At 50.6% G+C, this 135,985-nt stretch overlaps 3 protein-coding genes across 6 annotated transcripts; all 3 read left to right on the top strand.

Annotated features, from left to right (window-relative positions):
• The first annotated feature begins 18,377 nt into the window (after positions 1–18,377).
• On the top strand, positions 18,378–41,601 carry IFNLR1 (interferon lambda receptor 1). 2 transcript variants are annotated; one of them, XM_067724161.1, is made up of 7 exons: positions 18,378–18,486; positions 22,127–22,250; positions 30,242–30,426; positions 34,761–34,903; positions 36,632–36,791; positions 37,094–37,227; positions 38,226–41,601. In XM_067724161.1, exons 1-7 carry the CDS (start codon positions 18,378–18,380, stop codon positions 38,967–38,969), a joined length of 1,599 nt encoding a protein of 532 aa, XP_067580262.1. In that variant the 3' UTR covers positions 38,970–41,601. The 2 variants fall into 2 exon arrangements, with proteins under 2 accessions (XP_067580262.1, XP_067580271.1); XM_067724170.1 differs by lacking the exon at positions 37,094–37,227 and having other exon boundaries at positions 18,388–18,486; positions 38,226–38,496.
• A 6,859-nt stretch (positions 41,602–48,460) lies between these two features.
• On the top strand, positions 48,461–67,759 carry IL22RA1 (interleukin 22 receptor subunit alpha 1). Of its 2 annotated transcripts, XM_067724139.1 has the most exons (8): positions 48,461–48,568; positions 52,665–52,797; positions 53,688–53,866; positions 55,568–55,743; positions 60,703–60,841; positions 64,717–64,838; positions 64,932–65,051; positions 65,781–67,759. In XM_067724139.1, the coding sequence occupies exons 1-8, from the start codon at positions 48,526–48,528 to the stop codon at positions 66,732–66,734; spliced, it is 1,866 nt and encodes a 621-aa protein (XP_067580240.1). In that variant the 5' UTR covers positions 48,461–48,525; the 3' UTR covers positions 66,735–67,759. The 2 variants fall into 2 exon arrangements, with proteins under 2 accessions (XP_067580240.1, XP_067580250.1); XM_067724149.1 differs by lacking the exon at positions 64,932–65,051.
• Positions 67,760–73,897: 6,138 nt separating this feature from the next.
• MYOM3 (myomesin 3) lies at positions 73,898–121,311 on the top strand. Of its 2 annotated transcripts, XM_067724115.1 has the most exons (37): positions 73,898–74,035; positions 76,428–76,606; positions 76,890–76,970; positions 77,693–77,852; positions 78,562–78,719; positions 82,344–82,439; positions 84,065–84,153; positions 85,793–85,837; positions 86,319–86,459; positions 87,894–88,055; positions 88,681–88,822; positions 89,796–89,995; positions 90,671–90,724; positions 91,110–91,237; positions 93,995–94,178; positions 96,936–97,110; positions 99,285–99,406; positions 99,804–99,991; positions 100,226–100,352; positions 101,493–101,671; positions 104,742–104,856; positions 105,620–105,776; positions 106,480–106,589; positions 108,135–108,179; positions 108,879–109,015; positions 110,360–110,504; positions 110,644–110,703; positions 111,095–111,162; positions 112,237–112,347; positions 114,113–114,200; positions 114,727–114,765; positions 115,013–115,121; positions 116,266–116,429; positions 116,654–116,690; positions 116,868–116,890; positions 118,530–118,585; positions 119,827–121,311. In XM_067724115.1, exons 2-37 carry the CDS (start codon positions 76,446–76,448, stop codon positions 120,085–120,087), a joined length of 4,317 nt encoding a protein of 1,438 aa, XP_067580216.1. In that variant the 5' UTR covers positions 73,898–74,035; positions 76,428–76,445; the 3' UTR covers positions 120,088–121,311. The 2 variants fall into 2 exon arrangements, with proteins under 2 accessions (XP_067580216.1, XP_067580226.1); XM_067724125.1 differs by lacking the exons at positions 73,898–74,035; positions 76,428–76,606; positions 76,890–76,970; positions 77,693–77,852 and adding an exon at positions 78,323–78,360.
• The last annotated feature ends 14,674 nt before the right edge of the window (positions 121,312–135,985 follow it).

Genomic DNA, 135,985 nt, shown 5'->3' with positions numbered 1-135,985 from the left:
TATCTTACACCCAATAACATATACCTCCCCCTCCCCCATCCCTGTATTCCACCCTGCAACTCGTAACCACTAGTTTGTTCTCTATATCTGTGAGTCTGCTTCTTTTTTGTTCTGTTCACTAGTTTGTTGTATTTTTGAGATCTCACATATAAGTGATATCATACAGTATTTGTCTTTCTCTATCTGACTTATTTCCCTTAGCATAATGCCCTCCGAGTCCATCCATGCTGCTACAAATTCAAACCATCAATTTTTTAAGTTTATATCCTCCTCCTGTTTCTGTTTACAGAAAGGCTGGAAGATTGCACCCCACTAAACCACTGGCAATCTCTGAAGTAAAAGAATAGAGGGAGATTTTCACTCTATTGTTTGAATTATTTTTTACAATGGATATGTTTTTTTAAGAAAAACAGATGTTTCTTTTAAAATATTAGATGCTATAAATGAGATGGCTTCATCCATCACCACCCCACGATCACCTCCATCCCACTGTCCTTACCTCCTCCACCACCATCACCATCACCACAATCACCACCACCATCGCCACCATCGCCATCACCACCACTACATCACCATTACCACCATCACCACCATCACCATCACCATCACCACCATCACCACCACCATCACCGCCATCACCACCATCACCACTACTATCACCACCATCACCATTACCACCATCACCACCATCACCATCACCACCACCATCACCACCATCACCATCACCACCATCACCATTACCACCATCACCATCACCACCATCACCATCACCACCATCACCACCACCATCACCGCCATCACCACCATCACCACTACTATCACCACCATCACCATTACCACCATCACCACCATCACCATCACCACCACCATCACCACCATCACCATCACCACCATCACCATCACTACCATCACCATTACCACCATCACCATCACCACCATCACCATCACTACCATCACCATTACCATCATCACCACCATCACCACCATCACCATCACCACCATCACCACCGTCACCATCCCCGTCACCACCATCACCACCACCATCACCACCATCACCACCACCACCATCACCACCACCATCACCGCCATCACCACCATCACCACTACTATCACCACCATCACCATTACCACCATCACCACCATCACCATCACCACCACCATCACCACCATCACCATCACCACCATCACCATTACCACCATCACCATCACCACCATCACCATCACCACCACCACCACCACCATCACCACCACCATCAACATACCATCATCACCATCACCACCATCACCACTCTCCTCACCTGCCCCACCCGCTTCACCCAAGAAGTAGACAGTTCAACACAGTGCTTCTGAGCACGGAATTTAGAGCAGCACTGCCCAATAGAAATATATATGAGCCACATATATAATTTAAAATTTTTGAGTAGTCACATCAAGAAGTAACAAGAAAAGTGAAATTAATTTTAATGATCTATTTTATTTAATTCAGTATGTCTAAAATAACATTTCACCATGTAATCAATGCAAAAAATATTAACGTGATATCTTACATTCTCTGTGCCATACCATACCTTCAAAACCTGCTGTGCATTGAATGCCCACAGCACATCTCAGTCCAGGCTAAACTTACTTCCAGGGCTCAACAGCCACATGTGGTTGGAGCCTCCCCTATCGGACAGCACAGCCCTAGAGCCACACTGCCTGGGTTTGTATCCCAGCTTCAACACATCCTTGTTGTGTGTCTGTGGGCGGGTTACATAACCAATCTGGACTCACCTTCCTCATCTGTAAATTGGGAATAAGAGCAGAGTCGTCATGAAGATTAAATGAGTTAACATTCAAATGAGGTTTACTCCGGTGCCTGGCACGTAGGCAGTGATGCATAGTGTGAGCCGCTGTCAGTCTTCCAGAAAACTGGAAGAAGTTCAGAGGCTGTGGTTCCACATGTGGGAACCATTGGAGAGAATGAGACGCATAAGGGCTGGTGTAGCCGGAGGTACTTTAGACTTCATGGCGGAGAAGGGAGTTTAATCAGGCATTTGCCTGGGAGAAGGAAAGTGGAGAGGGCTTTGTGGAGAGGAGAGAGGAGAATGGTCAGGGTAGACACAGGCCAGGGTCTGGTTAGGCGAGAGGGTATTGGTTGAGGGGCAGAGGGAGGAATGGGGCAGTGCTCAACAATGGGGGAAGGGCCAAAAAGCAGGCTGAGGGACCCCAGCAATCATGTCTCCAGAACCTTCATCAGAGAGATGGGAACACTGAGGCCAGAGAGGAAAAGTGACTTATCCAGGGATCCTTGCAGGCCCAGCCGGGGCTCGGCCACACATGCTGCCCATCGTGCACTTCTCAGAGCACCCAGGCCATCCACGCCTCTGCCTCTGAAGCCAGGTCACACCTCAAGCCAACTGAGATGGGCAGGTGCAGCTTCTCTTCTCGGCCATGCAGAGAAAATTCCTGTGGCTCCCCAGGGCTCCCATCCCAAGGTCTCAACACCCAGAGAACTGAACCAACTCCCTCTTGCCAGAGTTAATGGTGAACGCACCTCTTCGCAGGGTGGGCAAAGAAACTGGCCTCCAGGCTGCAAAGACCCCCAGACTGTCGAAGCGCAGGAGTGTATGTCAAGGATTCAATCATCTCTGTTCTCTGGTCAGTAATTAACTAGGCCTCATCTGGGCAGTGATAAGCACGTTGGGTCCATTAGCTGGGAGCACGCTGTACGCACCACTCCTCTGGGGATCACACCCAACTGTTTGCTCCGGGAAGTGGGTGGCAAGCCTGGCCAGCCCCCGTCTCCAGGTGACTGGCCTTGAGGCGGTGCTGCTCTGGATAGGAGACCCAGGCCTCCCCTGGACTGACCGGTGGGCAGTGGGCAGGCAGCTCATTCACCAATGGCCTAGGCCATTCCCACCGAGAAGGTAATGGCCAAGGCCACCCAGGGGGCAGAGGCAGCTCCTGGTTGGTGCAGCCCTCTGCAAAAGTCATCCATGAGGAATGTTGCTTGCTTTTGTCATTTGAAATAAGATCTCCAATCAATTGGTCAGTGCCATGTAGGTTGGTAAATATTTTGAATATCACTCCAGATAATGCAGAATCATAGCTTGGGAGATTATCATGAATTAACCCATCAAATGACTTAGATAGCCCTCTTTGCTTCCAGAATAATATTCATCTCACCAGTTGTTTTGAGAATTTGCTGAGATTTATCACGTAAAGGCTTAGCACCTGACATAGAGTAAGCCCTCCATCCATGGAAGTATGCTGTATTGTTGATATAAGTTGTTGCTCAGCTGGGTCTGCCCTTTCTAGAATATTCTATACCCCAGCATTTCCCAAAGGGTGCCCAGTAGCACTCTAGGCCCATGAGAGGCTCCACTATAAAAAAAAAATTCTAAGGTCAAGTAAATTTGGGAAACTGCAGATACTTGGAGATTCACAATGTGCATTGACTAGTAAAAGATCGTTGAAAGCCTGCAGTACAGAAATAAGATTAGCATTGTTTAACCCCTAAATCTCAGGGTTCCAAATCTATCTGACCACGGGACTCTCTTGTTCTGGTAGGAGAGTCAGGCGGGTGGGTTAACATCGATGGGCATCGTCCAGAATTCACTTTGGAAACATCTACTCTTCCTGGCCAAAAACAAGATAGGATGGTCAAGTAATGATAGATGATAGATGTACTTGTGTGTCTCTGTGTGTGTGGGTGTGTGTGTATGTTTCATCTGCAAACTGGTCCTGAGGGTCATTTTCAAAGAGGGACCCATCATTTGTGCATGACATGGAAGGCGGACCAAGCCTTCTGAGATGTGTAAGCTCCCAGATGGACAGCGAGTTTACACCATGCTCGTCTTAGTCTCACCTCCTTCCCTTGTGGAAGATGCAAAGTGATGTCAGGCAGTGTGAGGTGGGGTCAACCCGGGAAGGCTTCCTGGAGGAAGGGAGTGTTGAGCCAGCTCTTTTTTAGGAGGGGTGAGGCCCAGATGGGCAGGGAGAAGGGTGGAGGTGAAAATGGCACTCCCCTTGAACACTTGGCACCTTCCACACCATGCAGAGCCATGTCAAAGCCCAGCTTTGGCGCTCTGTCCTGGCTTCCTCCCCTCCCAGGTCTAGAACCGCCTCCTGAGTCAGCTCTGGGCTTCCTGCTAGGGGGTGGGTCCCCTTCCTGCTCTGGGAAGGGAGACCCCCTTCCTGCTCTGGGAAGGGAGGCTTAGCTTTAGGACTCCAGGGTCCCCTCCTTCCCTCCTCTGGGGCAGGGACAATGCACAGCCCGAAAAGGACGGAGAGTGCAAGGTTCCGTGTCTGCTCTTCTCCACCAGGGAAGCATGACCTCAGCCCCGGGGATCAACCCCGGGCTCCACCCTCTCACCATAGTCTCTCCCCCAAGGGAAAGTGCAGGCCGAGGAGGGAGCCCTGGGAGTGGGACCCCGACCCAGGCTGGAGGCAGGACCAGAGAGGGCTTGGGCTTCACCAGAGGCCCCAGAGCTGGGCCTGGGAGTGAGAGGTGAGCAGGAAGCGGCTGGTGGGAGAGGCCCAGTGAGCACAGGTGCTGGCAGGGCTCCTCCACCCCAAGCCCAGGGGAGTGGTCTGAATCCCTCCCTCTCAGCTGACAGGGCAGGGCCAGGAGCGCGTGTAGGGACCTGGAACTGAAACTCAGCAGAGAGTACGCACCCCAGGGACCCTTGCCCAGGTGGAACCCCAGCAAGCCCCAAACTACCCTGGAACCAGCCCTGCCCAGGGCCGTGCTTCCCAGAAAGGGGGCCAAGGCAGAAATCACAGAGCCCTGGCAGAGGGAGAGGGCTCTGGGGCCAGCCAGAGGGACACGTTTTCTGAGTGTCTGTTAGGTTTCAGGCCCTGAGCTTGGTTCCGGGAACAAAGTAGGGACCCTAACCAGGCCTGGCTTCTAACGGGCTGTGTGGCCTTAGCCAAGTCACTCAACTTCGCTGAGCCTCAGTTGCCTCAACTGTAACAAGGTATTCCTAACCTCCCCCCACACCTGGCTTGCTGAGAAGTTTAACTGACCTAAACCTTGTGCTGTAAGGTATGTGACACCCTGCAAACAGCAGGTGCTCAATAAAGTTGCTGTGTCAGCTGGCCCAAATCTGCCTCGACCTGTCTCTAGATGGGAATCCCAGAGCTCTCTGGGTACCCCCGGCAGGAACTGCCCTACCCCTCTCTGGTGCTCAGTTCTGTCCTCTCTGAAATAGGGTCATAGTGCCTGTGCTGGCTACTTCCTAGGATCAAATGAGAAAGACCTTGAACCCATTAAAAAGGCCTTCCCTGGGGCAGAGAAGGGACAGCACAAGCAATGATTTTCAAACTACAGGTCACGACCCATTTTGAGCCCAATGTAGCTGCAGCAGCCAGGATTTTTTTTCTTTGTGGACTAGAAAAAACAATATTGAGGGCTTCCCCGGGGGCGCAGTGGTTGAAAGTCCGCCTGCCGATGCAGGGGACACGGGTTCGTGCCCCGGTCCAGGAGGATCCCACATGCCGCGGAGTGGCTGGGCCCCTGAGCCACGGCCGCTGATCCTGCGCGTCCGGAGCCTGTGCTCCGCAACGGGAGAGGCCACAATGGCTAGAGGCCCGCGTACCGCAAAAAAAAAAAAAAAAAAAAAAGAGTAAAACAATATTGAGAGCATCTCACGTGGTACAGATATGTTTTTAGCTCATGAAATCTGTACTCCAGTTAAATTTTGATATCACGTGTGTTTACTGAGTTAGAATGTGAAATGTCTGGTTTTCTGTGGGTGAGGAAACATTGGAAAGCCACTGGGAATCATTAAGAACACAGGTCTGGGACTGGATGGATCTGGGTTTGAATCTTGACACTGCCCCTTACTCATGGAATGACATTGGGCAAGGCAGTCTAGCTCTCCGTGCCTCAGCTTCCTCACCTGTAAAGCGGGGATAAAAATAACCCAGACCTTTTTTAAAAAGGACTGTTGGGAGAATTAAACAAAGTCCTTAGAATGGCCTGGCAGGTGGCTCAGTGAATATTAGTGATTGCCATCAGCCTCAGGCAGATGATAAAGTGAGGCCTCGGAGGAGGTGGCCTCTGAAAGTGGAGAAGGGGTCTTCAGCCCCCTCCACTGGAGAAGGTCATTCCAGCCCTGCACTCCCATTTCTCAGATGAGAAGACTGAGGCCCTGAACCAGGGAGATGAGCTGGAATCTCACCTCCCGCCTCCCAGGCTAGGCCTCTTAACTGTGAGGCTGGTCTTTTAACTGCCTCTTAGGGTCGAAAGAGCACTTAACTCTGGTTTTCTGATCTGTAACATAGGGCAGTAAATGACCAACCCCACAAGGTGGACTAAATGCAACTCCACATGCAAAGTGTTTCCACAGCGCCTGACACAGAGTCAGTCTCAGCAAGTGTTAGCTATTTTCACTCACAATATATTGCTCAATTTTTTTTAAAGGCAGGTTCTAAAACAATGTCTACAGTAAGAGTTCATTGTGTAAAAGAAAAAGAAAAAAAGAAACGTGTGTGATCTGTGTGTAATTCCCAGGAATTGATCATTTCTACATGGTGGGGTGACCCATACGTCTTTGCTTTTAGTTTGTTGTATCTAAAATGTCTAGTTCCTAATTTTTCTAACAGCTAATGTGTATCTTTTTGTGAAGAAATAAAGAGGGGCTTCCCTGGTGCCACAGTGGTAAAGAATCCGCCTGCCAGTGCAGGCGACACAGGTTTGATCCCTGGTCCGGGAAGATCCCACATGCCATGGAACAACTGAACCCATGTGCCACAACTACTGAGCCTGTGCTCTAGAGCCCACGAGCCACAACTACCGAAGCCCGCATGCCTAAAGCCTACGCTCCACAACAAGAGAAGCCACCGCAATGAGAAGCCTGCACACGGCAACGAAGAGTAGCCACTGCTCGCTGCAACTAGAGAAAACCCACGCACGGCAATGAAGACCCAACACAGCCAAAAATAAATAAATTAATTAATTAATTAAATTTAATTTTTAAAAAGAAGTAAAGAAATTATTTTTATTAACCTATAGAATAACTACTAGCCAACTCAGCTGACTCATGTGACATGCCGCCTTCCACCGAAAACCACCAGGTGTGTCATTGTGGTTTGGGGCACCAGAGCCCTGAGAAGCGGCCCGCTTCCCATTTTCTTTTTCTCATTTGTTCATTGTTTTCTTTTTCTCGTTTGTTTGTCATGACAGCTGATGACTTACTGGTGGCATTCTGTGTAACAAGCACATGGCCAAAGATTGCAACTTTCATACACGGAGGGAGGGAGGGCAGGTGGCAGAGGCATGCAGTAGTTCAGCAGGCCATAAGTCCTGGCATCTCCTGTGTACAAACTGGGGTTGCCAGTGGAGAGGGATAAAGGTTGGGGACAGATACTTTCCAGGACTTGGATGCGAAACCATGGAGGGGACCCGTGGATGGGGGTAGTGGGCAGTGAAGCAAGAGGGGTGGGAAAAAGCAGTGCGGGTTCAGAGGCTGCTTCCCAGCTGACTGGCCCTCTTCCAGGGCCTTCCCACGAGGTCATCTTACTCTAAGCGGCAGTGTGTATGTGTGTGTGTGTGTGTGTGTGTGTGTGTGTGTGTGTATGTGCCTGTGCATGTGTTGGGGGTGCTAAAGGCAGCAGGGAGGAGGTGATATTTGGCCAAGAAAGGGATATGGAGTTTGAGGAAGAGTCCATTTTGTCCATTGAGTGTGGAGAAAGCTGGACCCAAAATGGACCCTTTAAAACAGGCATGTGCTTTGGTGAGGCTCTAGTGTGGAGGGTTACCACAGGTATCCAGAAATTACCCCCTTCCCAGCACCCTGGTGGCCCGTCCTTCCGTTATAGCACATTTGCTCTGCACTGTCATGGCCCACTGCAGTACCGTCTCGCACCCCCCAGGGCCGTGCCCCTTGAGGCCTGGCACAGGGTCTGCTTCCATCTCAGGCTAGCCCAGCTCCGGGCACATGGCCTGGCAAGTCACAGGTGCTCATCACAGGCCAAATGAGAGCCTGAGTCTGAAGATGAATGAGGTCTGGGTGGCAAGTGACTCACTCAAGCCTGAGGCTGGGGAGACCCGGCTTCCGGTTTCTCCTTGAGCTCGCCCATGACCTGAGCCTGGGCGGTTCATGGAACATGTGTCTGGCTTCCGTCCCGTCCGCTCAGTGGGGTTAGTGGAACCCACCTCCATCTCTTTCCTGCTTGGAAGAGGAAGAATTGGGAAAAGGGTTTCTACAGAGCTGAGGGGAAGAGAGAGGACATGGGACACATTCCAAATGGACACAACATGCAAAAGGAAGGCCGCCAGCACATGCCTGGTCACTTTGGGGAAATCAGCAGCAGCTGGGAGGCCAGACAGTGAGGAGAGGCTGGCTGGGGCCTGGGATGCCAGGTTCAATGGTTTGGCTTGAATCCGTAAGCAGGAGGAGGCCAGGAACCATATCTGAGAAAATAGGACCAGACTCAGTGAAGAATGCTGAGACACTGAGCTCAGTTTATTGTACCAGGAAAAAGGGGTCTAAGTGGCTGCCAGGACAGTCCTTGGAGGACACTCTTCCAGAGGAAATTTCTCCCCACTTCCTGAATCTCTGCGGGCAATAGAGATGTAAATGTCAACAGTGCCTCCTGCTGGAAAGCCCCAGCATTACAACATCTCTGTCCTGGAGGTAAGAAATAGCAAGGAAGGGGGATATGTTCTAGAATGTTCGAGCTGGAATAACACAGGCCAGTAACTATTACTGCTGCTGCTGCTTTTCTGGATTGCTGATTGTGTCCCAGGTGCTGTGCTAAGTACACCTCTTATATTATCTCATTTAACCTTCACAACAAACCTATGAGATAGGAATTATAATTCACCCTATTTTTCGAATGAGGAAACTGAGGCAGAAAGGATAAATTACTCTTTCTGAGGTCTCAAGTTAGTTTGTAGCAAGATTAGCTTTCTAGCCCAGGTCTCTCTGACTCAAAAACCTATGGTTTTATTATCTACATTCTTGGCATGCCTGTCAAGTCCAAGGGTGATAGAGAGATTTTCCCTTTGTATCATCTCCACTTGGCTGGTAAAACCCTGGGTTGAGAAGGATTCTGAGTGTCATGATGAATCAATGATGTCCGCCAGGGATGCTGCAAGGGATGTGGCAGAGTGTATGTCAAGTATGTTTTCATCTCTGATATAGTCTAACCTACCATGTAGAGTGATTTTTTTCAGTGCTCCCAAGAAAGGGGTTAGGGCTCAATCTTATTTATTTATTTATTTATTTATTTAATTTTTGACTGCATTGGGTCTTAGCTGCAGTATGCGGGATCTTCGTTGTGATATGCAGATCCTCTGCTGTGGCACGTGGGCTCCTTGTTGTGGCGTGCAGGTTTCTTTCTAGTTGCAGTGCATGGGTTCTCTAGTTGTGGCACACGGGCTCCAGAGTGCATGGGCTCTGTAGCTGCAGCACTTGGGCTCTCTAATTGTGGCCTGCATGCTCAGTAATTGCGGCCCACGTGCTCAGTAGTTGCGGCACGCGGGCTTAGCTGCCCTGAGGCATGTGGGATCTTAGTTCCCCAGCCAGGGATCTAACCCGCATCCCCTCCATTGGAAAGCGGATTCTTAACCACTAGACCACCAGGGAAGTCCCAGGGCTCAATCTTCTGACCTCTATCTTCGCTCATTTACTCAGTGACCTAAAAGGCATCTCAAACTTATCATGTCCAAACATGAGAACTTGATGTACACCTCCGAGCCATCCTCCCACCACCTTCCCCATCTAAGCAGCAGGCATCACTGGTCTCTGTTTGCTCAAGCCAGAAGCTCTGGTATCACCCTTGACCCTCTCTCCTTTTCACACCCCATAACCAATCTTTCAACAAATCTCATTGGTTCTACCTTTGAAATATATCCAGAATCCAACTGCTGCTCATCACCTCCACAGCTCCCAGCACCATCATCTGCCCTGGACTGGCGTAGCAGCCACCTAACCAGTCTTGCTACACACACCCACCCTTACCCTCTACACTCTAGTCTACACTGCAGATGAAATCCATAGGCCTTCCTGGTTTTCAAACTACTTTTACATAAGTTACACACACACACAGTAAAAAAGGACAGGGAATTATCACCCCCACTCAACAGATGAGAAAAACTGAGAACAGTGATGTAATTGACCCAAAGACACACAATGGGGAAGCTGCAGACCAGGCTCCTACCACTATCCTGTACACTGCCTTGGCGCTCCCAGACGTGCTGCTCCAACTCCCAGAGCTTCCTATGGGCACATCTGAGGGTAACCCTCCCCAGAGGGTGCAGGAGGTCCAGTAAGGAGAATGTCAAGGAAGTTGGGAGAAATGGCCTTCTCTCTACCTTGGAGTGCTTCCAGAAAGCTCTCCGTCCAACACAACTTCTCACAGTCAGGGTCACTTTCTTTTGGTGTGTGGTTCCCCCTGGTGCTCACGCTTGTGAAATGCAGTTGATTTTCTAAGCTTTTGGGGGATCCAGTGCGCTTGAAGGGTGGAGGTCCTACCTGGGGCTCTTCTGACTGCCCTCTCAGAGGAGCTCCCTCCCAGATAGCCTTCTGTTCCTTAGAGACCAGAGTGTGTGTCCAAGTGGGTGAGGGCCATGCTGCTCCTTTCAAAGCTTACCCATCCACACCTTCTCATGGGAGTCCAATTTGGTACAACTTTTCTGAAAGCAGTCGTAAAAAAAAAAAAAAAATTAAGATTTAAAAACAGGTTTTAAATGACATGCTCATTATATAATGCTAAGTGAAAAACTAGTACCAAAATGTGTATAAAAATACCTATCTATGTACACATAAATCAAAGATAGACACACAAATGACAGCAGTGAGTCTCTTTAGGGAATGAGATTGTGTTTTTAAAATTTTCTTTATAATTTTCTACACCTAGCGCATTTTACTTTTCTACAGTAAAATTTTACAAAACAAAAAATAATAATAAAGCCCTTTCTACCTGGTGTCCTGCCCCTGTTGCCTGCTGCAAGCTGGTCGGAATTCAGTGAAGAATGGGCAAGTTGAAGATTTGTCCACTGGTGGGCACATATGTGCATTCTAATGGGAACTTCTGGACACCATGCCTTATCCATGCATTTCAGAGTCCTGGCAGCGAGCAGAGAGGGAGGAAGGGGTTCCTTGGGGACCCAGAAACCTTAGGTCCCAGAAACAAAGAAACAGGGAACCCAAAAGAAAGATTATAACCAAGATTCTCAGGCAGCAAGAGAAATACAGGTTGCAGAGAGATCGTGTATACGAACATGCCCTGGATCAGAGAGGTAACTTGTATGCTCAAGGTCACACAGCAGACGTTGACAGAGTGGGTTTAGTGTTCAGGCCACCTAATTCCAATTCCTGGGTTCTTTCCCCACACCAGCAACCCGGAACTTTCAGAAAACTCCCGTACAAATGCAAATTAGCACAACAGTAAGAAAACACTATTGGCAAAAAAAATTTAAGTTTGACGAGATCAAAGGTTGAGAAGGATGTTGGGGAGAGGAGAATCTCATGTATACTACAGATAGGAAATAGATTGGTTCAGTCCTGTGAAGAGCAATTTGCAATATCTGTTAAATTATGACATGTACACACCCCGTGACCCAGTAGATCTACATCTCTGTTATCTACCCCAGGGAACATCTGCCCAAGCATGCATGGTGTACAAAGGTGATCGTGGAGGCTGTTTGTCATCGTGAAAAAAGTAAAAACGTTCTAAATATCCATCAATTGGAGATCAGTTAAATAAAATATGGCATATCCAGACTGTGAAATACTTTGAGCAATGAAGAAAAAAAAAGGTTTCTATGTACCAATGTGGAAAGTTCTCTACGAAGTTTTGTTGAGTGAAAAATGCCAGAAGCAGGTTGCAAAATGATAGAGTAGGACAATTTATAGAAAACAATGTATAGAAAAACGACGCACAAAGACACACATATATTTTCTATGGGTTCAGGAAAAATCACCCCCAAACTGATCATAGCAGTTACCTTGGGTGTGTATGGCGGGTGAGGAGCGGAGGAGAAAGGACAGAGGGTTATGTGTTAGAAGGAAAACGTATTCATCTATTGCGTGTGTAATTAAAAATTCATTATTAAAAATAAACAGATACGAGAGAAAGAAAAAATAAAAGGGAGGAAGGAGACCCCAGGAGGATATAGCACACAGTAGGTCGGCAAGGGGGCGGATGGAAGAAGCGGGTGGGAGCCAAGGCTCCGGCGCGGAGATGTGCGGATCTGGGGCCTCAGGTGCCCGCCTGGCCGCCTCCACTTTCCCAGAAGGAGGGGCGGGCCGCCGGGTCTCTGCATGCGCAGCCTCGGTCCCTGCATGCCCGCCGGCCTGCACACCTGGGAACCGCTGTTGAGTGCCTGGGGGCTTTCCCAGGCCGGTAAGGAGCGATAAAGGCAGGTTTGGAATGAGCCTGGCTGTTCTTACAGGAAAGGGACAGGGTGTTCTCGGATGAAAGCGATCCTGCCCCTTCTCCCCCACTCCCTCTGCGCCCCGCCCGGGCCCATCGAATGGGGCAGCGCCAGACTTGGAGTCCTCTCACCTCAGGGCCAGAATGTTCCAGCGCCCCTCAGCCCGAAGCAGGAGAGGTTGAGGCCAGAAGGGAAGGAGGAGGGGCCTAGACAAAGATTAAGGGTTGAGCCAAGATGGGTAACCACGGCCTCTTTCCAGGCTGCCACGAGCTCCTGGGTTCAAATGCCAGCCCCACCTCCCTCTACCTGTGTACCCTTAGGAACGCTTACCCCCTCTTTATTTGAGATATAATCCACCTACTATAAAATTCACCCTTTTAAAGTGTACAATGTTTAATATATTCAGAAAGTCATTGCAACCATCACCACCAATTCCAGAACATTTTAATCACCTGAAGATAAAACACCCATAGCCACTAGCAGCCACTCCCCCATTCTCCTGCCTCCCCCCAGCCCCTGGCAACCACTAATATACTTAATGTCTCTATAGATTTGCCTATTCTGGACATTTCATATAAATGGGATACACAGGGACTTCCCTGGAGGTCCAGTGGTTAAAGACTTCGCCTTCCAATGCAGGGGGTGAGGGTTCAATCCTGCTCGGGGAGCTGAGATCCCACATGCCTTGGGGCCAAAAAAACAAAAAAAAACATAAAATGGAAGCAATATTGTAACAAATTCAATAAAGACTTTAAAAATGGTCCACATTTAAAAAAAACGGGATATACATGTGGAATACAACATGTGGCCTTTTGTGTCTGGCTTCTTTCACTTAGCATAATGTTTTCAAAGTTCACCCATGTTGTAGTATGTATCAATACATACTTCCTTTTATTACTGGGTAGCATTCCGTTGTATGAATATACCACATTTTGTTCATCCTTTCATCAGTTGATGGAAAGTTGGGCTGCTTCCAGTTTGGGGGCTACTATGAAGAATGCTGTTCTGAACATTCATGTACAGTTTTTGAGTGGACATGTTTTCAGTTCTCTTGGGTATGTACCTAAGAGTGGAATTGCTGAGTCATATCATAACTGTATATGTAACCTTTTCAGGAACCACCAGAATGTGTTCTACAGCAGCTGTACCTTATTATATTCCCATTAGCTCAGTCTCTTAACCTTTCTGACCCTCAGTTTCCCATTGGCAAAGCATCAGTATTGATACTTACCTTATAGACTGGCTGTAAGAGTTAGCTGAGATAAAGTAATGAAAGCAGTAGCACACAGCAGGTGCTCAATAAGTGGAATTATTATAATTAGAAAACCTATAGGATTCTGAGCCTGTTCCTTTTGATTCCCTTCAAATCTGACTGGCCATCTACTCCACATTATCCCCATTTATTTACCTACTTCTTGAATTTCCCTTCAATTAACTTTACTGTGGAGCAAAGTTCCTGCTGCCTACGCTCTCTGTTTCTCTCCCTCTCTCTCTCTCTCTCTCTCTCTCTCTCTCTCATACACACACACACACACACACACACACACACACACACCATTTAATAAAGGACTAAGCCAAGCTAAGTGGAAAAGTAAAAATTCTCCCACCCTGCAACTTGTATGTTAGACCTGGAATCAATTACTATGGTGGTTCTCAAAGTGTGGAACCCAGACTGGCAGCACCTGGGAACTTGTTAAAATGCAACTCCTCAGGCCCCACCTCAGAGATGCTGAATCAGGGACTCTAGGGATGAGCCCCAGCAAGCTGTGGTTTAACAAACCCTCCAGGTGATTCTAATGCACACTAAAGTTCCCAAATTACAGATGACAAAACTGAGACCCAGAGAAAGGATGTAACTTGCTTAAGGCCACAGGGTGATAAAGACTGGAAGCTTTGGAATCATGTGGTCCTGGCTGCAAATTCCAGCTTCTCCATTTCCAATTGTGTGACCTTGGGCATGTCCCTTAGCCTCCCTTTACTTCAGTATCTGTCTTAGTCACTTCAGGCTGCTATAACAAAATACCATAGATTGGATGGCTTAAACAACATTTATTTCTCACAGCTCTGGAGGCTGGGAAATCCAAGATCAAGTGTCAGCCAATTCTATTCCTGCTGAGAGTGCTTTTCGTGGTTTGCAGATGGCAGAAGTCTTCTCCTCATATCCCCATATGGCCAGAGAAAAATGATCTCTCCTGTATCTCTTCTTCTTAGGCTGCTAATCCCATTCATGAGGGCTCCACCTTCATGACCTTATTACCTCCCAAAGGCACCATCTCAAAATTCCACCACTTTGGGGGTTAGGATTTCAAATATGAATTTTGGGTATAATCATCTGTAAAATGGGAACAGCATACACCTGCTCCCAGGGTGGCCACTATTCTGCATGAAAGGTAGAATGAGGGCTGGAGCTCAGGCCTCCAGATTTCCAGGCTGCTGCTTTTACCCCAAGGAAACTGGCTGCCAGCCCTGCACCATCCAATAAGAATGTTCCAGAGACCTTAACATTTGAAATGTTGACGTGGAAAGGAAGGCTTTGTTTTATTCTGGGAGGCCTCAAAAGGAAGAGTCAGATGACTGGCAAAAATTACAAGGAGCTAGATGAACTTAAGGGAGAATTTCCCAACTGGAACTGTTCAGAAACAGAACTGACAGCCCCGAAAGGTAGTGAGGGTCCATCACTGGAGGATTCCAAGCAGCATCTGGATGCCTGTCTTTCCAGGGTAGGAAGTTGGTGTGGGTGATCTCTGAGGTCTCCTCATATGTAACCCTCTGTAGTGGCTATGGCCTGTTTGTCTCCTCTGCATCCATTCTTTGGGGAGTTGCCCATCTTCCACTCCACATGGTTGGAGGTGCTGTAAGTCAGGGTATTCCATTCATCCCTCGCACCCCAGGGCACAATACCTAGACTAGCCAGTTAGACTAGTCTATCCTCCCTGACCGCATTGATTGGTTCAGGGAATGGCATGTGACCCAAGCCAAGCCAATCAGAATCTTTTTCTGCGAGAGCCATCCCAAAGCCACATCCATTCTTGAATTTCCCAATCTGGTGAGCCTGCAGAATTCCTTTTTGGCTTAAGCCATTTTGGGGTTTTTGTCCCTACCACGGATAAAGGCTTCAGTAATACTACCATATAAAAATGGGCTTTCCTGTTCTCGTTTTGAGGCCTGCCTCCCCCCAACCCCCGACAGCATTGCATTAAAACAAGAGCAAGGAAAACAGCAGTCAAAACAACAGTAGTTTCAACCCATTTAAAATCTTTAGTCTCTTGAAAAAAAATGCCAAAACATATTCCAGTCCTAACACAGAACAAAAAGTTTTAAACTCCATTTTCTCCATCTCTCTCTTCATCTCATAGTCATGGTAGCTGTCTACTAAACTTGCTTCCTTCTTCTCCAAACACCTAAGCCCCAGTCGGCTCTTAGCTTTTTCCTCCTCACCTACCTTTTCCAATGTCCACTGATCCAACATTCCTGGACCCTTTGCTGGCCCAGGAAGGAAAGAGGGAAGCTGTAATTCATCATACAGTAATGTTTTACACATTTTTCTCGGGGTCAATGGAAGAGGTGTGATTGTAAAATCCTATCTATGGAGGGAGGTATGACTGTGAAGTCATACTTTCAGAAGAGATACTGATGTCTTTCAATTATCAGTCATATGCCAAGTTCAGCTTAGTAAATATTTACAGAGTGATTACCATGTGCCAGCTAAGAGCCAGGAGTGGGGCTGAGTTGTCTTGGGCATCTGGAAATGTGTTAACTAAGCCCCAGACATTAAAAGTCTATTACTCACTCGTCATTGAATACCTACTATGTGCCAGGCCTTGAGGATATATCCAGGAGGAGAGATATTAAAGGCAGAAAAATGATTTCTATGAAATGGTGATTAAGTACTGCCAAAGGAGACATATATAGGGATTGGGAACAAATCAGTGTCAGGGGTTAAGGAACGTTCCCTGAGAAAGTGACTCATGAGCTGAGACAGGAAGCAAGAATAGGAGTTGGCTAAAAGTCTAGAAGACTAGGGGAAAGATAAGCCTGGGAAGGGAATCCTGGAAACCGTGTTTGAAAGATGAGAGAGAGAGAGAGAGAGAACGAGAGTGAGACAGAGAGAGAGTGAGAGTGAGAGAGAGAGCGAGAGTGAGACAGAGAGAGACGCCAGGAGGACTCTCTGTGTGGGTGCAGCACAGAGAACTGGAGGGAGGTTCAAAAGGTAGGTGGAGGCCCCGTTGTAAAAACCTTTGACTGCCACGTAAGAGATTATGAGTCTCACGCTATGGACCAGAGACTTCAATACGAGCCCCATGTGCCACTCAGGGCTTGGGATGTGGTTTGTTCTAAACATGGAAGAGCTCAGGTCTGGTTCTTCCACTCCGTGCTGTGTTGAAGCAGGCTCCTGCAGACTCAGGAGAGCCCATTGTGTGCACTTCTTCCCAACTTTGTGTTTAGGGCCTCAAATTGAAATTGACCTTGGTGGAGATATCTATACCACAGAAACTGGCAAACGCTACCAAGCAGGGCCTCCCCCTGCCCCACAAGACCCAGGCATTAAACATTTACCAGCACCACTGCTTCCACCAAAGAGGAAGCTGGCACTGCAGCACTGGTGAGAGTTTAATGCTATGATCTTTGCAAATCAGGAAGGGATCAAGACTGGGACATTTTATTTTTGTCTGCCCTTAACCATCAGAAGGCTGAGTAGCAGAAGTTTTATACCCACAGGCTTTGAGGACAGCCAGACTGAGGACCAAATCCCAGCCCTGTCACTAACTAGCTGGGTGACCTTGGGCAAGCAATGTTACCTCTCAGAGTTTCACCTGTTAAAAAAGATATTAATAGCCGGGCTGGGTCACAACTGACCAACGGTCACCAGGCCCGTCACTGAGACCCAGAGAATGAACAGAGCATTTACCCAGAGGCAGTGTGGCCTTGGAGTCAGACGGGCCTGGGTCTGAATCCAGCATCCAGCACCTGCATGAGCTCTCTGGGGTCTCAGAATGGCAGTTTCCTCATCTGAAACGAGGAAGCAATACCTCCTTTGAGAGTTGTGGAAGAACAGAAAATAACATATTTAATAAAGAAGAGCTATGATGATTTATAGAATAAAGTGACTTTTCTTATTGGAAAAGCAAGACATATTAATTAGAAACTAACTTGACTAATTTAGTTTAGGATTACTTACTTAAATTTGAAATTAAACATGAACAAAAAGAAGAAACCCTTTTAAAAATACCCTCATCACCGAGAGATAACAACCACTGACATATTGATGTATATCCTTCCAAAACGATCCACACCTATAGGCACACATTTCTTTAATGGGCCCATATTTCGGTACTTGCTTTTCTGCTGCTGAGTGTATTATAAACATCCCTGAGTCACTACATATGCCTTGGCAACATCGTTTTTAATGGCTGTAGACTATCCTGTGGGGCGGCTGGTTCCACTATTTGAAAGCGATTACTGTTCAGGTGACTGGTAACAAACACACCACAGGCTTTGGCACCAGAGGGACCAGCTTTCCCGGGAGCAAGCCCGTGAAGCTCTGGAGGCTGTCACTCCCTGCGTGAAGGATGTAGAGAATAACACGACAGACCCACCAGATTCTCGCGGGGGTTAAAGTAGATAATACGGGAAAGTGCTTGGCCTAGAACCTGGAACTTAGAACGTTCTCGGATACAGCCAATGGTTGCCTGAGACTACGTTCTTAAACTGGCCCTGAACTCGACTGTCCTGTTAAAAGTCTCGTATTGGAATTCCTAACTGTGATTATTAATAATAAACAGTTTCCCTCTTCTCCCCTCCCTCCACACACGGATTTACTGATACCCCCTCACATCCCACCCCCGGGATCGGGCAGAACAAAATGAAGTAGACGCCCTGGGAGCTACCGGAGGGTTTGAGCCCGGCAGCCGCAAGGGAAGCCCCGGGAGCTTCCCAGTCCTGGCCCCGAAGGGGCGGGCCCGCGGCCCGGCCTCCCATTGGCTGCCAGTCGCGTCACCTGCTTTGGATGGGCCTGGAGGAGGGACCTGGTCCTACCCTGGGCCACAGGAAGACCGGCATGACCGGGGCCCCGCGGTGGGTCTCGTTGCTCCTGTGCCTGCTGCAGTCCACTTCAGGTAAGGGCACGGGGCCGCGGGGTGGGCGTGGGGCCGCGGGGTGCCCCATCCGGTCCGCACCCACCTTCCGACCCAGAGCTCCGGGGAGGGAGTGCCTTGGACATCAGTCTGTGCGCCGCAACCCGTGCGAATTAGCAGAGCCCACCCAGCACCAGTTTTCTTTTTCCGAGGACTAAACAGACCCGGGTCTTTGAAATTCCTTTCCGGGAAGGAACTGATCCAGCTTCCTAATGCCAGTTCAGCCTCAGACGAACAGAAAAAAAGACAGTGGCCGTTCAAAAGTCAGCTGCATTTGTTTATAAAGTGGTTTTTAAGGTTTCCTAAAAGCCCTATCCGCTGCATTAATATCACAGACCCTGACTAGTAGGGGAAATTAAGCAGAAGCGCCCTGCCGTCGCCAGGGGTCCCCTCCCCTTCCTCCCGACTCGGGGTGTCAGAAGTTCCACCCAGGCCTGAGGGGAAGAAGTGCCAGCTTAGCCCGTGCTGTGCTGTCATTCTAACAAGCCACCTTTTTTTCTGAGCTCTCACTGGTAAATAAGGTGACAGGATACAAAATACCTTGGGATAGGAACCAACCACCAAACCCCAACCAATCCAGGGAGAAGGACACCAAAATGCCCCCAGGATATGTCCCTAGTCTTAGACTAATAATTTAAGAGCTAGAAGTGCCCTTGGACATCATCTAATGCTAAGGTTAAACGCCAGCATTTGTTTGAGCAACTTCTTGGGCTTCTAGTTTAGCATCACAACCCAACTGTCCTAGAAGATAGGTATTATTTCCTCCCGTTTCAGAGGGGGAAACTGAGGCTCAGAGCAATTAAGGGGAATTACCCAAGAAGGAAGGCATTGGTGAGACACACAGAACAGAGAAGACAAGCTGAAGTGAGCATGGCCAACTTTGGCCGTGGGATGGGCAGCTGGCACAGGGCGGTCCACCCACCCAGGTCAGCTCAGGGATGCCCCAGCCCCTGGAGCCTCCGCAGCAGTGTTACTGCAGCTGATGAGGGACAGTGGACCTATGCAGGGAGGAGAGGAGGGGTTCCTCTGTACCCCTTTTTCACCATCAAACTCAATAGTTTTGCTGTCTAGAGCTAGCTATCCTTACACCCGAGGAATATTTAGTGTACACAACACAAACTATGGTGTGAAGGTTTAGGGTGAAGCGCAGCGGGATCCAGGTTCTCATCCTGGCTCGCACACACACTGGCTGTGTAGTCTCAGGCAAATTACTCACCATCTGTATCGGAGCCTAGTGCCTTCCGTGGAAGGGAAGGACACCTAACCCACAGGGTGGTTTGTCCTGAGGACTGAATGAGGTTTTGTGTATAAAGTTTCACACCGATGCCCGGCACCCTTCGAAGGCTCATCAGGAGGTAACTACTCTAGCTGCTATTTATCCACTGTGGCCAAGCTCAGAATTGAGGCCTGTCCTCAAATAAGACGATTGTAGACAGATTTTGGCCTCATGCCAGCCACCTGCTAGGAAGTCCAGAAGCTGGGGCAATGTCGGCATTGGCATCCTGGTGACGCAGTTCCAGCTAGAGGACACGGGGTAGGGTGGTCTGAAAGGCCAGGAGTGTGGAGCCGAGCTGAGCGCCACCAGCAGAAAGGGCCCTCCCTCCCTGAGGCCGTTCTATAACCTGTATGGATTTCCATCATGACCCATGTGACACTTCAAGGCACTGCCTTCTCCATGGGACCATGAGCTCCTAAAGGGGAGGAGTGGAGCTGTAGTCCTCTCTGAACCCTCTGGCACGCAGTGATCAATAGATGTCTTTGACCAATAATGATCCATAGATGTTGGAAGAATAAGGCTGAACAGGCCCCACGAGAACCCAGGGGAGGAAGTGTGATCAAGAACTCAGACTTTGCAGACGTAGAGAATGGACTTGAGGACACGGGGAGGGGGAAGGGTAAGCTGGGACAAAGTGAGAGAGTGGCATGGAATATATACACTACCAAATGTAAAATAGATAGCTAGTGGGAAGCAGCCGCATAGCACAGGGAGATGAGCTCGGTGCTTTGTGTCCGCCTAGGGGGTGGGAGGGAGACACAAGAGGGAGGAGATATGGGGATATAGGTATATGTATAGCTGATTCACTTTGTTATAAAGCAGAAACTAACACACCACTGTAAAGCAATTATACTCCAATAAAGATGTTTAAAAAAACCCAAAAAACTCAGACTTTGGGGGTGGCTAGGCCTGGATTTGAATTCTGTTTCTACAACTTATTAGCTGAGGGGGCCTCAGTTTCCTCATCTGTAATGTGATGATCCTAATTAGTACCTACCTCCTAGGGATGTGGGGCGGATTGAAGGAGGAAGTGCAGGTAACGTGCTTTGCATGGTGCCTGGCACGTAGTTAGGGCACATTAGCTGCTGTTATTATCATCTGCAGCATCACCACCACTTCTGAAAGATGTCAGGAAGTGACGTTTGAATCAAGTCGTTAAAAGATTCGATGGTGAATACCGCGCTGTCAAAGACACCTGGGTTCAAAGACACACAGAAGAATGAGGTGGTTTGAGAAGGGCGAGAAAGAAGACTGGCTGCAGCCTGGTGACGTATGTAGGTGAGCTGTCAGGAAGAGGTCAACGAGATGGCCCAGCCAGGCCAAGCTGGGCAGGGCTTCACGTATCCTGATAAGGAGCATAGACTTTATTCTGAGGACAAGGGAAGGGCAGAAACTGGGCAGCTGTGTAATCAGATGCATATTTCAGAAGATGAGGGTTAGCAGGGAGGAGGTGCCAAGGAGGGAAGTAGGGGCCAGTGAGAGGTGGTCAGGGAAAGAATCACTGAGACAATGACATCTGAGTAAAGATGGGAAGGAAGCAGAGGAGTGAGCCAGATGGACAGCCGTGGGGAGAACAGTCTAGGCGGAGGGAACAGCTCGTGAAAAGGCCTAGAGGTGGGAGTGTGCCGGCATGCTCTAGGAACAGGAAAGGGCCAGAATGGCGGGAGAGGAGCCAGCAAGGGGAGTCATGGGTTGGATAGGGTAGGGTCTTGAGGGTGATTGTAAAGACTTTGGATTTTACCTTGAATGAAACAGAAGCCACTGGAGGTTTAAAGCAAAAGAGTGACGTGATGTGACTTTCATTTTAACCCTTGCTGCTATATGGAGAATGGATTGTGGGCACAAGGTTGGAAGCAGGGAGACCAGTTAGGAGACGTTAGGAATAATCCAAGTCATCACAGTATTCATTCATTCACTCAACAGATTTTTATTGTGTACCTACTATGTGCCAGGGACCATTGCAGGCAGGCTCTGGGGACATGGCTGAGAACAAGACAGAGCCTCTGCTCCTTGAGACCCTCAGGGCCGTTCCCTCCTGGAGTCCAGGAATCTATTAGATGGTCCTGTGCTGCGCTGCTTTGCCGGAACCCTCAGGTGCCAGGGTGGGCTTCCCATCATGTCATAGATGGGCTGCTGAGGTCTAAGGAGGGGAAGGGGCTGCAGTACAGCCAGTCGGTGGCATGGATGTGACTGGAATCCCACACCCCAGGTTCCCAGCCTACATCACATCCCCTATACTTAAGCCACCCCAGATAACTCCTGGTTCTTAAACTCGGTGAGCACCCGACTGCCCGCCCGCACTGCTCGGAATGGCTCCAGACTTCATGGCCTCTTTCTCCACCACAGGGAGCCCCCTTCTGGCCCCTCCCCAGAACGTGACGCTGCTCTCCTGGGACTTCAGTGTGTACCTGACGTGGCTCCCAGGACCTGGCAACCCCCAGAACATGACCTATTTTGTGGCCTATCAAAGGTGGAGGGGCGCCTCTGGGCTGGTGGGATGATAGGGGGAGACCGAGGAGGTGGGCAGGGGCTGGACGGGCTTGGTTCTCTGTGTCCATGGGTGACGGCCTGCAGCAGGTATTGGGAGAGGGCGTTTGATAAAGCTCTGGAGGTGGGGATGATGCTTAATGGAGAACAGCGCCCAGGTGAAAGACCTGCCGGGGGTGGGGGCAGGTCTTTGAGAAAAGTCAGAGCAGAGCTTGGATGGAGCTGTGAGGACCCAGTGAGGGAATTCTTGAGGGCCTGGATGAGGTGCTTGGCATTCCAGCAGATAAGGGAGGCAGGTGTATCTCTTGCAGAGCCGTGTTAGGCATCGCTAGATGATTACCCTTTTCCCCACGGAGCCTGCACGGAGTCTTGGAGTCCTTCTCAACTTGGCAGCCCAGGCAGCCACTGCTGATGCAGAGGAGTTTGCAAATGAAAGCTGATTTGCCATCTTTGCACATAGACGGAAATCATCTGAAGTTCTTTAGTAAGAGAGTGAGCTAATGAAAGCAGATACTCAGGAGGATTAATCTAGAATTGGTGAGAAGGAGGAAGCAGAAAGGAGAAGAAACTGCCACGTACTCAGGACCCACTCTGTGCCAGGCTGAGTGCTAGGAGCCTTGCATGAGCATTTCCCTTCTTCCTCCCAGCATCACCAGGCAGACCCTGCATTTCCCCTGTTCTAGAGGCGAGGAAACAACTCAGGTGCTGTGACCTGCCCAAGGAAGCCAGTGATGGAACCAGAAGAAAAACCCAAGTCTGTCTGACCCCAAAGCTTGTGCTCTCCCTGTTCTATTACTGTCCCTCCATCTGTAGCATCCAGATGTGAGTGATGGGGGCCTGGCTTGGGAAAGGACAGACTGTGAGAGAGCTTTAAAAAGAAAGAATGGTATAGAACTGTATCAGGAGGCAGAAAATACCAATACCTAACATGGCCTGTGTGTTTGCTCTGTGTCTGCACTGTGTCCATACATGAAATGTATTTAATCTCACACCGCCCTACGAGGAAGGATTCAGTGACTCTGCTCTACAGTGGAGGTAACTGAAGCACTGAGAGTGTATTTTGCTCAAAGCCACAGAGCTGGGCATAGTGGAGGTGGGATAAATTGATGAAAGAATTGAAAGCCTAACCTCTGGACCTATATGATATTTTCCTTTCCTTTTACGCTTTTGAAACACCTGCGAGGATTCCAAAACCATGATATTCTAATGGTATTTTTTCATTTATTAGCTGGAATTAATTTTACAAAGAGATGCTTCCTCTCATGTAGTGTTTGATATTCAGTGGTACTATTCATGTAAGCAAGACAGAATAAATGCTTGAATTGTTTTCCTTTAATTTACCAGTTTTCAAGATAACAAACTGGTTCCCTATCATGTCCCAAAGGTGATTGACTTGTTTTTTTATTATCATTACGAACTCAAGTAGTTAAACATATGTGATGGTTTCAATTCATTGCAATTTATTCTACTCATTGAAGCTTGAATGGTCTCATCTTTAGTCCATGAATGTCTCTTCAGGTTGGCTCCTGAGTCCTTTGAATTTGACCCTAGTAATTCATGATATCTTTATTGCTATCTGTTGCGAAAAGATGTTCCAGACTCACTTGCACAATTCCTGACCTAAAACCTGAAATCAGCCACGTCTCCATTTGGTAAGAAATGGTTTTAAAGGACACAGTCTGTGTAGCTGTCTGATCACTACTGAACTATTGCTCTGAGATCTTTTCAGTGAACAGAATTAGGGTGATTCACGTAATAATCCCATCCCTATCCCTGGCTTCTACTGAGGTGGCTGATTAAATCCGTGAGTTGCACCCACGATCTCCTTATCAAATGATTTTCCAGCCATCACGTTGGTGTTCTCTCCAGAACACGCTTTCTCATTTTTTGCAATATGCATAGGCTGAGAATTTTCCAAATCTTCAATTTCTGGTTCCTTTTTGCTTAACAATTCCTTCTATCTCTCTCTCTCTCCTCTCTCATTTTACTATAAGCAGTAAGGAGAAACCAGGTCACATCTTCAACGCTTTGCTTAGAAATCTCCTCAGCTAAGTATCCAAGTTCATCACTTTCCACTTCTGATTTTCCATAAAACACTAGGACGTAATTCAGTCAAGTTCTTTGCCACTTTATAACAAGGATCAATTTTCTTCCAGTTTCCAGTAAGACATTCCTCCTTTCCAACTGGGATGACCCCAGAATCACCTTTAACATCTATATTCTGACGAACAGTCTTTTCAAGGCAATTTAGGCTTTTTCTCACATGAACCTCAAAACTCTTTCAGCCTCTCTTACCCAGCTGCAAAGCTACTAACACAATTTTAGATATTGGTTACATTGGCACCTCACTTATGGTACCAAAATCTGTGTTCATTTACCAGGGCTGCCATAACAAAATATCACAGACTGGGGACTTAAACAAGAGAAGTTTTTCTCTCACAGTTCTGAAGGCTGGAAGTCCAAGATCAAGGTGTCAGCAGGTTTGCTCTCTCCTGAGGCCTCTCTCAGGAGATGGTCACCTTCTGTGTCCTCACCTGGCCTTTTCTCTGTGGGAGAACAGCCCTGGTGTCCCTTCCTCTTCTCATAAAGGCACTAGTCCTATTGGATAAGGGCCTCACCCTTAGGACCACATTTAATCTTAATTACCTCTTTAAAGGGCCCATCTCCAAATACAGTCACATGGGTGTTAGGGCTTCAACATATGAATTGGGTGGGGGATGTGTGTGCACAATTTAGTCAATAATGCTGATAAGCTGGATTTCACCAAATTTAAAATTTTGTTCTTTAAAAGAAAAAAAAAAGCCCAAAGAAAATGAAAAAGCCAGCCACTGAGAAAAATATATTCATAGTATAAACACTGACAAAGAACTTATATCCAAAATAAAGAACTCCTACATCTCAAAAATAAGAAGACAAATCACCCCCCAAATATTTGAATAGTCACTTCACAAAAGAAGATATATAAATGGCCAATAAGCACATGAAAAGATGTTCAACATCATTAGTCATTAGAGAAGTACAAATTAAAGCTACAAGGAAATACTACTTCACACTCACTAGAATGGTTAAAGTTAAAAGGTCTGATGATACTAAGCATAGACAAACATGTGGAGTAACTCTCATGGAGATGGCCCTCCATATTCTGGGGTTTTGCAGCCACAGATTCAACCAACCATGGATCAAAAATATTTTTTAAAAAAATCCAGGGGCTTCCTTGGTGGTGCAGTGGTTGAGAGTCCACCTGCCGATGCAGGGGACACGGGTTCGTGCCCCGGTCCGGGAAGATCCCACGTGCCGCAGAGCGGCTGGGCCCGTGAGCCATGGCCACTGGGCCTGCGCGTCCGGAGCCTGTGCTCCGCAACAGGAGAGGCCACAACAGTGAGAGGCCCGCGTACGGCAAAAAAAAAAAAAAAAAAAAAAAAAAAAATCCAGAAAGAAAAATAAATCCGTAAAGTGCCAAAAGCTAAACTTGAATTTGCCATACACTAGCAGCTATTTACATAGCATTTGCATTGTATTTACAACTATTTACATATCATTTACATTGTATTAAGTATCATAAGTAATCTAGAGATGATTTAAAGTACATGGGAGGATGTGCATACATTATATGCACATACGAGACCATTTTATATAAGGGACCTTAACATCCACAGGTTTCTGTATCTCCCGGGGGGCCTAGAACCAATCCCCTGTGGACACTGACTGTATATTGTTGATGGGAAATACAGTGGTACAATCACTTTGGAAAACAGCTTGACAGTTTCTTGTAAAGTTACACATTCAGTAACCGAGTTTCCCAGATTCTACTCCTAGATCTTTATCCATGAGACATGAAAACATATGTCCAAACAAAGACTTGTATACAAACTTTCATAGCAGCTTAATTCATAATTCCCTGTTATGGACTGAATTGTGTTCCCCCCCTTAGTCACTCATATGTTAAAGCCCTAACACCCATGTGACTGTATTTGGAGATGGGGCCTTTCAAGAGGTAATTAAGATTAAATGTGGTCCTAAGGGTGAGGCCCTAATCCAATAGAACTAGTGCCTTTATGAGAAGAGGGACAGCAGGGCTGCTCACACACAGAGAAAAGGCCAGGTGAGGACACAGAGAGAAGGTAACCATCTCCTGAGAGAGGTCTCAGGAGAGAGCAAACCTGCAGACACCTTGATCTTGGACTTCCAGCCTCCAGAACTGTGAGAGAGACATTTCTGTGGTTTAAGCCCCCAAGCCTGGCATTTTGTCACCGCAGCCCTGGCAGACTAACACATCAGGTTTCTTTTCTCCCGGTGTCCTAAGAAATGCTTGCTTGACTCAAGGTCACGAAGATCCTCTTCTGTGCTTTCTTCTAGAAGTTTTCAAACTTTAGTATTTACATTTCAGTTCTCTTTTATTTTTATTTATTTATTTATTTGCGGTACGCGGGCCTCTCACTGTTGTGGCCTCTCCCGTTGCAGAGCACAGGCTCCGGACGCGCAGGCCCAGTGGCCATGGCTCACGGGCCCAGCCACTCCACGGCATGTGGGATCTTCCCGGACCGGGGCACAAACGCGTGTCCCCTACATCGGCAGGGGGACTCTCAACCACTGCGCCACCAGGGAAGCCCCCAGTTCTCTTTTATTTTTTGAAACTTTCTCTCTTTTCACTTTCTGTTTCTTTTAAGGCATTATCTGCTGTATTAATTTGCTCTTATTGTTCTTCTAATTTATTCTTCGTTTATGAAATGTGGTTGTTGTTGTTTCTTATCTGCCTCCTGTGTTCTGTTATCTCCTTTCTGAGTTTCTCTGATTCTGTTTTGTGTTGTTCTTCCATGTCTTATATCATTTTTAAAATGTCTTTTATAATCCATTTTGAAGGAGTAGTTTACAGTTTCAATCTGTTCATAGATATGTTTTTAGCATGTGTTTTCTGACTCGTTCAGTTGATCGCTTAGCTTATTAATTTCTATCCTTCCTTATTTTCTGTTATAAATATTTAAAGCTATATGCTTAACTACATCTCATAAATTTTTATTTGTGTTATATTTTTGATCATTCAGTTTTAGAGATTTACTAACTTCCATCATAATTCTTTCTTTGATCCATGAGTCATTTTATTTTATTTTCCAATATGTGATTTTTGAGTCTCCTGTCTTTTTGTTTGAAGTATAGTTGATTTACAATGATGTGTTAGTTTCAAGTGTACAGCACAGTGGTTCAGTTTTATATATATATATATATATTCCTTTTCAGATTCTTTTCCATTATAGGTTATTACAAGATATTGAATATAGTTCTCTATGCTATACAGTAGGACCTTACTGTTTATCTATTTTATATATGCTAGTGTGTATATATTAATCCCAGACTCCTAATATATCCCTCCCCAGTCCCCTTTCCCCTTTGGTAACCATAAATTTATTTTCTGTGCCTGTGAGTCTATTTCTGTTTTGTAAATAAGTTTGTATCATTTTTTTAAGATTCCACATATAAATGATGTCATATGATATTTGTCTTTGTCTGACTTAATTCACTTAGTATGATAATCTCTAGGTCCATCCATGTTGCTGCAGATGGCATTATTTCATTCTTTTTTATGGCTGAGTAGTATTCCCGTATATATGTATACACACACATACATACATACATACCATTCATCTGTTGATGGACATTACGTTGCTTCCATGTCTTGGCTATTGTCAGTAGTGCTGCTATGAACACTGGGGTGCATGTATCTTTTCAAATTAGAGTTTTGGTCTTTTTCAGATATATGCCCAGGAGTGAGATTACTGGATCATATGGAACTCTATTTTTAGTTTTTTAAGGAACCTCCATACTGTTCTCCATAGTGACTGCACCAATTTACATTCCTACCAACAGTATAGGAGGGTCCCCTTTTCTCCACACCCTCTCCAGCATTTATTATTTGTAGACTTTTTGATGATGGCCATTCTGACTGGTGTGAGATGATACCTTGTTGTAGTTTTGATTTGCATCTCTCGATAATTAGAGATGTTGAGCGTCTTTTCATGTGCCTGTTGACCATCTGTATGTCTTCTTTGGAGAAATGTCTATTTTGGTCTTCTGCCCATTTTTGATTGTGTCGTTTGTCTTTTTGATTGAGTTGTATAAGCTGTTTGTATATTTTGGAAATTAATCCCCTGTTGGTTGCATCATTTGCAAATATTTGATCCATGAGTCATTTTAAAACATTTTAAAATATTCAAACTTCCTTTAGTTCTCTTTTTGTTAATGATTTTTAACTGGATTATTTACAGTCAGAGGAAATAGTTTGAGAGATACCTATTCTTTGAAATTTGAGAGTTGCTTTATTTTTGTTAATATTTTTGATAATATTTTGTTTGGGGTTCGTATGTGGCTCAACCAGTTTCTTGTTTGTTCTGTGTATGTTCATTAGACGAACTTTGATAATTATGTTGTTCATTTTTTTAACATATGTACTAATAATTTTTCTTTATTCAACTGTTGATTACTGAGTGAGATATATTAAAAATTTCCCATCATAATTGTGGATTTTCTTTTTCTTCCTGTAGTTTTATCTATTTTTGCTGAATATAGTTTGAAGCTATTTAATAGGCACATATAAGTTAGAATTTGTATATCTTCCTGGTAAGTGGAATCATTCACTACTGTGTAGTGGTTCTTTTCACCTTTACTAACGCTTTGGACTTTGAAGTTTCTATTTTATCTCATATTAATATGCCTACACCAGTTCCTTTTTTCGTTGATGTTTACCTAGTATAACTTCACCAAAAAACAAAACAGGGGAATTCTTCCCCTAGATCTGTTCTCTTTGCCTACCTGTATCTCAGCCTTTTCTGGTCACCTGTTGCTCAGTCTCCAAACCCAGGAAGAGTCCTCAATTCTCCTTTCCCTCACATTCCACATCCAATCCATGAGCAAGTCTCATCAGCTTTACCTCCAAAAGGCATCCTACATCCAACCTTTTCTTGCCATCTCACCCATCATTCTCTCTTGGACCACTGCTGCAGCCTCCTAGCTAGTTTATCAGAGTGATATTTTAAAAACATAAATTAGATGACCTCAGTTCCTCTCTTCAGAACCTTCTGATAGCTTCCTCTGACACTTGGAATAAAATCCGAACCCCTTGCCAAGATGGCAAGACTGCCTGCTCTGCCCACCCACGTCCAGTCTGTCCACCCTCTCCCGGCCTTGTCCACTGGGCTTTGGCTGCCCTGGCCTTGTTTTTGTCTGGACAGATCAAGTCCCTTCCCGTTGCAAGGCTTTTGCTTTTGCGTTTCCTTCCCCCAGGCCTTCTCTTGGCTCCCTTCTCAGCATCCCGGCCTCAGCTTCAGCACTGTCTTCCTGGCCTTTCCTGAGCCGCCTTCAGAGAGCAGTCACCCCCGCACTACCCTATGACCACTGCATTTACCAGCTCCTGGATTTCTCTTGTTGATGTGATGGTCTCTCATCCCCTCCCTCCACAGTGTAAGTTCCTGAGGGCAGGACCTATCTGTCATGAATTGCCGATTGCCCAAGAATAATGTCCAGCACGCAGGTCCCTCCTTTGGACCTCAGTGTTCTCAGGAGGTCGTAGTCATGGACCTGTGTGTTCCCCTCTGACATCCGCATAGCGCCTGGCACCGGGCCTGGTACACGGCAGGGGGTCCATAAATGCCTGAATGAATAAACGCGGGGAAAATGGTTACTAGCACGACGACCCTGTGGGGGAGCCATGACAGATGGGGACACTGAGGCTTAGGGACAGTGACCTGCGTTAAGGTTCCAGAGCTAGTGAGGGGCAGAGCCAGGGTTCCCCCCCTTGTCTATCATTCCAGAGCCCAAGCTCTTGACTAGACTGTTCTCATTCTGTCTCAGCCGATGGCTGGCTGGCTGGACAGATGGATAGATGGATGATCAGGTGGGATGGAGGGACGAGTGATCGCATGTTCTATAAGTTTTCTCACCCCCAAGAGGCTGAATCCATGACCCTCCTGTCTCCTCCCTCAGCTCTGCAACCCCCAAACAGTGGCGGAGAGTAAAAATGTGTGCAGGAACCAAAGAGCTACAGTGTTCTCTGATGTGCCTGGAGAAACAAGACCTGTGCAATAAGTTCAAGGGGCGTGTGCGAGCGGTTTCTCCCAGAGCCAGGTCACCCTGGGTGGAGTCCAAGTCCATGGATTACTTTTTTGAAGGTAAGTGAAGGACCTGTGGGAGGCCGTCTGCTCAGGAGCCTGGCTCAGAGGCACTGCTATCCTGGCCATCTGTCTCCCACTTCCCCAAAGCAGTGGGCAGCTCTCTGGGGCCACCTGCCACGGGCCCTGGCCCATGTCCAAGTAGCCTGACTTCGTGGCAGGGAGTTAGGGGAGTTCACCAGCCCCAGCAGTTCAGTTTGTACCTCCTCCTAATGAGGTTCATGATCTTCTTTTGAGCACAACCTTGGTCATGAACTACACAAGGCACTTTATATATTTATTCTTACTTTTTTAAGGTTCAATCTCTCTCTTTAAGAAACAATTTTTAAAAATTCTGGTTGCAATAGTAATTTCTGTACACGGTAGAAATTTGGGGGGGAAAGGAGATGAAAATAGAGAGGAAAACATTCCCCATGCTTACAGCCTTCATAAATCACCAGTGTTAACATTGAGTGAGGAGAGTGCTTTTCTTCCCCCAATGTATTTTATTTCTAATCCTCATAACAGACCTGTGGGGTTCATTTTCATCACCCCATTTTTTAAAAATAAATAAAGCAAGACTCACAGAAGTTAAGGAACTTGCCAGCTAGTAAGTGGTGGACACGGGATGTGAAATGGCTCTTTCTGATCTGGGACAAGGTGCTCATCAGGTCAGGAGTAAGGAGGGGAGGATAAATACTCAGACAATAGCCTCATGGAGCTGAGATCTGTAACTTATCACCCAGGCTTCTCAAAATGTTTGAGGACAAAATAGGGCTTGAAGGGGGATGAGGAAGGGATTTAATGAAGGATGGCAGGAGAAAATGGCAGAGAAGGAAGAAGAGATGATTTGGATGGGAGGAAGCTGGCTGGTTGGATGGACGAAAGGAGGAAAAGGATGGGTGGGTAAGAAGAAAAGAAGTGTGGAGAGGATGGGGAAGAAGTGATGGATGAGTGGGAAGGAGGAGGCTAGATGGATGAGTAAATGCTTACCATGAAGGAGCCAGTATGGATGGAGAAGTGGAGGATAGGAACGAAAGGCAGACAGATGGATCAGTGGGTAGTGAGTACAGAAGGAAGGATGGCTGCCTGGGAAGGGAAGGAAGGGTAAAAGGGAAGGAGAGGCAAAGGAGAAAGGAAAAACAGGAAGGAAAGATGTATGGAAAGAAAAGAATGGATGGATAGGAAGGATGGAGGAGTAGAAAAGTAGGCTGATTGGCTAGATACAAGGAAGGAAGAAAGTATAAATGAACAGGAAGACAGGGTGGATAGGAAGGAAGAAATGTCAATTGGAAAGAAAGGAAGACAGGATGCTTAGGAAGAAGGAAGGATGGTTGAGAAGGACGCGTGGATGGGAAGGAAAAGAAGCATAGTTGGGAAGGATGGATGGATGGATAGAAAGGAAAAGAAAGATGGGAAGGCAGGCAGAAAGGCTGTCTGGCTAGAAGAATGATGGATGAACCACTGCAGAGACTGGATGAATAGGAATAAGAATTAGAACAACAGAGGGAAAGATGCAGAAAGGAGGCTACTTTTTTTTTTGCCTCCTCCTCCCTGAATAATATTCTGATTCTCCTGCAGCACACCTCAAGCTTGAGTGACCCTTCCTTCCTATTTCTGCCCTCAGCTGTGGTGACCCTGGTCACTCTCTCTCTTGAGTTTTGGTAGTTTATGTATTTCATTTCCCCCTAAATTCTTCCAACTCCTTGAGGTCAAGATTTATGGAGGCCTCATCTCCCCACTCCCCTCAGCTCCCTGCCCAGGGCTTAATACATATCAGTGTCCCGTGGATATTTCCTGAACACATAAGTAGTGGCACCTTGTGGAAGCCACACCTTTTCCCTGAGCACAAACACAGGACAGGGATGACCAGTGTGGCCAGAGCTCCTGCTGGCTGGTACTCAGGGAGGGCTGCATGGAAGAAGTGGCATTTCAGCTGGATCTTGAACAATGGTGTATTAATTTTCTCTTGCCACTTTATTTCAACTCACTGCCCCCACCATCTTCAAACCATCAGTCAAACCTAGATGACCTTGAACAGACTGTCATTAGAAATGGACATTAAAGACTCTGCCAGTGAGAGCTCAGAAGCAAGCGAGGAGCATCATAGAGAAAATCTAAATCTCCTTCAAGAGTTCTTAAATCATCACGAACAGACTGTTAGTAGAAGTATGGATGCTAAAAGCACTGCCTCACAGAAGGAAGTGAGGAATATGTTATTGAAAATTTCAGGAAGGGGGAATGCCTCTTATATACTGGCAAAAAGATTAGCAAAATTGTGTCCTGTCGGTATGTGGAAAGCAGAACTTGTAAATGATGAATCTGGACATTTATCAAGGAGATTTGATAAATATTGTGTTGAAGGTTTGCCTGGTTTATTCTTGGTAATCATAGCAAAATGCAAAGAGGAGAGAGAGAAATTGAGGAAAGAGCATAAACGAAAAGGAACCAGGACTTGAAGATTTGGGAAATTCTTAACCTATACAGATGGCAAAAGATACTAAAGAAATTGCTTCCAAGAGTGTGACGTAGAGAAATAGCCAAGTGTGCGGCTGTGCGATCATCTCCTAAAACCTCAGAAAGGTCAAAGTGTTCAGTCCAGAAAAAGGCTCTTTGAAGAGATTTAAGGGTATGACACACAGTTCAGTTCCCCTCAGTCAAATCAAAGGGCCTCTAGAAAGCTGAAGTGTTATCCCTCAGCCAGCTCCGTTAAAGCCAAAAATAGAGAAGGGCTTATCTCAAAAAGATTTGTGGAACTGACTTCTGTCTAATGGAGTGGGTCCCCATGACATCCACAGGAGACCCATAAAATTCTTGAGAATTTTATATCGGCAGAAACACTGCCAGCTTGAACGGAGAGGGACAGAGAGGACAAGAAAAGAAAGAAGGCTACTGGTCCCCCAATTTCTACTGGAAGGAAGCAGACTGGTAAAACTGCTTAGCTGCAAATACCTGCTACCTTTCATGAAAAGGAAGGATGATTCAGAGGGTGGAACCAAGAGCCCAGAGAGCAGTGCTGAAAGCCAAGGAGAAGTAGTTCCCAAGCCTTAAAACCTAGTACAGTTTGTGTAGCTGGATTTCAAAACTGCTTCAGCCCAGTGATTCCTTTTTACCTCCTATTTCTCCCTGTTTGAACCAAAATGTCTATAACTATTATCCAGCGCCTATCCCACCACCTTATATCGGGAGCAGATAACTTGTACTTTATTTTCACTGGTCCACAAATGGATAGGAATTGTGTCCCAGGAGTTGTACTGAATGGATTGTACCCAAAGTCTCACCTGAACCTGATTTAGATACGTTAGATGATGAGATTTTAGAACTTGAGTTGATGCTGTAATGGGATGAGACCCTGGGGTACCTTGGGATGGGGAGAATGTATGTTGCATTGGAGAGGGACATGATTTTCAAGGAGTCAGAGGGAGGACCATGATAGACAGAATGACTCCCCCAAAGATATTCATGCTCTAATCCCTGAACTTCTGAATATGTTAGATGTTACTATTAAATGGCAAAAGGGATTTTAATTAAGTTTATGGGTGTTAAAGTAGTGAGATTATCTTGGATTATCCAAATGGGCTCAATCTAATCCCATGAACCCTAAAAAGCAGAGAACTTTCTCCAGCTGCAGGCAGAAGAGGTGTAGAAGAAGGGAAAATCAGAGAGAGTTGAGGTGTGAGAAGGATTCAACATGGTGTTTCTGCTTTGAAGATGAAGGGGCAACGTGATTAGAAATGCAGGTGGCAGGACTTCCCTGGCAGTCCAATAAAGACTGTGCTCCAACTGCAGGGGGTTCGGGTTCAATCCCTGGTCAGGGAACTAAGATCCCACATGCTGTGCAGCGCGGCCAAAATTAAAAAAAAAAAAAAAAATGCAGGTGCCCTCAGGAGCTGAGAGAGGGTCCCAGCTAACAACAGCACAGAAATAAACCTCAGCCTCACAACCACAAGGAACTGACTTCTGCTGACAGCATGAATGAGCGTGGAAGTGAATTCTCCCCCAAAATTCCAGATAAGAGCCCAGGCCATCTGACATCTTGATTTCCACCCAGAGTTGAGGACCCCATCAAGCCCACCCAGACTCTGACCTACAGAACTGAGAGATAATAAATCTGTGTTGATTTAAGCCACTAAGTTCATGGTCATATGTTATGGCAGCAGCAAAAACTAATACAAATGAACAGGATGCTGACAGACCAGTGACATGTGAAGGGCACCCAAGTGGAAGGGATGACATGAGTAAAGGGAGGTTAACTGTTTCTGGGCTGGGTGAGGAACAGGCCTGCCTGGAGGCTGGGGGATGGATGCCCTGTGACCCCCAGAAGGTCCTGATGGGTCCTGTTCTGTTTCTGCCAGTGGAGCCAGCCCCACCTGTCCTGGTATTCACCCGGACAGACGAGATCCTGAGTGTCAATGCCACGTACCAGCTGCCCCACTGCATGCCCCAACCAGATCTGAGCTATGAGGTGTATTTCTGGAAAGAGGGGACCGGGAATGAGGTGAGAAACCCCTTTCATGCCCCCAGGCTGGGTCCCCTTCCTCATTCTCCCACCAAACCCCAGTGCCCTTCACCCTCCAAGCCCTGAAAGCCTCCTCCAGGAAGCCTTCCCTGCATACCCCTCACTCCTGGCAGTCACCCCTTGACTCTGCACAGTGTGAGTGGCCTGTGGCCCACCTCTGCCCCCCTCCCCCTAAGAGGCCAAGTTCGGGACATCCTTCCCCTGCACATTACAGGTAATAAACAGCAGTTTTCTACCTAATTTTTTTTAAAATTATGAAACCTTTTTTTTTTTTTTAATCTGACTGAAGTATGACAGGCTCCAAGAACCTACTTAGCCTACTTGTTAAGCCACCAGATTCATTAGAAAAAAAACCTAGAAAATACAGATAAATTCTAGGAAGAAAACCAAAAGTACACAGAGATGATCGCAAATAACTATGTGGTATATATCCAATTTCAGACTTGTTTCTGTGTATGCGTGTGCATATGTCTGTATATATTTATTTATGGCAGGGGTTGGCAAACTTTTTCTGTAATTGGCCAGATAGTAAATACTTTTGGCTTTGCAGGCCTTATCGTCTGTCACCTCTATTCAACTCCATCTGTAACACAAAAGGAGCCATAAGTAAATAGGTACATGAACAGGCATAGCTGTGTTCCAGGAAAACTCTATTTAAAACAAAAGATGGGGGCTTCCCTGGTGGCGCAATGGTTGGGAGTCCGCCTGCCAATGCAGGGGACACGGGTTCGTGCCCCGGTCCGGGAAGATCCCACATGCCGCGGAGCGGCTGAGCCCGTGAGCCGTGGCCGCTGAGCCTGCGCGTCCGGAGCCTGTGCTCCGCAATGGGAGAGGCCACAACAGTGAGAGGCCCGCGTACCACAAAAAAAAAAAAAAAAAAAAAAAGATGGGGCTGTAGTCTACGGACCCCCGTTCTTGTCCATTCTGTCTTTTACCGAACCAATGCTCCCACTCCTAACCTCCTGCACACTCTGGATCCCAGAGGCACGTTGATAGATCTTCATCCGATGTGGTCCTCACCTTCAAGAACCTCACAGATATTCTCAACCAGCACTGTCCAGTAGAAACATAATGCAAGCCACATCGTGTCATTTAAGCGCTCCACGTTAAATTAAGTAAAAAGAAACAAGTGAATTTACTTTCATAGTAGGTTTTATTTCATCCAACAGAATGTTATCTTCTCAACCTGTAGTTAATATAAAAATTACTGAGAAGTTTTATGTTCTTTTTTCGTGAAAGCCAGTGTGTATGTTACACTTAGAGCACATCTCGGTTGGTACCAGCCACACTTCAAGGGCTCAAGCGCATGTGGCCAGTGGCTACTGTGTTAGACAGGCAGCCCTAGAGTTTTCTGTGTCTGTAATGGCTGAGTGACCACCGCCCACCCCCCCAATTGATTGACACGCCCTGAGGGCAGGAAGCCTGAGGCATCTGTCCCTGAAAGTGAGGGCCTGTGGGCCCTGGTGGGGTGTGCTTGGGAGTGACCCTGAGTGGCAGGGCTGCTTTTGAACCCAGACCATCTCTACCTCGAAACTCCATGGAAGAGAAACCAGAGAGTGTGGGGACGTGCTCCCTGAATGCTTAAGCCTTAATGCAAGAAAAGGTGTAGGAGTCACCGCTGTGTCCTGCCAACCCCACCCTGTCCTGGCTGCATGGAGCCAGCGCCCCCCAGCAGGTCCACCCGCCTCTGCTTCTCTCTCCAAACAGGCCAGTTTTCCAGCCACTCCCCATGGCCAGCCAGTCCAGATTTCTCTCCAGCCAGACACCAGCGGACACCACTGCCTCAGCGCCAGAACTATATACACCTTTGGCTCCCCTAAATACAGCAAGTTCTCTGAGCCCACCTGCTTCTTCCTGGAGGCCCCAGGTGTGTGCAAAGTGGTACAGAAGTGGGAACTTTTCCGCTGGGCGTTAGGATCTTCATAATATGGTGGTTAAGAGCACAAGTCTAGAGACAGACTCACCTCGATTAAAATCCCAGCTCCACCCCACTCACTGTATCTTTGGGCAGCTTACATAACCTCTCTGAACACTGCTTTCCACACCCTGTAGGACGGGTTTACTCTGATGAGGATTAAATAGGATAATGTACGTGAAGCCCACGGCACAGATGCCGTTGATAGACAGGAGCCCCTGCTTCTCTAGTTGTTATTATGTTTTTCTTCCTAGGATCCAACTGGGCACTCCTGGTACTGCTACCCCTTCTGCTGCCACTGCTGTTGGTCGTTGCCACGGGGCCTGTGATCTGGAAGAGCTTCAGGGGGAACCCCTGGTTTCATCAGGCAAAGATGCCACAGGCCCTGGTATGGCAAATCTGGGGGTGTGCGACAGAGAGGGAGGGTTGTCGAAGAGCAAGGAAGTGGAGCTAGACTTAGAGATAGTTCAGCTAGAATATCAAGATGGCCCAGACTGCGAAACATCTATCTTCCTGTCTAAATTTTCACCATTAGTAATTCATTCCTTTGGCACCAAACTAAAATAGCAAATATGCTTCAGGAGAGATGCCCAGAGGGGAGGCGGGAGGGTGGCACCTAAAGGGGACATCTTAAAAGAGTCCCAGCACTTCATTCACAATCTAACCGAGGGTCAGTCTTGCCCAGGCAGACGCTGGAATTTCCCCACCGGACTGCCAGCTCGCTTGCTTAGAACCTGGGGCCAGCTGGGACAGGGGAAGCCTGGAGAGGTCAGACTTGTTCAGATGAAGGCCTGGAAAGTGAGGCTGTGGGAGATGAGGCTCAGTGGGCACTCGGGTCCGGTGGGGGCTTTGAGGAGGGATTCTGAGAGTCCCTGCCACACGGGACTGTTTCAACGTTCCTGGATATGGGACCTGCACAGAATTCTCACTAACTGAAGGACAACCTCTGTGTTAGATGGGTCTGCACCTTGCCCTATCCCTCTGCCTTCCCATTATGTGGTAAGTTACCAGCTCGACCCCCTGCAGCTGGCACCTGAAACCTGGAGGCTTTCTCTGGCCTCTGGTGTCCGCTCTGCCCGTGCACATCACCAGCTGCATGTGGCAGAGAATTCACACCGCCACCACCCCTCCATGCCTCACCCGATGGTGCTCTGAGGCCTGTGTCCCCGGCAGGGCTAAGTTCCAGCTGCCCTCGGGGTAACTTGCCTGATAACACCCCGCTATCGGTTGCTAGGCCTTGCTGACACTTCCTGGGATCACTTCCCAAAGAAACTACTTACATTTGAATCCTTGTCTCAGAGTCTATTTCCAGGGGAACCCAAATTAGAACGGTCACTCTTCCAGAAAGGCTGAATCTTCTGTTCTTCTCCCCCTTCCCCCGATCAGGACCTCTCTGGACACAGACACCCCGGGGCAACATTTCAACCCAGTGGCCCAGAGTGCCTGCATGTCTTGATCCTCTGTCCCCAAAAGGAACAGACCAGAAGGGTCAGGCTGACCCCTAGAGTCAGGGCCCCAGCCACCGTCCAGGCAGGATCAGAGGACAGTGCTGAGGAGGAGGAGGCCGACGAGGAGAGCTCGGACGATGGTGTCAGCTTCCAGCCCTACACTGAACCACCCCCCTTCCTGGGGCAGGAACACCAGAGCCCGGGGCAGGCGGAGGCAGGAGGGCCTTGGACTCCTCTGGTCCAGGTCGAAGGCTCCTCTGCTTGCGATTCTTCAGACAGAAGCTGGGCCAGCACTGTGGGCTCCTCCACCTGGGACGAGGCTGGATCATCTGGTTACTTGGCCAAGAAGAGGCCAGGCCGAGGACCGGGTGGGAAGGAGTTCCAGAAGCCTCTCCCACCACCCGAATTCTCCGAGGACTCGAGTTCCCTGGAAGAGCCCCCAGAAGACAACCCGTCCTCCTGGGTCAGCTGGGGCTTACCGTCCCCAGGGCTGATTCTGGTTCCCAGGGAGCCCCCAGTTTCTCTTCAGACACTGACCTGCTGGGACAGCAGCCCCGAGGAAGAAGAAGAGGGTGGGGGGGAATCAGAAAGTGAGGACAGCAGTGACGGCAGCTGCGGGGCTAAGAGCCTCCAGAGGATCGAGGTCAGAGGTAGGACACTGGGGCACTACTTGGCCAGGTGAGCCGTCCCTCCCAGTCTGGTGCTCCTGAGCTTTCTGGGGACCCAGCATGCCACCAAGACTTGAAGTCCTGAGAGCATCATCGCCGGGGCAGCAGCGGGTTCTTACGGCACCTCGGGGAACCCGGCTGGAGGTGTCCGCCAGGTTGAGCAGTCAGAAGCCACCCCGTCCTATGACCTGCGAGCTTTGGGCCGAGAGCCAAGAGGGGTGGAGACAGGGATGGGCGGAGGTCAGAGGTTGGTTGGGTGTCAGACCACACCACTGTCCCTGGGGTGACAGGCCAGTTGGAAAAGTCATCCCTGCACAACATGAAACAGGCGAGGTCAGGTCACAGGGGACATTGAAGGCTGACAGCACAAGGGCCCATCTGGATTTGGGGAGGGAAGAAATCCGGAGGCAGACCAAGTGTAGCAGGACTCAACGCCTCTCTCCAGCACCCGCTGGGCTCCCTCCTCCCCGAGGCTCGACATCCTGATTTATGAGTCCCCTAGGGTGGGCCCCAGTGAAGAAAAATCCAGTTGGCTGAGGGTGTTGGAGAGGAAGAGGAAAGGCATGTCCTTCAAATCGCAGTCTCTGGGTCAGGCATGGCACTGTTTCCATTATCAAAGAGGCCTGGGTCCAAATCCCAGCTCTGCCATTTCCCAGTTGTGTGGCCTTAGGGGAGATACCTTCCTTCTCTGTACCCGAGTCTCCTTTCTACAGCTACCACCTGGGGCACGGTGAGGGTTCCGACAGAGACGTGTGATGCCTGCCACACCATTGGCACTCACCACGTGGTGGCTGGTAGGATTCTCCATCCACCCAGGCTCTGAGGGGACCGCTGGGCATCTCCCACCTGTGACCCTAAACTCAGAGTGACTGGAGTTCCCACCTTTAGTCTTTCTCCTGCCTCCTGCCCTCACTGACCCCTGCCTCCTGGTCAGGAAACAGTTCTCAGAAGCTGGAGCCCAGCCAAGGGTCCCTCTCCCTTTTCCCAGCAAAGAAAATACCAAATGGCCCACCTTCTAGGGGGTCTGATTAATTGGTGGTGGGGTAGCAACCCAGCAGGGAGTTGGACCCCTGGGCCCGTGATCCCCAACTTAGCACTTCAGACCCTTTAGGTGACCATTGTGGTTGTAAAGACATCCCATTTCCTCTTCCAGTTTTGAGAAACCACTGTCTTCTGGAAACAGGTGACTGTCCTTACCTGAGGGTAGTGATGGATGTTCTCAAACGACCGCTTTATTAACCTACACCCACCAGTATATGGACGAGCAGAGCTGAGTCTTCACCCGTTAGACCAAGGTTTTGTCAGTTTTGTGGCCCTGCAGGGACCACAGGAATCCGAACATCTTTGGCTCTGCCATTTCACCTGCCAGGACTTAAGTTCCTCCATTTGTGTAAAAAGCATCTTCATAAGCATTTTATCCACGGGGCTGTGTTTTGAAGGCAACGCAAGGGTGGAACATTAATGGAAGATCTGGAAAAGCTTCTCGAAGGCATCTGGTCCAGGGGTTCTCAAACTGTGTTCCCAAAAGGCCTTGGGCTTCACAGGAGGCGTCTCAATCTCAGGGGGAGCCGTGGGCTGTAGGATCCCCGCAGCGCAACCAGAGCAGCCTCCCTGGGCCCTGATTTTCTCCGGTGGCCCTCTACGTAAGATTGTGCTTAGGAGTTTCAACTGCTAAAGAAAACGTTAGCAAACCCCTTTTTAAATTGAACACCTGTCTTTTGTTTCAAACGAGGAAGCTAAAATGTTGACTTACTGTGTACGTCTCTGAGGGTGAGACTGTCGATCTCTGGCCAGCTGGGCCAAGCCCCGTCCCCTTGGCCATGTAAACAGTACTGAGGTCTCGGCAAGGGTTTCCAAGGGGCACGAGGCTGGCAGGAGGCCTTCACCACTGCTGGGACTCACACACATACATGCATTTCTGCAGGGGTTTCCCTGCAATGAGGCTTGTCTACATCCATGATTGAGCACAGAAGAGGAAGAACAAACTGCAACCATGGAGCTGGGGAAGGCTGTGGCTCACGGCCAGTTCCTAGGAGAATACCCAGACCAAGCCCAGTGTCCTTTCTGGAACCAGCCGAGCTGCTTCGTGGAAGTAAATTCCAAATAACTAAAAGCTATCCTCACTATTGTCTTAGGCTTGTGTGAAGGAACCGCTTTCTCTCTGTTCTGAAACCTTGTGTGTTTTTTAAGCATTTTTTTAAAGTTTAATTTCTGACAGACGCTGAGCTTTCTATTAATTCTAAACTCCAGCTCCTTTATGGTCATTAAGTCATAAACAAAAAACTGGGCAGCTTTAGGAAAGAGCATGCTATTCAATATTATCATTTGTCAGGTGTGCTCAGCACTGAACTGTTTACAAAGCCCTTTCATGTCCCCAGCAGGCAGGAACTGCATAGTGGGAACTCCAGGGCCACGCGTGAAAGATGTCAGGGGCAGAGCGGGTGATGCCCGGGTGAAAGCAACATTCCCGTTCTTTAGGGTAGTGAGGAGATTATATATTGTTCTAAGATATTTGTAGTTATTTCTAATTTTATTTTATGTTTATGTCATATTTAGATAATTTCCTAATGTTTGTTGGGGCCTACCCTAAACTGTTTTAAATAAAGAGCTCTATTTTTAGAGAAAAGGGCAAAATTGAATGGAAAAGCGTGTGCTCTCATTTCTCAAAGTTTCCTCACCACTCTTCTCGCCGTTAAGACTACAGGGTCTTGGGTTGGGTGCCCAGCAGCAGACCCAGAGGCGAGGACTGGGGGGTATAAAGCAGTGCGGCGATTCCAGAAAGCATCAATAGGGGAGTGGGAAGAGAGGGAGGGGAGGCAGCCAGTCCAGATGCATAATCAAACAGGTCATGGCTCTGGGCAACTAGGGTTCAGTCCTCCTAGGGAGCTTTGGGAGTTCAGTGTTGGACCCTCCAGATTTGTTCCCCTGCCAGGGACAGGAGCTGGGAGGCTTATCCAACTCCCATCAGTCCTGTGTAGAGAGCCACTCCCTCCCAGGGAGCTACAGGTACTTGCAGTTGGAATCCATCAAGCTGAGTACATGAGAAGGGTGCTACAACGAAGCCAGAGGTGTACCTACCACCTGGCAGCTCACCCTATTGCAACAATGGTCCATGGAAGGATACAGAAAATCCTATGTGGCAGCCTTGCAACCCAAACTCATTCCAGTAGATCTCTACTGGGGAGGGTCTCCCAGGTCCCACCAATTCTCCCACAAGGTAACAGCTGAAGACCTAAAAATAATAAAACAGCCTGTTATTTTACCAGCAAAACGGGTTTATTCAGGAACAGCAAAGAATTGCAATTTGGGACACGCAATCTATGGTGAACCACAGGCAAGTCCAGAGAACACGGAGAGGAATGTTCCTTTATAGGGGAAAAGAGGTTAGTTGGGAGGGGCCGTTATAAACACAGAATCTATTGGAGCAAACTGAGAGTTTGAAGTGTACTGCTTTTCATTGGCTGAGTTACTACAGTCTCTTATTGGCTAGGCTGTCGCCAGGCAAAGAGAAATTCCTCCTCCTGCTGGGTAGTAAAATAGTAACCCTCCTCCTGTTGGAGATGCAAAGGTATGTCTCTTTCTGTTGAGTCTGCAATTGACAGCGAGAGCTTGAGAGTTCTCCCTTCAGTCCTCCCAACTCCATCTGAAATGAGGTTTCCGTTCATTTTCACACTGCCCAGAACTGTGCTTGCGGACTGTCATCATTTACTAATGCCAGGGCAGGCTCTAGACCCAAGATGAGCTAATCCAACAAGTCCCTTTCCCTGGCATTCAGATGTCTTCTTGGCTGGCTTGGCCTGGAACAATTAAGTTCCAACCGGCTCTGACACTATTTCCCACTCCAAAGAACAGGAAAGCTCAGGGTACAAAGACGACCATGGGACCTCCACATGAGCCTCCAGGATGAGAAATGGACTGGATCCAGTCCATTCCTGAGGCCCAGCTGCAGCCCTGTCCTCGGCTTCCCTGCATCCTAGTTTTTTGTATTTTGGTTTTTTTGTTTGTTTGTTTGTTTTGGCGGTACGCGGGCCTCTCACTGTTGTGGCCTCTCCCGTTGCGGACCACAGGCTCCGGACGCGCAGGCTCAGTGGCCATGGCTCACGGGCCCAGCCGCTCCGCGGCATGTGGGATCTTCCCAGACCGGGACACTAACCCCTGTCCCCTGCATCGGTAGGCAGACTCTCAACCACTGCGCCAGCAGGGAAGCCCCCTGCATCCTAGTTTTAAGCCAACTTTCAGAGCCTTCTATTACTCATAACCAAATATCCTTGCCAATTCACATTTCATGCATATTGCGGCTTGTAGTCAGGTTGGGGCATCTGCCCCCTTGAATGGGTGTGCAGTAGGTCCTTTCCAGAAACCAGGGCAGAACTTCCTCTCCAGGTGATCCCCAAGGGCCTCCACCCTGCTCGCCTCACCTTTTGAGCTCCTCTTTGCCTGTTTGCTGCCACCTTCTGGACAGTGGTGGGATGGCAGGGCTGCCAATTGCACAGGTTCTTACAAGCACGGTGCTCGGAGCCGCTGAGAATGGGCAGCGTTGGGGTAATGGATGCTACATCCTGAGAACTCCTTTAGGGAAGGGACTGTTTTCTTCCCGGTGCCAGCATCTGGCACAGGGTGGAAACTTGATATTAAATAAGTGAACGAAGGAATGAATGAGTGAACTGGTATATGAATTGGAGTCAGTAAGGGGCTGGCTGTGGCTGACTTACATATAAAGCAGCCAGAGACCTTGCATTAGATTCTATCCCAGATCCCAGATCCTGTCACATGTGGATGACTGTCCTCCCTCAACCCAGCGTCTGCTCCAAGGGGGTATCAGTGCTGTTCAGTGAGTGAAATGGTGAGGGAGGGGGCAGAAGTGGGAGACTCATTCCTGTGTGCACAAAATTAGGCTAAAGCGATGGGAGTTTGAGTGGGTTAAAAAAAACACTAGAAGTTATACTTTATCTAAATGAGTGAGTCAGTTCCATGAATCAATTACTCAAGAGATACTGGTTGGCGCCAGGACCCATTCCAGCCCAGGGTACCCCACCCCTTGGCTTATGATGATATAGGATGCAGGCGTGTGACTGCAATTTATAAATTATCAACAGTCTGTTTTTCCCCTTACTGCCTCTTTAAGTGGGTTAGGAGGAGAAGGTGGGGATCCCAAGGCAAGAATACCTCAGAGTACACTCTCCTGGTGGGAAAAACCATCAGCAAGGGGTGGGAGGCCCCTCTCCAGGAGCCGATCCCTCCAGGGTGAGTCCCATCCATTCTTGGGTGCTGCTAGACACATCCCACCCCACTCCAAGCCTTGGCTTCTCTGGACACTAAATGGATGTCGTGGAAGCCAGATTCCAACAGGGGCTCAGAATCCCCCACTCCAAATCCCATCTTTGAGTTCCAGGCCCTTTCATGGGACATGCCTCCTCTAAATAGCTCTAATCCAGCCTCAAAGCCTAAACTGCAGGATGCAATGCCCTTACTTCCCCCATCCTTGGAATTTGGCCTCAGAAACTACCACCAACTCAAACTTCTAAGGAGACATTTATGACCATAAATGAGGTTATCTAGGGAACATCTACCACTGGTCACAGTTTCTCACTGAATACCCCCCACAACCAAGAGCAGCCCATCCTAAAGGCAGCCACACCTTCGTAGGGAGAGCTATTTCCTTAAATCAAAAGAAATTTGTGGGACTTCCCTGGCGGTCAAGTGGTTAAGACTTCACCTTCCAATGCAGGGGGTGCGGGTTTGATCCTTGGTCAGGGAGTTAGGTTCCCACGTGCCTCGCAGCCAAAAAACCAAATCATAAAACAGAACCGGTATTGTAACAAATTCAATAAAGACTTTAAAAATGGTCCACATCAAAAAATCTTTGAAAAAAAGAAAAGAAATTTGCCTCCTTAATATGTCCTCTTACTACCCACCCTGGTTTTCCTGTTTAGGGGTAGCTACACAAAAATGGGCTCGACCCTTCTCCATGCGGCAGCCCCTCCGGTACTTGCAGATGGTGCTGGCGCCTCACATCGCCCCCACCCAAGTCTCTTCTTTCCAGTCATAAATGTGAGCATAACTGAAGAAAAATATTGGACGATGCCAAGTGCACAGCAGACCAGAGCTCTAGAAGGATTTTTTAAATATTTTTTATATTGGGATATAGTTAATTTACAATGCTGTGTTATTTTCAGGTGTACAGCAAAGTGATTTAGCTATACACATACATGTATCTATTCTTTTTCAGATTCCCCTCCCATACAGGTCACTACGGAGTATTGAATAGCATTCCCTGTGCTATACAGTAGGTCCCTGTTGATCATCTATTTTATATATAGTAGGGTGTATATGCCAGTCCCAACCTCCTAATCTATCCCTACCCCAACCTTTCCCCTTTTGTAACCATAAGTTTGTTTTCTAAGTCTGTGAGTCTGTTTTGTAAATAACATTATTTTTTTAGATTCCACATATAAGTGATATCATATATTTGTCTTTGTCTGTCTGACTTACTTCACTTAGTATGATGATGTCTAGATCCATCCGTGTTGCTGCAAATGGCATTATTTCATTCATTTTTATAGCTGAGTAATATTCCATTGTATATATATACCACATCTTCTAGAAGGATATTTTGAGTGAATCTGTGGTGGGCTGGAGTTGTCACGAGCATCTTGCAGGAGGAGAAATCATCCCAGCTGGCTTTGAAGAAGAGGGACTCTGGCTGAGGGAGAAGAAATGGCGTCCCCAGAGACGGGTCCAGCCCAGATAAAGGCACTCCTTCAGTCTACTTGTCTTGTGTAGTCACCTTACTATTCCTTAGTATAAAATAATACATTTCCTGTAAGAACTTTAGAAAATGCAGATGAGCAAAGGAAGGAAAATAAAAATACCTTTAATTCTACTACCACCCAGAGATAATTCCATGAATATTTTCACATATATCCTTCAGACTTTTTTCTCTACGTGTGTATGTGTTTTAACGAGCCTGTACTGTACATAGTTTGTTCCATGCTTCTTAGTTCCCCGACCAGTTCCCTTAGCGGTGAAAGCGCAGGGTCCTAACCACTGCTGGACCGCCAGGGAATTCCCCATGCTTCTTTTCATTTAACAAACTATGGTGACTCTTTACCAGGCCACGAAACAGTTTTCTCCAGGGTTATTTTGAAGGCTGCGTTCGCCTTGCATTGGATGGACTTACCATTATGCATTTAGCCAAACCCCTACTGTCAGACACAGATGCTGTTCTCTTCTACTTTTATTCTTTTTACTATTAGAAATGATGTCTGGATGTTCCCAAGTTCTTTAATAATCCAGGTGTCAGGGGCTTCCCTGGTGGCGCAGTGGTTAAGAATCCGTCTGCCGATGCAGGGGACACAGGTTCAAGCCCTGGTCCAGGAAGATCCCACATGCTGCAGAGCAACTAAGCCCGTGTGCCACAACTACCGAGCCTGCGTGCCACAACTACTGAAGCCCACGCGCCTAGAGCCCGTGCTCCAAAACAAGAGAAGCCACCGCAATGAGAAGCCCGCTCACTGCAACAAAGAGTAGCCCCCACTCGCCACAACTAGAGAAACCCTGCGCGCAGCTACAAAGACCCAATGCAGCCTAAATAAATAAATAAATAAAAATAATCCAGGTGTCTTCCTTGTCATTAATAGTCCCACAATCATAGTTCCTCATGACTATGGGGGGCCTAGTTCTTTCATAGGTTCCTTCCTCCAGGTGCTTCTGAGAATCCCCAAGGAAGACCTCATGTTCCACAGACCCAGACAAGCTGGCTTGCAGCTTGTCCTCTCGGCCAGCCAGCCCAGCTTGCTCCAGCGAGTGCACCTCTCCCAACGGGCCCTTCTTGGCATTTTGTAACCTCTTTCTCTGGCCATGATCTCCCCACACCCCTTTGTCCCAAAAGTCATCAAAGGCCCCCCATCCATCATAGTCCATTCAGGAACACAGAAACCCACTGAGTCTTTCAAACCAAGAGACTTTCACAAAGGGGAACTGGTTATCCAGGTGATGGAAGAGCTGAGAATCCAATCCTGGATGGGAAGCAGCCCAGAAAGTCACCACAGCAGGAAGCTGCTCTGTCCTTTGAGCTAAAGGGGAAAATAGGAAGAGATGTTGTTATCAGAGCCCAGGCCTGACGGAGAAGTGGTGGCAGCTGCAGCTCCCGAGGAGACACAGCCATTGTAGGGGATGCCACTCAGAGCTGAGGAAGAAGGGGAGAAATACCCTGACTTCCCTCCTCCAGCTCCCGGCCGTCCTCCAGTGCCTCCCATTGGCTGGACCTAACAGGAAACCATTGACAAAGGAGCCTGGGAAATGTAGTTTCCTGCAATTACTAGGAAAGGACTGGCACAATATCGTACCTTAATTCCCCCAAAGCACAGCTCAAATGTGGCCGTGCTGTCTAACTTTGCCAAAGACTCAGAGATGACGGAAAACAATTACGACACAGAAAAGAAAAACGTAAATACAGATCCCTGGATATCACGGCCTACTACACCCTAAAGCCAAGCCCTCTAGAGCCTCCCTTAGGGTCTGGCTGTCCTGCTATAGGACTCAGCCTGCTGTTGTGTGGCTGGGGCCGGCCAGACTCTCCCCAGAGGCAGAGATCTCTGATCATGTCGACCCTAACCAGAGTCCAGGCCCCTTCAGTCTTCTCTTGAGGCCCAGCAAAAAGAAGAAAATCATCTCCTAAACACCCATCCCAGTGGATTTCATGTTATCCCTGTAGATACACCTCCACATGGTGGAACAGCTTGGGCGAGCAGTTTGAGCCTTCATTGTCACAAACCGAAGGCCCTTTCCTGAATGTTGCCCCCATCTCTAGCACACTAGAAAGAGTCACTGAAATCTCTGTTCCATTTTTTCCTAACGTTTTGCAGTTCCCAGACCCCAAAGGTTCAGTGTAGGAGTGCCTGGACTTCTCACCCTCAGCAGCCTCTCTAGGAGGAGTGCCATCCCCCTTGACCCTCAAGCATCCAGCATGGCGGACCTGCTTTAATACGCGGCATAAGCAGGGGCAGCAGACACCCTATATCTCCTCCTGCCAGAACGAAGCCGAGGAGTCTAGCTTTTCCTCTGCCACCAGGAACATTCCGGAACATATTTTCTGCTCCTTCATCTGCTCCAGTTGTTTTCCTCGGGGTGAATTCCTGAGGATGGAGTCAGTGAGGCAAAAGGTATTTGTAAGTTGCAGGCTTCTGATACCCAGTGCCAAGCTGCTCTCTGATAAGGCTGTATGTCGTGGATTATTTTTACGTTTTCTGCCTCTCAGTTCTCTAATAAGGACTGAAGAATCTTGGGATGAATCAGCCACCAGACCAGATAAACAAGCCAGTCTGTCACTGTTGCTGTTTTCTGCAACTAAGAAGGCAACTCCCTTGGATCCCGCCCAGAACCTGGAATTCCGAAGCAATGGGCCAGGTACCTTTGTACCCAGCTCTGCGTGGCTCAGGTCCCACCTCCCCCTCCTTTCCCCGCCCTCATGCCTGGGTGGAGCCAGCTGCCAGGGCGCCAAAGCTTCCCAGCCCTCCCTCTGTGCTCAGTCCAGAGTGGAGACCAAAAGAGGGCTGTGTGCCGGGTCCGATGAGGATGCTGCTGGTCATCCTGGCGGCGGGATCCCTAGTCGGTGAGTGCCGGTCACCCTGTGGTCAGACCTGACCCCCATCCAGGAGCCAATGAACAGAGTCGTCTCCCCCAGGACTGCATCCAGCCCCAGCACGACCAGTTTCAATTTCTTCTCTGCTGGGCTGACCTGGGTGCCGAGTTTCCCTGGAGAAGTAGATGCCAGCTCAGGTTACTGGGAAGGGTGAGAGGGTCCCTCAGACCCTGGGTTCTTCAGAGACTCAGCTGACCCTCAAGACTCTGGGGATACAGCCACGTGTCTGAACTGGGGGTGTGGATCACCCCCCCCCCCACTCCAGTGGATGGAGAATTAGCTTAAGGGAGTTAGACATCCCTGGATCCCTCAGATCTTTCTGGTAGAAACTGTACCTCTGTTCCTCTGGCTGGCACTGGCCTCACATGGGGAGGTGAGGGGGCGTCAGGAAGGACAAAGCTTGAGTCCAGCCATTGCCTCCTTCCACGCCCCTGAGGGGGCCTCTTCCAGCCCCTCATGCCAGACCTGAAAGAGCATTTTCTCCCAGAGGGCCCAGGTCTGCTGCGTTAATAGGTCTTAAAAGACCAGAGCTCTTATGAAAACAGGACGAAAGGGCACAGTTTTCAAATCCAATAAAGTGGATTGTTTTGATGTATCATTATGGAGAACTTCCAGACCAATGCATGAGATCCTAGTTGTCTCTCTGCTCCCTGAGATGTTTAAAAAATTCAGGGAAATTTCTGAGGAAGTGAACGCATAGTCCTGACTGAAGAACGGAGAGGGCTGGCCTCTGCAAGGCCCCTTCTACCTTAAGTGCAGGATGGAGGCCATAAAGGGCCACAACTGTGCCCTGCAGGTGCTGACCAGGTCCACAGCGCTTCCAGCTGCCACCCAGGCTCTCCAGTCCGTCCTCCCCCTGGCATCAAACGGAACATTCACAGCACACTGGACTCATTGTGACCTAGGGAGACTTGATACATCTCCCAAGAGACCTCAGACATGTCCTTCCAGACACTCACCCATTCCGGTTGGAAGACTTAGAGGCTCTTGGCCCTTTACGATGGGGGACACAGGGGAAGCAGCCCTTAGGAGGTTGTTAGGAGTCAGTAAGGTCACTCTAGAGCCCCAGGTGCCTTCACCCCCGGCATTCTTAGGCTGATTCCAGAACATGTTTGAACTGATTTTGTTTGTTTGTTTGTCCTTAGCTTCCCACCTAGTTGACATAGACTTGTTTTTTTCAAGCAAATGAGAAAACTTCCTTTGATCACATCTCCCAGGCTGTCAGTTTCTAGACAATACATATCTCCCCACGATTTCACAATGTAGACTTTCACCCAGGAAGTGCAGAACCAACGTGGGCTGAGGAACCGGTGACGGATTTGAGGAGGAAAAGGAATGAGTGGGCGAGAGGAGACAGAAGATCTTGTTAGCCCTCAACGCCTCCTCAAAGAGAGGGGCCAGCCAAGGTCCACCCACACAACTTCAGGAAGCCAACTTGAGTTCCCTCCTGAAACGTGGCGCCCACTTCCACCCAACCTGGGCCCTTCACCACCCAAGCATGTCCCAACCTCAGCCACTCACGTCCTGCAAACCCACATGCGCCCCCAGGACACTGACCCTAACCAGCAACCCTCCCACTGCAGACCCTAGCCAAGCCCACCCCCAGACACACCCTGGCCTTCTCTCAAATCCCACCCTCTCTCTTGCCTGCCCTTGACCTCACCACCTCGCCCAAAGCCACCATTGAGCTCAGACTTCAAGTGCACTCCCTCCCTCAACTTAAGACCCAGCCCTGAAGCCACGCCCCTCCCTCCAGAACAGACCCCAATTCTGCCCGGACTCAGGTCCAAACAAGGTACCAGCCACAACTTGAGTCTCGGCAGCACATCCATCATGTTGGCTAGAGGCAGAAGGAACCCCCTGGTGCCCTAGGCCCCATTCTGGGGGCTCCAGGAAGCCTGGAACACAAAGAGTTCTGCAGCTGCTGGGCCTGGTCAACCCAGATTGAAAGAGGAATGTGGCCTTAGGTCTAACATGTGGATGCACAGCAGGGTTGGACTGTCCTAATATACTTCCCCTTCCCCACAAATGCCTCCCTTACAGAAATACTGTGTGTAGACTTGGGGTGGAGGGGTGAATAACCCTCCACTCCCTCACACTCTGGACCTGCTGGTGCACACGATCACGGGGGAGTGGGGGAAGGGAGGTACACACACATCATACCAAAGACACGTGTACCCTCAGACCTCAAGGCCTTGACTCAACCGGATCTGCACCTGTTCATTTCCCACCCCAGTCAACCTCTGAGCACGCGCAGAGCCAGCTGCCGACTCTGGCCGCCATTTTCGTGCGCTCTCTTCCTTTCCACAGACCGAGCTAGGAGGGCTGAGACAAGAGATTTGTAAATCGAGGGCTCTCATTTACAGTGAAGATTGCTTTGGGGGCAATGTCCCCTCCTGGCTCCTCTTCTTGGGGCTCTGGCCTTTGCTGCCCCTTCCTTGCCCCACTGTATCCACCCCACAGGCAGCCTAACACTGTGATGGGCATTGCAGGCCGCCTCTCTGAGCCTCAGTTTTTCTCATCCATTAAATGGGCATAATGATAGTACCTGCCTCATCAGGTTGTCAGGAGGATTTGATAAGGAGACTTAGCCCAGTGCCCGGCACTTTACGTGCATTTCAGCCATGTCAGCTGCTGCTGTGGTCATTATTGTTTATCTTTAGGTAAGTCCAATTATTCCCATTTTAGAGCTGAAGAAATTGAAGTTCTAGCTGCTTAAACAGCTTCCCCAAGGTCATGCTGCCCATATGTAGCCTCAGTCAGAATCCACCTCCTACGAAATCCGTGTGGCTGGGGAAGGTGCCTTTGCCCTCCTCAGAAGGAATGTGGAGGGTGGGCAGGGATTGGTTCAAGCAGCAGAGAGGCAGGAATTCACAGACATCTCCACCGTTGTCTGAAATTACTGACTCTGGGCAAGTTACTTCTTCGACAGTCAACATTTAGTTGAATACCTCTAAAATATTCCATTGGATGGGCTTCCCTGGTGGCGCAGTGGTTGAGAGTCCGCCTGCCGATGCAGGGGACACGGGTTCGTGCCCCGGTCCGGGAAGATCCCACATGCCGCGGAGCGGCTGGGCCTGTGAGCCATGGTTGCTGAGCCTGTGCGTACGGAGACTGTGCCCCGCAATGGGAGAGGCCACAGCAGCGAGAGGCCCGCGTATCGCAAAAAAAAAAAAAAAAAAAAAATTCCATTGGTGAGGACGCTAACTTCAGACGGTGTTGAGAAATGAATGAACACAACAGCACATGTTGGCAAGGCTATGGAATCATTGCACCACTTAAACTTTGCTGGTGGGAATAGGAGATGGTGCAGCTGCCGCTTTGGAAAACAGTTTGGCAGGTCTTCAAAAAGTTCAGCATATGATCACCGTACGACCCAGAAATCCCACTCCTAGCTGTATACCCAAGAGGACTGAAAACATGTGTCCACTTAAAAACTTGTGCACAAACGTTCACAGCAGCATTATTCAAAATAGCCAAAAAGTGGAAACAACCCAAATGTCCATCGACTGATGAGAAGATAAACAGAATGTGGTCTATCCACGCAGTGGAACATGATTCAGCCACAGAAGGAAATAAGTACCCAATTCATGCTGTAATGTGGATGAGCCTTGAAAACATGATGTTCAGTGAAAGAAGCCAGACACACAAGGCCGCATACTGGAGGCCTCTTTACAGGAAATGTCCACACAGGCAAATCCACCGAGGAAGCAGATTATTGGCTGCTGAGGCTGGGAGGAGGGGAGGGGTGGGAGTACTGCTCACGGATACAAGGTTTCTTTGTGGGCGATGAACACATCCTGGGACTAGATTAGCCGCAACAGTTGCACAATTTTGTGAATATATTAGGAAACCACAGAATTGTGTGCTCTAAAGTGGTGCATTTCATGGAATGAGAATCATAGCTCAGTACCAAGGAAAAAAGAAGTGAAGGGGAGCGGGGCTGGTCAGTTAGCACATTCTCCGCCGAGTGAGTGCTGGCTCGCCCCTCAGGGCAGGCAGCTTACTACAGGGCTGGGGCAGAGTCTTTGTGCCCTTCTGCTCACCCTTCTCTCACTTTCTGCAGCTCACTTCGCTGAGGACACCTCAGATCTTCTTCAGCACGTGAAATTCCAGTCCAGCAACTTCGAAAACATCCTGACGTGGGACAGCAGGCCGGAGAGTGCCCCAGACACCGTCTACAGTGTGCAGTATAAGACGTAGGCGTCCCTCCAACACAAGCCCTTTTGACTCTGCTCTGGAACCAACCCCTCCAAGAAAACCCTTCCTTCTTCCTATGTCCCCACACCCCCCGCCAGGACTGATGTCACACAGCGACCCTCCCCCAGACATAGCTTTGCTCCTTTATGTTTCTTCTGCAGGGGGAGGTTAGGCTAATGGTTACAAGTACGGGCTCTGAGGACAGACGCCAGCTCTCTCCCTATAACTCCGGGCGGTTGGGTAACCTCACCAAGCCTCCATTTCCTCATCCATGAAGTAAAGTTAGCAATAGTACCTTCCTCATAGGGTTGTTAGGTGGGTTCCATGAGACATTCATCAGCACGTGTGCCTGGCAAACAACAAGCTCCCAATCATTGCTTTATACTGGGTTAGACTGGGTCAACGAAAAGTCGTGCCCACCCCCTCCTGGGCCCCCACCCCGCCCCGTTCCCGCTCATCTCCTCTCCCAGGCAGGAGAGGAGGGTACATGGGCTCAGGAGTCTGCAAACCTGGGTTCCATTCCTGGTCCTGCCACTTCATCCTGTGGCATGGCACTTGCCCTCTCCGAGGCCCAGGTCCCTCATCTGTCGATGGGGCTAACAGTGCGCAGAAGGTGAACTCAGGCTGGCTGGGTTCACATCCTGGTTCCCTGCATGCATGTCTCAAACGCCTGGGCAAATTTTACTTCCTTAACCCCCAGCTCCCCTACTTGAAAAGGACGGAGAATAATGCATGAACCTCACAGCACCGTAGTGAGGATCACCCGCATAAAGGGCCTGGGTACACGTGCTAAGTAAATATTCAATATCGTTATCATTATTAATAAACGACAGGCTTGGTTCCAAGCCTGTTCACGAAAGGTGTGCTCTGGCCCTTCCCTTGCCCACAGTTATGGAGAGACAGAGTGGCAGGCAAAGGAGGGCTGCCAGCGGATCACCCGGAAATCCTGCAACCTTACCATGGAGACAGGCAACCTTACGGATTTCTACTACGCCCGGGTCACCGCCATCGACGCGGGAGGCCAGTCCGCCACTAAGATGACCGACCGGTTCAGCTCACTGCAGCACAGTGAGTGCCAGCCCCTCATTGCAACGGGTGCGGGACGGGAAAAGGATGGCCTCTTAGGGCCCAGAAGGGCTCTGCCTCCCAGGGCCAGTTAGGGATGTGGCTTTTTAGGGAAGGCGCCCTCAACTGGACAGCATCCCCAGTGTGGTCTTTCATCTTTCTCCATCTCCATCCCCACCTCCCTAGTTCAGACCACCTTAATCTTGCCACTTGAGTGCAACCAAGGCCCCCCTAACTCGGTCCTCCTACTCCTGCCTTGACTCTTTTCCGATCCTTGGTCTTGGTCTCAGCTTCAACATCACCTCCTACATGAGCATCCCCACCGCCAGCCTCAACAACCCCGTTTCGCTAGGTCATCGTCTGCTATTCTCCATCGCCATGAACTGTTTGCTGGCTCCAGAGCTCAGATCACAGTCTGCAGTTACTGGGTTTGCTGGCATTTACATCATCTGCCTGCCTTACTGAAAGGGAGCTCCATGAGGGCGTGTGTGGCAGCGGAACCCCCTGTGTTCCCAGCCCTTAGCATAGCACCTGGCACGTAGGAGATGCTCAATACGCAGTTGATGGAGGATTGAGTGGATGGATGGATGAGTTGCCAAACTCCTCACACATGTTAAGTAGGTGATGTTCACTAACTGATTTAAAAGCCGCAGGGTTTCTTAAGAAAATAAAAAATAAAGTTAAACAAGTTATTTTATATTGTTTCTTGGCTTGTTCAGTTAATGCATACTTATTGTAGAAAATTCGGAAAATATAGAAATACACAAAGAAAAATAAAAGTAGGCCCAACTAATCTGAACACTTAAACATAACCGCAGCTACTAGCAACTGTATCTACTCTTTTGTGATCTGGTTGGTTGGTTAGTTGTTTTTTATATGATGGTATCGTGAACATTTGCCCATGTCATTAAATATTTCTCCACAACACGATAGTTCACGGCTGCAAACATGATCCATTCTATGGAGGTACTCTAATTGACTTCCCTAATTCCTTTTTGGAGGACCCTTAACTCAGTTTGATAAACAACACTGAAACGAACATCCTTCTAGCTCAGATCTTTTTAATCCTGGAGGTCAATGGACTCTTGGGGACTTTCTATAAATTAGCTTCGGGGGAGTGAGGTTCATGAAACCCTGAAACTGAGTGCAAGATTTTTGTATATGTACACTTTGGGGGAGAAAAGAACCATAGCATTCAAACCATAGCATTCAAATTCCCAAAGGGGTCTATAAACCAGTCAAGGTCGTTTGGTTATTTGGAAATTCCATCTTGAGAGAGGTTGAAGTTTAGGCCCTTTGAGGCTGAATCAGTAATATTGGGCACTGCAAACATTGTTTGGATATGTAGTTGAACCATCAGTCCCCAAAGCTGTCATTGCCAGTAGACTAGGGGGCAGGTGCTCCTGGAAGACTCAGGTAGGGATGTGTGGAGGCTGGGACAAGGGTATGATCAGCCTAGGGGTCCAGGGCCCCTCTCCCTGGGCTCTTCCCACTCACCCTTGGTCACCCCTTTGCCAGCCTTACACCCAAACACCAGTTGCTTCTCTTCTCACCTGTTCATTTAGCTGATGCTTTCAGAAGCATGGCTGGGGTTGGGGTGGGAGGGGGTGGAAAGCAGTCATTTCCCAAGGTCCAAGGCAGCCTCTCAGACACTCCTGGCTGATTCTAACTTTTCATTTCTTTTTTCTCTCTCCCTTTTTCCAGCTATCATCAAACCACCTGATGTGACTTGTATCCCCAAGGTGAGATCCATCCAGTTGATTGTCCATCCCACCTACACGCCCATCCACACAGGGAATGGCCACCGGCTAACCCTGGAGGATATCTTCCAGGACCTGTTCTATCACTTAGATCTGCACATCAACCACACCTACCAAATGGTAAATGAAGGGTAAATATATGTGCCACCTTGGTCCTTCCCTGCCTCAGAAACCCATTTCACTCTCTGCATTGCTTCAAGTAGAAAGGAGATGTGTTCTATAAATCAGCGTTTCCCAAAACACGTCTACAGCCTACCTCTTGTAGATGCACACACACAATAGCATGCTAAAGCCTCTGACAAGTACTGCAAAGTCAAGACTCCAGTTTCAATTTGCTTAATGCAACTTCTCTCGCATGTATTTGATCAGAGAAACTCCTTTTATTTTGCATTACATGTATTTTTTTCTTGCCTAATGCCTTCTAACATCCAGGGGAACAACTTCTATTAACATCCTCAGGTGTCCACCTTGGAAAATGCTGGAATCAATTTCTACTGCTGCAGTTCTTTCTGCTGGTTCTCCACTTACCGTGGGAACCGGATACAGACAGTGTCTTAAGATCGGGAATACTGAAAGGTGGAAGGCAAAGGCATAAATTGTCAAATGTTATACATTTCTTTTTGTATTCAAAAGATAAAATATGTAGTGTTTCCCCCGGCAGTGTGTGCCACTAATTCATAATTACATTGAATGACTATTCCTGCACTCAAGGAGCTTATAATCTAATGGGTGGGGAGAGAGTTAAAACAAGAATTCAAATTCATACAGCTATAGGTAGAGGGAAATAAGAGAGTTGTGTGGGACAGAATGGAGGCTGGGAGGGGAGAGAGGAGATGTCAGCTCAGAGAGATCTGGAAAGACCTCTAGAACAGAAAACTTTCTGGTGCTGATATCAATTTCTGAGGCGTGCCAGGTAATATATGCTTATTGTGTCATTTAATCTTCGTCACAAAACCTATGAGGTAGTTGCTCTTATCTCCTTTTCTGAATGAGAAAACAGAGGTTCAGAGAGGCTAAGTCACTTCCTCAAGATTGTTCAGCAAATAATAGCATAGTCAAGATTCAAATCCAGCTTTGTTCCAAGCCCACATTCTTCCCCTCCCTGCTCCACTGGCCTACACTGTCCCACAGTGATCAGAGAGAGAAGCAGGAACGCTTAGGATATTGTTGGAAAGCACAAAACTGCCCATTTGGGCTGAAGCGTAGGGACATGTAGAATAGTTTCTCAAAACATGGTCCCAAACCAATGGCATCAGAATCTCCTGCAGCCTTTGTTTAAAATGCAGGTTCTTGGGGACTTCCCTGGCGGTCCAGTGGTTAAGACTTCGCCTTCCAATGCAGGGGGTGCGAGTTCGATTCCTGGTTGGGGAGCTAAGATCCCACATGCCTCATGGCCAAAAAACAAACAAAAAAAAACCCCATAAAATGCAGGTTCTTGGGCCCCCTTATAATACGCTTCATCAAATTCTAGCGTTGCACCCCTGGGATCTGAATTTTAGTGAGCAACCCAGTGCTTCTTACTCACTCTGAAGTTTGAGAAACACTGATGGAGAGGAACAATGCTAACCCTAAGAAGACAGGCTGGGACCATGCCATAGAGGTCGGGAGAGCGGATGGGGGAATCTGTATTTATTTCAGTAGTCGGGGAGCGATGAGAGATTACAGAGCAGGGAGAGTCTTTATCACAACTAATTTTTGGCAAATATTTGAATATTTGAATTATTTGAATATTTGAAATATTTGAATATTTTATTGTTATTGATTTATCACTTAATTCAGTTTGTGATCAGAGAACATATTCCGTATGATTTCAGTCCTTTATGGAGACTTGTTTTATGGCCCAGCATATGGGCTATCATGGTGAATGTTCCACGTGCACTTGAAAAGAATATGTATTTTGCGGGTGTTTGGTGGAGTGCTCTATAAATATCCATGAGATAAAGGTGGCTAATAGTAGTATTCATATCTTCTATGTCTTTCCTGATTTGGGGGAGGTCTATTATTCTCTTAATTGCCGAGAGTATTACAATCTCCAGCTCTGATTGTGGATTTGTCTGTTTTCCCTTTTAATTCTGTGCATATCTGAAGGTTTATTATCAGACACATACACCTTTATGATTGTTATTGCCTCCTGGTGAATTGACCCTTTTATCATTAGGAAATGTCCCTTTTTATCACTACTAATACTTTTTTCTATTGAACTCTACCTTATCTGCTGTTAATATAGTTACTCTAGCCTTCTTATATTTATCATTTTCATTGTATATCTTTTTACATCCATCTATTTTCAACCTACCTGTGCCTTTATATTTAAAGTGTATCTCTTGTAGACAGCATTCTGACAGTCTCTCCCTTTTTAAAATTTGAGATATAATTCACATACCACAAACTTCACCCCTGTAAAGTGTAGGATTCAGTGGTTTTTAGTATATTGAAGAAGTTGTCCAACCGTCACCACTATTTAATTCTCTCTATTCTATTTTCAGGTTCTCTGACTCTTCTGTCATCTTCAATCTGTTGTTAAAACCATTCCGTGGGAATTTTTACTTTAGATATTGTATTTTTCAGTTCTAAATTCTCTAATTTTTATAGTTTCTAGTTTTTATAGTCTCTAGTATTTATAGTTTACGCTACTGAAAATTCCTAGTCATTCTGTCATTATGAGCACGTTTTCCTTCACTTCCTGAGCATAGTTATACTAGCCACTTTAACACTGTCTGATAATTCAAACATTTTGGTCATCTTGGGATAGGTCACCATTAACTGTCTTTTCTCCTGAATATGGATTACATTTTCTCTTTCTCTACATGTCTAAAAATTTTGGAACGCATCCTGGACATTGTGAATGATACGTTGAAAGGACTCTGGATTCTGTCATATTCCTCCAAAGAGTATTGATTTTTGTTTGTTTCTTTGTCTTAGTAGGCAGTGAATTTGGCTGAACTTCAAACTCCAAAATCTCAGTTCAGTAAAGTTCAGTGGAAACTTTAGCTGGGCTGCTTGGAGTCTACCCTGCTCATGCATACTTCAGGCACCAGCCAGGGATTTGGGCAAAGTTTATACACAGAATTCAGGCTCTCTCTCTATGAACCTCTCCTATCTGTGATTTCTCCCTAACTTTCCAACTTTTGTGATTGCCCTGAACTCTGTCTTCTGGTTACTCAAACCAGTAAGATTACAGGGTTTTTAATCTAGGTGTCACCCACTCCACGTGGTATAAATGGGGGCCTGCCTCCTGGCTACAGGACATTAAAAAAGAGAGAGAAACTCATTCAGTGCCATTCCCTTCCTCCTTTCTCTGGTATCTGCCTGCTTTTACTTACTTTCCAATGCCTATAGGTAGTTTTTATTTTGGCCAGAGTTTATAGCTGTTATTTTATGGAAGGTTGGTCCAATAGAAGCTATAAATTACTGGGAGCAGGAAGAGGAGCGATCAAATGTAAAAATGAAAGAGTGATCAGGGTGGGAAGTCAGGGGGGCTATTGCAATGGTACTAGGCTGGAAACGAGGAGGGCCTGAACCAGGGGGGCGGCAGTGAACACCCGGGGAAGGAGGACTCTTGGGGCCTTGACAACTCTACTGGGGTTAATTTCAACCATATGAGTTCCACAAAACAATAAGCTGTTAAATCCATTCATGCACTTCTTCACCCACTTTCACCCCCTTCAAAAGAAAAAACAACAAATAACCCTAAACCTTGGCTGCCATGTGCCCAGAAAAGAGAAGGCATAGCTGAAACGCAAAGGACCAAAAAGAAAATTCTTAGCTTTTAAGCTCCCAAGAACATAGCTCCTGGCCCTTTAAAGAAAAGTTTATGGATTATTTCAGGGTAATCAGATACAATGGATTTGAGAGGGATTTGTCAAGAATGGTTTTAAGGTTTGAGCCTTGGACATTAGAACAAGAGAGACATTATGAACAGAATTAGGGAATCAAACACAGGTGCAGGTTTGGGGTTGGAGATGGGGCAGGACCCAGAGAGAGGAGATCAGGATGTATGGACATGTCAAGTTAGAGATGCCCACGGACTGCTGTCCAGCAGGACGCTGGCTGTGTGTGCCAGGAACTCCATAGCTCTTACTGAGGTCAGTTTGGGGGTTATCTGCACATTGGTGATCACCAGAGCCACGGGTCCAGAAAAGATCACTAAGTGAGAAAATATGTGGAAAGAGAAGAAAGAACGGGTGAAGAGTGAAACTTGCAGAACAACACCGAGGGGCTGAAACCAGTAAAAGAACAACCGGAGAGGTAGGAGGAGAACCAGAATGATGGAATGAGGCAGCCGAGGGAAGAGTTCAAGGTCAGAGAGGTTCGAGACATACAAGAGGGCAAGAACTGAGAAGAAGCTCTAGCGGAAGGATGGGCAGATGCAAAGGAGCAAGGGCTTACTTCAGAAGCAGAGTGTTTGCAGGAGCGATGGGCATTCAACATCACCAGAACCTAAAGGACCAAGCGGGCTCTAGGGAGGGAAGAGTGTACAAAGGGAGCAAGGACCTGTAATATGACCCGGGCCATCAAAGGATTTTCAACAGAGGAGCTTTGTAATTATGTTAATTGTTTAGAAAGATCACTGTGGCGCCAGGACAAATTTGGAAGTAGACAGGGACAAAACCAGAGACTGGTGACCAGTAAGGAGGCCACTGCAAGAGTCCAGGCCAAAGATATTGAGGCCCAGTTAAGGCAGAAGCAATGAGGAGACAAGAGAGGGATGGATATTCAAAGCGTTTTTGATATTTTATTTTGAAAAAGGGGGGGAAAGAGGAGAACTGGAAGAAGGAAGAATGGTGGGGTGTTGATGATGGTGGTGATAATAACAGCAGCTAGTATTTAGAGAGCGCATGCTGTGTGCCAGACACTGTCCAAGGGAAAGTGCGCGAAGCTTGCATCTGATTGGATTTAGGGAGAAAGCGAAGGTAGGGGAATGGAAATGGAGCACTGCAGACTGACCTACCGGTTTATGGTTTGGGCAGCTGGTGGTGCCATTTTATTAAGTGCAGTAACCCAGGCAGAGGTGTAGGCAGGCTCCACATAGAGGTTGGTGTGTAAGAGATGCTGTTCTGTGTTCTCTGTCAAATTCAGCACCTTGGAGGCAAGCAGAGAGAATTTGAGTTCTTTGGCCTGACCCCTGACACGGAGTTCCTTGGGACCATCGTGAGTTTAGTTCCAACCTGGTCCAAGAAGAGCATCCCCTACATGTACCGAGCGAAGACGCTGCCAGGTAAGTTCAGCTGAAGCCAGAGGGAACTGGGACTCCTGAATTCAGACCTTGACTCTGTGCTTTCCCCCCTGTAACCAAGGTGAGGCTTGACAGTGCTCTAGAAAACCACAGAAGGATTACTAGTGTATTATTAAAGTCAATCTTTGTTTATTCGTAAACGAGTTAGCTGTTGGGTTGTCGTAGCAAATATTTAATCTACACCCTCCAGCCTATGTCTGAATTTCCTCTCTCTGGCAAGCTGCGTGTGTATCCTGGCAAAGCAAATTCACCTTGATGTTAACTCAAGTGAGAGATCCCAGGAAATAATCTGCAGATGGGAGAGCAGAGAAGATAACAAAGATGCCTCAGTACCTTCTAAAGTCAAATAAAAATAACAGTGATTATAATAGCATTTCTGCAGTGCCAACCAGGGACCAGACACTACGAAACACAGTTCTCGTGCTTCTGTGAAGCATCTTTGTTCCATTGAGGAAACTGAGGTTCAGAGTGGTTAAGTAACTTGCCCAAGATTGCACAGCTGGTGAGGAATGGAACTAGGCCTAATTCCAGAGAACACGTTCTCACCACTGCACTGCCATAGAAAGAGTTTTGAGTCATCGGCTCAGCGGGATGGTGTCCCATCCCACTCGACTCCAGTACATTGAAACTCGACTCTCATCGTAAGCATCATGATGTTTTCATTACTGCTTATTTTCATAGAGATAGAAATGTAATGCTCCAAGTTTAGAGGATGAAAAAAGCGATCGCATTGGACTGGATGGATTTGGAAAACAGTCTCCACCTTAGTCATCTTGTTTAGATTAATGATGTCAGTAGGTGATTTCTGTTCTGATGAATAGGAGCGAGGCAGCTGCTAGAGGCTGGGCCCGAGGGTATAACTGCAGCTTGGTAGAAACATCACAGGGTAGGTTCTGGTTCTCAGCTTTGATCAGAAACTCAGCTCATCGGTTTCCCCAAAAGCCCACAAGAGACTGAGTTCTCCACCTGAGTCCCAGTGCATTTGTTTTCATGGGAAGATATGCCTGGCGGAAGAACAGCCAGCACTGACCTCTTGCACGGGGCATGCCCTTCCCAGGGAAAGGGCCACATGAAGACCAGAATAGAACTTGGCAATAAGAGAACTAGAAAAAGGAAACCAGCTTCACAGGCACTGAGTTGGGAGTGTGTATGTGATTTGTGACTCTCCCCTGGACCTTCTAGACAACTGTCATTCATTCCTGACCCGCCCCTGCCCTCCTGCTTATTGACAACATGTGGGCCACTCCACCCATATCCTTCTGTTGGTTTGTCCTTAAGTGATCTAGCTCATGATATATCATTTTTTTCTAAGACTGTAGCTGCTTTTAAATGAATCATACTTCATGGTGGCTATTTCTTGGTGACATATAGAAAGCACCTTATCCTTTATAATCAAGTATATTAATAACAATTCCTACCATTTATTAAGTACCTACTCTATTGCCAAACACTGTGTTAAATTCTTTCCATATATTATCCCATTGAACCCTTATAACAATCCCGCAAGTTGTATAGCATTATCCGCCTTTTACAGAGGAGGAGCTCTGGCTCAGACAGGTTAAGCAACTTGCCGGTGACCACACAGCTGGTCAGTGAACCTAGTTAAGTTCATCTGACCCTGAAGCCTGGGCTCTAATCACCACTTGGCCATTTTGTTTAGAGCCTATGCCCTCTACTGCACATTTATTCCCCTTACTTCCATATCATGATGAAACGTCCTGCCCTTGACCGTGTATCCAGGGGTCTGTCTTATCCCCAGAGCCCAGAAGCCCTCCTTTATCTACCTCTCAGAATGTGTTGGACCATCATCCCAGCATCTTTCTTTTTTTTCCTGCGGTACGCGGGCCTCTCACTGCTGCGGCCTCTCCCGTCGTGGAGCACAGGCTCCGGACGCGCAGGCTCAGCGGCCATGGCTCACGGACCCAGCCGCTCCGCGGCATGTGGGATCTTCCCAGACCGGGGCACGAACCCGTGTCCCCTGGATCGGCAGGCGGACTCCCAACCACTGCGCCACCAGGGAAGCCCCATCCCAGCATCTTGATGCTGGAAAGGGCTCTATGTGTTGGCCCACCCCATATCTTAATTTTACAGAGAGGAAACGGAGTCATCATTGTGTAGTGGCTGTGAGAATGAGCTTTGGAATTATACATGTCAATCCTGGCTTCTCCACTGAGTAGCTGTGTGACCTTGTTCAAGTCATTTAACCTCTCTGAGACTCAGCTTCATTATCTGTAAGGAGTGAGCATCCATGGCCATCTGTTTGGTGGGATAACATCAGTAGAGCGCCCCACACAGTGCATGGCATGTAGTAAGAGTTCAATCATCGCTGGTTACTGTTATTAATAGATGGAGGCCAGAGAGGGTCGTGCAGAAGATGAGGGTCTCATCAGTGGCTGAGCCAGACCTCTAACGCCCCACATTCCAGTGTTGCTTCCATTATTTCTTCCTACTTCCCTGTGAGTGAAATGGCAGAAATGTTCCAAGTCCCTGTCCTGTCCTGGTACAGGGAGCAACAGTTTTCCAGTTACATTAGGCATGTCATGTAGAGACATTTGGGTCCTGTCTTCTCCCTGGTGGAAGTACATGTGACAGGGGAAGAGGGAAGCTGAAGTGGGAAGCTGACGAGAGAGGCCCAAGCCACAGGGGCTGGGGGAGGAGCGAGGAGTGGGCTAGAAGTAAAGGCTCCAGCAATTCCCAGGGTTCACAGTCATTGCCAAGGTCACTGGCAACTGATGATCAACTCCCCATGCTGAAGCCACACAGGAGCCAGGAACAGAAGGAGGGTGACTTGGAGAGTCAAGACCCCCAGGTAATACAAACCTCCAGTTTTAACAAAAACTCCAGCTACCTCTTCCTTACCAAGCCACTCACCAGTCCCACTTGAATTGGTGACAGGAAGTGTGTCATGCCAAGACCTGGCTGCACACACCCATCCCAAAGATGCAGGGCCATAGGGAAGAGGCTCAGCATAGAGCCCTTAGCCATCCTCTCCTTCCGTTTTCAAAAAGGTGGTGCCTCCCCAGGCTCCCTCCTGAGTGAGGTCTTCCCAGCTCAGATCTTGGTAGACAGGTGGGGAGGACAGACCCCTCCCATTGTCACATCTCCCCTCCCTTTGCCTCTTTCCCCTGCCCCCACCAGGAAGGCAGCACTGTCCTTAGACCCAGGCAAGATGGACCCTTTTCTGAGCCCCGCACTTTACAGGGCCCCGCTCCAGCCCCGCTCTGGCCATGGCCCTCCCCGCAAGATGAAGGGTCCTTAGGTCCACATGGGCATATCCCCATGGAACCTGTGAGCTCCGAAATTCCCTATACAGATGGCCAGAGCCTGTGTCCAGTCTCGGCAGATCTCCTCCTTGGGTCTTTTTTCCAGAGGGCAGACACTCTGTTGATGTTTAGGCCCTCGGCCCAAAGGGTGGCCAGCGGGTGGGTATTTGTAGGCGGCGTGGATGAGCTTGGCCATGAGCCCATATCCTTGGGCGTGAGGCCCCTGGCGGTGTGGGCGGGAGCCAGGCTGGGCCTGCGGGAGCTTCCCCCTGCACCTCCACCTTTCCGCACAGCACCCCGAGGCGTCCAAGAATCAAAAGTCAAGCCTTCCGGGTTGTTATGAAAAGTATATCTGTCAAGGTGGGAGCACAGAACGTATTTTATTTAACAATGTAAAAACATGATGAAATTCCGAATATTTAGACATATGGTGTGTGGCCCTCCATTTGCGCCCTCGCCCCGGGCCCTGTAAGTACTGGGGATAGGAGAGGCCTTCCCAAGCCTGGCCCGAGAGGCAGGGGAGGAAAAGGCCCAAGTTGGCAGTACCCACAATGGCAGCCTCACCCTTCCTGTTCTGACCTCTTACTCACCTAGATCAGACGTGGACCTACTCCTTTTCCGGCGCCTTCCTGTTCTCCATGGGCTTCCTGGTCGCAGGGCTCTGCTACCTGAGCTACAGATACATCACCAAGCCACCTCCGCCTCCCAACTCCCTGGTGAGCAGGGGCCCCGGGGAGGATGGAGAGGCCGAGGGGAGGGCACGGGCCCCGGGACCCCGGCTCTCCCTCATTTCTCCCTCCAACCTAAAGATGTGGCTGGCAACTCCCCCGGTGTGCGGAAGAGATCTAGGGAGAAGGAAGACAAGGCATGGAATAGAAAACCCACGTGGCTTCAAGGGGGCGCACACCCTGTCTGAACCAGCAGCCCAGGTACTGCCACCTGGGATCGCAGGCCCACTGTTGCCACATCTTCACATTTTCTCCAGCGAAGTCAGAATTTCAGATTGTCATGTGAAATCTCCCATGTTTCAAATCTTGGCAACTAATTTTTTTAAACTAAACCCCTGCAAACCATACACGTCACATCGGCAGCCCAAGTCTGGCCACCAGAGCTGCATCTGCGTTAAAGCAGCCATGCCCGCTGCAGAGCCTGCACAGTCTGGGGCTCGCAGAGACGGCTCACGCGCATCCGCCCCTCCAAGTCAAAGACCAGATGAGCCATTTCCTGTAGAACTCTCCGGGCCTCCCCTGTCCCCCATTCATCCCCACCTTTCTCCCCGCGTGAGGCACTTAGGGACCAAGAGCTCAGGAGCAGTTGAGCCAGCACCTGGAGAGCATTCCCCAAGGGCACCCCAAACCCGAGCCAGCTGCTTCCAGAGTGCCCGCCTCCTAGAGAAACCACAGCCTACCCGCTCTCCCTAGACAACCAGACTCTGGAAGCAGCCCTCAGCTAACAGGCCGGGAGCCCTGTCCCTTCACAGAGGCTCCAGCACTTAGAGGAATCCCTGGGAAGGGATACAGGGCTCACACATCGTGGAAAAGCCCCCCGGTGGTCTACCCCTTCCCCTCCACTCCCAGCCCTGCGGAGGACCGCGGCACGCACGGCACCCTCGGGGAGCTTGAACACACCCTAATGGGCACACTGTTCTCCCTGCACAGGATGTCCAGCACGTACTGACCTTCCAGCCTCTGCAGTTCATCCAGGAGCACATCTTAAGCCCCGTCTTTGACCTCAGTGGCCCGAGCGGCCTGGCGCAGCCTGTCCAGTATTCCCAAGTCAAGGTCTCCGGGCCCATCGAGCCTCCAGGAGCCCCACCGCGACACAGCCTGTCTGAGGTCGCCTACCTTGGGCAGCCGGACCTCTCCATCCTCCGGCCCTCTGGCGGGCCACCTCTCCAGACACTCCCCCCACTGCCCTATGCCCCCCAGGCTGCCCCTGAGGGCGGGCCCCTGTCCTATGCACCTCAGGTAACCCCCCAAACTAAACCCCCCTCCTACACTCCCCAGGCCATCTCGGAGGCCCAGCCTCCTTCCTACACCCCTCAGGCCACTCCGGACAGCTGGCCTCCTTCCTATGGGATATGCGGGGAAGGCTCTGGTAGAGACCCCCCACCTATGACACTCTCTGGTCCCAAACACCTCGGAACCAAAGGTCAGCTCCAGAAAGAGGCACCAGCTGGAAGCTGCAGCCCAGGTGGCCTTTCTCTGCAGCAGGTGACCTCCTTAACTATGGAGGACCCCCAAGAAGTAAAATCCTTCCACCAGCATCTGGGGGTTCACACGGACAGAGAACCTGACTCTGATGTCGTACACAGAGGAGAGCCAAGGACACGAAGCTATGTAAAGGGCCAGCTGCCCCTCCTCTCCTCTGTCCAGATCGAGGGTCACCCCGTGTCCCTCCCTTTGCAGACTGCTTCCCGCCCATGTTCCCCCACAGACAAGGGTCCGAGTCCCTGGGGCTTGCTGGAGTCCCTCGTGTGTCCCAGTGATGAGGGTCCAACAACCGAGACTGAGGCCCAGAGCCCAGGCCCTCGGGCCCCAGACCTGGAGTCGCCCATGGAGCTGGACTCTCTGTTCAGAGGCCTGGCCCTGACGGTGCAGTGGGAGACCTGAGCGGGAACAGGGTGGGCCTGGGGCTTCTTCCTGTCCCCACCCTCACCTCGCATCCTTGGCCGTCACTCCCGCACCCAGCGGCGCTGCGCACTCTGCAGCCCAGCCCCGGGTGAATGCCCTTGAGGAACCAGCAGAAGGAGGATGCCGGACCCCTGCCGTGGCTGAGCTCCCTTTGGAGAAAAAGGCATGAGAAGGGCTCCAGCCAGAGAAGTTACAGAAGTGCCTCATATACAAACGAGCGAGTGCAAATGAGCATGTGCTCGCCAAGTTCTGCAGGACAGGACGGGCAGTCAGAGTGCAGGAGCTAACATGGGGAACCTCCCGGAGATCCAGGGCCCAGGATCCTAATACGCTGGACGCAAAGTTCTCCATGAGCCTACCTCTCTTCATTCCCGGCCACTTTAATAATCTAGTTCAGCAGCGTGAGGCCTCTGCCTCCTCTGTGGTTCCCCAAAGGTGAGAAAAGGAGCCTGAAAAAGGACACCTCATAGCAGACTGGGCAGAACCAGAACAACCTGCACTTCTGCCAAGTCCAGAGGCAGCCTGATGGCAAGATTCCAGGGAGGGGTGCGGCCTGCGGCTCATCCCCAACCGAGGCTGCTGCCTGGAATTGCACCATTTCAGTTTCATTCCTCTGCTAGAGGCTTTATCCCAAGTGAAATGCAGGTCCACCAGGGAGGGAGAACACAGAAGCCTCTTCTGTTGGCAGGAGTTTCAGACCCTATCCTGGCAGCGGGGTTTGAAAGGAACATGGGGCCATGGGGCAACTGAAGGAGACACAACTACAAACTGTACCTACTTCACAACTTTGGAAACTCAGCCTTGGATTCAGCCCACCTGGGTTCAAATTCCGGACTTTGTACTTAAAAGCCATGTGACTTCAAGCAAATGAATCACTCAAAATCTCAGTTTCCTCATCTGTGTCATGGGGATAATAACACTGACCTCACAGGGTTGTGGTGAGGATGAAATTAAATAATGCCGGCAAAGTGTTTCATAGCGCCTGGCTCATGGGCAGTGCCCAATACACCGTAGTATTTCTTGTTGTGATTTTTAAAAAATAGGACAGTACAGGAGTGACCCCCTCCCCCAATTCAGCTTGATTTTGAATCAGGCATTTTCTCATGGGCTTAAATTATCCTGATTTCCTCAGGATTGCTCCAGGCCAAGCTGAAGGAGCTGGACTGTCTAGGAGGGGGCGAGGGAAGGGATTGCAGGAAACAGGGTCCAGGGACACATGGAACCTTCTCCTTGAGTTCATAGGTGGAAGCCGTTTTGGGCGTGGCAGCAGCATTCTCAGAGGACCTTCTTCCCCGACACCCCACCAGAGGCAGCACAGGGCTACCCTGTCCTCCTGCCCTGGCACAGGGTCCTTGTCCGAGCTTTCAGCACGCCGTCACAGCCTTTGTATCATTGCATCTCACGTGACCCCTAGGACGAGGAAACTGAGGCCCAGAGAGGAGAAGGGGCTCCCCCCCACAGGCCCCCACTGAGGCCGTGACACAGCTGGAGCTCAAACCTAGCGATTTTTGTCTTCATCAAGAGAAGGAACTTTCCACACCAGTCTGGATTCTTGTAGGATGAGACTCCTGGGGCATCAGGAGGGGAGGCCCCCATGGGGTCCCCGAGGGGCAAGCGCCCCCAACCCCATCCTGTCCCAAAGCCCTGTCTGAACATTTCTGAGAAACAGCACTTAAGTCCAGTTGCCCCGGTGAGACCCTTTCCGGAGCCTGCAATGCCTCCCTCCTCTGTACCCAGTACGTGCCCCCTCCTCTTCACCCCTCCCCTCCCTGCGACACAGCACCCGGGAGCACTGTCCTTATCTGTTTGTAATTAATATTTAACATCTCTTCAGGGTCACTGGTTTAGACCCAATATCTCCATAGCAGAGGGAGGGACCGCCCTCTCCAACACCCCCTGCCCTTTCTCCTCCCGGCACGTTGGCCCTAACGACTGCTCCCTTCCCCCAAACTACAAACAAGCCTGCTTCCTGTCACTCAGGGTGAACTTGGCCAAAGGTTGACTGTCTCACCTTGTTTAGTCGTGGAAAACAGCTTAACAGTTGGACTGTTCTCACCAGGTGAGAGGGCCGGGGTGTCACAGGATATTTTACTAAAAGTCATAAACACCTCTTCCAACTCACAAGCCACAAAGCTCTCTAAGCTCCTTGGGGCGACAGTCGTTCCTACAGTCCATGACTCTCTGGGTCCTGTGACCCTCCTCAGGCTGGCCCTGTCCCCACCAGGCTGCACACCCCCTCAGATCTCTGGCCTCCCAGGCAGGCAGCTCAGGCTACCAGCTAGGGGACAGAGTGTCCAAGGCCCCGGAGCTGGGTGGGGATGCTGGCATTCCTGAGTGTCCTAGGCTTTGACTCCACCACCAGGACTCTCCACAGCCTTGCCCCACGCAGTCCAGAGAAAGGTGAGTCTGTGAGGTATCACCTGCCTCCACGGCAGGCAGAACCCAGCCCAGGAGCAAACGAATAGTAGTCCAGCAGTGGCTGCACGAGGAGAAGTCAGAGGAGGAGGAACTCGACCCCGCTGCTGGGAAGTTCCTGTCCTCGCTGGCTCGTTCTTCCATTCACCTGCCCTAATAGGCCGAATTACAGATACTTTACAAAGGAGGAAAATGTGGCTCAGAGGGGCTTCTTGCCCAAGATGGTTTCCTAAACTTGCCTCACCATGAGAATCCCCTGAGGAGCTTACTAAAAATTCAGCTTCTTCAGCCCTAACCCAGACCTGCTGAATCCATAGCGACTGGGGAATCCGGATTCTCAGTAAACTCCTTTGACGATTCCTCTTAGGCAAGTGGAGGGAACCATGCTCTTATACCATAGTTTTCCTATCTTGTGGCCTCAAATCATCCCCCTAGAGCCACCCCCCTCTCCTCCCCTGTATGGGAGCTGGGGAGCTGCAACGAGGGGTGGTATTTCAACCTGGGATGGCTACAGATCCCTGGCCTCCCAAACCCCCAGCCCCAAGAACACACAGGGGTTGCCTGAATTTCCACCCAGAGAATAGGGCTGTCGGGGACGAGGGCTCCTCCAGAGTCCTGGAGGGCAAGGCTGGATCCCTCTGTGCCCATCCGCAGTCTGAGTGTCAGCCTGGACAGAGGGACACAGCTCTGAGACCCCATCCCCACACCCTCAGGCCCTCAGCTGATCTTCCCTTCCCACTCTAAGGAGGAAGGGGCATAAGGAATATGCGTTTTGACCTGCTAGTATGAGAAGAACAGTAACTGGAATTAACTGAAGTGTGAGAACAGCAGAGGGAGGGAAGGGAGACTAAAGCAGGGAGAAAGGAGGTAGCGGGAGAACGCATTGGACCAGACAGTTCTCCACTTGACCACCAGGTGGGGCCATCAGCCAAAAACAGTTTGGTTGCTGTCAGACAATGGTGTGGAGGTTCAGGGTGGTTGGCAGGTGGAATAGGGTTCAAATGATTGTCCGTAATATTCACAAGTCCAGGGAGGGCAACGAAAGGGAAAAGGAGGGGAGAAAGAATGAAATATTTAAGAAGTACTAGCCATGAGTTAAATACTATACGAGGCATTTCACGCATTTTAACCTCATTTGAGTATCATAAACATTCTGCAAGATAGGTATTCATTCGTTCATTTTTGACAAGCATACACGGGGAATTCCCTGGCGGCCCAGTGGTTAGGACTCCGCACTTCCACTGCAGGGGGCACACACGGGTTCCATCCCTGGTCGGGGCACTAAGATCCCACATGGCGTGACCAAAAAGAAAGAAAGAAAGGAAAAAAGCATATATCAAGGACCCAGTTGTATGCCAGGCACTGTTCCTGGGGCTAGGGATACAGTGAACAAGACAGGCAGGCAAGTTCCCTGTTGTCTTAGAGCTTGCATACAATTTGCAGATAAAGAAACGGCCCAGAAAGGAGGCCAAGATCCCCCCATTAGTACAGGTGCCAGAGGTGGGGATTTTTTTTTTTTTAATATTTATTTATCTGGCTACGCTAGGTCTTAGTTGCAGCACGTGGGATCTTCGTTGCAGCATTCAGGCTCTTGGTTGTGACATGCGGGATCTAGTTCTCTGACCAGGGATCGAACCCAGGCCCCCTGCATTGGGTGCGCAGATTCTTAACCACTGGACCACCAGGGAAGTCCTGAGGTTGGGATTTAAACCAAGGTTCCTATACCTCCAAGTCTGACCTCTGCTCAGCCTCATGGCCTGAGGGCTAGCTGTGCTCACTTTAAGGCACATCAGGAGGAGGGAGGCCATCATTGGGTTAGGGTGCATGGAGTACATGGGAATCCCACACCCAGAAGGAGGGGCAGAGAAAGCTCTCAGCGCGCCTGGAGTCGTGCAGTTATTGGTGGAGCTCTCACTTAGCAAACGTTGCTGGGTGCCACACATTGCACCACAGGCTCCACATTCCCTATTTGAATCTTTGCAATCAGACTGCAAAGCAGGCATCATTGAGCCCACTGCACAGGTGATAAAACCAAAATGGCTAAGTGACTTGCCCAAGGTCATAGAGCCAGTAGGCGGGGGCACCTCCATCAGGCTGCTTTGGGGGGAAGGGGTTATAGAACCAGTTTAAATGTCTGTCTCGTGCTGGATTGGAAGCCCACACCTCTTGGCTGCAAAACAGATTCACACTCACTCCTCACAATGAATGTATAAATGTGGGTCTTGGAAATCCCTTCCTATGTTGGGTCAGTATAAAATGGGAGAGAGGGCTTCCCTGGTGGCGCAGTGGTTACGAATCCGCCTGCCAATGCAGGGGACACGGGTTCAAGCCCTGGTCCAGGAAGATCCCACATGCCACGGAACAACTAAGCCCGTGCGCCACAACTACTGAGCCTGCGCTCTAGAGTCCATGAGCCACAACTACTGAGCCCGTGTGCCACAACTACTGCAGCCCACGTGCCTGGAGCCCGTGCTCCGCAACAAGAGAAACCACTGCAATGAGAAGCCTGCGTACCACAATGAAGAGTAGCACCCTGCTCGCCGCAACTAGAGAAAAGCCCGCGTGCAACAAGGAAGACCCAATGCAGCCAAAAATAAATAAATTTATAAATTAAAAAAAAAAATGGGAGAGAGCCATCGAATGGTCTCCACCCAAAGATGCTCTTAATGCTGCATCCGGGAAGGAAGGGAGATGCGTGGGAAGGGGGTTTCAAATAGGGCAGGAGACTGAGAATTTTTTTTTTAATTATTATTATTATTATTATTTTTTTTTTTGCAGTACGCGGGCCTCTCACTGTTGTGGCCTCTCCCGTTGCGGAGCACAGGCTCCGGACGCGCAGGCTCAGCGGCCATGGCTCACGGGCCCAGCCGCTCCGCGGCATGTGGAATCTTCCCGGACCGGGGCACGAACCCGTGTCCCCGGCAACGGCAGGCGGACTCTCAACCACTGCGCCACCAGGGAGGCCCTATTTTAATATTTTTTATTGAAGTATATTTGATGTACAATATTACATAAGTTTCAGGTGTACAATATAGTGATTCACAACTTTAGAGGTTATAGTCCATTTATAGTTATTATAAAATATTGCATATTCCCTGTGTTATACAATATACCTTTGTAGCTTATTTATTTTATGCACAGTAGTTTTTACCTCTTATTCCCCTACCTTTATCTTCCCCCTCCCCCCTTCTCTCTCCCCACTGGTAACCACTAGTTTGTTCTCTATATGTGTGAGTCTGTTTCTTTTTTGTTATATTCACTAGTTCGTTTTATTTTTTAGATTCCACATATAAGTGATATCATTCAGCATTTTTCTTTCTCTGTCTGACTTATTTCACTGAGCATAATGCCCTCCAAGTCCATCCATGTTGCTGCAAATGGCAAAATTTCATTCTTTGTTATGGCTCAGTAGTATTCCATTGTATACATACACCACACCTTCTTTATCCTGTCATCTGTTGATGGACACTTAGGTTGCTCCCATATCTTGGCAATTGTAAATAATGCTGCCATGAACACTGAGGTGCATGTATCTTTTCGAATTAATGTTTTCATTTTTTAAATATATTCCCAGGAGTGGAATTGCTGGATCATATGGTAGTTCTATTGAATTTTTCAAGGAACCTCCATACAGTTTTCCATAGTGGCTGCACCAATTTGCATTCTTACCAGTAGTGCGTGAGGGTTCCGTTTTAGGAGACTGAGATTCTGTCTGAAGAGCTCACTTGTGTATTTTCTCCCCAACACCCTCTCCTGAGGGGTCCCCAAGGCACTAGGAAGAATGACAGGCACAGTGCTGCTGGGCCCCCCTGAGGTCCCAGGAGGAGGCCAGGAGGGAAGCTGTGTCTCTGCACTGGGGCACAGCCTCCCCCAAACCTGCTCATCCCCGGAGACCGGGCTCAGGTGTATCTTCCTCATCGCGTCCTGTTGTAACTGCCTGTGTCCCCGTCTAGATTAGGGCTTATTTCCTAACGTCAGGCATCTTATCTTTTCCCTTCTGCATCCCCAGTGCCCACCAGGCCTAGGTATGAATGAACATGAGGGGAAAAAATTGAGATGGGAGCAGGGCGAGCAAAGATGGGGAAGAAAGTTCCCACAGTGGCCACTCGGGAAGCCTGAGAACTTTGGACAGTGAAGGAGGAAAAGGCTTCCCCTCCTGTCCTGCCTGTGCCACACCCCTGCACACACCCTCGCACATACCCCACTGTGGCCGGGCGGGGCTGGTCAGTAGCTGCTGGAGGGGGCTGTGTAGAGACATGAGAAGAAACCCACTTCCATTTTTGCCAGTGATAACTTATGAGCACTGAAGACTCATTTTTAGGTCACATCCCCTCCATGTCTTCACAAAGTCTGGGGGCCCAGCCTCACTATCTCCATTTTCAGAAGGGGAATCAGATGAGAGAAGCTGAGGGTCTTCCCCAAAGCACCTGTCACGGTGGTGGGCAGGGCGGGGGGAGGTAGAATTCAGATCAGAGCTCCCAGCAGCTGAGAAAACCTCCCCTGATCTGTTTTCCATACAACCAGGCCTGAGCTATGAGCTCCTTTCCACTGCAGTGGGGATGGAGCCGAGGGGAGGAGCTGTCTTTGGGTGGGGGTGGGGGTGGGGACAGCTCCACCTGTTGCTGCCGTCTTGGCAATGCTGGACCCAGGGAACGGCCCCTCCCTCTGTCGGCACCCCCCCCCCCCCATAGTTCTCATCCATTATCATCACACTGCTTCAGCGCTGCTATATTTAAGGCCCGTGCAGGCTCCAAGATCACATTCTTCTCCCGGTCCCCGCTGAGTCCAGGGCAAGAAGAAATCAAGGACCCTCTCATCCTCTGGAATCTACTCCCCAGAGACACTAAGCGGGCACGGCTGCTTCTGTGAGTCACCTCCAGGGATCAGGGGTGGGGAGGGAGACCTCCAGATAATGAGACCCTCAGCTTTCCTTTGGCAAGTGGAGTGTGTGTGTGTGTGTGTGTGTGTGCGGGTGCGTGTGTGTGTGTGTGTGTGTGTATGTGTGTGTGTGTGTGTTGGGAAAGGATCCTGGGAGATTTGGAAAGCAAAAGTATACATGTGCTTGGGTATCATCCCAAGTGGAAATGAGAGGGGATTCTAGAAAAAATCTCTGCCCCATCACACTGTTCTGTGTGGCCCTGGGTCTTCTGAGCTGAGCCTTCTGTGATGTGAAAGCTACAAAACACACACACACGTGCACACACATCACTTGGGGATGCCCTGAGAAGTGGAGGCTTTCCTGTAGGAAGCAGGCATCAGCAGGGACCGGGGTGGACCGGCAGGTCCAGCAAACCTAGAGCAGTCCTGGCGGAGCCCTGCTTGGCCGGCCCGGCAGGCAGGGGATGAGCGCAAGCCCGGAGGGCCCGCACGGCAAGGCGGGGAGGGCGTTCATCCAGCCTGGGCTCGCTGGTACGAAACCGAGGCCAGCACTCCAGCCTCGGAAGCTGGTGGGAGCATTAAGAGCACATCCCAGGCTGGGCAGGCTGTGTCTCCGCTCCCGCCCACAGGACCCAGCTTTCTGCCATCAGGGCTCTGAGTCACTGTGGCTTGGTGCACGTCTCTTCCACTCCTGAGGAATAGGAGAGGCCTCCTTGCCCCTTCTCACTGAGGGATGCTGTCAGGGGACCGGGCGGGGCAGGGCTGGGGGTGGGCGGCAGACAGACTGAGGCTTGGGAGGAAAGTGGAGTGGGTGGGGAAAGTCACACAGCAGGACCCCTGGCCCGCGGCTTTGCACCTTCCGGGGCGGGCACGGGGGACGATTTCCCTTTCTGGCCGACCACACCCTGCTGACCCCTCCGCAGCAGGCACACGGCACTCTGGGGACAGGACTGGGAAGCTGCGATCTCCTCCTTGCTGCCTAATCCTTAGCCTCAGTCATCGCTTTAAAAAGAATCGATGGCTCATCCACTAAAGCCAGGGGTCTGGTTGCAGGCGGCCCTGGAGGTCAGGGATGAGCGCCAGGCCTGCCCTGCTGCGCCAATCAGGAGCAGAGCATCCGGGGAAGGGAGCCAGCAGCTGATGCCAGGGAACGTTAACCCTCAGCTGCTGGGGCCGGGGCCATGTGTCCCAGGGAAGCCAGGGGCCTCCCTCCGCAGGGTGGTACCCAGCGGCTCTCTCCTTGGCTGTGAGGAGGAAGGGACAGAAAGGGCAGGCCAGTCATTCTCTGGGTGCAGGCAGACCCTCCTTCTCAGGAGGAAGCGGATGGGAAGCCCAAGGGGTGCCCGTGCCGTTGTGTCAGCTGAGGTCGCTGGAGGAGGCCAGAAGCCTCACAGGCAGCCCTTGGCCTCGGCGAGCACTCTGCAGCAAACCAGTCTGCCCTGGGCGTCCTTTGTGGATGTCCAAAGTGAGCAAACTTTTAGGAGCCGGAAGGATCAAATCCCAATAAAATTGACCCTTGGCAGCCTGAGCCCCCTGACACCTCAGAACAGGCCCTTTTAGGCCAAGGATCTCTGGTGATGTCAGTGGGCCCACCTACCACATCATGGACTTAGAGGAATGGTCCCCCACGGGCAAGTTCACACCCAGGTCAGAACACAGTCCCGCACACACACTCCGCCATAGCCAGCAGGCCCCGAGGGAGAGGCAGGGACAGGGCAGAGCCGGACCTCATGGAAGCAGACAGGAGAGGGCTGAGGGGGTGGGCCCCCCTTCTTCCTCCGCCTTCACGGCCAGGGTCTACCTCAGGGCCTCCCAGGTCAGAGGCCTGGCCCCGAATTCCCACCTGGAGAAGGATTGGAAGCCATTCCAGGGCGTCCACCAGGCATCCTAGAGCTTCAGCGCCAGAGGGCCCTCAGAGGCCTGCTGGTGACACCGCACCCCAGATCTGGGAAGGAATTTAGTGCAAAGAACCCAGAGCTAGCTAGCTGGGGGTCCCCCACTCTCCTCGCCTGCCTCTCCACGTCCTGGACATCAGAGTGCTCAATCCCTCACCGTCTGGGAAGCTGAGACCTGGAGAAGGGAGGGCCTTGCCCAGGTCATGTGGCGGGGGGTGGGGGGGGTGGGGGTGGGGGATGGGGGCAGGTGCCGCTGGAAGCCGGGAGCCACTGGGGCAGCACGTGGAGTGGTGGACAAGCCAGGCTGAGAGCGCAAAGCCTGCCTCTGTCACCTGGGCGGGTCCCCCCGCATCGGGCCTGAGCTCCCCTGTCTAACCACGGGAGAGAGAACCCCTACCGGCAACCCTCCAGAGATGCTGGCGGACCCCACGGGGAAGGGGCGGGTGGACGCCTGGTGGAGTGACCGTGTACCTTGGCTCGGCAGGTCGTCGCTCTTGCAGCCATGACTCTGCCTCAGAGCCCGGGAGGGAAGGGGGAGCCCCGGGCACCCCAGGCCGTGGCGATGCACAGGCTGGAGCACCGCCACGAGGAAGAGCAGAAATCTGAACAGCAGCACAGCCTGCGGATGGGCTCCTCCGCGCGGAAACGGACCTTCCGCAGCAGGTGGGAGCCTCGGGGACCCAGCCCAGCCCCTGCGCTGCCCCCAGGGCCCTCGGCCCGCCGGGGAGGCGCAGCTCTGCTCTCTGGAGGCCCCGGTCTGCGGGGGGAGGCGTGGCCCTGACCTCTGTGTACTTGAGTTTGAGGAGACAGGCACAGCCCTGCTTTCTGAGAGCCCGGTGTGAGGAACGAGGGTGCCTGCTAGTACCCCGAGGTAGGAGGATGGATCCCCCAGCCAGACCCCCAGCCAAACCTGCAGGAGCCATGACCTCTCTTTTCCCGGGGGCAGCGAGGAAGAGTATCGGTTCAGCACGGCAGACTACGCCCTCGCAGCAGCCCTGGCTCTGACGGCCTCCTCAGAGACGTCGTGGTAAGTCAGGTGACCTTGCCAGAGAGCCCTGGGCTGGGAAGAGGTCGTCCTGTCCAGTCCTCTGCCTCCCCACTGGGCTCCCACACTCAGCTTAAAGAACCTGCCCGAAGTTACACATCTAGAGTAAGCGGCTAGTCAGAGGTTTAAGCCCGGGGCTGACTGACCACAAGGCCCGCCGCACCACCCTCTGGATGAGCCCTCAGGCAGTAGTGAGGGAGCGTCCCCGGGGGAGAGGCTGGTGGGGGTCTGTACTTCACCACCCGGCTTCCGTGGCGGGGAAGGAGGCGGGGATGGGGAGAGGAGGAACAAGGAAAGCAGCCCACGTTTTGGACACGAGGCCCGAGATGGGAAGGCCTCTGAGCCTGAGAGCATCAGGAGGCCTGGGTCCTGGTCCTGGCTGGCCTGGAGCAGGTTACCCAGCCTCAGGTCCCTACCCTGTAGAACGGGGAGACTAAGACCTGTCCACCTGCTTGCAGTGAAAACAAGAGGAACGATGGCTTGTGAAAGAGCCTCGTGAACTGGATCAATCATATTCATTACGCACCTTCTAAAAGCCGGACCCACGCAGGGCATTCTGGAGGCAAGAGAGGATTAAAAGTTGCCCTTGTCCTCAAGAAGCTTTAAGTGTGGCCGGCAGTGCTGGGCGTGGGGAAGGCAGGGCCAGGGCGTCCCCACATCACCACCCCCAGGGTCTCCACCCCTGATGGCCTCCGTCACCGCAGGGAGGCCCAGCTGAGGCGCCAGACCAGCACCGTGCAGCTGGAGGAGAGAGGGCAGAAGCGGGTGGGCTTCGGCAATGAGTGGGAGAGGATGGAGATCGCCTTCCTACGGACCCAGTGGCTGCTGCGCCAGAGGCGAGACCGGAAGGCGCTGAGACGGCGGGTGAGAGGGATGGGCTGGGGCCTCCAGGGCCCTGAAAACTGAGACCCATCACACGCCAGCCAACTCAACCTACCCCCTTCTCAAGAAGAGCTGGACATCCCAGTGCCCCTACCCTCTAGCTGCGTGACCTTGGTCAAGCAATAATTCTAACTGAGCCTCGTTTTTCTCATTTGTAAAATGGGTGTATGTGGTACCAATGCTTGGTGTCGAGGTGGGAAGTAAATGAGATCAAGCTGGTAAAGTCACTTTCCCAGTGCCTAGAACACAGAAGACCTTCAGGGAATGCTACTCCTAACAAATGTCAGGGATCTGAAGCCACTTCCATTCCCCCTCCCTGGGCAGGACAACAATAGCTGTAATACTTACATGGGTGTTATTAGTGCCTACGTTTTTCACATATTAACTCATTTAATCCTCACTGCAACCCCACAGGAGGGTGGGGGAATATTATTATCATCCCCATTTTACAGATAAGGAAATGGAGGACTGGCCTATGGTCTCACAGCTAGTAAGTAGCAGCATTTGGCCTTGACCCCACGCCCTGCCCTCTGTGGCACGCTGCCTCTCAGCCGCTGGTTGGGGGGGTGCGCGGCTCCAGCCCACGTGGGCCCGACTCCAGAGCCTTGGTGTCGGGGGAAAGGTAACAGCAAAGACTGGGGAGAGGTGGTGCCCCGGCTCATAGAAGTCACAGGCCCCCTCCCACCTCCAGACAGAGAAGAAGGTCCGGGAGGCCAAGGAGCTGAGGGATCTGTGTTCCGGACGCGGGCCCTGGTTCTGGATCCCGCTGCGCTCCCACGCCGTCTGGGAGCACACCACGGTCCTACTGACCTGCACCGTCCAGGCCTCGCCTCCACCCCAGGTCACCTGGTAAGCCCCCGGGGGGCAGGAGAGAAGGGGTCCTTGCCCTGCCCCCATGCTCTGGGCCTCTGGGGGTTCCCTGAGTGTGAGTTCCTTACACCCAACACCTCCCTTCCAGGGACCCGGCCCCTCCCCTAGAAGTTCCTGCCGCCTTAGAAAAGCTGCCGACCCACAGACCCTGAGCTCTGCCCTCCCCAAACAGAGCAGCAGCTGCTGGGGAGGCTCAAGAGGGGTTATTCTTAGCTGCCTCCCAGCCAGCCTGGGGCTAGAAGTCTGGGCTGCCTGGGGAGCCAGCGCTTGTAAAAATATGGTTCTGGTGGCATGTGAAGGCAGCTGCTCTGAGCTGGACATCCCTGGGGCTGCAGGAAGATGGGGGGAGGCAGGGAGGGCGGGGGCCCTGTAGTGAGAAGGAGCTCAGGCCTCGCTCTCTCTCTGCCAACTTGGTGTGTGGTCTCAACTATGGCTCTTAACCTCTCTGGTCCTGCCTCCATATCCTGTTCTGTAAAATGGGTTGAAGACCTCCTGTCCAGCTTGCACGTGGCGAGGATTTAATGCCACGACAACGTGGAAGCCCTCAGAACTTGAAAGGTGCTGGGAAAGCAGGAGGTGCCGTTCCTAGGAGTGAACCCGTGACAGAACCACAGAGTCGAAGCCTTGCTGGTGGAGGCGGGCAGAGGCAGGAGCCTCCTGAATGGGCCTGGTGGAGGTGGGGGTGGAGAGTAGGAAAGTGATCATTCCAGTTGGCTTTTCTTTTTTTTTTTTCCTTAAAGCATATATAATGCCTCAGAAGTCAGAGAAAGAAAAAGAGCTTAGGCCAAGAGCAATCAAGAAGAGTGTTCTGAGGGAGGTGGCCTTGGGGCTGGTCATTGCCAGGTGGCATTCATTCAAATTCCTTGGGAACCAAGGCAGTCCGGTAGGAGGACTGCTCCCAACAGCCAGCCTGGGCTAAGTGGGGGTCAGCTGCTCAGCTGGCCTGGCCTGGCAGCTAAGCCCTGCCCTGCCCTGGCACTGAGGCCCACATCTAAGCCATGCCATGGGAGCCTCTTGGGAGGGAGTCTTGTTTCCACCCTTGCCAGCAAGGTTGCCACAACAAGGAGCTGAGCATTCTTTGTAAGTGGCAGAGGCCAAGGCCAGGCCCACCTCCAGCCAGAGGGACTCAGGTGGCCCCCGGGGCTCCTGGCTTTGGGATCTGGTTTCCCTTCATCAATCACCTCCGGCAGGGCCACACATCATCCCGGGATTGGCCTCCAGAGCTCTGCCCGGGCCCTGGTAGAGACCCAGCCCCCCGGTCAGCAGGAAGATACTGGCTGCCCAGGCTTGTCAGGCGAGTCCATTCATTCACCAGTTATTGAGCACTTCCTGAATGCAGGGGCAACTTCAGGCGAGTTAGGCAAGGCCCAGGCTGGCTATGTTTATACTGCAGAAGTGGGCCCTGGCCACAATTCATTAATGTCAGAATCACTCTCCCAGGCCAAGTAGCCTTCAAAAGTAAAATCTCACACCAAAATATGGGGAATTCCTGGCTGGCCAGTGGTTAGGACTCGGCGCTTTCACTGCCAGGGGCATAGGTTCGATCCCTGGTGGGGGAACTAAGATCCCACAAGCCGCATGGCCAAAAACTTAAAAATTAAAAAAATAAGGGGGGGAGGGAAACACACCAGAATACGTAGGGGGAAAATAAACCTAGAAAAATAATAAAAATCTCACTCTTTTATGTGGGCCTCTCTGAGCCAGGCTCTGGGCTGGGTGCCTCGCCTTAGCTGTCTCACTTAATGCTGTTTTATGATTGGCTGCCATTCAGCCTCATCCTTCAAGGGCCTGCCGTACAGGCAGGAGACTGAAGCCCAGAGGGGGGCAAAATGAGACCTCAGGTCTCTGGCTGCCCAGGTTGTGCCCAGAGCTGCAGCTGCTGCTTTTTCTGGGAAAGGCAGAAAGCTGGCCAGGCTGAGTTGTCTGGAATGTTCCTGACAGCTGGCGGGTGAGGGGGGCTGACCTTGGTCCCCAGGCCTGGGAGATGTGGAAAGATTGGGCATGCAGATTAGGCACCATCCTCCCCACAGGAGACTTAGTTGGGTTCCTTTCAGAAGAGGTCACAGCCTGGGGGCTGTGTAGTGGGGCGTGGGCACAGCACTGTTTGGTTGCCATGGAGACAAACGGGGGCGGGGGGGGGGGTGCTGTCCAAGGAAGGTGATGTACTGAGGTTGAGGTGCCCTCTCTTGGCCAAGGCCTCCTCTTTGAACTCAACCACCACTGGGGCTGATTTTTCATGCAAAGTTCTCATGGACACAGAGGCCCAGAGAGGGGGACTGATTTGCCCAAGGTCACACAGCAAGCTAATTTTCACAGACATTCACTCGCCAACCCCGACTCCTCAGGCCTCCAGAACATACCCCAGTGGGCTGTGGACAGACACAAGGCCACCTCATTGTTCAGTGCCTGTGGCAGATAAAACCAGACCCCAGAGTTCACAGAAAACAAAAGGAAGTATCCAGGGTAGAGCGGGGCAGGGCGATCTGCAGGGCCATGCTCGGGAATCACCTGAGAAATTTTAAAAATTACTGATACCTAGTTCCCATGCCCAGAAGCTCTGATTTCATTGATCTGGGCTTGAGACTGGGCATGGAGATTTTTTTAAGGCTTAAATAAGATAGATCTTTTTTTTCTTTCATGTAAATGTCTGATGTAGACAGGGCAGGGCTGCTGTGGCAACTCCACCACAGATTCCTCCGGGCCGCAGGCCTGTTCCCTCACACTGCTTCAGGGCACAGGCCTTCCTGGTTTGAGATGCAGCCCTCATGGCCATATTCTTGCCGCAGAATGGAGGGAAAGATGATGGGAAAAGGGGCAAAGGATGTCATCAGAAGCTTGTACTTACTTTCTGCTGACAAGACTTAGTTTAGTCACATGGCCACACCTAGCAGAAAGAGAGGCTAAGAAACATGTCATATTTACTTTAGAATAAGAGGGAGAATGGCTACTGGAGACCAATGAGCAGTTTCTGGTGCAAATTCTCAAAGGCTTATGTTCAGACTCTGAGCATGGAGATTGTTAAAGCTTCCTCTAGTGATTTTAACAAGAACTGAGATCAAGAACTGCTGTCCTTGGGGTTGACAAGAAGGTAGGGATGGGGAACTTTCCTTGGTACCCCCTTCAGAGAGGAAGGAAAAGCTGGGGCCTGGTCTTTGGGGGATACCACTGGTAAGGGGAGGGGTAGATACCCCTAATGACAGCTCCCTCTTCTCGCCCTCCAGAAGAGAATGAACCCTTGAGCATCTACAGCAGGGATTCCCAACCCCTGAACCATCCCCCTCCCCACCCCTCCCGGTCTGTGGAAAAATTGTCTTCCACGAAACCGGTCCCTGGTGCCAAAAAGGTTGGGGACCAGTGATATGTACAGTCTTCAAGCTTTACATATCTTATCCCATTTAATCATCACAACAACCCTACAAAGTCAGTGCAATTATTATTCCCATTTCACAGATGAGGAAAACTGAGGTTCAGAGCAGTGAAAGTGCTGCCCTGGGTCACACAGGTAAGCAGCACAAAGCCGAGGTTGGAATCCAGGTCTGAGAGGCTCGGGATCCTTCCCACACAGAATCACACTGCCTTCCACACACCACTGTGTCTCTACAGGTACAAAAATGACATGCGAATTGATCTCCGCCTCTTCCCTGCCGGAAAGTACCGAATCACCAATAACTATGGACTGCTGACACTGGAGATTAGGAGGTAGGACCATGAGCCCTAGAGATGCACGGCCCCCAGTCCTAGCACTACCACAGCCAGAGCAATGAATCCAAACCCTTCCTCGGAGCTATGAACCAAGTCAGCCTCATCTTCAGAAGTACCTGGGGTGCTTGTTAAAATACTGATTTCTGGGATGTACCCTCCTTTTGCCCTCAGAGAGTCAGATTAAATAGTTCTGAAGTGCGGCCCAGGCATTTGTATTAAAAAAACACCCCCATGTGATTCTAAAGCCTTGGGATACACGGTGAAAAATTTGGACTCAGAGGCTAGCAGCAAGGACTGAATGAATGCTGAGCTAGGCATGCAGGGAGAGCTCCTTGCTGGAGGAGAGAAAACACACGTATACACACACACACACACACACACACACGTGCAAGGGGGAGCAGCTGGAAGGAGAGAGTTAGGCAGGCCTTTTAGGAGGTGGTGAGTCTTAAGCATGGTTTTAAAAGAAGAGGCAGGATGTATGGAGGGAGCATTTGAGCGCAGTCTGCCCCGAAGTCTGCGTTATGCGTACGAGCTGCCAGGGGTTGAATTCCTCCGGGTGCTCAGCCCTGCGCTCGCTGCTTTACACATAATGCCCACCACCATTCTGCACAATGCAGGGAAGCATTGTTCTGTCCGTGTTACAGGTGAGAAAACGGAGGCTCTGAAAGATTAAGTGTCTTGCGCAGCCTGTACAGGGCAGGGCCTGGGTTTGAGTCAGTTCTCTCCATCTGGGTTCTTTCCAATACACCAAACCCTCCACCTCAAGCAACTCGGGCTTCAGAGACACAAATATGAACAGGACCCTCGAAAAGCAAAGTGAGGCTACATGGACATAAATACCTGACCATCCAAGGCTACAAAGGGAGGCGCCCCGTGGGCTGCACAGTCGGGGAGAGCATGCAGGGCTGGGCAGCCTGGAGGGACACATGGAACCGGCCCTTGAAACGAGAGGGATTCCTGCCCCGAGCAGCCAGGGGAGGGGAGGGGGCACCGAGGGGCCTCTCTGCTTGCTGATGGGGTTGGATGTGTGACTTGTGTCCTACCATCTACCCTCTTTGCCACCGTGGTGCCCTGGGGTGGAGCTGGCCCAAGCCTCCACTGGGAACAAGACAAGGCTGGCCTGGCTGGTGGTGAAAACCAGGCCTGCGGTTGAGAACCCCTGGGCATCCGGCCCGGTTCTGGCACAGACTGGCAGTGTACCTGGGGCAGCTCCAGCTCCAGGGTTCTGCTCTGGAGGTGTTGATAGGGCCAGAGGCCGTGCCTGGGGGAGGGCTCGTCCCCTCGAAGCTCGGTTGAATTCCAGTTGCTCTGGGACTCTGGACAAGTCACTTAGCTTAAGTGTTCTGATAACAATCATATTTTCAAAGTATTTTCACCTGAGGTGGTTTAGGCTGCTGTTACATCCCGAGATTTTCAAAGGAGGACCTGGAGGCCTGGAGAGGGACAGTGGCAGCCCAAAGGCCCCCAGCTTCTCAGAGGCAGGCCCTGACCTAGAGCCTGAAGTCCTCCCCCAGGCCTTCCTGTTAACCCCCCCCTTCCCCCCACACCCCACCTGCACGGGACTTGAGTTTCCCGTGGAGCCCAGCCGTCTCAGGGGGAACATCTCCCTCCCTGCTTTTCAGATGCACCATTGAGGACGCAGGCACCTACACAGTGATGGTCAAGAACGCCTACGGCCAGGCCTCCTCCTTCGCCAAAGTCCTTGTCCGCAGTGAGTCCTGCCATCACCAACAGGCCAGAAAGCCCACAGCAAACCCCAGATGAGCAGATGAGGACATGAGTCTGCGCCAGACTCGGGGAGGGACCCTCAGCCCAGGGGTATTTGGTCTGGGATCAGGTGACCAGGGCAGCCACCGGGATTCCCGCTCCCCAGGGCCTTCAGAGCAAGTGAGATCCTCCGCCCTCAGACTGTACAACCTATATCCCTGTTCAAGGGGACCCCACCTGCCTGTCCCCAAAGAGCATGCTCATCCCATCGAGCTGGGCTTGGGTCCAGATCCAGCTCAGGGCCTCTGGGAGGGCGGCCTGGCTACCAGCGGTCCTCAGGGGCAAAGGTCGATGCCTACCAAGTCCCCTCCTGACCCCCACTGCCCCTTTTGGCTTCTGGTGCATATTCCCCAGTGGGCTCAGGTCCCTCCTGGAGGTTAATCACAGCAGGAGGCAGAGGAGACAACTCAGGACTCCTTCAGGCCCCCGTCCACCTGCTGCCTCTGGCGCTGACCGGCCGTGTGAGCCTGGGTGCTGTCTCACTTACCTGACCTCCCCACCTGCAAAGGGGGCATCCTACCGCCTCCCTCAGATACTCCTGTGGATTAAATGAGATGGTTTAGGTAAAACTTGGCTGGATCAGGGCCGAGCCCAGCCCAGAAGGCCACACCTTTGAGCCCAAGGCTTTGCCCTCAGGGCCCTGAGAGAAGCTGCACACACACACACACACACACACACACACACACACACACACACACTGAGCAGCAGACAGTCCCCAGCCTCTCATCGGACCTTCTTAAACTGTCCTTCACAGCCTCTCCACCCCTCTGCCTTGTTCCCCAAATCGCTCTTGGTAGGCAGCTGTCCCCGCTGCCAGGCCAGGCTCTCTGGGTGGAATCTGAGCCGTCCCTATAGGCAGTGCCCAGAGTCGATTGCAAGGTCAGGCATCGGGCCCTTGGGCCCTGCCTTCCTCTGTCCACCCGTCCTTCCCATCATTTCATCCACATATCCCCATCCCTCCTCCATCAAGGCCATCCCAGGGACCAGTGTCATGTCCTGGCTTCAGGCTGCTGGGGTGCTCGCTAGGTGATTATGCCTCAGTTTCCTCATTTGTATGAGAGGATAATAATGACAACAACAGACAAGGCTGCTGTGGATTAAACGAGTTAATAAGCGGCACGTGGTACCCGCTATGTGAATAAAAATGTTCTCACTATCCCCTGGTGGTCCGTGTCCACACCACCTTGGACTTCACCCTGAAGCCTCCAGGAGGCTCTCTTAGCGCTGCCCTGGACCCACCAGAAATCCCAGTCTGACCAGGCTCCACCTGTAGGACTGTGATTCTGGCGGTGGATTTGGGTAAAGGAAGGAAACCACCATTTATTGAGCACTGACTGTATGCCAGGTTCCTGCTGAGGGCTTTGTTCATGTGAACTCATGTATTCAGAACCCCCCCGCCACCACCATCAGGGAGGAGTCAATAAGGAACTGAGGCACAGAAAGGCTAGGGAACTTTCCCCAAGCTGAAGGGGGAGCCACTGCCAGATCAGGATTCAAACCCATGACCAAAGGCCATGCCTCCAAAATCCAGTAGGAACGTGGGCTCTGAGCCTTCTCCAACTCCATTTGCTCTGGGTTTTCAGCTTACCTGGGGAAGGATGCTGGCTTCGATTCGGAGATCTTTAAAAGTAAGGAGGCTTGGGGAGGGATGGGCCCTCAGGGAGGAGGGTGTCTGGGGCTCCTCGTCAGGGCCCCCAACAGTCCCCTTTAGAATATCGCCATCCACTGCCCACAAAGGGATGTCCACGTGTGGTTTGCCTATAAACTGTTCATACCTGTAGACTGGTTTCTGGGGTCCCTAGGCACCCCAGAGCTGCCTCCAGCTGCTGCACTCTCAGTGGCCAAAACTGAATGAGAAAAAGGCAAATCCAAAAAGACAAACCAGTATTTGCCGTTTCAGCTCATCTGGTCCCACCCAGAGAAATCTCTCCCCCACCCCCGGCCCCCAGGATCAGGCCCCCTCTTCTCTTTGTTAACACCACCTGCAAAACTGTGAATCCTGACCCAGAGGAGCGGGGACACCCCAGAAGGGTCCTCACTCGCATCTAAGCCCCAGGCTGAGCTGGCAGCCTTAGAAGACTTCTGCCCTAAATTTCTGTTCCCACCCAGGACTGATGTTTGGCTCCAACGTGGAATTCACATCGGTGCTGAAACCAGTCTTCGCCCGTGAGAAGGAACCCTTCTCCCTGTCCTGCCTATTTTCTGAAGATGTATTAGACGCCGAGCAGAACATCAAGTGGTTCCGGGATGGTGAGGACCCCTAGTCCTGGCCCCTTACCTGCAGAGGCAGAGGTGGAAGCCAGAGAGGGACTAGAGCCCTGGCTCCATTCCCACCCCTGGGACCCCCGGTGGAGAGAGGAACTCAGCTATACCCGCCCCCTAACTGGTACAAGCTGGGCGATGGGTGCTGATGAGGTAGAGGGAAGCAGAGCACAGCCAGGTGGGTTCAGATCAAGTCACCCTGCAAAGTGTCACCGAGCACCTGTGGTGCCAGGCCCTGTGCTGGGTGCCGGGGCAGGGTTAGGAACAGACATGCGTAAGCTCAAGGGGCTGTCCATCCGGGAGGAAGCAGGAAGCCAGAACACAATTGCACACTGCCCATTGAGAGCCTGTGGTTGGCCAGGCACCAGCCCAGCCCTTTACATCTATGGACTCGACATCAGCACCCTAGGGGTAGGTGATGACATTTGAAGCAACAAGAACAGAGGCTAAGGCCAGGAGCAGGTCAGCCTGAGGAGGGTCAGGGCAGGTTGTGACAATTGCCTCGGGCTTTTCAGAGTCAGGGTTGTAGGTGCAGGTACATAACTGCTACTCGTGAGCTGGAAGGTTCACGGGGGGTCATGGGCCAGGGCTGGGGAAGGCCGGTCAGCCAGGGAGGAGAGGAACCGCTGGGCTTCCTGCCCCATTCGTGACCAGACCTGCAGCCAAAGGGCCAGGAGCACAGCCCCCTGACACCCCAGAGCTTGAGCCTGGGGAAGCTGCCCCTGCTGGGGGCTGGAGTGGAGGAGTGGAGGGAAAGCCGCGAGCCCTGAGAAACAGCTGCGACAACAGGCAAAGAGCTTTCCCAAACCTGCAGGTCTTCCGGAACAGAGGCGCTGGCAGGAGGGAGGGGCCTTCGCGTGGCACAAAGAGCAGGGTGGTGCAACAGCAGGACCGCAGGGCGAGGCCTAGAGCCCCAGAGCCCCTTCCCCCTCCCCTCACTAAGGTCCCGCCTGCCCAGTCCCCACCCGCCTCACTGGCACCCCTCCCTCCATTAAGCTCACACCCCCTGCCCACCGAGCCCCGCCTCCTTTCTCCAGCCCCCAGCGTCCCAATGAGCCCCTGACCCTCACACAGGCCCCATCTCTCTTGGTCCCACTTCTTCACAGGACCTCCGACTCCTTACCGAGCCGCTCACCCAGCCGCTGACCACTTCCCTGAACCCTCATTACCTCACTGAAGCCCCAGCCCCTTCCCTGGGCCCGGCCCTGCCACCCCCTGCCCGCCTCAAGCCTTCTGCAGAGGAGAGTTCAGAGACCACGTTGGCAGAGTCCTGGAGGTCACCACCCCCTCCCCAACTGCCCAGCAGAGCCTCAGGCTCTAGCCAGGCCAAACTCCCCTCTGCCTAGACCCCCAGAGCATCTGTGGGTTCCCAGGTGAGGCCCAGATCCCCCACGGGCTCACCCTGGACCCCTCCCTCTGCAGGGAGGCTGCTGAAGTCCTCCAGCCGCCGGCAGATCCTCTACATAGACCGCCAGGCGTCCCTGAAGGTGTCCTGCGCCTACAAGGAGGACGAGGGTCTCTACACGGTCCAGGTGCCCTCGCCCTTTGGGCTCCGGGAGCAGAGCGCCTATGTGTTTGTGAGAGGTGAGGGGGCGGTGGGGGACCGCGGCTCTGCCTTGACTGATTTGCTGTGGGACATTTGGGCGAATTCCTGCTCCTTGAGGCCTCGGTTTCCATGCTATATATTGGGGGTGCTGGGGTAGAGTCTCTCTAAGAATCCCTGTGCATCCCATGACCCTCCAAAGGGACACAGCCTGAGAGTCTGAGACGCGGAGCCAGCTGGAGAGGGAGGGCTGATCGTGGGCTGGGACCATTCTAGTCCAGGTTGATTTCTGTCTCCTGGCTTTGCCACTTCACTAGCTGGGTGATTTGGGGAAATTCACTTCTCCTCTATGACACTCAGTTTTCCCACCTGCAAGATGGGGGGTTGCGCCGGGACTCAGAGATTAATTATGCCAATTGTGCAGGTGTGTGGCGTAGAATGGGCCCCTAATAAACGGTACTCCTACCCCTACCCCCAGATGCTGTTGTTTGAAAGGAAGAGGCTGTTATTCAGGTCGTTCTCCTCGAGATCCAACTGAGCCCCTGGGGGGTGGTGAATGAGAAGAGGATGAGGGGTGAGAATGGGAGGGGGTCTGTCGCCAAGTGGACATTGATGGGAAGAGCCTCCCCCCACTCTCTTCCCACCCCCGCCCACCCCGGGCTTCAGATGCTGCAGCCGAGAAGCCCGGGGCTCCAGGATCCCCCCTGAATGTTCGATGCCTGAACGTGAACAGGGACTGCCTCATTCTGACGTGGACCCCGCCCAGCGACACACGTGGCAACCCCATCACCAGCTACTCCATTGAGCTGTGAGTCGGTCTCTTCAGTGGCAGAGCCCATGGGGGTAGATGGCTCTGTGAGGATAAACGTGGGGGCCACGGGAAAGAGGGACCCCCATGCCTGTCCTTGGAATAGGGCAGGAGGTAAATGTGTTATTTAGGGGCAATAGAAGGGTGTCCGCCCCTGGAGTCAGCCGCTGCCCTCTAGACCCTTTACAGCAGGAGCTGCCACTGGGAGGGGCAAACATCAGTGCTTGAAACCTGAGCAAGTGTGGATGCTGTCCTCCCTGAGTGCCGGAGACAGAGTAGCACTGACGCGGGAGGGAGGGGGCACACCAGGAAAGGGGAGGCCTAGAACACCCCCCCTCCCTCACCTGCCGCCGGCTCCGGGGCCCTAGCTGGAGGTAAGCTAAACCAGCCACTCGAATCCTTCCAACAATCCCTATCTAAGGGGGCAGGGGGACTCTCTAGTGCCCCATTCTACAGATGAGGAAACTGAGGTACATGGCCCCATCCAGCCAGTACTGAGGACAGTGGCACCCAGGGGGGCACAGAGAGCCCAGACTCCGAGGGTCACTCTGGAAGGCACTCCGACAGGGAGTGGACAGCCCTCTGGGGAAAGGCTAACTCGCCCACTCACAAGCCATGTGACCTTGGGCAAGTCGTCTCACTCTCTAAACGCGGATCCCGTTGGTAGAGTGAAGGTAATCACACCTAACCGTGAGGACCGTCAGGATTAAACGCGATAGCAGGTGCGGAGGGACACAGATGGCTCCAGACACGCAGGAAAGCTCATGGGAGGCACTAGCTATTTTGATTAGCATCGCGCTTGGTGGAGGATGGTGAGAAGGCCTCCTGGGGCCCGAGATTGGAGCCGGGCTTCTAAATGGAGAGAGATGAGCTGGGCCGGCAGCCCAGGGCGGGGGAAGGGCCCTGGAAGAGGCTCACCCTGGGAAGATGTGAGTCACGGGCAGGGGCTGCAGTCGAGGCCTCTCTCCCACAGGTGCCAGGGCGAGTCCGAACAATGGGTGCCCTGCCACCAGGCCCCCGGCGGGACCTGTCGGTGCCCAATCCAAGGCCTCGTCGAAGGCCAGAGCTATCGGTTCCGGGTGAGAGCCATCAGCAGAGCGGGCAGCAGCATCCCCTCCAAGGCTTCAGAACCGGTTGCCATGGGCGACCCTGAGGAAGCCCGGAAGAAGACAGGTGGGCACAGAGGCCCTGCAGGGACATTCCAGAGCATCAGTCAGGGCATGCTCAGGACTGCCTCACGCAGGAGACAGGTGCACAGCCCCCATGCCAAGCCCTGATCCAGGAGGGGAGACACAGCCCAGCCCTCAGGAACCCCTAATCTGATGGAGGAGACAGTGCTGTCCTTAGCAACCCCTAGCTGGAGGGGGAAGGTACAGCGCGTCTGATGGAAGAAACACAAACCTGTCCACACAAGATGCTAATCTGGGGTAAAACCACAGCACCCTCCTCGGATGCCCTTAATCTGAAGGAGGAAAACCGTCCCGCCTCAGAAGCCCCCAGCCTGCACGGTGGGGGGAACACAGCCCTCTCAGCTCTGAGGAGTCAGCCTGATTTGGGTTTGCCGTGCCCTAGGGATCTGAGCCCATCACTTCTCTCTGTCCCGAGAGGACAGAGCATCTTTGGGGTCCAAGAGCAGCAGTGCTGCACTTTGGACCCCTGAGATCGCTGGGGCCCAGATGGCCCTGCTTGAGGACACACAGTGAGGGGCCGGAAGGCCAGGACCAGAAGTGGGGGAGGAATCAGCACCCAGAGTGGGGCAGGCCCTTCCCTGTGGCCTGCTGAGCCCGCCCACCACACACACCCTGCACCCCTTAGCTCTCCCCTAACATGTTCCCTTCTCCCCACTAGAGATCCCCTTTGATACAGGAAAAACGATCACGGTCAGCACAGATGATTCTGAAGGTACGTGTGAACCTCCTGACACTTTGTCTCAAGACTCCAGCCCCCTTTGCAGTTCTGGAAACTCTGGGCCACAAACTGAACCCAGAGGCAGAAGCTGTCGTGTGCAGGGTGCGGGGAGGCGAGCACGGGCAGGATCCAGGCTGAGGGGCCAGGCTCTCTGGTGGGCGACTGCGCCCCTCGCGGAGGAAGTAGACGTCGGGGAAAGTCTCGGCAGGACGTGGGGAGACCTGGGTTCTGGCCCTGGCTCTGCCCGGCCTTGCTGGGTGACTGGAGCAAGTTCCTGCCCCTCTCTGGGCCCCAGTTCCCTCCTCAATGAAGTGAGGGGCTGAGATCTGGGGTCTCCGACAGCCCACACATCCCCCCCCCCCGATGGCTCTGATTCCAGACTTCGTGACCATCCCCTCGCCCCCGACCAATGTCCACGCCAGCGAGATCCACGAGGCCTATGTGGTTCTGGGCTGGGAGAAGCCAAGACCCCGGGGCAAAGCCCCACTGACGTACTTCCTGGAGAAGGTACGGAGACCCCAAGGGCCCCAGCCCCAGGCCGGCCTGAGAAACAGACACGCTGTGTTACCAGGACGTGGCGGGGGGGTGTTCAGGGAGGCGCTGGGAGACCCCGACAGTGTCCCCTGGGAGGCCTGAAGAGAAGAGAATTTCCTGCCTGGAAGGCTTGAGCAGAGCCCTTCACAGAGGCAGGCGGGTGGATTAAATGACCTTTCGAGGTTACCTCCAGCCCTGAGAGGTCAGTTACTGATGGCAGTTCCGGAAGCTGTTCACGGAAATACACAAAATCAAGAGACACAGACAATGGCAACAGTAGATCCGCCATGTCCTGCGTACACCCGCACCCCAAGTCTGTCTGGCACCTGGTCACACATCGGGTCGAACACCCAACCTCGGCCAGGGCCAGGGTGGGAGGGAAGCCAGGATGGTGCCCACCTGCCAGGGTCACTGGCAGACAGCACATACAGGGCATGGGGGGTGGAGGTGGGTAGCACCAGGAGGCGGTTCTCCCTGGGGGCAGAGTAGGGGCAGGAGACTGGGGAGGGGGGCAGCTCATGTGAAATGGATTTCACAGTGGAGGGGAGGCATTGTGGCAGAGTAAAAGACAGCATGGTGTGAAGATCCATTTCATTCCTGACCTGCTGTGTGAGCTCCTCTGCTAAGTTCTCTGAGCCTCAGTTCCCTCCAGCATAGAATGGACACCCTACCCTGTGAGGGTGAAGTCAAAGCAGCACATAGCCAGGGCCCGCAGCCCTGGGACTGTAAACCCTTCCCAAGGAGATGCTCTTGCCTCTGATCCCCCTAAAGGAAGACACCAGGTTTACCTTCTCATTACTCGCCGGGTCCAGCACGGTGCCTGGCACATGGCAGGTGGACGGTACAGGTTTAGTGAATCAAGGAATAAAAAGGTTCCAGGGAAGAGTCTGTGGCTCTCGTCGTCCAGATGGGCCTCTCTGCACATTCACAGGTGATCCTATTTCTCTGACATGGGAAAGCTATGGATAATGGAGGATTTGTTTTGTGAGGCTATAGCGTATAATGGTTAAGACCTTGGAGTCAGACTGCCTGGGCTCTAATCTTGTCTCTGCTACTTACTAGCTGTGTGACCTTGGGCAAGAAATTTAACCTCTCTGTGCCTCCGTTTCTTCTTCCATGAAATAGACATAATAATTGTACATCTTATAGGGTTGATGTGAGAATCAAATTAACTAAAGCACGTCAAGACTTAGAACAGAACTTGGCACGCAGTGGGTGCTCAGCCGTGTTCCTTGGTTTTTGTAGCGATTTCTTAGCCTACCTGGGTTCTAGGCTACTGACAGCCAGGTGGGCCTTGGGAGGGAAAAGCACAGAGAGGGCAGGGCCAGTGGGTCCCCCCAGGGCTTCTAGGTTTTAACTCTCACACCCAGACTCGGCCGAAGTGGCCTCTGGGTGCCTTTTAACCTGCATCACCCTCGGCTCTTCACCCTCTATCTACCCAGAGACACAGGATTTATGGCTGCCTTTGGGGCCCTTGCTGCTGTGTAGAATGAGCAGGTTTGGGGGTACCCACACCTGAGCTTAAATACCAAATGTGCCAGCTATTAGATGCGTGACTTTTGGCCAAGTTACCAAAACTTCCTGAACCTGAATTTCCTCATTGGTGGGGAAATTAACCCTTACTTTGCAGAGTTATTGTGAGAATTCATCCATTTACTCATGTATTCATCCCACAAACATAGACTGAGCACCTCTCATGCGTCAGTACTGTTCTCAGTGGTGGATAAACAGACAAACTCCTGCCTCCAGAGCTGAGACTGGAGTAGGGGTGGGGGATGGATGACAAAGAAGATGAATCCGAAAAGTATTTGACACGTTTGCTAATGGTAGGAGCTTAGGAGAAAGACAGACAGCATGGAGGGGATTTGAAGTGTTGAGGGAGGGGCTGCTGACCTTTCATATGGGGGGCGGTGCTGGGGAGGCCACCCTGAGAAGGTGAGTTTTGAGTAAAGACCCAAAGGAAGTGAGGGGCAAACCAGAGATTTCTGGGGGAAGAACATTCCAAGAAAAGGGACCAGCAAGTGCAAAGGCCCAGAGGCAGGGATTGGGCCTGGCACCATCAAGGAACAGCAGGGGGACACAGAGCCTGGTGAGTGGGCAAAGGGGGGCATGGAATGTGGCCAGACAGGTGGCAGGAGTCAAGCCATGTAGAATTTCACTCTGAGGGAGATGCGGGGCTTGGGAGGGTTCTGGGCAGACACGGATGTGATCTGACTTGTGTTGTAAAAGGATGCCTCTGCCTGTCATTTGGAGAAAAGACTGAAGGGAGTTAAAGGTAGAAACAGGCAGACCAGTTAGGAGGCTATTGAGGTAACTCAGGTGAGAGACGATGGTGGCTTGGATCAAGGTTGTGGAGGGGAGCATGAGGGTGAAAAGCCATGGTTGGACTCTGGATAAATTTCGAGCCAACTGGGTTTGTTGACAGAGCATCTTCGGGGGATGAGAAATGAGAGAAAGAGTCCAGGATGGCTCCCAGGGTTCTGGCCTGAGCAGCTGAAAGGACGGGTGCCACTAACTCGATGTGGACTGCATTGGCAGGGGGACAAGTTCCAGGGTCAGTTCTGTTGAATGTGAGATGCTCGATGGGCATCCAGGTAGAGACGTCACGGAGGCAGGTGGATCCAGAGTTCAGGTGTTGAGGGGCAGCCTGGGCCAAGGATAGAAGTTAGTGAGAGCACATGTGGGAAGGCAACCACTTAACCAAAGGCTAGTTTCTCTCCCTTGTCACAGTCGGTCATAGGTAGCGGCACCTGGGAGGCCATCAACTCAGAAACGCCTGTGAAATCCCCGAGATTCGCCCTTTTGGATCTGGAGAAAGGGAAGTCGTACGTCTTCAGAGTGCGAGCGATAAACCAGTACGGCATGAGCGATCCCTCGGAGCCCAGCGAGCCCATCGCCTTGAGGGGGAAGCCAGGTACCTGTGTGATGCAGGAGGTGGGGCCAGGCCAGGCCAGACCAGGCTGTCAGCATCCGGGGCTCGGGACCCCATGGCTGCAGGGACACAGCCGTGCCCGTTTCTCTGTCCTTGACCACTTCTACCTATCTCGAAGCTGAAAAGCAACATGATCACAGGCCTGTAAAACTTTATACCATCAAGAATTATTGATACATTTCTCTGGGCAAGAGGCTCTTGAAAGTATAGACATTTTTTTCTAGATCAACAATTCACAGGTTGCAGAATCCAGCCAGGTCCAGCACAGGATCTGAGTGTGACCAAGTGGTCCCTCAGTTCTAAACGTCTCCAACCAGGGCCTGACCCCACCTTGTGCAGCCAGGAGTGAGCCCCTGGGCAGGCCTCCGGCCCTCTCCCTGGTCCCACCCCAATCCGCCTCACCAGGTGGGACCCCTCTCATCTGCAGCACAGCGTGGGCCTGGGCAGGTCATTTCTGAGCTGCGAACCTTGGCGTCCTCACCAGCCAAACACGTTGTTCTGAAGGCCTGGTTATCGCCCCCACCTGTGGCTCCTTCCCGAGTCTCCCAGCGGCAGCTCCATCCTGGTCCTGACTTCCCGGGGTTCCCTCTCTCCTCTCAGGCCTCTGGATTCTGATAAGATCAGAAGGTTCCCTGCCATCACCAGCTAGTCCTTTAAGGAACCAGCTGTAGCGCTGCCCATCTGAGAAGAGCCTGATACGCTGCAAGGCCTGTTTGGGGAAGATTTCAAAGTCCTAGATTTGTACTGTTTCAATAATGTAGAAAAAAGATATATATATATATATATATGGATATATATATTCATAGTAAGTATAAATAGGTTGGTGGGCAAATGGAGTTTTTCTTTAATTCTGGTCTGGTTAACATTTAGTCTTGACTCAGGGGCCTGGCCAGTGACTGGTTTGTGATTGGATGTGGGCAGTCTCTGGACCACAAGGCAGCCTTAGGGCAAGGTTCTGGTACAGTTCGGAGAAGGAAAGGAGAGGAAAAGAAGAGAGAGGAGGGGAGGAGAGGAAAAAAGAAAAGACATTTACTTGTATTATGAAAGTGAAGTTATTGTACAAAAATGGGAAAACACAAAAGAAGCGAGAGAGAGAGAGAGAGAGAGGAAGGGAGGGAGGGAGGGAGGGAGGGAGGGAGGGAAGAGAATTCCCTCCACCCCAGGATCCCGCTGACCAAGGGTAACCACTGTGAACATCTAGGCGCTTGGGCCTCTGGTCTCTGACGCATGCACGCCAATGCATCTTTCTGAAAGTCCAATCAAACCACGTGTAGAGCTTTGCATTCTACCTTTTACAATTAACATTATGCCACAAACATATCCTCAGGTCTTGAAATCATGATGTTAGTGCGTGAGTACTACTCCATACATGGATGTCCTCAGCTCAAGTTCTTGCCTATGGGTAGAATCAGGTCTCTTGGACACATGGGGCCCCTGAGTGCCCTCCTTCTACCCTCTCCCACCACCCAGCCTTCATCCACTGTCACACTGTCTTCAGCCTGAGAGGCTGAAGTTGCTGACAGGACCTTCCTGAGCCCAGGACCCCAAGTCTGTTTCTCAGTACTTCCCCTGGGCCAAGTGCAGAGCCTGGCTCAGAGCAGGCACTCAGTAGTTACTGGATTTATGTTGGATTGATGCTGAGTTCAGCCTCTGCCTGTTGACTTTGAGGCACCACCAGAACACAAGGAGAGGCGTCCAGGGAAAAATGGAAGATGAGGCTCTAGAATTCAGGAGAGAGAGCAGGCCTGGAGGTAAAGCCTGGGGAGTCGCCTGCAGAGAGGTGAGGGCTGAAGACATGGGAATAGGTGGACACTTGAGATGAGAAAAGAGGAGAAAAATGGAGCAAGTCAAGGGACAGACGCTTGGAGGAGTCCCACATTTGGGGACAAAAGAAAGAGGGGGAGGGCTTCCCTGGTGGTGCAGTGGTTGAGAGTCCGCCTGCCGATGCAGGGGACACGGGTTCGTGCCCCGGTCCGGGAAGATCCCACATGCCGCGGAGCGGCTGGGCCCGTGAGCCATGGCCGCTGAGCCTGCGCGTCCGGAGCCTGTGCTCTGCAATGGGAGAGGCCACAACAGTGAGAGGCCTGCGTACCACAAAAAAAAAAAAAAAAAAACAAGAAAGAGGGCAAGTCACAAAAGGATGTGTAAGGAGTTTGAGAAGGAAAAAGAGAACTAGGAAGGTCCTGTATCTGACATATATCCATCCATCCTTTCATCCATCTATCCATCTATTCAGCCACCTGTCCATCCATTAGTCTATTGATCCATTCATCCATCCATCTGTCCATCCATCCATTCTTCCATCCATCCATCCAGATCTGTCCATTTAACACAACATGGCAAACTCTACCTCAAGGAGCATAGTCTCAGGGAGCCATGAAAGTTAAAGTTTCAAGGGAAATAAAATGAAGTTTCCTAGAGATCAAAGATAAGGCTGAGGAAAATTGTCAGATCTGGTGACTTCTAAGAGAGAGAGAGCGATAGTAGGGTTAATGAATGGGGATTTTAGTGAGGAAGCGGAGATGTTTGGAGGTAAGATGAGAGAAGACTTTCAGAACACAAGAGTCTGGAGGACACCTCTGGGACTAGGGAAGAGCTGCCCAAAGCCCCAGGGCATGTCTGCAACACACGTGCCCCCCTTGATTGCCACGTGCGCACCTCCCCGCCTCTCCCACACGCCTCCCCCTCCCCAGCCGTGTAACTCAGCATCTTCACTCAGTCCACACTTCTGATTTTTAGCCACTCTCCCTCCTCCAACTCAAGTTCAAGCTTTCCGAGACACGCAGACCTCTGTCTCCCTGACCTGGGATCCTGTGAAAGACAGCCCAGAGCTCCTGGGTTATTACATCTACTCCCGGGAGGCAGGATCGTCTGAGTGGAAAACAGTTAACAACAAACCCATCCAGGGCAGCAGGTGAGTTTGCCCCCACCCCTTCCTGCCCTAGGGCAGGGCCGTAGTAATAATGAAGCCTCTGCCGTTCTCGGTGCCTTGGGCATTGGGCACTGTTCTAAGTTCTTTTCATATATGAGGTCGTTTAGTTCTGGCTGCAATCCTCTGAACTGAGGACTATTACTTCTATTATCATTGTACAGATGAAGAAACCGAGGCACAGAGCAGTTACGGAGTTTGCCAAAGCTCACCTAGCTAGTAAGTGCACTTGGCCCAGACGGCCTCTTTTGCGGCAACACTCACTAGGAGCGTGCTGTTTGCAGGTAGTGGTGACTGCCTAGGCCTTGTCTTTCCAGGAGCTTAGAGACAGAGAGGCAGAGAGTGCATCCAGGGCGGCTGGGGCTCAGGCTGCACACCCGCCCCTCACTCTCCGGGCACCTTTGCACAGAGACTCGCCCTCTCTGACCCTCCGCCCAGACTCCTGTGCTCTTGCCTATGCCACTCCCACTCCCCTCTGAGTCTCCCTCCTCACCGAGGGGCCTCCCTCGGTGGCCCCGGTCCTTGCAGGCAGAACCCTCGAGGCTTCTGGACTCATGACTTCTCTCCGTTTTGAGGCTCTGTGGGGGCAGGGGCTCAGGTGGTGACACCCACCCCCCCTTCCCTTTCCATCAGACGACCGGCTGGGCCCTGAGCACACCTGTGGGCTCCCCTCACCCTGGGCTGCGAGCCCCAAGATTATCTCACCCAGAAAAGGGAACAGGACCTGGTGCCCCTCTGGCACACGGTGCCTCACGGTCACTCATGCTTTGTCACTGCTAAAGTTCTCCAGTTGGAGAATAATTAATTGGGTTTTGGACAAATGAGCTCAGAGTCCAGGTTATCCCTAGGATGACATCTCTCCCCTGACTTGCATTCAGATGTCCGTCCCTGAAGGGGAGGACAGGGGCTGAGGGAGAGTCATGTGATGAAAGTGGCATGTCGGAAGAACGTGCCACACGTGGGGCGTGGCGTGATCCTCTGGTACGTCCAGAGACCTCGTCACATGTGCGCATGTCATCGGTTACATGTGTCAGGGCTGGAAAGAGGCTAAACAGCCCAGCAGTGCTGCCTGGGGTGATGGTGTGAAGGGAGCTCAGCTGGGAGGTAGGGTCTGGTCCACCACCGTTCCATGAGCTCCTCAGAACCTGGCTCACAGGAGATGCTCAAAAAAGACCTGAATGAATGAATACTGAACGGGCAGGCGCTGCGCTGGGATTCGGGAGACCCGGGCTCGGTCCAGGTTGTTCCTAACTGGCTGTGTGCTCTTGGCTCACCCCATTCCTTCTGGGGAAGCCCTTCCCTACCTGTAAAATGAAGAAACTGAATGGTTTGATCCATAAAGGCCCCTCTGACATTCCAACATTCAACTCCTCGGGGTCAACTGGCCGAGGGAAGCTCCCTGTAGAACAAGATTTGCTACAGGAAAATGTTGATAAGTGAAAAGGGAAAAAAGAGGTTCACAGTTTGGATCTTATCAAGAAGAGACAGGGGCTTCCCTGGTGGCACAGTGGTTGAGAGTCCGCCTGCCGATGCAGGGGACACGGGTTCGTGCCCCGGTCCGGGAAGATCGCACATGCCGTGGAGCGGCTGGGCCCGTGAGCCATGGCCGCTGAGCCTGCGCGTCTGGAGCCTGTGCTCTGCAGCGGGAGAGGCCACAGCAGTGAGAGGCCCGCCTATCACAAAAAAAAAAAAAGAAGAGACAGGATGGGAGGACATTTTTCTGTAAGCAGAGTGTCCTTGTACGTCTCTGGCTGGTAATTCAGGGGTCTTTAAAAGGACTCTGTGCTTCAGTCACAGCAACCGTACAGATCAGAAGAGCCATTTGTTGTGTTTCCAGGACGAGGCCCAAAGTCCTAGAGATGTACCAGTTGCTCAGTTTAGGGGTTGGCTACCTGGGCCTTCAACTGGTAACTTTCCCAGCGTATTCGCACCTTAATGATGGGCTCTGGAAGCTACATCCTTTAAAACCTTAAGGACCTCATCCTCCATGGGGCAGGCATCACTCTGGGGGCAGGGACAAGGTCTTTAGGCAAGAACTGAGGCCTCAACTCCTACCACGCTGGTGGCCACTTATCCCCACAAGGTTGTTCTAGAAAGTTCAGGAATGTCTCCCTGCTGCTGGTTTGGCCCTTCCTGAAGGCTGTACATTTCTCTCGCAGGTTTACAGTTCCCGGGCTGAGGACAGGGAAGGAGTATGAGTTTTGTATCAGGTCAGTCAGCGAGGCTGGAGTTGGGGAGAGCTCAGCCGCCACAGAACCCGTCAAGGTCAAGCAGGCTCTGGGTAAGTCCACGGGGCAGGTGCAGCCTGCACACCTCTGGGGACAGACCTGGGCTGAGCAGAGAGCAGGGGGCTTATCCACCACCTCTTGGAGGGTCCAACTCCAGAGGCCATGGGGCAGAAGCCTTCTCAGGGGATCTGGTGCTGACCCCCACCACCCCTTCCTTTGGGGAGGAAGTAGCAACGGCCTGAGGCCATGGGGTGAAGTCTGACCAGCTCGGAGGCCCAGGTGCCCTGCACGCAGCTGAGTCAGCATTACCAGTGGACGCTACTGGCTAAGTCCGTGCCCCAGGGCAGGGTGGGCACCCACTGGGGGAGGCTCACTGCTTCCCTCGGGCCCCACCGCCCAGTCCGGCCGCCCCTCGGGAGCAGTGGCCCTCACCCCCTTGCCTCCCCGTAGCTGCACCATCTGCTCCATATGACTTCGCCCTCCTGAACTGTGGGGAAAATTATATGGTCATTGGGTGGAAACCTCCTAAGCGGCGTGGAGGGGGCAAGATCCTGGGCTACTTCCTGGACCAACACGACTCAGAGCAACTGGACTGGCACTCGGTCAACCAGCAGCCCATCCCCACCCAGATGTGCAAGGTGAGGCTGGAATGCGGCCACTGGCCTGGTGTCCTGATTTGTGTGGGTGGAGAGTGGGGGTCAGGGTTGGAGGTCCTGAGGCTGAGAGAGGCCTCAGGTTTGGTGCCTCGACAATCCAGCTGATTGTCAAGTGCAGACCAGTCTTACGTGAAGCTCCTATAGACCTCCTGCTGTGAACCTCGTCCCCTGCCTCCCCAGCCCCAGCCTTCACGGTCTGTGCTTTTGCTCTTCAAGGTCAGTGACCTTCATGAAGGCCACTTCTATGAGTTCCGTGCCCGGGCAGTAAACTGGGCTGGTGTTGGAGAGCTGTCGGCACCCAGCAGCCTGTTTGAGTGCAAAAAGTGGATGATGCCTCAGCCAGGTGAGCGGCTGGGAGGCGCCAAAGCCCAGCCCCTGCCCTCCCCTCCCCTCCCCCAAACAAGATGACCGCTACCGCCGGGCTCGCTGTGCATTCCAGCTTGCTCTGTTGGTCCCAAACACCAGACCCCTGCCCCCTGTAACCTCTGACACAGTCTTAACTCTGCCAAGTCAAGAGCCCTGACCTTGGCCATTGACTGGCCCTGTACCCCCATCCAAACTATCCTCTAGCTCAACACCCCATCTGAGCTCCGATTCTCAACACAGACCAATCTCAAACCCCAAAGGCACACTGCTAGGTGACCAACTCGTCCCAGTTTGCCCAGGGCTTTCCCAGTGTTACCACCGCAGTATTACCATCCCAGTATTACCAGCTGTGTCCCAATCCTGGACAAACAGGGCAGGTTGGTCCCCCTCTGCACCACTCCCGCAGCGCCATCAGCCTTCTCACACACTAGCCCTTCATCTCCCCCTTAGGAAGGAAGGATGACAACCTTCCATCATTCTGTTCAGCTCAGTTCTGTTTTCTGTACAAAACCTTTACCTGAATGGCAGATAATCACTACGTGTGATGCTTTAGACAACGACAGTTATAGACAACTGCTATTTGTTGGGGACTTCCTATGTACTGACACTTTGCATAAGTTATGTCATTAATGCTCACAACAGCACTATTTTATAAGAACTAGTATTAGCCCCATTTTACCGATGAGGAGACAGGAACATAGAGGCTAAGTAACTTGCCCAGAGTCCCCATAGCCTGAAAAAGGGTGTTCGCTGGGACATGAACCCCAGTGATCTGACTCTGGAGTCCACACCCTGAGCTTCTACATTAAACACTGAAATGGCAAAGAGATTAGAAAGATTAATGCTGTCTGGGACAGGGATGGGGAGGGTCAAGGATGTTTCCCAGAGGAAGGGATACTGAGCACAGTTTGAAGAGTTAACTCTAGTTCAGACACAGACCAAGCTTTGCCATGAAGCCAAGGCCGGCCAGGTCCCCACCATGTCCAGAGCAGGCACTTCCAGGCCTGGCTGGGACTGAAAGATTGACAAGCTTGCTGACTCGCCACCCGCCCACTGCCCGACTGGCTGGCTGGCCATTTGGATATCCATCTCCTTCTCTTACCCTGTCTTCCCACAGGACCCCCGTATGGCGTGCGGGCGTTTGAAGTGCGGGCCACATCCCTGATGCTGACGTGGGAGCCCCCACTGTACCAAGGGGCCGGACCGGTCACAGGCTACTGCTTGAGTGTCCAGGAGGAAGGCTCTGAGCAATGGAAGCCGGTCACTCCAGACCCCATCTCTGGCACCCACCTGAGGGTGAGTCCCTGCCCCTTCATCCTCTGATGAAGGATGGGCCCGCCCTAAGCCTTCCCTGCCACAGGATATGGCAGGACTACAGAACACCAAAGCTGGAACGACCCTCAGAGATCACTGCCCTCACTTAATGGCAGCAGAGGACCAGAGAGGGGGAGTGGCTTAGCCAGGGTCACGCAGCGAGTTGGTAGTAGGTCTGGCCGGTGGTTGGTCTTAACCTGCTCCATGCTGTGCAGACTCCTCCCTAAAACCTCACTTATAATCAGCAAGGTATATTAGCATTTGGACATGCACATCCCTTGAGCTAGGAATTCTGCTTCTAGGATTGAACTGTAGAGAAATAATTAGTCAAGTGTGCAAAGACCTAAGGACAGTGATGCTTGTTGTAGCGTTGTTTATAAAGGCAAAATTTGGAAACAACTTAAATGTCCAGCAGTAGGGGGTTTGCTTAAATAAATCACAGTGTATCCTTAATGTGGACTCAGTGTCAGCGAGTGTAACGGCTACAGTAGCTGAAGGAGTGGCAATAATATAAAGAATGAGGTAGAGCTAAAAAAATTATAAATTTAAAAATTAAAAAAAAAGAATGAGGTAGAGCTACGTGTATGTTGTGACATAAAAACATATCCACCATATGTGGCTAAGAAAAAAAAAGCACAATACAGAGCAGGATATTTATATGTTAGATAACATTTAGAACATGTATATCATGCTGTATATTAATGAACATAGAGGCATATATGCGTTTCTTCATTTAAATGAGAAGCAAACTCTAAACTCTTTGGATAAATAAGAAATCTAGCAGAATCATCGGTTTTCTTCACCTGTGGTGGTTGTTTTCACTTGCACTAGTGTAGAAGGGAAAGCGCAAACAGTGCTCTCCTGGCATAACAAAGACAACTCACACGTATTTGTCATGTCAGAAAACAAAGGTGTCCACTGAAGCATTCTTAGCAGACGCAAATTACTAACAGACAATCCATCAGGACCACAGACTTCACAGCATCCATCTCTGAAGCCAGCATGTCTCACAGGCCTTCTTTGTTTAAGGAAAGTTTGTAAGGAAAGTTTTGTGATGTGTATTAGGTTTTCTCTTCTGCAGCTCTAGGGAGAGAGGGAGTATTTTCTCCACCTCATTTTCCTGAGGCATCTTTCACCAGCAGGCAGGAGGGTGTGTGGGTTTCAAGACCACACGTTAGCACTCTGTTAGCACCAAGAGGAAAGAAAGCAGGCTTGAGAGGCCCAAAACAACATGGAAAGAAGATACTAACAAGCAGAATACGGCACATGTCACGTTTCTGCATGGTTTACGTGCATTTGCAAGTCTAAATGGATTTTTACAAAATTGTCAATTCTGGTCATCTCTGGGAATGGGGCTGCCAGGAGAGCCTTACCCCTTCATTTTATATTCTTTTCTGTTGCTTTAATATTTCCTCCAACAAACATGAATTTCTTTCATAATCAGAAAAAAATAAAAGTATTTCCTTTTGAAACAATAACATTAAGGCTATCTAAGACCAAATGAAGAAGGGCTTTCCTGGTGGCGCAGTGGTTGAGAGTCCGCCTGGCAATGCAGGGGACACGGGCTCGAGCCCTGGTCCGGGAAGATCCCACATGTCGCGGAGCAACTAGGCCCGTGAGCCACAACTACTGAGCCTGCGCGTCTGGAGCCTGTGCTCCGCAACAAGAGAGGCCGCGACAGTGAGAGGCCCGCGCACTGCGATGAAGAGTGGCCCCTGCTCGCTGCAACTAGAGAAAGCCCTTGCACAGAAACGAAGACCCAACACAGCAAAAATAAATAAATAAATAAATTTATTTTTAAAAAGACCAAATGAAGAAGGGCAAGCTTCAGCCCATGGAATGCTCTGAGACGTGCAGTTTCCACCACCACGGGGCTCGGCTCCCTACAGTAGAGTCGGCCAGTGCTGGACAGCTGGCCTGAGAGAGCCACGCAAGATGGATGGTCCCTCTGCTCCCCAGGCAGGCTGGCCCAGGGCTGGGGAGCCTCGGTGACTTGGCACCGTTTCTGCATGTGGGTGGTTGGCCGGCATTCACTCACTCAGTCATTCACTCAACACTTCTGGACACCTACTTAGTGCCAGATCTGGAACCAGATTGTAGATGTAAAAAGCTACAGTCACAGTCCTTAGGGGACAGGCAATTACAGTACTGTGTGCCGTACAATCAAGGAGGGTCCGAGGGATTCTGGGAGCTCCCAGGAGGAAGGTAAGAGGCCTCTCCTGGCCTCGTCCCATCTGGCCAAGCTGAGTGGCCAAGGGTGAGCTGTTGTTGCTAGACCAAGAGAAGGGGAGGACGTTCCAGGCAGAGGGCTCAGCAAGGGCAAAGGCAGGGAGGCGTGAAGCGACGTGATGCGTGGGGGACCCTGAGGAGTCAGGGAGTGAAGGGGGCGCGGAGAAGAGGACAGAAGGCTGAGGATGGACGGATGAGGAAGGCTTTAGGTACCAAGCCTCGAAATCTGAACTTTACCCTGAAGGCCACTGAAAGAGTTACGTGTACTCAGACTGCCATCTTGGAAACACTGGCAGAGGGAAAGATAAACCGGGAAGAAGGGTCTAGAGGCAGAGGCGCCATTTAGGAAACTGTTGGACTAATCCAGGAGAGAAGAAATAAAGCTGCAGTCAAAGGCGTGGCTGGGACACAGACAGGCCACGTTCAAGAAACGTTAGGGAAATAAAATGGGAACTTCGGTGATTAGATGTGTAGGGCTCAAGAAAAAGATGTCAAAGACGATGATTACCAAGCTCCTTTCTAGGGAGACAGATGGAGGAGAGGCAGGGGCCGCAGGAAGAGAAAGGGTTTTCTTGTTGAGAGGCTGATGATGCATTAAGTTCTGAGCAGGTGGAATTCCAGGCATCACAAGCGTAGGAGGTAATCTCAGGGGAGAGGCTCACCTGAAGCTGGAACTCAGGAGAGCAATGTGCCCCTAGCCTGCCCCCCACCCCCAGGGCAGCCTGGCCCTCCTGGGGGTCCCCTGCAGCCCGTGGCCAGGGCTGCAGGAAGGGTGGGTCTTTGCCATCCTCGGTGCTCACTCTTGCCCCCTCCCTTCCCCCAGGTTTCTGACTTACAGCCAGGGAAGACCTACGTGTTCCATGTACAGGCTGTGAATTCAGCGGGCCCAGGGCAGCCGTCCATGCCCACCGACCCCATACTCCTGGAGGACAAGCCAGGTAGGGGCAGGGGGAGGACGCTTGTCTGCAGCAGGAGGACAGAACCTGCTGGGCCCTCACCCCGCCACACCTTCCTGCCCCTCATTCCTTCCTGCCTGTTTCTCTCCCGTCCACACTCTCGTTTATTTCTGTGGGATCCCAAGATTTGAACATATGGTTTCCTTCCATGTGATGGGTCTTCCATCCTTCACGTGCCACATTCTTAAACTCATACAACTCTTCGTGGATATCTAAAAGAACAGGCAACTTTATTTCAGATATGCCGTGTGGCTTTGCCTGCCTTGCAGTCACGGCTCCCGAGGTCCGCTCCTACCACATACGCCAGATGCTGCGCTGGGTCCTTACACTGTCTGGCTCTCCCAATAAGCCCCTGAGGGAGCCGTCACTGTCCCCACTTTAGAACTGCCGGGGACATGGCAGTGATGAGAAAGCAAGGTCCGTGCGCTGGCGGGGGGAGGGGCAGGACGAATGGACAGTAAACAAGTAAATGATGAAAAAGTCAGTGATAAGTGCTATAAAGGAAGTGCAACAGGGTGATAGGGCGGGGTGGGCTTTACGCTAGCCTCAGTAGTCTGAGGAGGTGACGTTTGAGCTGAGAAGGAGCCTGATCATACGAGGCCTTGGAGGCCACAGCAAGGAGTCTGGGGTTTCTTACTTTATTCAAGAGCAATGGGCAGCCGCTGGAGGGGTTAAGCAGGGGAGGGCGCTGACCCGGTTTATTGTGTCTAAATGTCTCTTGCCCCCCACTGGATCCCGCCCTCAGGCGCTCGGGAGATCGAGGTTGGTGTGGATGATGAGGGCTTTATCTACATGGCTTTCGAGGCCCCCGAGGCCCCCGACTCCTCGGAGTTTCAGTGGTCCAAGGACTACAAGGGCCCGCCGGACCCACGGAGGGTCAAGGTCGAGGAGGAAGTTAACAAGTAAGTGAAGGGAGGGGCAGCACGACTCGTCCGCAGGTCCCGGACGTTGTCGGATGAGTCAGGCAGAAGCTCGTGGGTGAGACCATCCGGCAGGACCCCCAGATAACGAGCTTGAGAGGACTGCTTGGTCTCTCCTGAGGGGTGCTGACTGCCACCCGGGGAGAAGCGAGGGAGAGTGCCTGGAGAGGCTGAAACGGTGCCGTTCATCTGCAGACCCTTTTCTGGAAGGAATGTGTGTGCCTCCGAGGAGACGCTCGCTGGAGAGTGAGCTGGAGTCGCTGGAGAGTGCCAGCGACTCGCTCTTGCAAGTTCTCTGGGTTCAGCTTCCTCATCAGTAAAAGAGGGGTTAGGATGTCAAGGGCCCCCAGGTCTCCCTCCTCCACCCCCAGCAGCTCTGGCCTTGGCCCTGTCCAGCAGGAGACAAAGCTGATGGCTTGAGACCCGTGGAGAGAGGCAGGCGTGGGGGATGTGGCCAGTACGAAGACTGTTCCAGAGAGCCTGGCTAGTGAGGACCACTGAAGGTGGCAGGCCAGACGTGCCCTGGGCGGGGGACCCCAAAGAGGTGGAAGGAGGCTGCCACCCCTGCTTACTGGCTTGGCCGGGGTCTGGGCTGGGGTGCAGGGCTTGCAGAGCCGACCGAGACTCCCCAGCTCCCAGGCCTCCAGGGCACACGGCCCCTCTCAGAGCCCTCCTGTCTCTGCAGGTCCAAGATCATCCTGAAAGAACCTGGCCTCGAGGATTTGGGCACCTACTCGGTGGTGGTCACCGATGCTGACGAAGATATCTCAGCAAGCCACACGCTGACGGAGGAAGGTGATGCCCCTGTTCCACGGCCACCTCCCCAGAGAGACGACCCAGACACGGAGTCCCAAGCACAAATACCCCAGAGGCCAGCAAGAAGCAATAAAAATGAGTAAAGCAGAGATTTCCAGGGAAGTAGGCCCTCACCCACCCATTCAGTCAGTCAGCCAGTGAATAAGTGTCTGCTGAGCACCGACCATATGCCAGAGACTGTCCTAGGCACTGAATTACATCAGTGAACTCAACAGGCAGAAATCCCTGCCTGATGGAGTTCACGCTCTTCTTGTCTCTCTCTTTACTTTATCTACTTTTGATAAAAACCAAAGGTACCAGTGAATTATTTCACTTCCTTCCGTAGCCTAAGAAAAACGACAGCATAAGTAGAATGATAAACTGCAAATGGCAGTCAGTCTGAGGAATGAGGATGGCAAAAGGGAGCAGTGGGGACTGTGGTAAACCAGAGAGGGGATGCCGGGCCTCAGCCGTCATCTATGAGACTCACCCTCTGCTGTCTCCATAGCAACTGGGACAGCCCATTGTCCTCCCTGATGATTGCACTGGAGGCCATTTGATTTTCTTAAGAGGCAGAAGCCAGACAGGTCCAGAGTGCAATTCCAGTTCCACAATTTCCTAGCTGCTTGACCTTGGATAAGTCATGACACCTCTCTGGGCCTCAGTTTCCTCATCTGTAAAGGGGGATTATAATCCCTGCTGTCCTAAGTGAAACAATGCAGTTATGCAGATATACTTAGATGATTCCATGCAAACTAAAGCCATCCACAAAAGTAATGGGGTTTGCTTTTTTTTTGGACTGGATGCTTGCCATGTGTCCAGACTCACCATGCTAAGGACTCTAGAGCTTATAAGAGGAAATGAGATATGAGCCCTGCCCCTGCCAATTCATTCATGCAACACGTATTTATTGAGCACATACTGTGTGCTAGATACCATGCAGGTCCAGAGCTCAGCTTAGCAGAAGAGACAAACCTAACACAAAGAAGCAGTTAGCAGTGAGACAGCACTCTGCTGACCTGCCCTAGACACATGCAGACTGAAATGCTCAGTGGGGAGAGCAGACCCTCAGATACTAGGACAGTATGGCTCAGTGGGGGAGAACAGACCCTCAGATACTACAACAGTATGGCTCAGTGGGGAGAACAGACCCTCAGATGCTGGGACAGTATGGCTCAGTGGGTTAACAAGGGGCCACAGGAGACAGACAGTAATGCTCACCCCACAGCATGTTGTGAGGACGGCTGAGATCACGCAGAGCCTGGCACACAGTAGGTGCTTCTCTGGGGAGGTGGCACTTGATCAGGTCTTGAAGGACAGGAGAATAAGCAACCTCAGGGTGGCCTGCGGCAGCCCCCGCAGCCCCCTCAGTGCCCCAGAGCCAAGGCCCACAGTGGTCATCATCAACCCCTCAGTAGCCAAGTTACCCCAAGCCGAGTGTCTCGGGACTTTCGCCCAGTGTGGACGCTAGGACAGCTTCCACGGGCCCCACTGGCCCGGGTATGTCATTCTCTTTGGTTTCTTCCTTGCTCCTCCCTGTCCCAGAGCTGAACAGGCTGAAGAAGCTGAGCTATGAGATTAGAAACCCAGGTAAGTGGTCCAAGCCAGCAGCCTTGGGCAGTCCCGCCAGGCCCACCGGGGTGTTCTGAGCAGGGCTGAGTCAGCCAAGAGCCAGAAACTAGCCGGGGGGGGGGGGGCGGGGGCAAAGGATGGGGACGTCTTGGGGCTGGAAGGTCAGAGACCCAGGGAGTCCTCAGTCCATGAAGGGAACAGAGCAGCCAGCAGAGAGCACATGGGATGCAAGGGAGGGCAGAGTGGCTGGTTTTTTCTTCTTGGATTGTGGGTCATCTAAACCCCTGCTTCCCTCCATTGGCCAGGAGTAGCTTTTGCAGGCCCTGGCGCAGGGGTCGCAAATTTGGGTGCATATTGGAATCGCCCCCGGAGCTTTTCAAAATCCCAATGCCCAGGCCACACCCCAAACGAATCAGAACCTCTGGGTCTGGAGCCAGACACTGGTGTTTTTGAAAGCCCTTGGGGATCCAGTGTCCAGCCAGGGTGAGAAGCATGACCTCAAAGCTGTGGGAAGAGGATGAATTCCCTGAGATGAATTCAATCTAGGGGGACTGAATGTGGGAAACCCTCCCCAGCCCCTCATCCCCAGTCGTGTCTGCGTCAGACTCTGAAACATTTTGCACATTAAATGCCCACAGTGTGCTCAAGGTGGGGCTGTCGGGAGGGGGGAGGGGAGAAGGGGTCCCTGCCCACCCTTTCCTGTCCTCTGCCTCCCAGTGATCAAGCTGATCTCCGGCTGGAACGTTGACATCCTCGAGCAAGGAGAGGTGCGGCTTTGGCTGGAAGTAGAAAAGTTGTCTCCAGCCGCTGAGCTGCATCTAATCTTCAACGAGCAGGAAATCTTCAGCTCACCGGTAATTGGGGGCTCAGAATCCCTAAGTGAGGTTCCTGGCCCAGGAGGTGGTCTCACAGGCAGTGATCTCCACTGGCTGCACCTCCCCCGAGCAGACTTTTCAGAAACGGCCACCAGCTTTGGCTGTCACAGTGATAGGGTGGGGGGTGAGGACACCTGGATTTTAGTACCTGGGGGGTGGGTGGTAGGGATGCTAGACACTTGCCAACACAAGGAACACTCCCACAAAGAACTTCCCACGCCTCCCACAATTGTTCACTGTCCTGTCAAACATTTGTAAGGTGAAAAACCTACATTCATGCTTATAATTATCCAAGCCTAGACCCTAACTCTGAGATATAAACACAAAGAATTTTTTTTGCAGTGTTAACATACACTGAATAGAGAGTTTTTATTCTATTAGCCATATTACCTATGCTCTTTCATTCGTTTTCCTGTTCTTCTTGTACTCATGAAGATGTACATGAGTAAAATCTCTCATGAGAGATTCAATCATGAGAAGATCTTATTTGTGAATTTCATCTCCAGATGACCATCAAAAAATATGTGTTATAAAGAGAGGAGCTGGTTCTGACAGAGGAGGAAGAGCTCAGGGCTAGATGTCAGAAGACTCATATTCATCTCCTGTGGGTAGTGTGCCCTTGGGCAGGTCTCTTCACCTCTCTGTGCCTCAGTTTCTGCATCGGTACAATGGGGTTGGTTGCCCCAGAATCAGGAGGAGCAATTGGAAAAAAAATAGATTTGAAAGTTCTGCACAGAGATTAAGCATGACCTTGGCTCATGGTAGAGGCAGGGTAACAAAGTCTGGACTCTTGGTACACAGCGCTGATACTAGCAGGTGCCGCTATAGAGAAATCAAATTAGACGTTTCTCTCAAATCACACATACACCCTAAATGTGGAAAATAAAACGTTTGAAAGCTGTTAGAATGTGACAAAATGTAAATAAGTGCTAATTCTGGGTAGCAGGTTCCCAGGCTTTTTTATATTATCCTTTACAGTTTTATGGGGGATTTTTTTTATATTAAATTGTAAAAGAAGTAGAAAATAACCAAAACACATGGCACAGTAGGAGGTTGGGGATTATTATTAATTGCAACTGATACAAGCACACAAGACTCTTTCCAGTGTCTGCCGGGCCCAGGGTGTTCTCAGGGGCCGGGTGTGAGAAAAGCCCAGTCTATACACAGGAGAGGGGTACCTTGGGCCCCCTCCCCAGTCTCTGAAGACTTCTAACTCTGCATTTATTACCCCCAAGTCCAACCACACCCCGATTTGCACCCCACAGCACAAATTCCCTGGGATTGGAAAAGGGCAGAAAGACTTTCGGGTTTTGTTCTCCCCAGAACCGCAAAATCAATTTTGTCCGAGAGAAGGGCCTGGTGGAAGTTATCATCCAAAACTTGACTGAGGACGACAAAGGGTCGTATACTGCTCAGCTCCAAGACGGAAAAGCCAAGAACCAGATCACCCTGGCTCTGGTGGATGACGGTCAGCTGTGCCCTGACCCCCGCCCTGCCCCATGCACCCGGCCTCAGCTCTCAGCCTGGGTGTCTCTATCCATCCTGACGCCCTCCTCTGGACCTGCGCTACTTCTGGTTCACACGCGTTCCCCCCTCTGTGTTCTCAGAGTTCGACAAACTTCTAAGGGAGGCAGATGCTAAGAGAAGAGACTGGAAGAGAAAGCAGGGTAAGAACTGCTGGGGCGAAGTTCAAACACTTCGGCCAGCAGGCCAGCAGACAGCGCCGGGGAACCGCTGGGCAAGTGGATTAATAGATCCCTCCGCCCTGCTGGACCCCCCTGAGGGAGGGCCACTGCCATTTGATCTAGTGCTGTCCCTGTGCCAGAACGAAACAGCACTTGCCCAGCCCGGAGACTGCGCGCCCTAAACTTTGCACCCTAGATGCCTCCCAGATACCTCACCCCAGTCCCCTCCCTCGTGGGGGCGGAATCCCAGAATCCGAGGGGCCAGTAGTCATTAGGTGCCTCTCCCCAGCTGCCTTCCCCTATCTCGCCACCAGGTGGCGCCCGGGCCGAGCCCGGCGCTCTGACCGCTGGGCGTGCTGTTTTGCCCTCATAGGTCCGTATTTCGAGGAGCCTTTGCAGTGGAAGGTCACCGAGGACTGCCAAGTGCTGCTGATGTGCAAGGCAAAGCCCCGCCCCCGCCTCCAGCCCTGCCCCCAGGCCCCGTGGGGCAAGACCTGTGGTTGTCCCCAAGCCCCGTGGCTGTCTTTTGCCCCACTCCCTGCAACTCCACACCCTGTGTTGGTGTGATCCCAAGCAGAGGAAGTAGCCCCAGGGATTTTGCATTTAACTAGAAAACAAAAACCCAGGGAGCAGAGTTAGTGTGAATTAGTGCGCTGAGTCAGCCTTGAGTTAGATCTCCCAGCTGCTCTGGGAGGGGTTCTGGGGGTCAGGGGTCTGGGAGCAAGCGACGGCTCTATACGTTGAGTGGTAGTCCCTGTGTCTGTTAGTAGCCCTGCCAGACACTGTTCTCAGCACTTCAGAGCATTATTTTATTTCATCGGCCTCACAATCATCTGTGAGAGAGGTGTTACAATCCCCACTGCAGGATGAAAAACCAAGTGGGGAACTAGCTGAAGACTACATGGTAACAGGCCGAGTCTAGAGCCCAGGTTTTAACCGGATGTGCCTGACTCCAAAGCGGGTGTTGTTTCTCAGCACCCTGCAGCCTTTTAGATACCTGGGGAGGGCAGGGGAGGGGAGGGCGCACTCCCAGAAGCCTATCCATTCAGCAAACCTAAGTACCTACTCTGTGTAACACACTCTGCAAGCACTGGGCATACAAGGGTGAAGAAGTGGTCTCCTTAGGCCTGTAAGATCCCACAGTCCAAAGCAAGATCTTGGCGAAAACAGCATAGCTCCTGCTGTGATGGAGACATGCAGGAAATTGATTACTCACGATGGGGCACACTCCAGGGTGCATTAAAGGAAGGCTTCCTGGAGGAGGTGACACAGGCATTTACAAGAAAAAGTAGGGTAGGAAAGGGATCAAGAAGCAGAGGGAATAGCATTAGCACAAGTCCTGAGTCCAGAAACCATCAGAGGAGACATATGGTGTGAGGAAGGGGTTGGCTGAGATTTAGCCTGGGCGGGGGGGGGAGTCATGTTTGTAAAAAAAAAAAAAAAGGTTCTGATGATCTGAGTCTTCACTTAAAAGAGAAAGCCTGAAGGAGTCTCCTCACTCCCCACCTTCCTCAGGTGACCAACACCAAGAAAGAAACCCGCTTCCAGTGGTTCTTCCAGAAGAAAGAGTTCCCAGATGGTCAGTACGACCCGCAGACTGGAGCAGGGCTTCTCTGCATGGAAGAGGTAAGTGCAGCTCTGACTTCAGGGCTCACAGCCTCCAGGCAGTGCCAGGAGCACTGGGCAGGGAGTCAGGACCAGGGTGAGGCAAGTGAGGCACTGACCTCACGCACAAACTCTCAGGAAGCGCTGAAAGGCTCAGTACTCAAGATAAATCATATTTCACGCAGTATTTTTAAGGATCAAAATTCATGCCCCCAAAAAAAGACCATGAGGGAAAACAATACCAAAACTTTAAATAAAAACAGGCTCAGTAATACTGACTTTTCCTTTTAGTTGGATTCCAGTCCTGGCCCTGCCGGGCCAGCATGAGGGCCATGACTGCATGGCCCTGGGCTAGTCACTGTCCCTCTCTGACCTCAGTTTTCATCTGTTACACAAGCGGGTCAGAGGGATGCTCTCTCAGAGATTCCTTCCTGCCCCCGCAGCCTGAGATTCAGGACAGGAAGACGGTCTCCGTGTGAGGCAGGTCTGGGCAGAGCAAAACAGGGCCTGGAGCTCACTTCTCCCACCCATGACCTCCCCATGGCCCTTGGAGGAGTGTGACCTGGTTAAGGTAGAAATGCAAGACGTATTCTTAAATATTCAATGTCTTTCTGCCTTGTCCCTGATTTCTGTGGCCCCACCGTGTGCCAAGGAGGACGGCGGCAGATGCAGGTTTGCAGACTAGGAAGGAAATAATGATTTCAGGGTCCTCTCGCAAATCCCGGCCAAGACGATGGCAAGTTGGCCTTTGTCATCACAGTGCAAACTCTTCACACAGGGCTTGGCATCGAGTAGGTGCTTTATAGCTGCTGAGTCTTGTCATAATCATCCAGCCTATTGGTGCAGAACTTTCTGGCTTCCGAAGTTATCTCCCTTGATCTTCACAGCAACTATAGTACGTAGCTAGGGCAAGGATTATGCCACCATTTTACAGATGAGTAAACTGAGGCTCAGAGGGTTTAAATACCAAGATACAAAGCTTGAGAGTGGGGCCGGAAGTTTCTCCAATCACTGTCACCGGAATTTGGCTGGGACTTCGGAGCCTTCACTGAGGGAGGGGGCAGGAGACATGGGAGAAGACTGTTGGGCTTTTCAGCCCTTTGATACCCCAGTTAAGAGATGCTTCTGCCTTGAATCCTGCCTCAAAGCACACTATGTAGAGATGGTTGGGGTGAGAGGGGCCCTTTGAGGGGACAGGGAGGCAGATATCACGCTCCCACCCCCGCAGCCCCTGGAGGAGACGCTGTGTAATGAGAGGGCACAGCGGACTTCTGACCTTGCTTTCAAAGCATGACCCAAGTTCTTGCTTTGCTGAGTGTTGACCCGGGCTTCACTTGGGGTTGACAAGCATGTGCCAGTAAGGACCCCCTTGTCCTGAGCAAAAGAAAGCACACTTCCTTCTGAGAGATGCAGAGAGGTCCCTCTATCCAGGGCCCCTGGGAAGCAGGGCAGCGCTGGTGGAGGGTGCGCCCTGCTCGGCCCAGCTCTGCTAGGAGGGCTCGCTTTGCTCTGCTCAGAGCAGCTACCTGAGAATCACATGCGGGGCATCTGTTTCTGCCCTCAGTTCCCCCTCTCGCCCCACCTCCAGGCCCAGACAAGCCCTGGGCTTGGGATCAAAGGGCTCTGGAGCTGGAAGGAGCCTCAGAGATCACCCATTGCAGGGGGGTAAACTGAGGCCCAGGGAGGAGAGTTAGGGGCAGGCCTAGAGCCCAGGCCTCCTGACTTGCTGTCCATCGCTCCTTCTGGAACTCATGCTGACACCACCTTCTCACATCCTTCTTTCCAGCTTTCCAAAGAGGACAAGGGCATTTACAGAGCAGAGGTTTCCGATGAGCGAGGGGAGGACGACACCATCCTGGACCTCACAGGTGAAGGTAGGAGCCGGCGACATCAGAGACGGGCCAGGAGGGCCTCACACTGAACCAAGAGATGCAGTGTGACCTGTGGGGAAACTGTCTGGGATCCTCACTTGGGGCAACTGAGGCCCGGGGGAGTTAAGTGACCTGCCCATGGCTGCACAGCTGGTCAGTGGCAGGGCCTGGTCTGTGTGACGCTGGTGCCCATGTTCACTGCACTATCCCACAGCGAGCCCAGGCTTCCAGACCTGGAGCCTGAGTTCTCTGCTCTGCCCCCCGCCCCCACCCCCAGCGGGCCCCAGGCTCCTCACCAGGCTGGTCGTCTCAGCCTGCAGGAAGACTGTCGTGTCGGCCCATTCGTCCTCCATCTGTGTTGCCCCCCTGCCCCATCAGTCACGCAGTGCCCCAGATCCCCTCCCCACCCCTAAACCTGTGTTCTGAGAGCTGCTCATAAGGTCCACCAGCCTTTTCCAAGGACGGCCCCACCTGGTGCCTCCCTAGGAGAGCCCTACATCAGCTGACCATTCCCTCTGTCTCCCTCCAGCCCTGGATGCCATCTTCACTGAGCTGGGCAGGATTGGTGGTAAGCAAGCCCCCTCCTTGCTCAGCGCTGCCGTGATGCCACAGAGCCTCCGGGGGACCTCTAGCCATCCTTGGCTGCTGGGGGTGGGGTTAGTTTCCAGCCTCAAAGACTGGGGGGAGATGCTCCTGCCTCTTCACCACACTGTGTTCCCCCACCACGCCCCAAAGCAGGGGCGAGCTGGCTGCCCCCCAGATGTGCTGCCCAAAGGGCCCTGGGGAAGACTCACCCTGCTCCCATGCCTCCCCAGCCCTCTCTGCGACCCCACTGAAAATCCAGGGGACCGAGGAGGGGATCCGGCTCTTCAGCAGAGTCAAGTACTACAACGCGAGCTACATGAAAACCACCTGGTTCCACAAGTAGGTTGGCCTTGCCCTGGAGCCCTAGCGAGGCTGGAGGGGGCCCAGCACCCGCCTCAGAGCCCAGTCCCAAGGGCTTAGCAGAGACAGGGTCTCTCACCGGTCCTGCTGTCCACAGAGGGAGTCTGGGACAGGGAACAGCTGTTAGAGGCACAGAAGGGAGGCTCCCCAGGAAAGATGGGAACCCTGGCGCTAAGATCACTTTCCCAGAATATCCATGGCAGAGAAGGACCATTGTCTTAGAGCACCATCTGGGAGCTGGGGGAGAGAAGGATGCAGGAACGATGGGGAACCAGATGATCAAGTGCCCTTGTGGGTCTCTGCAGCCTTAGCAAACTCAGGCAGCCAGGCTGAGGGGAGAGGTGCAGGCAGAGGGACCTGGGGGGCTGACGACTAACTGAGGGCCAGGCCTTGAAGGCAGGATCAGGTATCAGAGACTCCGCCAGGAGCTAAGTGACCCCAGAGAGTTTGGGAGCAGAATTTTCCCAGTGCTTCTTACTTGCAAACCTCAGCCTTGTGGAGCAGACATTACTGCACCCATTCTATGGAGAAGGCTAGACGGACTTGGCCAAATTGGTCATGTGAGTGAGACCAAGGCCAGGCTGAACTTCAGAACAGTGAAGCTCCTTCTCTAGAGTTTCTGAGCCCCATGACGAAGCCCAGAGGTGTCACTTCTGTGACAAAACACTGACATGGGCCAGGTGTCTTTAGGAATGAAATTTAAGTAAAGAAGGAAAGGAGTTTATATATAGTTTATAAGAATTACGTAAGAGTGATTGTGGGAAGAAATGCTGGGAGGTTTTATGGTGAGGAAAAGGATGAAGTGAGGAAGTGGCTCCCACTGGTGGGGTGTGGGGAGGTGGTCACTGACCCTGGAGCACCATTTCCTCAAAGTCCCAGCCTGCAGGACATGTCACAAATATAGACTCAGCGCGGCCACAAGGTTTGATGAATGAATGAATGATGAGGGGATGAGTGGACAGATATATATCAAATATCTCATGCATGGTCACCACTTTCAGCTCACACATCTGGGAACAAAACCCCGGGAGAGGAGTTTGGGGCAGGGGTGCCTGTAGATGGGCGGGCGGACAGCCCGTCCCGGACTGAGCTGTGTTAACCGTTTCTTCGCCCTCACGTTCAGAGAGAAGCGCCTGGAGAGTGGTGATCGGGTGAGGGCTGGTACCACCCTGGATGACATCTGGCTCCACATCCTGGACCCCAAAGACTCAGACAAGGGCAAATACACCCTAGAGATAGCGGCCGGGAAGGAAGTCCGGCAGCTCTCAGCTGATCTCTCGGGGCAAGGTGAGCGCTCCGCCTGTCTGTCCTCAGTGAAACCTGTTTAGAAAACCCCACGGCCTTTTGGGGGGGCTCCCATCTCCCCACCCAATCCTAGCACTGCCCCCAAGAGAATGCTGGAACAGAGTGAAGGAACAGTCAGTGCTGAGCTCTATACCTGTGGGTTGCAGGAAGCGGGGAGATTGGGGGGAGATGCCCTGACACACCTTTTCCCCTTTTCCTTCTCGTAGCTTTTGAGGATGCCCTGGCTGAGCATCAGAGACTGAAGTAAGTTTCCTCGGCGTTTCTCAGTGTGATCAAGGCCCCTGGGGTGCACGAGCACAGGACCCTTCCTGGGAGGCCGGACAGCTCCACCTTTCCCCCGTCACCCCCTCCCCCCTACCCGGGCAGGACTGTCCTTTAACAAATGAAACACCAAGGCTTTTTCCCATTTCCGTTTTTCAGAGCCTTGGCCATCATCGAGAAGAGTAAGTCCAGCCATATTTCTGTTGTTTCCACTTCTGAGTTTGGGGCGGCTTCCCAGCTGCTCACGCCTCCTGGCAGGTAGCTGGAGTCCCAGTTTCCCATGGGGTCTGTGTGGCTCTGGGCCGTCACAGAGCTGCCGGGAGACCCGGATGGTGGCAGCGTGAAGACAGGTGGATGAGGAGTCCGAGGATACCTGAGACCGTGGATGTGGATGTGCCTGGTGCGGGCCTGGTGGCGAGTAGGCACACGGCCGATGTCGGTGGGACTCCAAAGGCCGGGGCAGACAGGACCGAGGCCCTGTCTTCCAAGCGAGGCCCGGGAGGGGACGACTGCAAAGCTGAAGCTGGTTCTGGCTGTGGGGGCCCTAGGGCCTCATCTAATCCAGGACACAGCCTCTGAGTTGCCCAGGGGGACCACCAGGCCCACGCACTGGAGCTTCTCCGGGTCCCCGCAACCGGTTCTAAAGCACCCAGTTCCCGGAGGCTGGCTTTCTGGTCTCAGTGAGCCAGCCGGTCAGTGGAGGACCTTCCATGAGGGGAGGCTCATGTAGGACCTTCCATGAGGGGAAGCCTCCTGGCAGCAGAGCAGAGCAGCCCCGTTCAACCTGACAGTGAGGAGGGAAACTGACCCTTTGGGGCCATTGGTAGGAGGGGGCATGAGCCCTATGTGGCGTCTTGTCCCTGAGTGTCCCCACTTGGCGGGAAGTGCAGGCCGTTCATAACTGCCATCTGGGAGGGGGCCATCTGGGGTCCAAGAGCAGTGAGGAGCCCTCGCAGCGGGCGGCCACCTCGGTGGGCGGAGCGCAGCCTGCAGACCCGACTCAGCCCGTCACACCTCCTAATCACCTGCCCCCCCATCCTGGAATGCCGAGTCTCTGCACAGGACACCCCTCCAGGACCCTAACACAGGGGCCTAAGCTCACCACCTGTGCTTGCTAGGGCTGGCCGAGTTGAGAGTCAGGGGAAGTGGATTGTTTCGCCCGCCACGATGGGCCTGGGGAACGTTCCTCCCACAACAGTGTCCATCTCTGGGGCCATCCTTCCCCTCCCCCTTCAACCCTGATTCAGGCTCCTCCTCCCCTCCATCCGTCGCACAGACACCAGCCACTTCAGGCTCTTGGCACATCCCTGATCGTGGTCTAGGATACGTTCCCACAGCCTCGACTGCGACATGCTGGCTTTCTGCTTAGTGATTTACAGCCACAGTCTCTTCCTGCCCAGCCGCCATGGCCACCAGGTCCCCTCCCTTGACCAGAGTCAGTGTCCCGGAAGCTCCCTTCCTATTCACTCCCTGAGCTGGTTCGTCACACCTGTTGTGTGCATTTTGCCAGTTTAAGGCTCAGAGCAACCTTATCACCTTCTCTCCCAGTCCTCAGGGGAGGGGCACCTCACTGTCACCTCCAGGTACCACCAGCCATGATAATAACCTCAGGTCAACGACAGAAACACATTACGTCCCTATCTTGTGTTTATAAAGGCAAGGAAGTAACATAACACAAGTTTAAGGATGTCCACCCCAAATGATGCAGAAAGAAAAAGAAGCATTGCTTCAAAATAAACCTCAACTTCGTGGAACCTGCTGCTGGGAAGCAGCTGGCAGGAAAACATTCATCACTGGGGGGGTCTCGTTTTTCCCTTCCAGATCGTGCCAAAGTGGTGAGGGGCCTGCCGGACGTGGCCACGATCATGGAAGATAAGGTACTGACTGTTCCCCAGCCCACAGCCGACAGTCCCACCCTGGGTTCCCTCCTGTATCCATCAAAGAGCACGAAGCAACGCAGCACCGTGGATTCCAGAGCCGAAGGGGCTGGATGCACCAGAGTCTGGCCGAGTGACCACACCTCATTGGTCACATGTAGTATAAAGGAAAGACACTGAGCCTGGTGTCAGGCCCCTGGGCGGGGGGGGGGGCGGTGACAGGCCTGTGCTCACCCCAGTTCTACCCCATCTCTCCAGGTGGCCCTGGGTGTCACGGACTTCTCTGTGTGAACTTCAGTTTCCACAGGAGTTTGACTAGATGATACCTAAAAAGCCCTTTGAGGACTGAAGTTTTTCAAGTCTAATGTTCTAGAAAATGATGGCTAACGTTTTCATGTTGCTTACTTTGTGCCGGGCACTATTCCATTATTTAACCATCAAGGCAACCCCATGAAATAGTGTGTTATTACTAGTCATACTTTATAGCTGAGGAAACTGAGGCCCAGAAAGGTTAAGAGACTTACCTAAGGTCATACAGCTTAAAGGAGCCGAGCTGAGATTCACAGCCTGGCAGCCCAGCTCCAGACGGCCATTACACTAGAGTGCCTCTGCAGTGAGAATTGCTCTGTTGAGAATTTTCAAACTCAATTCTTAAATCTTTATGTTAAAGCAGTCTAGCTGGGCTTCCCTGGTGGCGCAGGGGTTGGGGGTCCGCCTGCTGATTCAGGGGACGCGGGTTTGTGCCCCGGTCCGGGAAGATCCCACGTGCCGCGGAGCAGCTGGGCCCGTGAGCCGTGGCCGCTGAGCCTGCGCGTCCGGAGCCTGTGCTCCGCAACGGGAGAGGCCACAACAGTGAGAGGCCTGCGTATCGCAAAAAAAAAAAAGCAATCTAGCCTTATTTGCATGGTAAAATCATAATGAAATATACAATAAAAAGCATTAAAGCAAAGTCCAGGCCATTCTGGGGCAGGTAATTGCTAAAGTAATAACGGCCCAACAGTCTAAATAGTTAAGTGTTCCCGTAGAAATGTTGAGAATGGAGGATGTGGGGTTAGAGTAAAACATCTCCCTTTACTGTTATTACTTGATGGGTCACAATAAAACACACATAATGAACTTACCACAAGGAGCAGCTTATACTGGGAGCTCCCTGGGAGTGTGAAGGTTTATAAGCTTCACACTTCACCAAGGGTTATTCCAAGCGTGTGGACTGAGCGTTCCCTTCCTGTCCTTTCAAACAGACCCTGTGCCTGACCTGCGTCATCTCAGGAGATCCTATCCCTGAAGTCTCTTGGCTGAAGAATGACCAGCCCGTCACCTTCCTTGACCGCTACCACATGGAGGTGAAGGGGTTGGAGGTCACCATCACCATCGAGAGGGTCAACAGTGAGGACAGCGGGCGCTACGGTGTCTTCGTCAAGAACAAATATGGCTCCGAGAAGGGCCAGGTCACCATCAGCGTGTTCAAGCACGGGGAGGAGGACAGGGTGCTGAAGATGTGACGGTCGGATTCAGGCACAGCCTGAGGTCTGGTCTGCATGGACTACAAGGGTCAACCAGTGGCTCACAGCCTGGCACAAGCCACGGAGGCGGGGCGGGGGGATTGGACATTGTGGGACCCGGGACATGGGAGGGGAGTAGCTACACCAAATGGAGAAGCATAGACCTTGCTGGGGTTCTGGGAGGCCTCCAGGCCTCAGCACTGGACTTGGAATGGGAGACCTACGTGCAAAACTGTTTCAACTCTGAACTCTCCATGAGCCTCGCCTTTCTCATCTATCAAATGGGAATTCCTACTCCTAGGGATTGTTTATGAAAACCCTTGACACCATACACCGGTGATACTCAACAGGAGGCAGTTGCATCCCCCAGGGGACATTTGGCGGTGTCCAAATTTTGGGTTGTCACAACTGGCGTCTAGTAGGTAGCAGCCAGGGATGCCGCTAAACACAACAGCTCCTCACCGCATAGAATTCAACCCTAAATGACAGTAGTGTCGAGGTTGATGTACCCCCATAAACGGATTTATCACAATACCCCCTTTTGGATACTGTATTTTCAATTCACTTAAGTTCAACGAACATTCATTTGAAGTCTAGCCTGTGCCAGGCTGTGGATGGCATTGGGAGCACCGAGATACATGATATGCAGGCCCCGCCCCCAGGGACACCTCAGCCCGGGAGGAGAGTCAGACCTGGGTGCAAATGACTCCAGGACAAGTCAGATGATCAGGATTATAAAGCAGGTCCACATAAAGTTCCACGGGTGGTCAGAGGAGGGAGAGAGGTGTTCATCCCAACTACGGAAGGTGAGCTTTAAAACACCTTCACGGAACTAGCAGAATTGGTTGTTGGGCCCGGAAAAAATAAGTTGGATTTGGCGATGGTCGTGGGAAGAGATTTCAGGAGCAGGGGATGGTGAGAGCAAAGGTGAGGCGTAGGGGTGATGCTGCCTGGGTGGCCGGATGCCAGGCTAGAGAGTTGGATGACCTTCAGTACTTCCAGCTCAGGGCCTCTGCCTGGCGGGACAGATACTGGTCGGCCTTGCTTACCGGACCTCTGTACGGAGCTGGGCATTTCACCACCCTCCAGTTTCCTTCTTTTTTTAAATCAGATTGGGAGGGGTGGGGTTTATAAAATTAGAGATGTTTGTTGTAAAATTTTGGAAAACCTTAAAAATGTTGAAGGAGAAAATAAAACCCATCTGTGCTCCCAACATCAAAACATGACACCCGCCTCTGATTTCTGAGATGATTTCTGAGTTTAAAGGTAGAATGAATCACTCCTACATTTACCACCTACACGCGCATCAAGGCATGATGGGTGACTCCTACCCCCAGCAGCCACAGGTGCAGTCAGGCCAGGTGTTCGGTGAGGGGGGCGAGGGGGCCAGGTGTCCTGCCGTGCCCTGGCTGGGAAGGAGTATGGAGGATTACGCAGGTCTTGGAGGCAAACACACCCAGGCTTGAAGCCAAGCACTCACTGTGTGATCTTGGGCATTTTTTTTTCCTTTGTCTGGGCCTCAATTTCCCATCTATAAAGCAAGAAGTCTAAAAGGTCATTTTTGAGGGTCCTTTCAGCTGACACTACCTCCTACCTAGGAAGACTGTGGACAGGGCAGGTCCAGGGTGGGGCAGTGGGGATGGAGGTCCCTGAGACCTTTCGCTGTTCTCTGTCTTAGCTTCCCCCACTTAATCCCAAGTAAACCCCAAGTGCCACTCAGGTGGAAGAAAGGACCTTGCTAAAGGACATTGTGATAAAATTTAAAAATTTTATATCTGGTCTTTGCTCTTGGTTTGGGACACACAGCTCCTAAAACCCTTCGGATCTCCAGGGTGAAAAGAGCGTCTTTTGTATACTAATAAGATGGCGTGACTGGGGGCCCTTAGATAGCTTCAGGATGGGAGCTGGTCACCAGAAAGGCCAAGGCAGGACTAGAGGGTTGGAACTTTTTGCCCCCAGCCACCTCCACTTCCCTCTGGAGAGGGGAGAGAGACTAGAGGTTGAGTTAATCCCCAATGGCCAATGATTTAAAGAATCATGCCTAAGTACTGAAAGCTCCATTAAAAACTGCTAAGCAACAGGATTCCCAGGGAACCCTCGACTTATTGCCGGTTGGTCAGAAGTACAGGTGACAGCCTTGTGGAGTCTGACTCTACCTGTGGGTGGTTAGTGTCAAAATTGAATTGAAGGGCTTCCCTGGTGGCGCAGTGGTTGAGAGTCCGCCTGCCGATGCAGGGGACACGGGTTCGTGCCCCGGTCCGGGAAGGTCCCACGTGCCGCGGAGCGGCTGGGCCCGTGAGCCATGGCCACCGAACCTGCGCGTCCGGAGCCTGTGCTCCGCAACGGGAGAGGCCACAGCAGTGAGAGGCCCGCGTACTGCAAAAGAAAAAAAAAAAAAAATTGAATTGAATTGTAGGACACCCAGTTGGTATCTGGATATTTGGAGAACTGGTTGTTGGTGTTAAAATTACCCACGCATTTGGTGTCCGAAGTGTTGTGAGCCAAACCAGCTAGAGTTATGAATCAACCACCTCCCCAGGGGTCTTTCCCATCTTCATCTATTCTATATTTCCTGAGCCCAGGGTAGGTAGCGGGGGCACATCATCATCCAACAAAGCCAGACTCCACATCTTCACATCTTTCACTGGCCTTGACTTTATTCTCCTCTCCTTAGCCTGTTCCCAGTGGCCTCCACTCCTGCCCCTGGCCTGGGCCACTTCCAGCATCCCCATTTCTGGACCCCTCTGATTCTTCCATATTTACAATTCCCACTTGCTCCTTTTGTTATTCTTTACTGGCTCATCCTGGGAAGCATCTCAGCTGGTCCAGCCTGATCCCTGGTACCCTGCATGGGACTCAGAAAGTCAGAAACTTTGTCTCTTATCTCGTGAAACCCATCAGCGAACACATGGTCCTGGCATTCTCCAGGAACCCTCCGTGGATCTCCTGGCACGCTGGACTTCCAGGGAGCCAGGCAGGGCGTGCAGGCTGAAGGAAGGCCAGCCAGCCAGTGTGTTCCCCCTTTATCATACCTGCCGCCCCTCTCCACACCTGTTCTACCACCTTTCACATACCAACCCCAGTGCCGTCCTTGGCCTAAAGAATTGAGAGCCGTAAACAGGAAGAGCATGAGGAATAAGAACCCCGATGGGAAACGCCTGGCCTGTGTAATAATTAACCTCTACCCACTTGGCCTCCGCCACTTCTCATCAGATGCTTTCAATACCTCAAAACTTCCAAATCACTTCCAGCAGCTTGGGGTGACATTTTCATGCCAAAAATAGTTTCAGAAGCATCACTTCCCAGATGTCTCTAGCTAGAGGAAGCCAGATAGTTTATTTTCAGCATTTGAGAAAAGTTTCAATTCTGAGGCGGGAGGAGTTTCAGCCAAGAAGTGCCCTGGGTTGAGAGCAAAACAAATTGCACAGCCCGTGAGGAATGCGCCCCTCCTCTCCTGGGCCTCCCAGAAACCCTTGTGCCCCTGGGCTGACTTTTATATCACCACTTCCTGTGCTATAGCAGATCTAAAGAAAGAGAAACGCGGGGCCACACAAAAGCCTTTTCATTCCAATTATAGAAATGTTCATGGCGAAATGAGACTTTGGGTTTGCTTGAAAATACTCCAGTTTAAAAAAAGAAGAAAAAAAAAAAAGTAAGAGGAAGAGAAATAAATGAAATAAAGAGAAATAAATGAAAAAGTTAGCAAAACATTGATGATTCTTGAAGCTGGTGATGGGTACATGGGTACCATGCTCTCTACTTTCGTATATGTTTGGAATTTTTTTCATGATAAAAATACTTAAAGACTCCATTGCCAAGGGAGACAAACCCTTGGCAGTCTTTTCATCCGGAGTCATATGAGTTACTTATCCAGCAATTAGTCAAGGACATTAGTTACAGGCGAGTGAGCACAGGGCTCCTCTCTGGCAGGCAATGTATACAGCCTGCTATTTTTCAATCACACTAATTAAAATTAATGGTACCAGAGATGTTCTACAAGAAATAATTATCAAGTCATGGCTGTAGTTTAAAAAAAACGTTATACATCCAATTGATTCGCTGACTGCATTCATTCAGCACAAGTTTCCTGAGCTTACTATGTGGCAGGAATATACAGATTTAAAGCTTGGTGCTATCATCTGAGATCCAGCTTTGCTTTACTTGATGTGTGCCTTAATTAAGTAATTTAAAGTTTCTGTGTCTCATCTGTAAAGGAGGGCTGCTGTGAGAATTAAATGAGGGGACGCTTGCCGAGTAGCTAGCGTGGTGCCTGAGAGGATCGAAATAAATGACAGATTTCCCCACCCACCCATTCCCCGTAGTCTCAGTTGCTGGGGAAGATAGATGGACTAATCCAGCTCCCACAGAATTCAACAGTTCCTTCTGCACTTTTTTGACTGATGACAGTACAGACCCTTCCAGAGACAGGAGTCCACAACCTCACAAGGGATTTTTAAAGTAGCATCTGTTGTATTCTTCCAATGATAGAAATGATAATTGGACAAGACAGAAGAGAACCAAGAAGAAAAGTAAAAATATTCATAAACTGAACAGACTTGTGGTTGCCAGGGAGGGGAGGGAAGGATTGGGAGTTTGGGATTAGCAGACAGAAACCATTATATATAGGATGGATAAACAACAAGGTCCTGCTGTATAGCACAGGGAACTATATTCAATATCCTGTGATAAACCATAATGGAAAAGAATGTGAAAGATAATGTATACACGTATAACTGAATCACTTTTCTGTACAGCAGAAATTAACACAACATTGTAAGTCAACTATACTTCAATAAAATTTTTAAAAAATATATCCATAAGCCCTCCAACCAGAAATAAATACAATGGAAGACACTGTTTATTAACTAGCCTAACAGATATTTCCAACCCTTCCCCATTGCCACCTCCACTCTCAAGACTGGAAAACGAGATATTCACTTTCCCGGGCTCCCTTGTAGATGGGGGCAGCCACAGGACACAGTTCTGGTCAAAGAGACATAAACAGAAATCTGCTGGGGCTCTTTGGTAGGCTTACGTTCTCAATAGAAGGGACAGACACTGCAAGCCCCAGACAACCCCCCTTCCTCCTTCCTGCCTCAAATGTGGACACGGTGCCTGAAGCTGGGCGGCCATCTTGTGATTATAAAAAGCAGATTGCAGAGATGCCAGCCCAACATCACCATGCTGCTGATGCCAGGCCTTCAGACCCCCAGACAACTTATGAGAGAAAAATAAATCCCTCTATGCCTAAGGCACCGTAAGTCAGGTTTTCCCATCCTGTGAGCTAAAAGCATTCCCAATTCACACACCACTTGTTAACATTTTTTTGGATGTATTTCCTACCAGTCTTAACAGAATTGAGAAGTCTTACATATAATTTTACATTCTGAGTTTTTTTCCTATGATATGATGTCATAAAAATTTTCTCACATCACCAAAAAGCATTCCAGTGTTTATCTATCATGTAACTTATATCATTTCCATGTTCCCAGAAATAGTTTCCAATTTTTCACTAGTCAATGAGACTGGGATGAACATCCTCATATATAAATCTTTGCTTGCATCTCTGAAAAATTCTCTTGTGTAGATTCTAGAAGAGGAATTACTGAGTCAAAGGACATGAATTACTAGGTCAAAAGCAGACTAGCTACATGGCAGGAGTGGAAGGGAACTAACTGATAGTACCCTGGCCTTCCCCCCAGGGACACAAATCAGAAGTTAGTCAATCATCCAACACATATTTACTGAGTAGCTATTTCACTCCAGGCACTATGCTAGATGCTGGCGATACAATGATGACTGAAACAGACATGGGCCCTGCCCACAGGGGAAATACCATTTCTCAGATGGCCACCCAGAAAGATGGTGACTGGTTTTTATTGAACCATGGCCAACTGATGAAAGGAGAGGCTCACCATAAAGCTAAAAAGCAAAAACCAAATGAGAAAAATATTTGTGATTTCTATGGAAAATATAAGGCTAATATGCTTAATATACAATTACGATCCAATCATATCATGACTGGTATGCTATCATCAAAAATGATGCAAAAAAAATATTTAGAGGCATGAAAAGATATTCAGGATAGGTTTTAAAAATCAAAAGGCAGGGCTTCCCTGGTGGCGCAGTGGTTAAGAATCCACCTGCAAACGCAGGGGATGTGGGTTCGAGCCGTGGTCTGGGAAGATCCCACATGCCGCAGAGCAACTAAGCCTGTGTGCTACAACTACTGAGCCTGCACTCTAGAGCCCATGAGCCACAACTACTGAAGCCCATGTGCCACAGCTACTGAAGCCCACCCGCCTACAGCCCGTGCTCTGCAACAAGAGAAGCCACCACAATGAGAAGCCCAAAGACCGCAACAAAGAGAGCCCCCGCTCGCCTCAACTAGAGAAAGCCTGTGGGCAGCAACGAAGACTCAAGGCAGCCAAAAATAAATAAATTAAATTAAATTATTTTTTTTAAAAATCAAAAGGCAGATTTCAAACAGTATATAAAGTGTAAGCTTATTTAATGAAAATTAAAATTGTATATATTTTAGAACACTAGAAGGTAAACATCAAAATATTGACAGTGAATTCTCTAGTGGTGGGATTATAATTGATGTTTATTTTCTCATCTGCATTTTCAAAATCTCTATAAACTTGCATTATATTTTAAACAGAAGAGAGAAAAAATTTTTTTGAATGTTTTAAAAGCTACCACAGATATACACTCTGTCTCTGCCAAACTAGCCTCTCCTTATTCTCTGTTTTCCTGGTTCAAATATCCTGTTTGTTTTGCTTTTGTAATTCACTCATCAATGTTACCTAACACCCTCACTTCATGATCCTTTGAGACTTAAGCCTACCCAATGTCTTTTTAAATTTCAGATATTGAATTTTACAGTTTGGGAATTTCCATTTGGTTCTTTTTTTATAGTTTCTATTTCTCTATCAAGCTTTTCCTATCTTTTCTTTCATTATGAGCATACTTTCCTTTACAGCAAAACGCACAGCTATAATAGCTACTTTAAAATCATTAACCAGTCACCTCAGGGTCAGTCTCTTTTGACTATCTTTTCTCTTGAAAAAGGATCACATCTTCCTTTTCTTTGTATGTCAAATAACTGTGGATTTCGTTTTGAATATTATGTTATGAAGACCCTGGATTATGTTATATTTCCACTACAGAGTGCTGATTTTTGTGCTCGTTTTGTCAGGTAATTAACTTGGTTGGACTAAAAATACAAACATTGTCTTTTGGCAAGCTGCTCAAATGTCAGTTCACTTCTTTTATCCTTAGCTGATCTGCTTGTAGTCTGTCCTATGTATGTGTAATTTAGAGGTTGGCCAGAGATTTGTACAGAGTTTATAAAGAAGTCTTCCCTCTGACTCTCACCTTTCCAAGATTTCCGCCTCACTTTCCAGTGGCTATGATTGCCCTCAACTCTGTCCTCTGAGTTTTCAGGCCAGAAATACTGCAGGTGTTCTACTCAACACCTCAAATGGTGCTGACTGCAGCATAATGAAAGGCATTTAAAGAATGAGAAACTCATCCTGTGCCATTCCCTTCCTCCAGGTGTTGACTCTTCTCTGGAATCTGTCTGCCTTTGTTTATTCTCCAGTGCTTCAGGTAAGATTTTTAGGGTTTTTTTGTTTGTTTGTTTGTTTTGTGGTACGTGGGCCTCTCACTGTTGTGGCCTCTCCCGTTGTGGAGCACAGGCTCCAGACGCGCAGGCTCAGCGGCCATGGCTCACGGGCCCAGCCGCTCCGCGGCATGTGGGATCTTCCCGGACCGGGGCACGAACCCGTGTCCCCTGCATCGGCAGGTGGACTCTCAACCACTGCGCCACCAGGGAAGCCCTAGTTTATTTTTTATTAAACAAAATTTTTTTTTATCTTTTTATTTTTTGTCCAGAGGTTAATAGCTGCAGTCTGCAGGAGGATCAGTCTAGCTGGAGCTTACTTGGGCATACTGTACGTGGTACTCATTGTGACTTACTCTCCTGGTTTCAATATATTCAGTAGCCCCTTCTAGGTGAGGAGTCCCCATGGCCAAGAGGATGTGCTGCTCAGAGCATCCCTTTCTCCTGGGAAATGCCTCAGCGATTTCTGGCATCTGCCTCTGATCAGATTTTGGATAGGGTTGGGCACCTTTGCCTTGGCACTCCAGAGGCTGTCCGGCAGGTTTGACCCTTAAGTGGTCGCCCACAACCGGACAGTCAGAACTCAAGTTACATTTTTTTGAATCATCTCAGTGGTAGCAAATCACTGAGCTTTGAGGATGAGTTTACTTTGAAAAGCTGTTAAAAGCCACCTGGAGGGACTTCCCTGGTGGCACAGTAGTTAAGAATCCGCCTGCCAATGCAGGGGGAATGGGTTCAATCCCTGGTCCAGGAAGATCCCACATGGTATGGAGCAACTAAGCCCGTGTGCCACAACAAGAGAAGCCACCGCAATGAGAAGCCCGAGCACCGCAACGAAGAGTAGCCGCCAATCACCGCAACTAGAGAAAGCCCGAGCACAGCAACAAAGACCCAACACAGCCAAACATAAATAAATAAATAAAATAAAACAAAAACCACTTGGAGAAAACAGTATTGGCCTTAGACCCAGGCCAGAGGGTCTTCTCTGGGCCCCATGCTTTAGGGGGCACTGTGACCCTCTGCTGGCTGCACGGCTCTCCATGGGCCAAGGAGTCTTTGGAACCAAGGGAACATGGTAACACAGTCTGTGACATCTCCCCTTTCCAAACTATGCATGCGATACCCAGCACCCAGAACTCTCTGACCAAATGGTCCCAACTCACTTCCAGGACCTGCATGGACCTCTTCCACAGATGTGGAAGGCAAAATAATGGCCCTTCAAACATGCCCATTTAAAATAAACATTAATAGTTGGACAAGAAAGACGTGGTCAAAGTGTAAAGAAACAGGGCTTCCCTGGTGGCGCAGTGGTTGAGAGTCCACCTGCCGATGCAGGGGGCGCCGGTTTGTGCCCCGGTCCGGGAAGATTCCACATGCCGCGGAGCGGCTGGGCCCGTGAGCCATGGCCACTGAGCTTGCGCGTCTGGAGCCTGTGCTCCGCAGTGGAAGAGGCCACAACAGTGAGAGGCCCGCGTACCACAAAAAAAAAAAATTTAAAAAAACAGATCTAAATTAGAACAGGGGAGCAATACACAGAGTGAGTAGGGAGCTAGAATGGATTAGGAATGTGGTGAAGATGACTCATGTCCCTTTTGAGAAGAGTACAGTAGTTAAGCATGTGGACATGGGCACCAGGCAGAGTCTGCATTAAACCCCAACTCCACCACCTAACCTCTCTGTGGTTCAATTTCCTCGTCCATAAAATGGGGATACTCTTGTACTTTCCTCTTTGGGTAGCTGTAAGGATTAAATTAATTATTATGTGTAAAGCACTCTGTAATGTGCCCAGCGTGTGGCAGTTGCTCAAAAAAGATTAGCAATTTTTATTAGCTTCTCCCAACGTTGAGGCTCAGAAATGTCAGGGGAGGGGGAGGAATTGTATGGGAAAGACATAATCCACATATAAAATATGTCATGATTTTAAACAATCAGTGATGTGTATTAAAGAAGAATCCATTTGAAGTTGACTCTGTGGACATTTTCCTTGAATGGCATTGAACGAGCAGAGGAGAAAATGCCATCCTAGCACATTACCTGGCTCTATTTACACACTGATAAATATGTAAACTCTGTTTCTTGGAGATCAAAAGATAACTGTGGAAAGTTGACAGAAAAGAAAAGATGTTTATGAAGCTCAAATGCACATAACGTATCCAAACTTTGTTATACAGCAGAAACGAACACAACATTGTAAAGCAATTATACTCCAATAAAGATGTTAAAAAAAAAAAATGAGAACAGGAAGAGGTTGGAGGTTGTATAACCCACAACGAGAAGTCAGTAGAAATGTCTAAAATCAATGCATTGAGAAGTAACCACACAAATCTATCTTTAGAGGTGTAGGGTGACCACCAGAAGAACTAAAAACAGAACTACTTCAAGTGGTAGATTCCAGATTGCTTGCCAAAGATGGGAAGGCAATTAACAGCATTTAGTTTACTTGGTATTTTTCCAATAACAATCTCTAGTCCCTAAAGCAGCCTCAGGGGGCAGGCTATGTGGGTTCAAATCTCAGCTCACTTATCTTGGTCCAATCACTTCACCTTTCCAGAATTCAGTTTTTTCATCTGCCAAGCGATGAAAACAAGTGCGCCTACCTACCCGGGTGATTGTGAGCCTCTCCCTTCTCAAAGGATTGGTTGGAGCTGGGTTTTGAGGCAATTCAGCTTCCAGCAGAGCCTTTGCCTATTTAATTCTGAATCCGAAATTGAAGTGAATATGTTAACAGAGCAGATTACAAAAGCATGCAGCTTGCTGGCCAAAGAGCTCAGATCTCTCCAGCGGCTGTCAGCTGGGGTTGGGCCCCATGGGCAAAGGGACTGGCGGCTCAGCAAGATTTGCTCCTCCTGATTTTGACCAGATGAGCTGGCTTTCCCAGCTCTAACATCCTGTGACATCCTTAGTGGCTTCCCACTTGCTTTTGTACCAATCTCACAGGATACTAAACATGCTTAATAAAGTTGTCTCACCCATCTGGTGCTCAGCACATGACAATATTTCCAAATCATTTGTATTCTCAGGAAATAAAAATAATACTTTGAGTACCAGATGCTATACGAGCAAATCATTTTCATACATACATACATGTACATATATACATCCATATATATTTACATATAATTCATAAATATTTTTATATATTCTGCTCAACTGATCTCTACAACTGCCCTTTGGTAGATGTAAACCAAAGGAAGATCAAGGAGGTTAGCTGATTCGCCAGAAACTACACAGTTAGCAAATGGTTGAACCAAGATTCAAAGCCCAGGCTGCCAACTCTAAGATTCTTTTGACTGTAAACCATGATGTCTGTATGACACCTTTAACATTCTTCAAGATTTCCCCTGAAAATCTGGCACATAAATCATTCAATTCAAAGAGCTAGCTGGCCCTGGTCAATACAGCAGCCACCAACCACATGTGACCAGTGAACCCTTGAAATGTGGCCGGTCCAAATTGAAATGTGCTGAAGTATAAAATATACACCAATTTCTAAGACTTAGTACAATGAGAAAAATATGAAATAGCTCATTAATAATTTTTATATTGACTACATGGTGAAGTCATAATATTCCAGATATACGGAGTTGAATGCAATGTTGTTAGAATTAATTTCACCTGTTTCTTTTTGTTTTTTTCAGTGTGACTATTAGAAATATTTTAATTCTATATATGGTTCACGTTACAGAATTTTATCTATTGGACAGAGCCAAGCTAGACTGTTCAATTAACAGAGACATCTGTGGATCAACAGAAAAAACACTGGTGGAGAAGTCAGGAAACCTGAGTTCAGGTCCTAGCTTTGACATCGTCTAGCTGTGTGGTCTTAAGCAAACCCCTCACCCTCTCTGAGCCTCAGTTTCTCCTCTCTAAAATGAGGGACTAGATCAGATTATTTCAATGAGCCCTTCCACCCTGACAGTCTAAGTTTGTACCAGCAAATCTCTCAGCTCTCAGCACTTACTAACATCTTTGTCTTGTGGGAATTTCTCAGCCAGGAGTTCTATCTGCCCCATCTTGGTCATAAACTCCTTGAGGATAGAACAGCAGTAAATTATCACCTCTCTGTCCCCCAGCCCCAGTCTCACTGCACTGTAGCAAGCACACAGTAGGCACTTAATCATAACTTGTTGGTTTGAAACTTATTTAAAGTCTATTATTAACAGTCCCTGCTTCCTTTTCCTTCATCTCTCCATTCCCCCTCCCCCTGCCACCCAGGATTTCCCCAAAGAGTCACATATTACAATTCCAAGGAGCGTGAAATAAGCAACTTCTTGTCACCCTATATGCGTCGGCAAAGTGTAAAGCTGAAGGGTGGGTGTCACCTTCCAGCCCAGGGCTTGGGATCCTACTGGGATCATCAGAGGTTGCAGAATACAAACAGTGGACAACTTTTTGTTCTGAGTCTGTTTTCACCCATGTTGAATATGCCTCCCAAGTCACATTGTTAATTATGAAACTAATTTGATTAACATTAAAACGCAAGTGAATTCACTTCCTGAGCAGTTCCTCTAGTTTCTGCTTTTAAGACTATGTTCTGAATTTAGTTAGATTATGAATTGCCTGAGAACAGGTGCAGGGCCTTGAGCATCTTGATATTTGGTGCCCTCATGGCACTGGGCAAATTGGAGAATGTCAAAAAAAAAAAAAAATCGTTTTGGCAACAGAGAGTTAAATAGAAGCCGTCATCAATTTCAGGAACTTGGGCTGAGTGAAGTCTTCATTTAGAGCTAATGTAAACTGAACGGTGACCAAATGCTAGCACCCCGGGCTAGGACATGTGGCATTTAATCCTCTTAACCATGACGCAGGTTACTATTATAATGCCCTGTTCAGCTTACCTGGGAAGTTCGTTCATTTCAAAAAAAATGTGTTTTGAGCTCCTACTGTGAATCAGACACTTCTAGGCATTGGGGTCTGTAGTCTAATGAAAGGGAGATAATAAACAAATGAACAAAAAACCAATATCAATTCCACTCCTAGATATATACCCCAAACAAGAGAAAACAAGGACCCAAACAGAAACTTGTACACTTCACAACAGCACTATTCACAATAGCCAAATGGTAGAAAAAACTCTGAAGTGTCCATCAACCAATGAATGGATAAGCAAAATGTAGTACCAACGTACAATGGAATGTTATTTATCCTTTAAAAAGAATGAAATTCTGACACATGCTGCAACATAAATGCATCCTGAAAGCCAGACACAAAAGGACAAATGTTATATGATTCCACTTGTATGAGGAACCTAGAAATAGGCAAATTCATAGAAAGAAAAAGTGGGATAGATGGACTTCCCTGGCGGCCCAGTAGTTAAGACTCTGCGCTCCCACTGCAGGGCCCATGGGTTCAATCCCTGGTCGGGAAACTAAGATCCTGCAAGCCGCATGGCGCGGCCAGAAAAGGAAAGGTGGGATAGAGGTTACCCAGGGCTGAGAGGAGGAGGGAAGGGGGAGTTATTATTTAATGGGTGTAGAGTTTCTGTGTGGGATGACGAAAAGTTCTGGAAATAGATAGTGGTGACGGTTACACAACACTGTGAATGTACAATGGCACTGCATCCTACACTTAAAAGTGGTTAAAATGGTAAATTTTACATTATGCATATTTTTACCACAATAAAAAAATCAATTAAAAAACTAACAATTTCAGATAGCAGCATGTAAATGGGGTGAGGTGGTAGAGATTAAGGGTGAAGATGGAGCTATTTTAGGGGGCATTATCAAGGCAAGTCTCTTTGAGAAGCTGACATTTGAACTGCGACTTGAAACGTGAGAAGGGGCCAGCCATGTAGAGAATGTCCCAGGGGAAGGATGCTGCAGGCAGAGACAACAGCCAGGGAGGGGCTCTCCAGCAGTTGAAGGAGCCCAGTGTAGCAGACTTGTTCAAAAATATTCATATCTACATGGCTCGTTATAGCTAAAAACTTTGAACAACTCTGTTGTCCATCACCAGTAAGATGGATACACTAGATGTTATACGTTCACACAATGAAGTGCTATACAGCAATAAGTTAGGACTATACACAATGACATGGATGGATCTCACAAACATAAGTTAGAAAAGAACACATCCGGGGCTTCCCTGGTGGCACAGTGGTTGGGAGTCTGCCTGCCGATGCGGAGGACGCGGGTTCGTGCCCTGGTCCGGGAGGATCCCAAGTGCCGCGGAGCGGCTGGGCCCGTGAGCCATGGCCTCTGGGGCTGTGCATCCGGAGGCTGTGCTTCCGGCGGGAGAGGCCACGGCAGTGGGAGGCCCGTGTACCGCAAAAAAAAAAAAAAAAAAAAAAAGAACACATCCAGGGAATTCCCTGGAGGTCCAGTGGTTAGGACTTGGCACTTTCACTGCCGAGGGCACGGGTCCAATCCCTGGTTGGGAAACTAAGATTCTGTAAACCTCGCGGGGGCAGCCAAAAAAAGAACACATCCAGTAAGACTGTATTCGTATAGAACTAAAAATAAACATAATTACATTGTTTGAGGATGCATACTGTTGGAGGACAAAGAGAATGAAAAGTGCCCACTGAACTGAGAGTATCTTGAGACTGAAAAATGAAGCAGGCCCTGCATACACTCAGTGGGTCAGTGTATCATAGGCTGACTTGCTCACGGAGTGGGATCAGGCAGATGACAATGGGAAGCATTCACGGCTGCGCTCTACAGCACAGAGGGGCCACTGGGACAGTTTTATAGTTAACCTAGCGAACGGGGGTACGTGCTTGGAAACACAGAGTGCTCTCCTGAGTCAAGATTTATGAATGAGTCACTAGTCTGCTGAGCATTGGGAGGAAGTCAGCCAAGGTCTTCATCATTGTTTGGGAACTAAGAGCATAGAGGCCACCTGGACCTAACAATCATTAAACATTATCTATTAACTACAAAGCCCTCGACAGAGAAGAGATTTGCTACATAGTACAGCCCAAGGTAGGGTCAGTGGAAGGACAGGAGGAACCAAATGGGCCCAAGACTGTGTCAGTTATGCTAACATCCAGACACATAGAGATGTACTAAAAGTCTAAAGTAAAGCAAGGATAGTATTATTAGAAAAGCCAGGATAGGGCTTCCCTGGTGGCGCAATGGTTGAGTCCGCCTGCCGATGCAGGGGGCGCGGGTTCATGCCCCGGTCCGGGAAGATCACACATGCCGCGGAGTGGCTGGGCCCGTGAGCCATGGCCGGTGAGCCTGCGCATCCGGAGCCTGTGCTCCACAATGGGAGAGGCCACAACAGTGAGAGACCCGCGTACCGCAAAAAAAAAAAAAAAAAAAAAAAAGCCAGGATAGTAGTTATCTGGAGTGGGAGGAGGGGAAATGAAGATGGAATTGTGATTGGCGGTTGGGGGGTGGGTGGGCTGGGACTTGCAGGGTGTTTACAATGTGCTACTTCTGGACCTTGGGAGGGAGGATACATAAGTGTGCCCTTTATAATTAGTTAAATTATACATATGTGTACTTTTTAAAATTTATTTATTTAGGCTGCGCCGGGTTTTAGTCACGGGATCTTTTAGCTGTGGCATGCGGACTCTTAGTTGTTGAATGCATGCAGGATCTAGTTCCCCAACCAGGGATCCAACCCAGCCCCACCCACCCCCACCCCCACCCCCACCCCCACCCCGCATTGGGAGCCCGGAGTGTTACCCCCTGGACCACCAAGGAAGTCCCCATATGTGTACTTTTCATATAAGTAAGAGTCTGGGGAAAGATATGTAACAAATACATAACATAGTATTAAGATTCAGATACAAAGAATTACCAAAAATCAATAAGAAAAAGACAAATGTATTAGTCAAGGTCCAGTCAGGTGACAGAAAACACACAGTAATTTGAACTGGGAAAGCATAATGTAAAGTATTGTTATCTAATAATAGAGGACTTTTAGAGTAATTAATGACTAAGGTGTAAAGAGAATGCCCAAGAATGAAGCGATAGCTGATATAGGGAACAGGCTTTACCTATAGGACTGAGGCAGAGCGCCCAAGAAAAGAACAAATCTGGAAGAGATTCAGACCTCATGAGAGAAGATGTTGCTCTACTAGATGGGGAAGAGGTTTGCTGAGATGCCATAGGCCAGGGCTGACAAGCAGAAAACTGCCCACTTGGGTGAGAACAAAACTCACTAGGGAACTACTTAATGCAGAAGAATAGCTGGGAAGCCACCCAGTGGGTGCCAACAGAACTCACCTAGAAGATGCCCACGTGGTGCCCCTGAAACTCACTGGGAAGCTGCCCACAGGGGTGACTCTAAAACTCAGTAGCATGAGCACGGCTGTTTGTC

Source organism: Pseudorca crassidens, chromosome 2 (assembly GCF_039906515.1).
Source record: "Pseudorca crassidens isolate mPseCra1 chromosome 2, mPseCra1.hap1, whole genome shotgun sequence".
Classification (NCBI taxonomy): Eukaryota; Metazoa; Chordata; class Mammalia; order Artiodactyla; family Delphinidae; genus Pseudorca; species Pseudorca crassidens.
The sequence above is the reverse complement of the archived record's forward strand: the minus strand, read 5'-3'. Positions and strand labels throughout refer to the sequence as shown.

Coding starts and splice junctions, on each gene's coding strand:
- MYOM3 (XM_067724115.1), top strand. CDS start 76,446: ATGACTCTGCCTCAGAGCCCGGGAGGGAAGGGGGAGCCCCGGGCACCC. Junction 115,122..116,265: donor AAAACCACCTGGTTCCACAA/GTAGGTTGGCCT, acceptor CCTCACGTTCAG/AGAGAAGCGCCTGGAGAGTG. Junction 116,430..116,653: donor AGCTGATCTCTCGGGGCAAG/GTGAGCGCTCCG, acceptor TCCTTCTCGTAG/CTTTTGAGGATGCCCTGGCT.
- IFNLR1 (XM_067724161.1), top strand. CDS start 18,378: ATGGGCCTGGAGGAGGGACCTGGTCCTACCCTGGGCCACAGGAAGACC. Junction 18,487..22,126: donor CCTGCTGCAGTCCACTTCAG/GTAAGGGCACGG, acceptor TCTCCACCACAG/GGAGCCCCCTTCTGGCCCCT. Junction 37,228..38,225: donor CAAAGATGCCACAGGCCCTG/GTATGGCAAATC, acceptor TCCCCCGATCAG/GACCTCTCTGGACACAGACA.
- IL22RA1 (XM_067724139.1), top strand. CDS start 48,526: ATGAGGATGCTGCTGGTCATCCTGGCGGCGGGATCCCTAGTCG. Junction 55,744..60,702: donor TCAACCACACCTACCAAATG/GTAAATGAAGGG, acceptor TGTCAAATTCAG/CACCTTGGAGGCAAGCAGAG. Junction 60,842..64,716: donor CCGAGCGAAGACGCTGCCAG/GTAAGTTCAGCT, acceptor TTACTCACCTAG/ATCAGACGTGGACCTACTCC.